At 46.3% G+C, this 115892-nt stretch overlaps 1 protein-coding gene across 18 annotated transcripts; it reads left to right on the top strand.

The window, feature by feature from the left end:
- Positions 1-4796: 4796 nt before the first annotated feature.
- On the top strand, positions 4797-78556 carry KTN1 (kinectin 1). Of its 18 annotated transcripts, XM_056492808.1 has the most exons (45): positions 4855-4944; positions 23639-23775; positions 27183-27740; positions 29330-29467; positions 31762-31929; positions 34180-34310; positions 36666-36782; positions 39186-39326; positions 41167-41273; positions 42582-42714; positions 43676-43763; positions 44055-44221; positions 44832-44900; positions 46529-46566; positions 47149-47239; positions 47522-47590; positions 48292-48329; positions 48446-48536; positions 50767-50835; positions 51908-51942; positions 52067-52157; positions 53507-53575; positions 54437-54474; positions 55107-55197; positions 55357-55425; positions 56924-56961; positions 57402-57492; positions 57596-57673; positions 58547-58584; positions 59266-59353; positions 59452-59520; positions 59841-59878; positions 60800-60890; positions 62772-62858; positions 64625-64714; positions 65604-65684; positions 66247-66336; positions 66420-66512; positions 67908-67979; positions 68417-68500; positions 68707-68790; positions 71020-71103; positions 72337-72429; positions 76733-76852; positions 78046-78556. In XM_056492808.1, exons 3-44 carry the CDS (start codon positions 27218-27220, stop codon positions 76835-76837), a joined length of 4065 nt encoding a protein of 1354 aa, XP_056348783.1. In that variant the 5' UTR covers positions 4855-4944; positions 23639-23775; positions 27183-27217; the 3' UTR covers positions 76838-76852; positions 78046-78556. The 18 variants fall into 18 exon arrangements, with proteins under 18 accessions (XP_056348782.1, XP_056348785.1, XP_056348786.1 ...); XM_056492807.1 differs by lacking the exon at positions 23639-23775 and having other exon boundaries at positions 4797-4944; XM_056492809.1 differs by lacking the exon at positions 23639-23775 and having other exon boundaries at positions 4849-4944; positions 31828-31929.
- Positions 78557-115892: the final 37336 nt, after the last annotated feature.

Genomic DNA, 115892 nt, shown 5'->3' with positions numbered 1-115892 from the left:
CAAGAAAGAAGACAATTTGGAACTTGCTTTGAAATAGCACTCTCATGGGAACTCAAGCGTGGTTATTATTGTGCTGCTTGGAAAGCTGCTTTTCTGTCCAGCTTCCCTGTGATCCCTTTAGCTCTATCTGATACCAAAGGCTTGAGATCTCCAGATTAGAAATTAAATTCCACCTCTGTGGCCCAGACCTGATGACCTGCTGGAGTCACAGCAAATAGGTTTTCCTTTATAGTGAGTGCTTCCAGCTAAAGCTGCTTTTTGGTTAAAATCAAACTTTTTTTTTTTTTTTTGGGAAAAAAAAGACAATTAAAGCCATGTGATGCAGGTGTAGGAATAATAATTGACTTGAAATTGAGTGGGGATTATTCAGAGTGATGGCAGGCCCTGATCTTGCAGGGATTTAGGTGCTTGTTTTGTTCTGCTGGTGTGTGAGTACACAGGACAGTCGGGAGGGCTCTGTCCTGGGGGATTTAGGGGAGGCTGTGGCATGGCCAGGAACTGTGCAGTTGGGATGGGATGGGTGGGATGCAGCACTTACAGCACCAGGCAGCAATTCCTGCTGCTGAGTTGGGTGCAAACCACAGCATTTCAGGGCTGGACAGGTGTGGTTTGGGTGTCTGGTACAGGAACAGCAGCCTGGGGAGGGCAGGAGAGGGATTTTCCCATTGTGATTTCTGTTTTATTTTGCAAATGTAAAAACTGGGAGTGACTGGTGCCAGGCCTGTGCTGGGAGGTGGGGACTGAAGAGCCTCAAGGGAAACTGGCAGAAATCAAGATATAAGTGTGATCACTGAAGATGTCAGTCACTGAGATGGGCACTCAGCTGTCTGGGGGCCTCTAATTGTGCTGCTCAGAGTTGGTCGTATATTGACTGTGATAAAATTGAACATTATTGTTTTAAACCAAATTTGGAATCCAGAAATGGAAGGTGAATGTAGTTTATAAATAAATATTTTTTCCATTGAGCTCTGAAACAGTTTTGAGCAATTCACTTAATTAGTTGGATTTCCAGCAGTACAAAATGTGACCATGTCAATTTAATTACCAGCATATCTACATTCTGCTAGTGTGGGGATTATTTGGAGACTGGTAGTAGCCTGATGGATTTTCATCCTGCTCACATACAATATCATGGCTTAGATTTTTTCTTTTCTTATTATGAGCTTTTACTCTTCTTGCAAGAGTTTCCAGTGTCATTTCTGCTGACAGATGCTGCTTAGGACAGATTTATTTTTATTCCCTTACAGTTGAATTGGATCAAACATCTTTTTCCATATAGCTCAAGTTTCCACAATGGACTAACTCCTAGCTGACTACTCTGAGAAGAAAATTGTAGTCATTTTTGTGACCTTCTTTAGAAGCAGTTGAAATATATTTTGGCATGTGTCCATATAATCTATTAATTTCCACTTCCTGTCAATTGCAGGGATTCATGATTATAAATAGTATGAAAAATTTTAATGCAAATAAAGAGAGAGAGAGAAAATCCAGCATTTGGTCTATTTTTTTTCCTACTTGGATTCAGTGAGGTGTTGAAACATGCAGGGCGTTTTTTCAGGCTTTGATAAGGATCTCTCACATTCTCATATAAAATGCTAAATTAACAATAATCAGCCCCCACGACTTACAGCCCTGCTCAGTGCATAGCTTGCCTTTCTCTTGGGCTTCCTCTGAATCCACAGATCTGAGGGCTTTTTCCCTGTGATCTGAGAAAGCAAAATTCCTGACAAAACTAATGACTTGGGGCTCCTGTGGCATTTTAAAACCTTTCCTTTTTCCCCATGAGTGGCTGCCTAATGTGAGTGGGATTTCAGTGGCTTTTTAAAAATTTGCATTATTTCCTCCCTGCAGTTGGGACATTCAGCACCATTAGCCTGCCTGGCACAGCAGTGGCTCTCTGGTGAGGTTTTCTACCAGGTTTCCTAATCCACACAACTGAGACAGTTTATTGCCTTACATTTTGGGTAATGGTATCTGACATGGGATTTTAAAGCATTTTCAGGTCCTTTATGCTGTGATGTTGTGGCAAATCTGTAAGATGTGAAGGACCAGAGATTTCTGAGCTGGTAGGAAGTGGAATATTCTCAGCTGAAATCCTTCAGAGCAAGCAGTGACCATCCAGCAAGGAAATCAACTCCGAATCCTGAAAGCAGGAAGAGGGGAAAGTTCTGAATCACAGAATCAGAGAATATCCTGAGTTGGAAGGGACACACAGGGATCATAAATCTGACTGCTGGCCCTGCACAGACACCCCAACAATCCCACCCTGTCCCTGAGAGCATTGTCCAAATATTCCTGGAGCTCTGGCAGGTTTGGGGCTGTGCCCATTCCCTGGGGAGCCTGAGCAGTGCCCAACCACCCTCTGGAGAAGAACCTTTCCTGATATCCAGCCTAAACCTCCCCTGGCACAGTTTGAGCTGTTCTCTCAGATCCTATCACTGTTCACAGAGCACAGAGATCAGTGCCTGTCCCTTCTGTAGCTGTAGCTGCTGGATTTGCATTCTCTGCTCTTCCATTACAGCTCCACTCCTGGCAGGAGGGGCAGCTCTGTTCCTCCAATGCCCTTCCCAGGCTCGTGGCTCCAGTCTTTCTCTCTCTGTTGGCAGGACCCTCACCCACTATCTGTGAGGCAGCAAATCCCATTCCTGGGAAGCCGTGGTTTGCTTCTGCTGCCAGCTGGAAAACCCTACTGTGCACAAAAGCAATGAAACATCTGCAGAATCTTCTGCTGCCAAGCCCTGCCACCACCACTCCTGGAATAGTTAATATTAGGAAGATTTGGCCTTAAATTTTCACCTTGGAATCGCAGGGTTGGGATGCTGCTTTTGGCTGGATCATGTGCTGCTGTCAGCAGGGGAGTGAGTGGCTGGGATGTGCTGAGCCAGGGAAGCTCCAGGATGAAGCAGCAAAACCCTGCCTGGCCAGCTGATGGCCGGTCACACATTCCAAGTGTCCGGCCACCTCCACACCCCCGGGGCAGCCCCTCTGGGCTCGTTTCACCTCCCAGGCAAAGGCACAGCTTCCATCACTCAGCATCCATGCTGCTGCCTTTGTTTGCTCCGGAGGGTTTGGGAATGCAGCGGGATTGCAGCTCATGGCTGGCCGGGCGGGGAGTGCTGAGCTGTCCCTGCAGCTCCGTGCAAATCCTGCTTTGATACCGAGTGCTGCGGAGCGGGTGACTTCTCAGAGATGCTGTGGGACAAATTAACAAATGGCTTGCTCTGAGCAGCAGGGCCTGGAGGTCAAACCAGGCTCCTCATTGCCAGAGGTCAGAAAAAATTATGGGAGGGTTGGTGCAAAGCCCTGGGGTGATGCTGTGCTGGGATAACTCCCTTTTGCCGGCTGCAACTGGACCCTGTGGATACCTGACCAGCACCAGAACTTCCCCACAGCCACCCCTGGCTTGGCCATCCAGCTGAGCCCAAAATTGTGCATTTTCTTGTGTTTTCCCCAATATGCTTGGGATTCTGGGAAGCTGAGAGTTAACATCAGTTCCCCAGTGATGGAGCTGGACGGGTGCCCTCTGTGGCTTCTTGGGCTGTTTTGCTGTCCCCAAGTAACTGACAGAGCATCAGTTTCCATCCCCGTGGGTACCCACAGATCCGTGGTCAGCCTCCGAGCTCAGACAGGAGAAAGCAATGTGCCCTGTGAGCATTTGGGAAGGATCCACATCAGAGAGAAGAAGAACTTGAGGCTCTAAGAAGTCAGAGCTGAAAAAATCCAGTTAATCTCTCTCCCTGCAGACTCCCCAGCCTGCTGGGATATCACTGAATGAGCCCCTGTTATGTCTGTGCTGCAGGCAGGGCTGCCGGGCAGTTTTAAGACATTTAAGGGAAATTGAAGGAAATTTAAGGGAAATTGAAGGACAAGCCCTATTCCTGGTCATGAGGAGGTGTCTGGTCTCTTTCATGGCCTGGAGGAGGCCTTGGGGTGTGCTCTGTCAGGGGTGGAGAGGGATATGGTGGGAGCTGGATGGGTGATCCCTGTGCCCGGTGAGTCTGGGCAGCGGGATTGCTGCATCTGGGGAGAATGGTCCCCACACATGGGTGGGGAGATCCCTGCCTGTGGGAGGTGATTCCCACGCTTGGGTGGGGTTTGTGTGGATTTTGTTCCCTGCACGTGGGAAACCTGGATGGGAGGATCCCTGTTTCTGGGAGGTCTGGGTGGGGGATCCCTGTCCATGGGTGGGGTATGGCGGGGAGATCCCTGGGCATCCCGGTCTGGGGGAACTGGGGATGGGTGATCTCTCCTGGTGGAAGTCTAGCTGGGTCATCCTCAGGAACAGGTCAGGGAGGGGGGAGTCTGGGTGGGTGAGATCCCTGCGTGGGGGGAGTCTGGGTGGGTGATCCCTGGGAGTGGGGGAATTCTAGGTGGGTGATCCCTGGGATCCTGCTGTTGGGGGTGTCTGGATGGGTGATCCCTGGGGATCCCCACATGGGGAGAGTCTGGGTGGGTGATCCCTGGGATCCCCGTGTGGAGGGAGTCTCGATGGATGATCTCCCACATGGGGAGAGTCTGGGTGGGTGATCTCGGTGTGGGAGGAGTTTCCGTGGGTGATTCCTGGGGATCCCCGCGTGGGGAGAGTCTGTGTGTGTGATCCCCGGCTATCCCCACGTGGAGGGGAGTCTCGGTGGGCGCACCTCAGCAGCGGGTGAGGGATCCCCACGCGGGGAGCTCGGGGGGCGATCCCGCAGCGCTCGGCCGGCTCGGGGCGATGCACCCACACACGCGGCAGGGCCGGGCGGTACCGGGGCTCCCCGCGGGTGGGCTCGGGGCCGGGCGGTGCCGGTGCCTTTAACGCGCGGGGGGGCGGCCGCAGGCGCGGCGGACGTGCGGGGCCGCCTCCTCCCCTTCCTGCCGCCCGCGCCGCGCAGCACCGGCCGCTCCCGCTCCGTCCCCGCAGCCCCGGCCCGGCACGGCCCTGCCCTGCCCGCCGCCGTCTCGGTGAGTGCCGCCCGCGGAGCGCCGCGGCTCGCAGCGGGGCAGGGCCCTCCCGGCCAGGGGCGGCGGGCGCAGGCCGCGGCGGGCCCGGGGCTGCGGCCCGGCCGGGGGGGTCCGGGCGCGGCTCCGCGCCGGGGAGAGGCCGCTGCCGTGGGGCTCGGGGGGCTGCGGTGGGGCTGCGGTGCCTCCCGAGCGCATCTCCCCGGAGCGGGGCGAACGCGGTGTTCCCGAAACCCGCTGCGTTAAACTGCCCGCCGAGGGGCGGCCGGGCGAGCGCGGACGCCCCGATTGTGATTGGGGAGCGTTCCCCGCCGCTGCCGAGCCCGGCGAGCTTTGGCCAGCGGCGGCTGCTGCAGCGCCCGGGTGGCCGGAGGAGCTTTAATGAGCTGCGCGCTTCATTACCGCGGGCTGGGCCGCCCTGGGTGCCCGTGCTGGTGTCAAATGCTCGCCAGCGCTGCTCCCCACCCTTGGAAGTGGTGGTGTTGGTGGTGTTTCATTTCTGAGGCTGCCGGTGCCCTTTGGTACAGCCCCGGTGCGGGCTGTGTGCAGCTCTGTTAAGCCTGGAGGTGTTGGTGCCCCCATCACCTCTCCTCTGCTCACAGCTGCCTCCCTTCTTCCAGTCTGCGAGTTATGGAGAAGGAAAGAGGAGTTAAAGTGGCAAAGCTGCACCTTTTGTACCCCGCTGCCTTCAATTGATGGAGTATTTTAATTGAGTAGGTGGTTATTAAGAATAACGTAGCTTTGCATCTTTTCTGCATTAGACAGTGACAAGTTCTGCTCTCTAGTGATGTGCGTCCACCTGTGTGCTTTAGCTTTGGCGTTTTATAACCTTTTTCCCCCCCACCCCAAGGCTGTGCTGTGTATTTTGAGGTCAGTGTTAGAAAACCTCGAAGATAATTTCTTGCTTTGTGGAAGAGGAGCTGAGCTGATACCCTGCTTGTAACTCTTTTCTGTTTAAAATTCTCCCTTTTTCTCCCCCCGTTCCTTTAGTGTTTCCATTGCTGCCTCTGTCCACTAAAATGATATTTAGTTGACATAATTATTTCATTTGACATCTCTTTACCTATGACAAGGCAAAAATCTCTGCTGGGCAGTTAGAACTGGTTGCTGCAAAAGTTGAGAAGGGATTCAGTTCCTGTGTTCCACCTCCTTTCAGATGTTTTTCCTTGCCTTTTCTCTCGGTGGATCGCTATCATCCTCCTGTTTGGCTTGGGCTGAAAGTGTTTCTCTGCCTCGTGGACCTCTTGCCTGCTGCACTGTAATTTCTGAACAGGCCATGCAACTCGCTTTACCACATATTTTTTCTCTTGCCTCATATGCTGATGCTGCTTTCTGCATACTGTGATTAAAATAACTTTTGTGTGTAACTGCAGCAGTGAAAGGTTGGGGATTGGAGAGAAACACTAATTTTCTGGTAGAGATATTACCAAATACCTTTTTTGGTAGATTTTTCTTACCACCCCCCTTTTCTAGCTCTCAGCTAGATGCTTGCTGCTCTCAGAAATAGCAGCAGTAGGATCTGAAGGACACAATGAGATTTTAATTTTGTCCTTTATCCCCCTGTCACAGACCTGATGACTACTTTGTTTTTAAAACCCCGTGAAGAAAAGGGAAAGACTTGCTCAAGCCTGTGGTGTTGCTTGGTTAGCTCTGTAACAACTTTCATTTGCGTCATCTGCTCTTGCTGTTGGAGATTTGGTGGTTATGGCTCAAAAATGTCTAATCATTCTTGACCCTTGGTGCTGTAAACCTAGGGCTAAAAAAGCCCCTTAGTAGCTGGAATTCCCTGTGAATTTCAGAGGTGATAGCCAGGTCTGTGTTTAAGCTACACCCAAGACCCTAAAGCATGAGGACACAGGGGACAGGACATGTGTTTTATTTTAAGCATCAAACTTGGTTGCTCCTAATCCCTTCGCCTGCTGCTGCCAAGGCACCCACCTCTCACCATTGACTCTGTGAGGCTTCAGCTGCCAAGTTTAGTTCCCTGGTCATACCCCAGTGATGTGCCTGAGTAAATAGTGTGAATGACTCCTGTGCTGTCCAGGAGGAACCGGGAGGAAGCAGAAGGTAATTCTTCATCCTGCTCCTCACTCCAAAAGCTGTGGCAGCGACCCAAATCAAGTTTAGTTTCCCCATTTTTAGCACCCATCCGTGCTGTGGATGCCTTTCATAACACAGCTACTTCCGAGGTGAAACTTGATCAGTTTATTCTTTCTCTATCTCCTCGGGAGAGCTGTTGGAGAACCTCCTTGAAGGCTCGAGCAGTTGCTGAATTTCCATCCTCACGGTGTTCATGGCCTGTTTGTGTAATTTGTTTTTGGTTCTAATGTTTCCATTTGGTCTAAATGACTGTTTTCCCTCCCTGATGTAATTAGAGCAATCGGATCCCCTCTTGACCCCTTGTTTTTGTAGGTTAGACAAGTTGAAGTCTTTAAGTCTCCTTGAGTTGTTCTCTTATCGATATTCTCAGGATTTCCTTGTCAGTGACAACCTTTTGCCTTTGCCCATCAGAACCTTTTTAATGTAAAGGGAATTTTATGCATTTGTGTTTAGCTCTTAAACTTCCTGCTCTGCATTGGCAAAGCAGCAGGATTGGGCTATTTTTAAAAGTAGGAATTTTTGGGAGGGGGCTGATTGTTGCACTAAGCTCACAAACTTTTTGACATTCCTCGGGTGATTGTTTCAGGCTAACGAGACAGGGAGTTGCTGGGCTAAATCTGTCCCAGACAAATCACTTCTTGTTAATGACTGTGCATAAACTATGGAGATGATAAATTGGAGAATTACCAGCCCATGACTCCTAGGAATCTGCTTCTCCTCTCATCATTATACAAGATGTCCAAGCAAGTAAAACACATGGGGACCTTTAAAAAAAAAAAGAAGTATTTATTTATCTTTTTAGAAATGTAAAAGCTTCTTCCTGTTCGCATGCCTGAACTACAGCTGGTGCAGGAGAGAGGGTACTTGGGAGCTTTGAAAACTTCCTATTTCTTGCCAGAATGGAGCCTTTAAAGTATTTTCTTACAATGGGGACTCTTTGGCACTTTTTCCAGGCTGATGCCTGTGGTCTGTGGTTGGGAATGCATCTGTGCCTGCTGGCGTGGGCTCTGCCTTAGAGACTGATTGCTGCTTTTTTTTGCCCTCATTTCCATTGATTTCAGAGCAGGAGCAGCAGCTCTTTCATGGATAAGCACCATGCATTGATCTGGACTCTGCTGCTGTTGCTTCTAGTTGAGGAATTGTTTTTTCACCTGGTTGAGGGAAGAAGCAGAGTGAATCCAGGTGCTGCTCAGAGATAGTGCACAGGCATCTACAATTCCTGCCATTCCTCTGTCAGGGGTTTTATTCCCCTCTCTGTGAGAACTAAGCAGCACCTGGGCTGCCTTCCCTGTGTTTGAACTCATCCTCTCCTGGTCACTGCCATGCCTTTGTTCAAGACTGCTGCATCTAATTAGATTACATTAGAATGAGTAAGTGAATCTCGATAAATGAGCTTATAGGGGCACTGTTGGGTCAGCTCAGTCCCTAAATATAGGTCCTGGGCAGAGGGCAGGCTTGGTGCAGGATCTCTCCATAGAGCAGAATAAAACAGATCTCCTGGGAGTGCATAAATTCCACTGCCTTGGCCATCCTGTCAGCCTGGATGCTCCACAGTTTTGGTACAAGAAATACCAAAGTCCACCCAAATACGAAGTTTCTTTAATTGAAGCTTGGTGCAAAGTTGGAAGGGGAAGTCATGGTAGTGGAAACTCTAATAATCTGAGGTGCTAAAGAATGCAAATCTCATGATCCTTTTTAATGCTTCCAATTTAACTAGAGGTGAGGGTTTTTGTTTTTTTTTAATTCTCTTAGATACTGTAGAAAACAAGGAAAAAGAGGAATGGTATCTGTTGTATGAAAACTCTGGAAACAATCTCTAACTGTACTAACACAAAGAACATTATCTCCTTGTCACTATGTTGTGCAGAGAAGTAATCTGGGTGCTTCAAGCCTTGAGTTTTGCTGTGGAATGAGTGGGGGGTGGGAGGGAGAAGAGAGGGGCAGGACTGTAAGGTTTATGGGTAATCTTGAGAGTTACTTCTTTGCAGTTCTCCTCCTTTTCTGCAATGTTCTGTTTTTGTTAGTGCTTTGTGGCCACCCTGCTTACCAAAATCTGCAGCTTTAAATTGCTGTTACTGAAGAGAAGTAAAAGTAGTTTCTTCCCCTTTTCTTCCCATGGAGATTTATTTAGAGGAACAGCATTTTTTCTTTTTCAAATGAAAGCCTCATCTTTGCTTGTCATCACTGGGGCTGCATTGTAACTTGGAGAAAGTGTCTGTAAATCAGTCATGTGGACAAGCTACTCATTTTGTTGCACTAATAATCCCTGTTATAAATAGTGTTGCCCTCTGCTTGCATTCACAGCTCTTTGCTGTGGTTGCTCTCAGGTGTGCAGGATTTTCAGTGGTAGTGAAACACAGGGAACAGCTCTTCTTGCATGGTTTTCTTCTTTTTCCATTGGACACTCTTCCATCTGGCTGATCCCTCTGCTTGGCTTCCCTGTCTGGATCTGCTTTCAGCCAGGCAATCCTGCAAATCACTGCTCTGCTGGAGCTGCTGCATCACAGCTCCCCTGCTGCAGGAAGCATCTTTAAGCCCTTTTATGCTGTGAAGTTGAGGAAATAGAGCAAAACTCCTGTTTTCCTTCAGGTTGCAGTTGAATGACTAATGGAGCATCCGGGAAGAGGTGTGTTGATGTTATCCAGCAAATCACAAGTTCTGATTTTGGGATTACACCTATTAATTGAATATGTGACCTTTTCAGCCTGCCTGTCTGGTGTCCAGCTCGCAGAGCATGTGTTGAGTGACCCAGGGAAAATCAAGCTGGAGTTCAGAATTACATGGGTGTCAAAGGCTCTTAAAGCCTGGTATATTTATGCCCATGATTCATAGTGCTTCCAAAAACAATCCAGCTCTCATCCTGCAGAGGGGAAGTACCTCAGTCCAGTGTTATCAACTTTTGCTTAGCTGCCAGAGCAATATAAACTCAACTCAAGTTATTTTAGGCTTCTTATTCTTTTGCTTCCAAATCCCACCCTGCAAGTTCCTTGTAGCAGAAATGCTGCCTTAGTTCTGTTTTACACTCTCCTGTATGGACTGAAAACGGTAAGCAGGGTATTTTATTTTGGGGTTGTGACAAATTGTAGTACATCTCGTTCCTGTCTGTGGTGTGAAAAGGTGTCTTTTGTCCCCTGCTGCCACACAGGAAGGAAGTTGTTGAGTCTGGGAGATAAAAGCTTTATCTCCTCCCCTGCAAGGGACAAGCTGCCCACTCTAGGCTGGCACCACTCTGCTTTGTTCTGCCTGTAGTAGGGCAGAGGGAAAAGTTTTCATGGGGAAAGTTTTCATGGGAAAATGTGAGTGGACTCAAAATGTGTTTGTAAGTGCGTAGCTGTCAAGGAAGATGATGACTAAGCTATTGCACAAGGTGCAGCTCTTCAGGGAACTCACCAGGATTCGAGTGGATCATGACTGACTCATAAGAGAGCCTATAATACCAGGCAGCTCCTAATTTCATTATTACTGGTTTGGTCTGACCACTGGCCATGACTACTTTTTCCCAGCCAGTTTGCTGTGAGGTTTTAAGTTGGAAAATCTACACTTGATGACAGCAAATTAAAAAGTCCAATTTATTGGAGGAAGTGAATGGTTCCCAGGCCTTGGGTGGGAAGTGCTGCTGGCAGGAGTGTTTAAGCTGATGTCTTGCATTTGGCTCACATGGGTGTTTCTCCATCAGGCACCTGGCCTGGCACTTACCTGCCCATTTTACAGAAGGGGAGGCAGAGGCCAAGCTCCTGCAGGTGAGGATGCAGCAGAGCAGCTGATGGTGCCTTTTTCTTGGTCCCATCAGTGACCTGAGCCCTGGCAGTCAGCTGGTGCTTGATCTGCACTGTCAGATAGTGACAGGACAAGGGGAATTGATTTAAACAAAGAGAGAAGAGATTTAGATTAGATATTAAGGAAGGAATATATAAGGATATATATATAAGGAAGGAATTCTTCCCTGTGGGGGATGGTGAGGGCCTGGCACAGGTTGCCCAGAGAAGCTGTGGCTGCCCCTGGCCCCCTGGAAGTGTTCAAGGCCAAGCTGAACAGGGCTTGGATTAATATGGGATAGTTGCTCTATAGCAGGGGGTTGGAATGTGATGATCTTCAAGGTCCCTTCCAGCCCAAACCATTCTGTGATGTGACATTGAACTGCTTTCCTGCAGCAACCAGGACTGTTCCCACATGCCCCTTTCTCTTCTCTGGTGTGGGTGGGAGGCCAAGCCTGGCCCCAGAAAGAGATGTTGCTTCTTGCCTTCCAAACTAGTTTGAAAGGCTGCCTTGGTGTTCAGTGCTGCTTTGCCCTCTAAGTCATCACTTAATGTTACAGGTGGACATCCCAGCTTGGCTTTCATGTTGGCATTGCCTTTAATTCTGTGTGAGGACTAAAAACAGGTACATGAAACCAGTTGCAGGATCTCTGCTGCTCCTCTCTGCTTCAGCTCCAGGTGTACCTGAAAGCATCACCATGGCTACAGCAGCTTACAGCCACTGGAGCTTTTACAGGGCATATTCAGATCTGGGAAGTGGTTGGAGTTTAGGATGCTGTGCCAGGCCTTTCCCCCAGGACTAGGTGGGAACTCTTTTGTCTCCTTTAGCTTGCTGTTCTCCAGGAGACTCTGTCCTGTCCTTGAAGCAGGCAGTGTCTGCAGTTCTCAGTGGGTGTGGTGCTGGGAATTGGCAGAAAATGGAGTTTACAGGTCAGTGCTCTATCTCCTGTCACACCCACTGACCTTTGCTTGGTTCAGCACCTGTAGGCAGTACATGTGGCTCCAGCTGTGATGGAAGGACAAAGGACTGCTGCTTTTTCTCTTCATGCTGCCTGGTTTTGTGTTTACAGCAGTGGTGGTGGAGGTCCACCAAGCTTTACTTCTCCCAGCTAGGAAGGTTCCTCCCAACCCTGTCCCCAGTGTGGACAATGAGCAACATTGTCCAGAAGAGAGGCAGAGATGGCATCTCAGAGCCTTGGAAACCACCAAGCTGCCCAGAGGATTTATGGAGGTTTTGTTAGGATTTTATTGGGTTCTCTGGGCTTTCCCACACCAGCTCAATGGGATCACTGACAGTTTTTCCTTGTTACCTTCACCTAAGGTCACTTCCATGTCTTCAGCCTGTGCTACACTACCACTAGGATTGGGTTGCATGCTAAATTTAGTGAACCCTTCTACAGCTTGGTTTGTGTATGTAAAACCAGAGGAGCTTTTAGCAGCTTTTAAGGGGTTAGAGCCTGGTTCAAGACCAGGCTTTCTTTGCATGGGTGGCAGCACCCCAGGCCAGGTGTGGGAGGGTTCTTCTCTGCCTCAGTGTCCTTCCACAGAGGGATTTGCTGGGGTGCAGAGCCTGTGGGTGGCAGGGAGGGCTCTGGAGGTACAATTAGAACTTGCATAACATGGTCTGCAGTCTGAGGCATGTGAGAAGTGCTGATGAAGGGGTTGGGTTTCAGAAGTTTTAAAGGCTTGTGAAAATTCTTGATCAGATGTTTCCATTACAATCCTGCCTTATTTAGCCCCCCTACCCTCCATCTCCCAAATTTCTACCTCTTTTCCTATGCTGTTTGTGTACCAAAAGTTGATATTTTGGCTTCAGGTCTGTTGTGTCTATTTCTAAGCAGATCTTTTAATCCCTGCTTGGTATTACAGGCTATTGGAGTAATAGTTTGAGATGTAACTTAAGTTGGAGGCAAATAAGTTTAGATCTGAGTGGTTGCAATGAAGTGTTTGTTCAATTTCTGCACGCCAGAGGAGGAGCAGATTGTGGGACAGCAAAGCAAAGGGAGTGAGAACCCAGAGAGGCGTGAGAGAAATGACCTCAATTACTCTGCATTTCTGTTGCTGAGCATTTTTGGGCCTTTTTAACAACCTGGCATGTTCTTGAGTTCAGATGAGTGCTGAGCACGCTGGGGCGGGTGTGTGTGCCTGTGTTAGGAGGCTGTTTTGGGGGCAGAACTGTGGGTGTTGGGTTCTTGACTTGAACTCAGAACTCTTCAAATATGCATTTCAGTCTCCAGTTTCTTTAGGAGGCTCCTGCAGTCTTGGTCCTTATGGTCACAAGTGGAAAAGAACCAGGAAACCTTTAGAGATGTGCTTTGAACACACCTTTTGCAGGGTTCTCATGTGGTGTTACCCAGCTCTCAAAAACTGCACAGTGTGAGGGTTTATGCAGTGAACTGGATTGTGGAACTGGGACCAGTAAGGAGGGTTGCAGCATCTCCTGGGCTGCTATTGCTCAGAAGAACATTAGTAACCCTCAGCATCACTCACCTGGGGCACCAACAGCTGCATGAGGAAGGTGGTAAAATAAAGCTCCTCCACCATGTGGCTCAGGTGTGATTCAAGCATTAAGCAAGTCTGGAGGAGCTGAAGCCTTTTCTCTGCTGCTGAGGGGAGTCTGGTCCCCTCCTCTGGGTGTTTTAAGAGTCAAATATTGCCTCAGGGTCTGGAGGAACGCTGCACATGTGACCTTCTCAAGCTGCCTGCCAGAGCCTAAAGGATGTGGGTGATGACACTGTGAGATGACACCGGCTGTGTATCATTTCTTCAGCTGGGAGTGCCTTCAGCAGGCTGGTCAGTGAAGCACAGAGAGGTTAACAAGGTGAAAAGAAGCCTTGTGGGGAGGAATGAGTGGTGCTGCTGTTCAGGAGCACATCTTGTGGAAGCTGAAAGGATGGCATCTCAGTGGAGCTGTAGCCAGTGAAATTCTTGCTGTAGTGCAGGAGGTGTTTTGGATGGATGATGAGGTGAGCTCTTAGCTGCCCTTGATAAATGAGATACGTGCAGTGTCTCAGAGGAGAGCAGAGAAAGGCCCTAACACTTCACCTGCCTCAGCAGGGAAACCACCACAGTTCAGCAGCAATTTCTAAAACTTCGTATTGTGCTGTTAAATAGAGTTAGGAGCTCCAGCTCATGATGCAATTTATACTTTGAAATGCACTGGTGTAACTTGTATGAAATTGCTTCTAAAGCCTCTTTTGTTCCTAAACCATTTAGAAACTTTATTTCTAGCAGTATTAACAGCACATAATCTACAACATGAGGGATCTGGCTTGGCTATAGAAGTGCTGTCTTTATGCCTGCATGGTAACATGCTTTAGGATAAATGTTGAAGGACAGCTTTTGCTATTGAGCTGTCAGACTAACTCATATCTGCTGTGGAAGTTTTCATGATGGAAGTTTGTCCAGCCTTCAGCTGGTGCAAATTTCTGCTGGAGCAGAAAGCCAAAATATCAGTGCTGTAGGAAGCCCCATCACCAGCAGTGATGTGGTCCTGAGCATACCTATAAACATTCCCTGTATTCAGAGGGTTTGTAACTAGAGTGTAAACAGTGCTTTAATCTGGCAGATGATTTTAAATTTAATGCACAATTGAAATAAAATCCAACCATCTTTGGAGGTGTCATTCCTAATGTGACTATGGATTAAAACTCATTGATTGCTACCAGCAAAAAAAATGAAATAAAACACAGTGCCCCTGCTCCATGCAGGGGCTGCAGATTGACCATTACAGCAGTGAGCACCTTGCTGGATTGAGAATTGAGTGTTTTCCCGACTTGCAGCCAAAATGCAGCCATGGCCCATTGCTGCCCATTTGTTCCCACGCCAGCATTGTCCTCTGGCCTCAGCCCCTCCCTGCAAGGTGGGAGCAGAGGAAGCTGGGCAGGGTCCTGTTCCTTGGGTGCAGCTCAGGGCAGCAGAGCTGTCTGTGCACAGGGGAAGGGAGGGTGATGCCTGCTCGAGCCTGGCTGTTTGGGTTTTCCAGAGTTTTCGTGTCTTTCTGACCCACAGCTGTGATGTAGAGTATTAAAAGTAAAAATAGACCTGCTGATGCAGTGCTCACCAGGCTGTGTAGGCTGAAGAGGAGGCAATTCCAGCCTTGTAGTACTCCCTAAATTCTAGTTTGGTAGTTGTGCATGTTGGTGATAGTTTCATTTATGATGCCTCTGTCATTTTACAGGAACTTTGACTTCTCTGTGTTTAGTCTCTGTTCCTCCAGTCATCCAGCTAAACTGAAGCTGCCCTTTTGAGGGTTGAGAAACTAACTGCATACCCCTGAGTTTTAAACTCTTGGCACATTTGAAAATTTATTATCACTCTGTGAACTTTGGTTGTTTAACTGATGGATACTTTTTCCCCCTGTTCTTTTATTGTACTGTGTGTGGTGACAAAGAAGAAAGATCTTCCCTGTTGATTTCTCTCTGTTTGCAGCTGAAGAATTATCAAGACCCAGTCTGATGATGGGGTACAGCAATCTTGTTTCACTTGCTGCCTTCTGATGCTCTCATTTAGCTACATCTGTGCCACACTGACAGTAATTTTGATACAGCAATCGCAGGTTTTCTCTTTAGAGACAACTGAAATCACTCAACTGCTTAGACATAATGTGTGCAGTGAATAATGTCTTGAGACTCCAGGTAGTTAGGAGAAACCACATGAAAGCATCTAGATCTGATATGATTCACAATCACTGAAGTTTTGATTTCCCTCTGAGCTAACAACTCTCCTCTGCCTTGCAGCCTGTTCCCAGCACAGCTCAATTTCATTTTCCTCTAGGAATTGGGATAGATGAGAGCATCCGTCTGCTGCTGGCTTCTCCTTTTGTCCACTGCTGTTCAACAATAGGATTGTCGAGTCACTGAGAGGTTAATGAAGCTTTTTTTTTTTTTGTCAGTGGTCCAACCTCTTTGTATAGCTGTGTGGAACAGCACACTGAACAGAAATAATGGGAAAATCTTGTTGCTGGAATGACCGGGGTTGTCATTTTGTGATACCAGGGTAAAGACCTGCTTAAGCTTCAGGCTTCTGGCTGTGTTACAGGGTGGCTGAGCACAAATCCCTCTGCAAGAACATTAAATATTAGTTTCTCTGAGTCTCCTTGCATCCAGCAGTGTTGGAGCAAGGAGAGGCAATCTGAACAATTACAGTCAGTTCAGCAGTAGCTCCCATTTAGTATTTAGAGTGGTTTTGTTACGAGCCTTTTGGGGTTTGGCATTGGAAAAAGGGTGAATTGTAGCCCTTAATTATGAAGTGTGGGAACAATTGGAGCTGGACAGACAGGCAGCAGTCCAGCTCCTCTTCCTGAGCGAGCAAAGCTTTTGTGCTGTGCCATCCCACTGCACAAATGACCGTGCTGGGCTGTTGCTGGATTGATTGGTTTTGATCCCTTTTAGGAAGGGGTTTGAAAGCTCTAATTTTGGGTTTATCACAGTAGTGAGACTCCTGCCCTGTTGCTCTTAGCAAGCCTGTTACCAAAGAACTTCCCATGGAGGGGGGGAGCGTGGCATTAAAAACCAGTTGTTAAATCCAGTTGAACTGGGACATCAGTGGCTTGGCTTGTGTGGGTTCAGTGACAGAAGTAACTGCAAGGAGAGATGTGAAGATGCTTGTGCAGGGAATGGAGAGCTCTGAGAGGGAATTAACCTCGAGATAGTGTGGGATGGATGGCACGTGGGTGAGCTGTGACTTGCTGGATGTCACCTGGGACACTTGCCCTATCTCTTATCAGCTTGTGGATGAGGGCACCCAGCAGAGCAGGGTGGCAATGGGATTTACAGGAGTGTTTGCTGGTGGCAGTGCTCCAAGAAACTCTCACCTTTTCCCTCCAGAGCACCTCTCCAGGCTGGGTTTTCCCTGCAGTTCAGGCAAAGTTCACCTGTTATCACCCAGGCCTTGCTGCTGGCCCCAGCTCTACCTCCTTTCCAGGCTCTCATTCCAGCAGACTCATGCTGAAAAATGGAAAATACAGAACTCCTCTTTGGAGCATAACTTCACCTTTTTTTCCTCTCTTTTTTCATTTTTCCCTCCCCTCCTGGGAGCTGCTGAGCCTCTGTGGCAGCTGCTGTATGCATGGCCCTGCATTCTCCTGTTGGGAATGTTAAAAATACCAGCTACAATTTTCCCTTTCCACATACCAAAATATATTAATGTGCTGCTGCTTTGATTAGTCATTTCCTCTTCTTTTGTTCCTTTCGCAACAGGGTGAAGGACAGCGTGTGCACACTTGAGTAAAATCTCGTCTGGTTAAAAGTCTGAAGCTAAATAGATTCTCTTGGTTGGTACCTGTCTTTGTTGGCAGAAGAATCCTGTTCTCATCCCTTCAACATACATTAAAAAATGTCTGGATAAAGTCACTTTTATGGTGTTCAGACTAAGAATATCTTTGTGTGATTCATTTTTGTAGTGGAAAGAAGTTCTAATGTGAACAAGATTAATATTCTTACCATGAATTTAATATATTCTTGCAGGAGGACCTTTGGTGATACATTGCTATGAGAAATTTTCCAAATTAATTTATTTTGAGGTTTCTTGTCTTCCTCCTGTGCCATCACCTCCGTGCACACATTCCTCCTTCCCTGATCTGTGAGACCTCATTCAGTGTGGGTGCAACCTTGGTGAAAGCAGCAGTGTGACACTGTTGGGCTGTGCATGGCTCAGTTTGGGGCAGTTCTGGCAGCCTCTGCACCCTTGGGGTGTGGGAGTACAAAGGTTAATAAATCCAACTTACAGGGACCTGCTGAAGTTCCTCTGAGTGACTTGCTTGCCCTTGAAAGCTGGTTATTTTTTATTTCTCTGTTGCTGTGGCTGCCTTAGTGAGAAATTTGGGAGAAAAGTTTTAACACCAGGCTGTTTGGGGAGCTGCAGAGCAAGTGGTAGGTTTAAAACTTTCTTGTGTATGTGGAGGAATTCAAGTGAACAAGCTAAAAAGTTGCCTGGTGAGTATAGCTAAGGGCAAAGTTGAGTAGAAATCCAGAGAATCAAGCAGTAAATTAAGACTGAGCTCTTCTCAGTTATGTCCAAACTTTAGAAACAGAACCCATAAACAACATGCCATCCTCTTTAGCAATCTGTCGTGGTTTTCCTGTCCTGGATTCAGATGGAGGACAGCTTGTACTGCCCAGGGAGGTGAGGCTTGGGCAACAGGGGGGCTCCTGCCACACAGCCTGGGGGAAAACTCTGGTGCTGGGGATGTGCAAAACTTGCAGGAAGGGGATTTTACCTCTCCTGGGATGCACAGGCAGTAACACACTCGAGTTTCTCCTTGATTCTTTGCACCTCTTGTGTATAAAAACCTGGGTTGTTTTTTTTAAATGGGCATTAGCCTCCCAGTACTCAGATGCCATTCATACTTTCACAGAACCTACTAAGGCAAAAAAAAGCTGGACTTTGCTTCTTTTGTTTCTGTCTCTTCTTATTTTACATTTGTTTTTTAAAATATTAACAAGAAGTCATAATAAAGAATGTATATTTATATAGTTATATTTGCTATATACACTGGGAAAGGGAAAATGTTTCATTCCAGCAGTTTTCTCTTTGCAGATTGCTGTGAAGGTATGAGTGGAATTTGAGTACTGAGAAGCTACTTCTCATACCTGCTTTCCTCTGTTATGGAATCATGGAATGATTTGGGTTTGGAAGGGACCTTAAAAACCATTTTGTTTTTATCTCATGCCATGGGCAGGGACACCTTCCACTAGACCAGGCTTCTCCAAGCCCCATCCAATCTGTATTTGAACACTTCAGGAATGGGGGCAGCCACAGCTTCTCTGGGCAGCCTGTGCCAGGGTTCACCACCCTCACAGCCAAGAATTTCCTTCCACACTTGGAATTGGATGTAAGGAGATGAAAGGGATGTAGCAGCCCTACATTTCTCAGGAGATGATAGTAATTTTTTTTGTTGTTGTTGTTTTACCTGTAAGTTGAGCAGAGGGTGGTCAACTGCACCACTCTCATGAGTGCAGACCTTGTTTTAATTGAGTTGAAGTGATGGAGCATGGCAGGGGTAGGTGCAGAATGAGCATACTTACACTAATGCAACTTCTTCCTGCGTCAGGAAGGGATTAAGCTGTATTAGAGTGAGCAAACCCAGCTGGGCTCAGACCTGTAGTGTACCTGCCCAGGCTTTTCAGGGACTGGTAGCTGCTCCCTGAGGCTTTCTGTGGGTCCAAGGTGAAGTTTATACTCTGAATATCTATTTATACACTAGACCACAACAGCTGTCTTCAGGCCTTTGTTGAGGTGCACAGTGGCTTTAAAGCTGTGTAAATGGCTTTTGTGTGTGGTAAAGCTGAGCTGCTGTGGAGTGTCACAGTGGGCTGGATTGTACAAACCCCTGTGAACTTCCCAGACAGTTAATTAGAATAAAACCAGGTGTGGCCTGGTCCCTCCCTCCTGTCCAGGTGCTGGGTAGAAGCAGATTTCAGGTGTGGTTGTGTGTGTTTAGTGCTTTAGCTTGTCTGACCCAAGAGTTTTGGCTCAGATCTGTACCTGGCTTGTGCTTTTGGATTGGCTCATGTTGCAGGAGATCCCTTGATGCTCAAAAACTACACGACATATGGAACTGCTGCTCAGCCTGGGAGCCTAAACTCAGCTTTGGCCATAAGTCTGCTAGATTTGGCTCTTATTTGTGGTATTATTTTGAGAAAATTCTGTGATCTTTTTTTTATGCCTTCCTATTTTGAGAAGTATCACTTCCCAGTTCCCCGTGCACGGAAGCAGGTGGTGATTGAAGAGCAAATGTCTGATCTGGTCCCTGCCTGTGTGGAGAGCAGGGAAAGGGGAAATGCTTACCCAAAAGGCTGAGCTGGCTGCTCAGGAGTTTAAATGCCTCTCAGATAGTTCATGGTGGTGTGGGCAGAGCATGTCTGTACATGAATGTGTGAAGGAAGGAGCTGGGGAAGCCTCAGGGACTCCTTGGAAGTAGCGATGGGAAGATGCAGACTTGCTGAGTAATTCCTGCTGGAAGAAAGAAACCTTTGATTCTTTACTGGCACTTTGGAAAAAGGTTGTGTAAAGATAATTTGTTATCTTCTGACTCTGGAGATAATAGGGATGTGTGTGTGTGTGTTAGCTGGTAGTGATTTAAAGGTGAAATTTGCAGTTTTTGGAGTCTGGTGGAGCCAAGGACATTTTTTGCTGGTCCTGATGCACGCTGGTTTTTATCCCAAGTGACATCCCCTCACAAATATTGCAAGAAATGTTTTGGTTTCCTAAGACTTTCCTGTGCTGAACAATATAGATTCATTTAAGTTGGAAGAGCCTTTTAAGATCAAATCTAACCATCCCCTCAGCACTGCCAAGGTCACCACTAACCCACGTCCCCAAGTGCCACATCTACACAATTTTTAAATCCCTTCAGGGATGGAGACTCCACCACTGCCCTTGGCAGCCTGTGCCAATGCCTGGTCTCCCTTTCATTGAAGAAGTTTTCCCTAATATCCAAGCTAAACCTCCCATGGTGCAGCTTGAAGCTGTTTCCTCTTGTTCCATGGGAGCAGAGCCTGAGCCCCCTTGGCTGTACCCTCCTGGCAGGGAGTTTTTGAGAATGAGGTGATCCCCCCTGAGTCTCCTTTTCTCCAGGCTGAACCCCCTCAGCTGTCTCTGCTGCTCCAAACCCTTCCCCAGTTCTGTTCCCTTTTTTAGAAAGCTTCAGCTCCTCAGCATTTTTGTTGTGAGTGACCAAAACTTCTCCTAGGACTGGAGGTGCCCCAGCAATGTCCAGCACAGGGGACAATCCCTGCCCTGATCCTGCTGCCACACTATTGCTGATATCAGTGTATTGTGCTTTGGTGAACCCAGTGGGGTGCTGCTTTGGGGTATTTGTGATGCTTTGTGAGCTGCCAGGCAGGGATGCTGAGTGGGCTTTTCCTCGCTCCGTTCCAGCAGCAGGTGTGTGCGTGCATTTATCCCTGGCTAAACGCTCACTCCACTTTCACTGGTGCTAATTCCAGTTCTGGGCTTTATCCTACAGCCCAGGTGGTTTCAGGGCGTCAGCTGCTGCCTGGTGAATCCCTGCCCTGCCTTATCTTGCAGGAACTTGCCCGAGCAGCCGGGCTGTGGTGGAAACCTCCTGGGGGAGGTGCCTGGGTGCTCCCTGCTGCGGGCGCTGAGACAAGATCAAGGACATCAGCTGGGTGCTGGTGGCAGCCCTATTGCACTCCTGGCTTCATCTTGTCAGGTCTTGGCTCTGAAGCTGTATTAAAAAAAACCCTCTGAAAGTAAAGGCTTTTGTTGGAGCAAAGCTACTCTTCCTGGAATTTAATAAAGAGCTTGTCTGTGTTAACTAACATCAAGCGACTGAGAGCAGACAGAGCCCAACAGATGGTACAAACAGCGGCATGTTTGGAATGGAAAATATTTACCTAGAGGGGTTTTGAAGCACTGAGCTTGTGCTCTGCAAATGGCTTAATTGTATCAGTGAAATAAAGTGGAGAGCAAGATTTATTGACAAGTTTTGCTCTGCTCTTGCTGTCAGCACCTTGGAGGGGGTGTCAAGCACTGTTGAGCTTCCCTTGAACAGGTCTTCTTCCTGGGAAAAGTAGTTTTAACACCTGAATGGCTCAGTTGGTGTTTTTGAGTGTCTACAGCTTTCTCCTGTGACTGCACAAATCGTGCTGTCAGGGCAAGTATTGAAATGAAAAATTCAGAGCTTGAAATGCTGTTTGTTATGCTTACCCCCCAGTCTTGGGTTTGGGAGGATTGGTGTAAACAGAGCATGGAAATACAGATATAAAACTCAGACTGTATTCTTTAAAAAGAATACAAATATGTAAATTTTACCCTGAGTAATGTGTGCAATTTGGATGCCAAAATATAAGAAGGTTATAAAAGTATTGGAGAGTACCCAAGGGCCATGGAAGTGGTGAAGGGTCGAGAGGGGAAACCTTGAGAGAAGTGGCTGAGGTCACCTGGCTTGTTCAGCTGGAGGGGATGAGACAGGACAGACTTCATCCTGGTCTGCAGCTTCCTCACAAGGGGAAGTGGAGGAGCAGATGCTGATCTCTTCTCCCTGGTGACCAGTAATAGGATCTGGAATAGCTGGAGCTGTGCCAGAGGAGGTTTAGGTTGGGTATCAGGGAAGTGGGCACTGCTCAGGCTCCCCAGGGAATGGATACAGCCCCAAGGCTGCCAGAGCTCCAGGAGAGTTTGGACAGCACTGCCAGGGATGCCCAGGGTGGGGTTGTTGGGGTGTCTGTGCAGGGACAGTGGCTGGACTCTGATCCTTGTGGGTCCCTTCCAACTCAGAATACTCTATAACTTTCTTCTATTCTGTTACTATTCTATTCTGTTACTCTGTTTTGTAATTTTCTGATTTGCCACTGGGATCAAAACTCACAGGTCCATGTAGACCTTCAGCTTTTCTGGCTGCTGAGTGCCTCATGCATGACTTTGAACTGTGCCATTTTAAAAGTGACCTGTGAGAAGATTGTGTGTAATCTTACAGGAAGTTGTGCCTTTTTTTACATAGGTGTCAGGTGAATTTTGTGAGCAATACCTTCATCCTCCTGTGAAAAAACTGCTCAGGTGCAGTCAGCTCCTTGCTGGTGTTCTCTGGACTGGGTGTTTGGGAAGGCTGAGCCCTGCAGGGGCTCCTTCCCAGTGTGGCTCACTGCTGAAGTTAGCCAGGTGTTAATGAACTCAAGTTTGATGGGCTAAAATCCCTGCCTGCTCTGACAGCTTTTTTGTGTCATGTAGCAGCAGCTCTGCTGCCTTTTGTGTCTTGTCTGGGGCATGAAAAACTCAGTAACAAAAAAAAAAACCCAAACTAAACCAACCTAAGCTGTAATTCTGCAGTTTTCCCATACACTGTACCAACACTGATGTTAAATGAACTATCCTGAGATTTTTCTGGCAGCCCCCCTTCCTAGAGCTTGAGCCCAGCAGTGCTTTAGTCAGGTCGTACTGCAGAACAAGTCACAGAGAGCTGGTTGCTCTTGCTGTATGAATGTGGGATAGGCATGGAGTAGCTGAACTTCTTGTATAATTTCATACCTTGCCTGTGGCAGATCTGGGTTTAGTTGCCCAAGTTGCTGGGCATCATCTCTGGAAAAGCTCTGGGGGAGGATGAGCTTGGGAGTGAAGCTGTTTTCAAGAGGATCCTCTTTGCAGCTGGCTGATATGGAGAGTGTTCCAAACTGCGTGCAGATTAGGGAGAACAAAAATAGTGTTATCTGTTTGAGGAATTTATTGAATCCAGATACTGCTCTGAGACTTCTTGCTATGTTCCTAGTGCTTGTTGGATGTGAGTCTGCTTGCCAGCTTGAGAAAATCCCAGGAAAATATCCCAATTAAAGGAGCTGTTGCCTTGGCTAAATCAGATGTGGTATCTCTTAAACTGCTTAGTATTTATAAAAGGACACCTTGGTACCTGTATTTCCCCCTTTAATGTTAGTTTTTCAAAGAGGCACAAATCCCTGAAGATTATGTGCATTTTGGGACCTGAGCATTTATAGAAGCCGTGCTTCTCATGTGCTGGGGCTAAGCTATGAGTGACTCATTAGCCAGATGGAGCTATAATTTATTTCTATCTTCTCGAGTAAGTTAATCCCCTGGACCTAAACTGAATGAATATTCTGTGAAATGTGGTATCTGCACAGGGTGAAACCTGAGATTTAACTTCAGAAAGGCAGAGGGTGGGTTAGAAAATCCAGGGCAGTGTGAACTGGCAGGGGGAGTCAGGTGCAGGCAGTAATAGCTCACTGGAGTTCAGAAATAGTTATTTTTCTGTGGCACGGGCTCTGTTCAGGGAACAAAAGTGCAATTCTTTTGTTAAAGGCGGGATGGGAACAGTAACTGGGTCTGTGCACGGCCTGGGACAGATGCAGCTTGTTCCCCTTTTTCAGAATGACTAAAGGGATGTTGTGAGGTCTGGAGTTAACGGGTGAGACGGGAGCATGTCTGCAAGGGGGGAGCCTGGCACGGGGGCTGGACTCTAAGAAACGTGACCAAGAGCAGGTTGAATATCAAATACGAATGAAAGGTGAGTATTTAACCAAATACCTTGAAATTTAAACGTGGCTAAAGTCACTGTGCCTCTGTAGGCAGTAGGGAGGATTGCTGCTGGGAGTGCCTTGCCTGGGATTGAGTTTGGGTGGGTGGGGAGCTGGTGCAGCTGCCCTGGAGAGTTTTCTGAAGGAGCTGCAAGTGATAAAAGTCCCATTGCAGCATTTCTGGGAGAGAAATGCTTTTTTTTTTTTTTTTTTTTTTTTTTTTTTTTTTTTTTTTTTTTTTTTTTTGGGAGAGCGTCCCCTAACCAAGATGATAAAACAGAATGAGCATTTAAGCTGGTAGGTGAAGGTCTGTCAATGTAGCATTTGCTTTTTTCTGCTTTAATAGAATGAATTTCTTCATCTTGTTTCTTTGTGAATGGCATAAAATTTTTTCCCCCCTATAGATTGGTTCTGATTTTTCCTACGTGGCTTGTCATTGTAACGCAGAAATATACATGGAAATGATGGAACTGTTTTAGTAATTGTAGATTGTCAGAGGACAACTGGAAACTGTGTGTGAGCCAAAACACTGCCAATTTACCTCATGGCAGGGATGCCACTTTATAAAGACATTTTGACAGGGGGTGGTGTGATGGATGTTGTTTTGTCATTTTGCACAGAGCCAGCAGCAGTGGGACCCTCCCAGAGTGAGTTTTAAATACCCTTGCTGGGCTGAGATGAGAAATTAGTGTGTGGCCATCAGAGCAGAGCTTTTGCTTGCTGTTCCTGTGTGCTTAATCAATTCTAGTTATACCCTGAGACTTTTATTTAGATTTAGGGTTTTTTTTTTTTAAACTCTGCTTCCATGTGAAAAGCTGGATTTGTGTATGGAGCTCAGGGATCAGATCTGCCTTCCTCTGGTCCGTGTTTGGGGTGGAAGGGACCATGTGGCTTGTGTTTGGCTTTGCCCTGAGGAGCAGGAATGGAGCCTGGGGAGCTCTGGACCTCATCACTGCAGTGTCATGCTCCAGACCTGGGAGATGATCCCGTTCTGGGTGAAGTGCAGGGAGGGGGAGCAGGGCGGAGGATGGAGGCTCAGCAGAGCTTGTCCAGCTCTGAGATCAGACCTCAGCTAGTCCAGCACACATTCCCCACCCGGACTAGCTGTTGTAATTATGTATTTATGGCTCCTCTGGTAGCAGCTGTAGCTTTTGAGTGTGTCTCTCCTCTCTGGTCTGGGAGCAACAATCACTTTGTGGAGCATGTCCTGCCTGGATGGCCATGGTGCCTCCTGACCCTGGAGCCTTGAACCTCTTTACAGCACATGTTAAAGCCCAAACCCTGAGCCTGTGGTTTGCCCTGAGCATGGTGTCAGATGCTGGGAAATGTGCAGGCACTGTCAGGGTGTGACTGTCCATGCCATGAGTTCATGGCTGGCTGTGAGCTGCTGTCATCAGCTGGGCTGTGCTGGGCTCCTTGTGCTCTCACTGTTACAGTAATGTATTGTAATGATCAACTTAATTACACTTGTGAAAAATCTGCTTAATTACATATTTACTTCGGGGATTAGCTTTTCCCTGTAAGCATTCAATATTGACTTTGGCTGAGACAAATTTTCAAGATCTGCTTCCTTCAAGAGATGACTAATATTAGATCACTTAGTGCAGGGAGCTGGGTTTATCAAGTAGCTGTAATTAATCATTTTGAAAGCTCCAGCTTAGTTTTGAGCATCTGTGCTTTTTTTCCCCCAAAAGACAAGCTTTTCTTCCCATCCCTCTCAGCCCTTCCAAAACTTTCTGTGCTGGATGTAATTTTAGACCCTGTAATTTTCAGTGAGCTGTGTGCATGCAGAAAATAAATACAAACTGGGAGGAGACTTAATGTTAAGACAACTGATGAATAATTAGTGTATTGAAGTGTTAGTCTTTTATTTGGATAACTTAATAGCCAAATTAGAGTTCCCAAGCCTTGCTTTCAGTGCTGCTCAATGCACTGTACAAATATATTATCACAGTAACTCCTCTCTGTCCAGAAATTATTCTGTATAACAACTATTCCCTCTTGAGCCAGAGCCAGACTCCACACCGAGCTCTCTGCAGTGTGGCAGGATGGCACAAACCAGTTTGTGATAGCAGCTTCCAAAACACTCAGGAATTGAGGTAAAACAACTTTAAATGAGTAAAGTTTCTGCCCAGAGGCAAGGAGAGTCTGTCCTCTCTCTGCACCATGCAGCTTCTCCATGAACTTTATTCCCTGTGCCCTCAGTAGGCACATTTGTTTTTGTTTTTCAAGCAGCAGTGGAAATATTCTGAGCAAGCTGGGTTAAATCCCTTTCCTTTCATTCCCAAGAGGATGGGTGTCCCTTGGGACACTTGAGTTGAAGAGTCAATTTTTTCTTGTGTAGAGGAAAAAGTAGTTGTGGCATGTGCTCCCCATGATGAGTTTTAAACTGAGTTGGTGGATTGGGAATTGTGCTTGGTAATTAGTTTGGGTTATGTCTGGATTTTATTTTTTTCAATATTAGGTGGTGATTGGTTTTTTTTGGGTTTGTTTTCCTTCTTGAAATAACAGTCTGGAAAAGTTTGGATTCTTCCTGCAAAAATCCAGGTCTGTTCATAGCAATCAGTTGTGAAATGGGAAAATCTGGCTTGTTTTGACCTCAGAGTTAGGGTTTTTAACATAAGTTTCACTTTTTTTTAAAACTCTGTGGTTCCTGCTTTTTTAAAAAGAAAATAAATATAATATTTGGGACAAAAATACTGTTTTCAGCAAATTATGGAATCATCTGGTCTGTATAAGTGCCCTGGAAGTTTTATGCCATCACATGTTCAAAATAAGTAACAGATCTTCCTGTTTCCTCATAAATGTATGGAATTTTCCTGAGTGTAAAGCTGGGTTTCAGACTTCAAAAAGCAGTTTTGGAAATACCTGATTCTTTATGGCTGACAAAAATTCAGGGCTCTCTCCTGTCTTCTCCTCATTCTGCTTCTGAAGCTGCCATAAATCTGGGAACAAAAAGAAGGTGAAATTTAACTCTCACTTTTCAGGTTAAGAATCTTAATTCATTATGTTTGATTTATGAAAAAAAAAAAAAAAAAAAAAAAAAGGAAAAAAAGTGTACTTATTTCACAGCCTCTGGAAATCCAAATCTTTAGCTTGATGAAAGTCATGTGGGAAGGAAGAGTGAGGAAGATGAAGAAAAAAAGGGAAGGGAATTATTCTGGCAAACTGCATTTCTTCCCATCCAGGCCAACAACTTTGGAGCAAATTGTAAATGATTGCAGAAGCTGTTCCATGGCTGATGTAGTTTGGTAATTTTATTAAAGCTACTTTGAGGCTACTCTATAACAATGAGAAATCTTCTTTTATTATTATAATTGATGGAGGAAATAACACTGAGGGCAAACCTGTTCAAAACCTAATTTTCCTTTTTTTTTTTTTTTCCTTTCTCCTATAGGTTTTTTAAAGAAATCATAGCTAAGAAAAAGCACAATGGAGTTTTACGAGTCCACCTACTTCATCATCCTCATTCCTTCTGTGGTTATTACAGTCATCTTCCTCTTCTTCTGGCTTTTCATGAAAGAGACTTTATACGATGAAGTCCTGGCCAAGCAGAGGCGGGACCTGAAGCTGGCGCCTAGCAAGGCGGACAAGAAGAAAACGGAGAAGAAGAAGAACAAGAAGAAAGAGGTTCAGAACGGGAACATCCACGAGTCTGACTCAGAGAGTGCCCCTCGGGACTTTAAGCTGTCAGATGCCCTGAGCACGGACGAGGAGCCCGTCCCTGCTGTCCCCTCGGGTGCCACCGAGGCCAGCGCCGGCCTCAGGGAGCGCAAGAAGAAGGAGAAGAAGCACAAGGCCGGCCAGGACGAGCACGTAACTAAGGACTCGGAAGGATCCAAGTCTTCAGGCAAGAAAGTAGATCCAGTCCCTGTTACAAAACAGCCCACTCCACCATCTGAACCAACAGCAGCTAAGAAGAAGCCTGGGCAGAAGAAGCAGAAAAATGGAATGGGTATCTGATGTTGCATATGCTTCTTGAACAGAACGCCAAAACCGTGTTCTGCTTTCTGCAAGGCCACAGAGTGTCTCTCACAGACTGTTCTGCCTGATCTCTGCAGGGCAAAGCTCCCTTCTAACCTTCTCCTTTTTTACCAGCTAGTGCTTTTTTCCCCCCTGTTTTTCATCTGGCAGCAGTGCTCTGGTTTTCCTCCTCCCGTGCTTGCTTTCTTCTGCTAAAGATGAAGTGAAACAGAGTAGCTTGTTCCTCTACTTTGCTCTGTGGTTTGGCTGCTTTGCTCTCAATCAAAATTTTGATTACCTGAGAGAAGTCAGTAGATGGTTTTTGCTGTGTGCCCTCTGAGCCAGGCTGTGAAAAAGTGTTTGCTCTGCTAAGGGAGGGCATCTCAAGAAACCTCATAGCAGTCTGCGAAATAAATCACTCTTTAAGTGCAGGCTTAATGCACAGAGGTGTTTGGTGGCTGATTCATGGATTGGTGGGTGATTCATTGCTGCCCACCTGCTACACCCCTTTAACTGAATGGAACTGATGCTAAAACTGGTCTGACTGTTGGGACATAAATATCCGACCTAGAACAGACCAAAAACTTCTCAGAATCACTTCTGACTGTCTTGACCATATCCTCAGCAGCTGATATGTCTCAGTATGGTTGTCTTGACTAGGAATAGAAGTGAAAAAAGAATAAAAACGCCCAGTTCTAGAAATAAATGAAATCCAAGATATTTGCAGATCCCCTTGTGAGATGCAGGCACAGCAGGTCTGCACAGGGAGTGAGGAAAAAGAATGACATTGCTGCTTGATGTAGATTTTTTTCTTTTTCTGAATAAAAAAAAAAAAGAGAGGAAAAAGACCCACCCACTACCAACAGAGAAAGTATCCAATCTTGTTTGTGGGTGTTCTCTGAAAATCTCTGTGGCACAGTTAAAATGTGGTCTGCAAGCACAGTTCTGAGGGCAGCCACAACGAACTCTTATCCTTGATTACAGGAGCTGACACCAGAGCCCTGTGCTGTGCGTGTCAGCTCTGACAAGAATCTTAATATAGCACAGGCTGTCCAAAATGATAAAAAAAAAAAAATCCCTCACTAGAAACTGCTTTTAAAAAGAACAGTTCCCTAATGGGAAACACTTATTTTCTGCTTCTCACAGTCCCAGTAGCTATTGGGGTGTGTGTTTAAAGTGCCCAAGCGGATCATGGAGGGGAAGATACACTTTTAAATAAGAAACTGATATGGGTAATATGTGCTGTCTGCTCTGTCACACTGAAATCTGGATTGCAGTTGTTAAACTGTCCTTGCACTGCTGTGTGTTCTGCTTGCACATGAGATTCCTGTCTTAAAAATCACTGGGTACTGTGGCTCTTGACTCTGCTAAACCTTCCTGTTGCTTTAAGGTCTCACCTGATCTGGGAATTGTGTGTGTGTGTGTTTCTGTATGTATGTGTGGGTAAATTTGTGTTCTGATTTAAAATATGTGAATTTGTTTTCCTGAGAGTGAAGAATTTGGTTATTACAGATCTTCTGATTGAAAAGTAATGCTGAGAATATACAGAAGTGCATATATTGTCTGAATTGTCTGTTGCAGATGATCAAGATAGTAAGACTGATTCTGTTGTGTCTCCTGCCAAAAAGCAAGAACCAGTGCTGCTCCACCAGGAGATAAAGCAAGAAAATGTGTCAGGGAAGAAGAAGGTCTCTGCAAAGAAGCAAAAAGTTGATAATGGTAAGAATTCAGTCTGTGACATTGCTCAGATAAACCTGTTAAACCTTTTTGCCATCCATGCTTTAGTTTCTCTTCCTTTGGAAAAGGAACTTGTAGAATAGTAACTCTTGATTTGAAAAAGCAGGAATTCCAGGTTGGAAGGATTGCTGAGCCTGAGATCCTGTTAAATTTTATGAAATCTGGTACCACTGAGCACAAGATAATGGATGTTGTGAACCTTTCTGAGCTCTCTTGGATCCAAACATCCACCCTTTGCAGACACAGAGTATAAGCTGAGCAGGCTCGAAGTTGCTCTGAGCAAGGCATGCCTGGAACTGCTGCAGTCATCTGCCCCAAACAAGATTGCAGTTTTTTCAGCCAATTGCTTTGACCACATTCCTCTCTTATTGTCCTTTTGTTGGCTGGCTCTTGCTCCAACATAAACTGTTCATCTTTGCTGTCAAGGCCTTCACTGTTCGTCATCCCTTGTTCTCTGCCAAGATGCTGCTTCTTGTGTCCTCTTGGCTCACTGTGCCTCTGTGTGTGTGTGTTTTTCTCGTTTTTTTTTTTTTTTTTTAATTGTTTTTACAATGAGTGCTGTTGTGTCTGGCTTTTGAACACAGTGTGACCATGAAGTTCTCTGAGGCCACCTTGTTAGCTTCTCAAGACTCTCCTCTGCTGGGGCAGCCATGAAGGTGGAAGCTGATGGGCTGCTCCTGGAGGAGAGAGACACTGTTGCTCACTGTTCCCTTCATACTTTGGTCAGGTTTTCAGGATGAAACCTGTCCTGTGCCCTGTTCAGTCCAGGATGGAGTTCCAAGCACTGTAGGGTTCCTGTATAACTGAAAAACTCCTAAGTGATTCCTGGGAAAAGCCTACTGATGGGGAGCTCAGGATGTGATCACTTTTTATGGATGTTCTTGTGCTTTTCCTGATGTACTTTTTTAGGGGCCACAAACCTGTCAGTACCAGCTCAGCCAATAGCAAAGCTGAGCTGTCAGTGCTACAGGGCAACAGCTCATGCATTGTTTGAATGTAAACTGTTTTCTTTTCAAGCCACCTCTCCAAAATGAGAGAGTAAAAATGAGCCGTGGTGGACACCAGGATTAGCCAAGACATGACTGTGGGGATTTCATACTGCAAAATGTCTCATTGATATTAAAAGGGTTTTGAAAGGAGGGGAAGTTAATAAGGAGAGGAGGGGAAAATATGAGGAGAGCAGCTGGAGTAGCTGGTGGTTGTTTCTGCTGGAGGAGAGCTCTCCTCTTCTGAGCCTGCAGTGTACCAGTAGGTGTTAAGTGGAGAGACACCAGGTGACACAAAAAGGTCCATCTGGCCTATTCTTCTCTTTTACAGCAGCCAGAATTTAGGAGTGTTTTATAACTGGCTCTCTGGCAGCCAGGAGTGCATGCTTGTTTTGCACTGATGCCCAAAACCCTGCATCTCACCCAATTCCTCCTCTCTCTGTGCTGCTGCCTGGCATCTCTTGTCCATCAGCCCTGCAGCCTGGGCTGGCTGGGGCATGCACAGCCTCTGGCATCCTGCAGGCAGTGTGGAGCAGGAGCTGGGCAAGCAGCAGCTGCAGCTGTGCCTCTTGCCCCAGGTCTGTCACTCCTGCTCTCCCTCCCCTGCTTTTGTCTCTATGTGGGCAGAGGCTGCTCCTCACCACCATGATCCAGTGGTGTGGGAGTGGAGACCTGGGGTTGGGCAGGACCTCTTGGTACCTCTCTGCATGTAAATGATGCCCAAAGCTGCCCTGACAGATGAGAGATCTTCATTAAGTGCAGTGGAGTCTGCATGCAAAATAAGCTCGATTGCTGCCCCTGCTGCATGTTCTGCCTGAGGGGTTGGGTTCACAGGTGATGTAATCCATGAAAATGCTGGCAGTGAAGTACCAGCTTTTAACAGAATAAGGACAAAAGGCTTTAATCGTGTTTTAGGGATGCTGAATTTCCTGCACAGCCACAAGTAAAACTGTCTCATTGATGCCATGTGCAACTTTCTTACTAAAGTGAAATGAAAGTCAAATGTAAAGGTTGTTCTCTTCTTTTTGTTAAGATGCTAAAAGACAGCTTTGGAAGTAGAAATTTAATTGAAGCTATTAAATTGCTATACATTAGAGACCTTTATTTAATGGACTTACCTGAAGAACTTTAATGAGTTAAAATGTGAAGGATAATAAAATGGAGAATATAACTAACTATTGAGGTTAGAGATGCTTTACTTCAACTCTGACTATGTTAGGCACCTTTTCTAAAAATGTTGGTGTCAATTATCATGAAGCTTTAACCCATCCTATGGACTTATGATTACAGTTTTGGTGGATGAACCTCTTATTCAAGCAACTACTTATATTCCTTTGATGGATAATTCTGACTCAGGCACTTTGGAAAAGCGTGAGCCGGTTGAAGTTGTAAAACACAACGTGAATGAGGGCATCCAGAAAAGCAGTGGCAAGAAAATGAAGAATGAAACAGATAAAGGTAAGAAACTGATAATTCAGTCTGTTTCTGGCATAGCCTGCTTGCAAACTTCAACAGGGAAGATGTGTGGGGAAGGGGGTTCTCTCTGATGTAATGTGAAGAAGGGATTTGAGGAAAACATTTGTGACTGCAGGATGCTTTTCCTGTGTGTGTGCTCATTTCTGCCTTGTCTTTGGCACTGTGGAAAGGGCTCTGTGCCATCTGAATCCTTTCAGCTCTGACTGGGCTTTTGTGTCCCCAGTGAGCAAAGAGGTGATCACAGACCACACAGATGCAGCGAGGGAGTTCACAGTGGAGAGTTCAGACATTGCTCACAGGGATGGACTCCAAACCCAGGGTGTTCAGCACGAGCTCTGGGAGTCTGCTGGGGGCTGGAAGGGCAGCCTACATGCTCTAGGGCTGTTCATGGAGCTATCTGAGGCTGACCCAGTGCAATAGGAGTGACCTGAAACAGATGGGCACTGGAGAGAGTCTGGCAATTTCCAGGGAAGACTGAATTTTCCCTTCAGTGAGGTTGGAATTGGTTGGAACAGAGGAACTTCCTTCATACTCTCCCACAAATGTCTGGAGTGATTAATGAGCATTGTGTTCTACCCTGAAGCTTTAAATAGGTCTCTGACCATCTCAAAGGCTGACAGACTTGCTGAGCCATGAGGTGAGACCTCAAATTTGTGAGCAGGCAGCTGAGCAGTGACACCCAGCTCAGGTTTGGGCAGAAGGCTGATTGATGCTTCAGCATTGTCTGGACACTCACTTCATTCTTTGGAACCTCTCTTTTTAGTCTTGTTTTCTAAAATATTCCCTCAAAAGCTTCCTGGCAGCTCTTTAACTGGATTCCCAGATTCCTGATACTCCTCTTGTGCTTGTGGCTCAGTGGCTGCACTGTCCTGCAGCATCTAAGCCCCTCACGTGCACCCGTCCCTTCTCATTTCCCTGGCACACTGTGACCTTCTCCATGAACTCCTAATTCTCCTGTGTCAGCTGGGATTTGCCCTCCCAATATAGAACTCTTGCCCTGCTCTAATTGTAAGCTCCTTGCATGCAAGGGCAAGGTCTCTGTGCCTTCAGGGAGCACAGGCTGGTCCTGGCCCAGCTGTGATCAGTTCCTGCCTCACCAGGTCTCAGGATTTTGGCATATTCCTGGTAACAGCATCACTGGTGATGTCAGTGCAGCACTGATGTGAGCTGAAGTGAAGACTAAGTTGGATTTAGAACTGGGAGAGATTGTGCTAGAATTCCTCAGCAGTCTCTGTCCATGCTCTGTCATTGAGTGATTTTTATGCTTGATAATTTCTTCTAGAGCACAGTGTCACTGCTGCTTCTTTGTTCTTCATTTATTTCTCAGACAATCTTTGGGTTTGATGTGTAACTTAATTTCAGGAGCATGTTTAACACCTGTGATGAGAAACCCAGACCTGTCTCCATGATCTATGGGACAAATTCTGACCAAGCATCACTTCTAAGCTTATGCTTTTTTTAATTCTTCCCATCCCTTCACATACTTTGGGCACTAGTGAGTATTTGATAGGGATATGGGGTGTCTTGGTCTTGTGCTCCTGTTTCCTGGAGTCAGAGGGCCACCTAATGACCTGTGTATGAGCAGCCAGTTTGTGAGCAGTGTTTTTTGTCAGAGAATAATTCAATAATTGAATTGTCTGTCCTTGTGTGTGTCTTTTTAAATACTTGGTCAGCCATTAAGAGGAATCTTAATGATTTATCTTCCTACTGCTGAACTCCTCTTGCAGCAGTTCCCTCAATCTAAATTTGGAAGTTAATATTTTTGTCTTCCATATATTGTAATCAAAAATGTGCCAGTTTTTAAATTAATTAACTTGTCATGTGCATATTGCTTGTGCAGCCAGGCTGTCCTCCAAATTGAGAGCTGAGTTTAAATTACTGTCATGATGCACTGGAAAGGACTCTTCAATTTTTCACATTTATGCTATTTTTCTCCTTCAAAATCTGTGTTATGCTTTGTCTTCTTGCTAGCAGCACTATAAATGTTACCAACTGTGCAAACAAAGTGGTGGGATTTTCTCTTTTCCCAAAACTATCAGCTGGCAGATTGTTACTGGGTTTAAATTGGAGAGATGTTGTTTTTGCTGAATGTTCATGACCTCTTGCTTCTTGGCATTTCAGACTGGAATTAAATATAATGCATAATGATACCCCATCACAGGCTGTTTCAAGGCAAAATAAATAATTCTGTATGGAGTCCAAAGTAAATAAATCCTCCCTTCTGTGTTGCAGAGAATGCTGAAGTGAAATTCAAGGATTTTGTAACATCCATGAAGAATATGATCTTCTCTGAAGAGGAGGCTCGTTGTGTAGTGGAGGTGTTAAAGGAAAAATCCGGTGCAATTCATGATTTCTTGCAAAAGGTGAATGACTGTGGAGTGTGGGGGGAAGACAGAGCTCATTAAACAAACAGGAATTGGAGGAGGTGCTGTCAGATGAGCTCTGTCAGCATTCTGCTGTGATCTGTCTTTGGGAGACTCTCTCCAGCTGCTCTGTGCTTTCCTTGCATGCAGGAATGAGCTGTCAGATGCCTTTGTGCTGCCATCAGCCATGCCAGGGGTGGCTCTGGCCACTTGGAAAGAGCAGGCATGGCCATGGAGAAAGAAGGAATAAAGCAAGAATGCTGCTGCTGACTCGTGTGTTGGCACAGGGAGGGATGGCTGGTGACTTTTGGGAGTGATCTTTCCCAAATGTGCAAATAGGATAAGCTATGGGAGGAATTCAGAACAAGCTGCTCTGGCTGTGGCACTTGATCACCTAATTCTGTTTTGTAAGTCTGTGCAATGTGGATATTTTTCATAGGATTGTGGGGCAGTTCAGGATTGGAAGGGACCTCAGGGGGTTTGGAGTCCAGCCTCCTATTGGAGCAGGAGCAGCTCTGAGATCAGCCCATGCTGCTCAGGGCTTTATCCAGTCTGGATGGGACTGCAAAACCCCTCTGGGCAACCTGGCCCAGTGCTTGGCAGTTCTTTTTAATTCTTGTAGTCAAAACAGAAGAGAATGGTGTCCACCAGTATCTTACCAGTACAGAATCACACAGTCCTTGGGGTTGGAGGGAGCTCTGGAGACCATCCAGTCCAGGCCAAGGCAGGGTCACCTGGAGAGATGACACAGGAATGTGCCCAGGTGGATTTGGAATGTCTCCAGAAAGGGAAACTGCACCCCTTCCCTGGGCAGCTGTTCCAGGTCTCTGCCATCCTCCAGGGAAAGCAGCTCTTCCTCATGTTGAGGTGAAACTTGTGTTTTGGTTTGTGGCCATTGCTCCTTGTCCTGTTGCTGGGCACACACCTACTCCTCCCTGCCATGACTCACTGTGGGTGTCACTTTGTGCTTGTCACATCCTGTGTGTCACTCTTGAGCTCCTGCAATCCTGTGCTGCTTCAGACAGGGTACCAGAGCAGGAATGCAGAACTGGCTGTGTGTCTGTCCACTTAATGCAAAACATCAGCATAACAGCACAGTTTGGGCTGGGGTGGCTTCAGGAGGCTGTGCAGCCCAGCTGCCTGCTCAGAACAGATCCAACACTGAATTCTCAGCAGGTTGTTCAGGGATTTGGTCCAGTTGCATCTTGAAAACCTCCAAGGACAGAACCCAGTAGTGCTACCCTTGGAATGGTGTTGTCTGTTCAAGCAGCCCCACTGCTTGCTGTGTTTTTTGTTTTATTTTTTTCTTTCAAAGGAATGTTTTTAAAGGTGTTAAAGCTGAATCTTTAGGATGAAAATGAGTTCCTGGGTTTGTATACAACAAGAAAATGCAGGTTTCTGTAGGTAGAAGTGTGAGTTTTGTTCTCTCTGTAGCTCATGCAAGTCACTAACAGTGTGTTTGTACTGCAGGCATGCACATTATCACTAAAGGAGAATTTCCAAATAAATTCAGGGTCCATTTATGGGACTGACACTTCTTTCCTTCTTCAGTTATCAGACTTCAGTGAGTGAACTCCAAGTAGTCCAACCTCCTCCTCAAAGCAACACAGATTCTGAGATCAGCACAGGCTGCTCAGGGCTTTATTCAGTCTGGGCTTGAAACCTTCAGTGGCTGAGACTGCACAACCACTCTGGGCAGCCATCACACTTCACTGAGTCAAATCTGAGCACAAGCACAGAGAATTTGTGCTCTTTGTTGCATTTATTCATTTGTAGGACCAGTATGGAAGTAGCAGGACCATGGGGATTGTTCCTCTAGGTCTGTTCCCTGGGGTATCTCTGAAACTTTGTGTCAGTGTGCCAGCAGAAATAATTGCATCAGCTAGAGGCTCTCCTGGGAAATGAAAGGAGACACCAGATGAGTGTTTTTCCTTTGTGGTGAGATATTTCAAGCAATTACAGTTTTTAGATTATACCTGCTCTGAGCATGGGCTGGACCTGCTGATCTTGGAAGTCCTTCCAACCACAGTTATTGACTGATTCAGCATCCCTGCATCTTTTCCCATTATTTCTCTTAATGGCTGTTCTTTATTTTCCCCAGCTCTCTTCCAGTGGGAAGCACCTTAAGAGCCCATTTACCCTCTTAATTGGTTTCCATGCTTTGAAAATGCATTTCTTTTCCTGGTGAAATGGGATCCATTAGCAGCAGAACTGGGTACCAGTGGTGCCACGTGCACTGTGCAGATGGAAAATTTGGGGGCAGGAGGGGGTGTTTCCTCCTCTCAGGTTTGCTCTGCTGCCTTTTTAGTGTACTGTGCCACTACTTATGGTTCTTTTTATGTCATCCTGCTGCAGGCCAGCAAGGCTGAGACAGCTGCAGCTCTGCACCAGCTCCAGGACAAGGAGAAGATGCTCTCAGCGATGAAGGAGGAGGCAGCTGTTGCAAAGGAGCAGTGCAAGCAGCTCTCCCAGGTAAATACTGAGGTGTTCATGTGTGTAGAGAGGAACAGGGGTTTGTAGGACTAGCAGCCAGCAAATGCTGGTTTGCTGAGCTTATTATAAGCCAAAAGGTGGGATTTTTTCTGAAAAAGCTACATTTGGTTTTACAATGTATTTATGCAGTTACTTTCCAGTAGTTTTTCCATGGAGTTCATTTACTGATACTTGCAAGCTGAACCTGTTTTTCTTTTCAAATGATTACTTTAAAAACACTTCCTTCAGCACTATGAGACTGTTTTGTGGATGCTAATATTAAATGTCTTTCCTGCATCACAGTTTTAATTTGGTCCATATTGTAGCATTCACATGCCTGTGAGCTTCTTGGCACAACAGTCTTTGGTTTTCTTCAAGAAGTAAGATACAGAAAGTGCAGAGTGCCTGCTTAGCCCCTGGAGGTGCAGCTCTGATTGCTTTGGACTTAGAGGGATGCTGATGCATCACTGTCAAAACTAGTTAATGAAAATTCACTTTTTTATGAATATTTCAGAGGAAAACAGTTACAGTAGACCAAATAATGAGGCAGATACGGGCTGAATTTTGGAATCTTGGGAGACAGATTTGTGTGTTTTGGCTGGTTGGAAACACATGAGCATTAGACTTGGGAAGGCCACATTGCAGGACATAATTTGGGCACATATTTGGGTGGCCAAAGGTGGGAGCAGAGTGGCCAGAGCATGCAGGAGTTGGGAGCCTTTGGAGATGAGAAGGGAAGAAGGAAGTGGGTGTTGTGTGAGCTCCTGGCAGGGCACAGGTGGGATCAAGAGGTTTGGGATAGTCAGTGTGTTGTATAGGGAGAAGGGGCTTGTGGTGTGTTTGGAGGGAAAAAAGAAACTGGCTCAGGGCTGCAGAATCAAATTGGTGAGGGGAATCTGCTGCTGAAGAAGTAGAGGGAATGGATGAAGGAATCTGAGTGTGGGAAATGCAGATGTGGTTGGGGAAAAACATCTGCAAAGTGGTGCTTGGAGAGGCAGGAGCTGTAATGAGGTAGGAGTCATCAGGGGTTTTTCCCATCTGAACTGGGGAAGGGAAATGCTGGGAGAAAATGGATAAAAGCAAAGTTGCTGCAATGCTGAAGAATCAGGATAAACAAGGGATAAAGCTCAGCTTGACTGAGAAAAGCTCTTATCTTCCAGTTAATGTGGTTCTCTGAAAGCACTGTCAGATCTAAAGGTGCTTTAGGTGCAGAAGGATTCCTGCAGGGATCTTGATAAAGATACCTGGAGAGGATAAAGAACAAGAGCTGAGTACCTCAAGACTCAGAGGTATTTGGCAAAACACAAACTGGGGAAAAGTTCATCTTCCCAGGATCTCTGGTTCTGCCCAGAATAGGGGTAGTTGGGTTACTGAGAACTGCAGGTGAAAGGTGGGTTTGGTGTAGGGACAGAGAAAGCTGCAGTGTGTCCTGGTGTCCTCCTTTTAATTGCATCTTAGTTAAATAAAGCATGGAGAAAGATTTGTTTCAAGCTGTCTGTATTGTATTTGCAGAAGTAGCTTAAAACTTGGAGTTTGATCTACAAGACAGAATAGCTTTTATTTAAACTAAAAGGTGAAAAAGACTGTAATTACTCCAAGGAGATGGAGGGTATTCAGGCTAATAATTTAGAGCACTTAAATTGTGTCAGGGCTCCCTGGCAGTGTTGGGAGCTGTGTGGCTGGAAACACCTGAAGCTCGGGTGGCACAAATTCCTATTTGTGTGATGGGAGCTGCTGAAAGCTGCACTTAATGGTTTTGCTTACTACAGCAAGTGCATTTATATTGCAGAGGAGCAGCTCTGTGGATTTCTCAGGTGTCTGGGTTGAATTACTGGCTAATAAAAGATTAAAAAGCAATGTGTATTTTCATCTGAAAGCTATAATGTGGCATCATGCTGGTGGGATTCAGGGGTTCTCTGGCCTTTGTAGTGCACTAATAGCCCATCTCCTGTGGCAAAGCTGTTGGCTTTGCAACCTGCTACAAAGCAATTATTTTGCTCCGAAATGCTCTGTTTTGCCATGCTGCTTTACCTGTGTTCTTCAATTTTGCTAAACTTGGGATGAAAATCTAAACTTTGTCTTCTGTGATATCTGTGGTTTTAGTTGTTAGGACTCACTGATTTGGACAGATTCGATAGAAGTAAACTCCCATCTGTTCTGAGACAATGTAAGATCAGTGATTAAATTGGCAAACTTTTTAATAATTGTGAGATTTATGATGATAGAGGATCAGGGTAAAGTTTTGAAAGTTTGGTCTGATTCTGTAAACTTGCTGACCGAAGATTCGATGCTGACTTCAGTTTGATGTACATTTGCTATATTTTTAATTATCTTGGAGACTCCTAGCCTTTAGAAAGCAGCAGTGGGTGACCTGTTTGCCTCTTGCTGTCATTCCCACCCCAGGAGCTGGTTGCAGAGAAGGAGAGGAATGGTTTGCTCACGGCCAAGATGCGCGAGCGCATCAACGCGCTGGAGAAGGAGCACGGCACCTTCCAGAGCAAGATACACGTCAGCTACCAAGAGTCCCAGCAGATGAAAATCAAGGTAAATGCTTGGCCTAGACTGCTGGAGTTGTGCTCATGCACAAGCAAATGGGTGCTGAGGAATCACTGCAAAACTTTGAGCAGCTTTATGGTTTAAAAGAAGCTCTCCCAGGTGACTTTTGTGGTGTGTAGAGCCCAGTGCTGCCAGGCAGCTGGTCCCTGATCTAGTTACTTTTCCTTCCTGGTGTTCTGCTGAAATGTTATTCAATTAAAGGGTAAAGTCTAATTGAAATACTCAGCTTAAGGGAGCCACTAATGCTGATGATCATTTACCAGCAGATAAATGTCTCTAAGATTATAGTGCAGAGTGACAACATTGCATAATACACATGAAATATCATTGCCTGAGGGAGTGCTTTGCTGGAAATATTTGAAGAGCAGCCACTTGTATTTTTTTAAGACCTTCTTACTTTTTATTTTAGTTGCTTCCTGGAGTGACCTTAGAAGTGTTTGTTTTATCAGATTAAAAAGTTTAACTTAAATTTTTCTGAGGAAAATGGCCCATCTTATGCTTAGATTTCATTCTAGTCATTCTTTCCTGTATGGACAGCACAGCATCAAGCCCAACAAATGAACTTCCCGACTTCAAAATTGTATCTTCTGCCTTGGCCCTTTGCAGAATAGCATCTCTGCAGTTTTGGAGCAAAGTTCCTTGGAACCTGTGTAAATAACTGGACAAGGAGAGGCTCTTGCTGCTGTCTGGGAAGGGGAAGGACACCTGGGCAAACCCAGGAGACTTTAGCAAGTGCAGCAGTCCCAGGCTGAGCTGGAGAAAGGAAATGCAGAAGATCCAGGGCTCTGGTCCTGCTCCCTCTGCTGATGTGCTGCAGCATGGCAGAGGAGCTGGAAATGGTCACAGCTTCCAGTTGGGTGGGGTTTGTGCTCCTGCTTCTCTTGGGATCTTGTTGGCATTAAAAGCAAAACAAGCAATGAGAAGAGCTCCCCAATAAATGTCCAAGACCCAGCCTGTTGTGTATGTTGGGGCAGAACTGGAGGTGGCTGCCCTACAGGGGACTGCTCCCTGCTGCTGGGTTATTACACAAACATTTATTTGGATTTTCTGATGTAGAAATGCTCACTGATGAATCATCCACTTGATGAAACTGGGTTTTGGAATGGTGTCAGCCATATCTACAAACTGGCACTGATAAAGAAACAGTGTTGTGTGTGCTTGAGGATTTTCAGAGCAGACTTTTGGGCTCCAAGACCAGCTCTGCTGTGTCTGCATATGCAGAGTCCATTTTTTCTCTTTGAATCCTGTCTTGATTTTGTTCACACTGTTCTGAACAGTTACCAGGGCTTCTTTCTGCCTCAGCTTTGGAACCTTGCTGAAAATCAGAATATTAAATGAGGACTAGCCTTTTGCAGTTTTCATGTTGTAGTCTGTGTATTATTAGTTATTTGTTACTTTTCCTGGTTTGTTGAAAGGAACAGCAAACAAGGGTTATGTAATGATAATTCACAGCATGTTTGTTTTATTTCCCTTTGGAAAAGTAATGTATTGGTATCTCAGGTTATGTTGCTGAGCATTAGGTATTCTGAGTAACACTTATGTAGTCTTTTAAGCAATAAAAGGGTTGCCTTGATAAATAGATTTATGCATTGATATAAAATGATATAAAAGGAAACCTTTTTGCTTTGATTTGAGCACGAGGGTCTCGGTAGCACAGTTTAAGAATTGGTTTGTGAGGAAGGGGCAAAGCTCCCCTCTCCCACAAAATCCACTTAGTTTTATTTACTGAAACTATTGTGATATCTTACCTACTTCTACAAGCTGGTTTTTTTGTTTTTATTGCTCCTTTGCTTAATCTTTTATGGAATTATCTTTCTTTGCCCATCAGTTCCAGCAGCTCCGTGAGCAGATGGAGGCAGAAATAAGCCACCTGAAGCAGGAAAATGGTATCCTGAGAGATGCTGTCAGCACTTCCACCAATCAAATGGAGAGCAAGTATGTTGGCAGCTATTTGGAGCTCTGTGTGTTTTTGAGCCTCCCCTGAAGAGTTGTTCTGGCTTTTTTGTTTCTTTTGTTTCCAAGTCCTTGGCTATCTCTGAATTAGTGGTTAAGCTGGGTACACAAATATTTTGGGCTGGACAGGTAGCTGGTGGTGTTTGCATTGAGTCAGGGCTTTCAGAACAAATAATTACCTTTCTTCAACTTGCAGCCTGAGCTTTTAGGCTGTGGTGCTGAGGCTTTAAGAGGAAGAAGTGCAGCAGTGCTCAGGCACCTCTGGTGTTTTTGGCAGGGTGTGTGTCCTTCCCCTGGGGCTTTAGGAGAGGTGCTGGTTGTGGCCTCTTAGGAGAACAGCAGCTCTAAACTCACAGTATCAATACCCTGCAGTTACTGATACTGCTGGGGAGGCACTTGGATTTATCTGCTGGTGTGCAGATGTTTGGAGAAACAAAAATTGTCTTTTGTGAGTTATGATTTGGGCTGCCCCTGGGCTGGCAGAGAGGCTTTTGTGCATTGTGCAGGTAAAAGCTGAGCACCCTGGTTAAGGTGTGTAGAGGACAAAACTGATACAATATCCTCTCTCAGATATTTATTACTGAATGTCAAGTGCTCAGAGAAGGATGTGGAACCCTCATTTTAGGTGTCCTGTTAATTTAAATGAAGCATCATTCTCTTTCAGACAGTTATCCTGAAAAAGCTCTAATTCAAACAAACTTGAGGTAAAAATGAAATGCTTTTTACTTGCTTAGGCACAAAGAGGAGCCTCTTAAAATTCTTCCCTTGGGCTGAACAAATGCATCTTCTCTCCCAGCTGAGAAAGTGCATCAGATACCTCCATAAGTTAATAGTCAGGTCAAGGCCAGGAGGCAACAAATAGTCTGAAGAAATGTGTGCAGTTAGTAGTCCAGGAGGAATTGTCCTCAGCAAGCCTGAGATCAATAATCCTTCATGGGAAGAGGAAAAAAATGCGAATTTCGATGCGAGACCTTTCCTTATGCTGAGCCTCTTTAGTTTACATCAGCCTGCCCAAATCTTGCCAGTCAGCTTCAAACCTCTTCAAGGAGCTGGTGCTTATTGCTGACCTTTTGTTCCTGACCCTGCCTTGTAGCCCCTGAGTTGTGCTGAAGACCAGGAGCGATGATTTTGCTGTTGTGGAGTACCTGACCCTCATCCCTTTCCTAGGATAAAACAGTTTCAGAGGGGGAAAACACCCCAAACCCACCCTGTACATCCTTTTGGTTTCAAATACAGGATTTGCTGTTGACATTTGAGTGGCAAACCCCTGTGGCAATGTTTTATCTCCAGGCAGTCGGCCGAGCTGAACAAACTGCGCCAGGACTACGCGAGGCTGATGAACGAGCTGGGCGAGAAGAGCAGCAAACTGCAGCAGGAGGAGCTGCAGAAGAAAAATGCAGAGCAGGCAGTGGCTCAGCTGAAGGTGCCTGGGGTGTTCTCTGCCTGTCAGCTTGTGCTCAGGGTTTTATCTGAGCTGGGATGTGAGGCGTGTGGGAATTGCTTTAGCTGCTGGTTTCAGATGGGCTCAGGCAGCCTTGGGGTTTGTTTAATGTTTCCATTCAGTGCACTGGGGTTTGAGTGATTACAGACCTCCCTGAGAAGTGAAACTTACCTTCCAGGTAAATATCTTTTCAACATCACCAGTTAAGCTTTTTACTTTGCTTTCTGTGAGAGTACAATTCCAATAGGAGTTTATACTTCAAAGCCATTCATCCAGATGGCACTGCCCTTGTGTGGCTTTTATTTGAAGCTACATACTGTTGCTTAAATATATGCTTAATTTTTAAGAGCTTTTAAAATTTTAAAGAGTTAAAATGTAAGTGGGCAGGCTTCTGAATGAATTTCTTTTTTGTTTCTTTGGAAGAAAAAGTATTTTGCTTTTTTTTTTTATTTAAGAAGAGAAAGTGTTTTCAGGTGAAAATGTCAATCCAGAGCTCATGATTTCTTCAGTATTTGCAATTAAATCTTACATAGCAGAAGTTCTCCCTTCCTTTTGCCCTGGCAGGTGGAGAATTGCTATCTAGAGCTGAGATGTTTTAATTACTGAATGCAGATTTATGTGATGCTTGGCTGGTCTGGCTTCTGGTGTTAATTCTGAACTATCAGGGCAAAGATGCTACATTTTCATATTACAGAAACCATTCTGTTAAGAGTCTATAATGAAATCCTGTTCACAATTTGCCTTTCAAATTAATAGGCTAAACTTGTCTAGGAGGAGGATTACAGAGCACTCTGTCTCTCTCATGTGCCCTAATGGAAGCAAGAAACAATTTCACTTTATTGCCATATGTTTTGGGAATAGCACAGAGGAGATGCACTCTGAATGCTTCAAAAATAAATTAAAGGTTAGACTTCTTCTCATCAAGTCTTTCTTCAATGTGAAGGTCCAGCAGCAGGAAGCAGAGAGAAGATGGGAAGAAATCCAGGCTTATCTCAGGAAAAGAACAGCAGAACATGAAGCAGCACAACAAGGCACGTATCACAAAATTCCCACATAATCCTTACTGCAGTCAACTGGCTGTTGCAATTTGTGAAAAAAGGGCATTATTGAGTAAAAGTCTTAAATAAAACTCAGGTGAAGTCAAGCCTGCTTCAGCACCCTTGGGGAAGTGTTTTGGGATCCCAGGTAATCTGGATGCTGGTGGGGGAGCTGAACCTTGTTGGAGTGAGGCTCCTAATCAGCCTCCCCTTTTACAGTGAAAATGATCTCCCCCAAAGTTAAATATTGACTTCTGAATTAAAATCCTGACGTTTCTGCTACAGATGTGCAGAATAAGCTTGTGGCCAAAGACAATGAAATCCAGAGCTTGCACAGTAAACTTACTGATACAATGGTGTCAAAACAGCAGCTGGAGCAGAGGATGCTGCAGTTATTGGAGGCTGAGCAAAAGAGAGCTACTGAGGAGGACTCCATGCAAATGCAAGTGCAGGTAGTATTCCTCTAGTGTTTTAAGGGTTTGGGGTTTTTCCTTTCACTTTGTGTCTGTGGAAACACAGAAATATCCCTGAAATGCTGCTTTAGTAAAGCTTTCCTACTGAATAAAGGATGGAAGAGCCTTGTTTATGAAGTGAGACCTTGTGTGTGGTGCTTTGAGGAGGTGTGGGGTCACCTCCCAGCTGAGAAGCCTTGGGGCAGGTCAGGAAGAGGTGCTGACCCCATTTCCCAAGCTGTGAAATGCTCCAGGGTCTGGGGAACACCCTGGGAGAGCAGCCATGGACCTTTGGTGTTTGTGTGATCTCCCTTCTCCTGGCATCAGGGGCTGAGAGGCAGCATGGACACAGCTCTTGAGGACTTCAGGGAAACCAAGTGGATTGTGGTGGAGCAGGGAATGTTTTTCCTTGATACAGAACAGGTTCTGGTGCTTCCACTCCAGCTGGTTGGTTGTAGTGGGGAGATAAAAACCAGCATCTTTTGTAAAGTGTCTGACATGTAAATGCTGAACTGTTCTTACTAACATAATCATGGCTAAAAGCTAATCCTAGCAAAAGTGGAGTAGCTGCAGATCTCAGCCTGCTTTTCTTTCTGTGCTCTCTTACAAGGAGCTGATAGAGCAGAATGATGCTTTGAATGCTCAGCTTCAGAAGTTTCATTCACAAATGGCAGCCCAGGTACAGCATGTTCTCAGACTTTCTTTTGTAGTCATGACTTGTGAACTTTCATTAAAAGTAAGACTTTTGGTAGCTGGGTATGAGATTTAATGCTGAAAGCAGAGACTTGTTAGCATCTTCTTTTCTAATGTTCCTTAAACTTTCTAAAACTTCAAGCTGCTTTTTTTTTTTTTTTTTTTTTTTTTTTTGAGGGGGAAAAACCCACTTATTTCCTCCCATAATGGCTTTCATTTGTAACTAAAGGATATAGTACCTTTTTCAATGTTTTTTTTTCCTGTAGCTTTGCATGTCTACAATTCTGTCTTGTGGTTCTTTTGGTCTTTCTGCAGTCCTTCTGTGAACCACTTGATTGTGCTTTTTCCCTTGTGGTAGCTCCTGTATCAAGCTGTCTCTTCATTTTAGTGCTGATTTCTGTGCAAAAGCAAAAAAAAAAAAAAAATAAAACTACATGAAAACCCCACCAAACCTGAACAATGCCTTTCTCAGTTATTTTAATCCTTAAAATTTTGGTTTGACTGGTTTATTTGAGACATTATTTCGGTTGTAAACACTGTGTAAAGCCTCAAGATCACTGGAGTTGCCTCCATGTAGAGGAAGGTCACAGAAATCAGCTCAGAAAGGCTTTGGGGACACAAGTGGAGCCTGTTCCTATGCAGTTGGGTTCTGCCTTCTTTTAATCATGGATGTGCTTGATGAAATTTGATTAAATTCAACGTCAGGCTGAAAATCTGGCTTTGCTTGAAGAGCTTTAACCCATTGGGTGGGGAGAGTAGTGAAGGAAGAGCCACTCTAGATTTACAGCATCTTCATGGCCTGCTCCTCTCATCCCTTTAAGGGCTTCAGAAATAAATTCCTAAGGAAATTTTACTTTTTAGCTCTGAGTTACCCAGGGAGGGTTCTGGAGGAGTGTGCTTTCCCCAGGTAGCTTCAACTGGCCATGAAAACTCAGGGATGTTTTTAACCATGGACAGTGGGTGTGAAAATAACACTTTGGAGAAGTGAGTTGGGGCTGTATTTTGCTCTGGGTATCAGGAGTGATGAAACTCTTTTAGTTATTAAGAGGGACTGGAATTGTGAACATGGAATTTCTGCCACAGTCTGCAGAGGTCCCTTGAGGCCTTCAAAACCAGTGTGGTGGGTCTCCCTTGCCCTGTTGTGTGTGACAGTTTAAGAGGCTTTTTCCAGAGGGAAAGAAAGTGCCACTTGCTGATTTTGGGATGCTGTTACTGTGCAGGTGATGTTTGTGGTTTTTTTTGTTTTTTTTTTTTTTTTTTTAAATTTAGTTTTTTTTTTAATGTGAGTGTTTGTCAGCAGAATGTCCCATAAAGCTCTTGGTTCCTGGGAGGGAAGTGCTGGGTGCTGGTTGAGGCTTATGGCTTGTTTGAATCTAGTGAAGGGCAAATAATAGGGGTCTTTTTTCCCTTCATGTTGCATCAGGCCAGAGGGGAAGGGACATTGGTATGTGCTGGTATTCCTTCAATGTTCCTTAGCCAGGAAATAGTTGGAAGCATCTTGGGCCAGTTTAAAATAACCAGACAAATGCTATTCCTGGCTCAGGGTAGATGAGGATTCTTTGACTTGCTTTAACTTCCAGTTATTTGTTTTTTGTTTTTTTTTCCCTCCTGCAGACCTCAGCTTCAGTCCTGGCAGAAGAACTTCACAAAGTGTGAGCATCCATTTATTTCCTCTGGGATCTGGGAGGTGTTGCTGACTTTCAGTGCCTGCCACCTTCCCTCCACTCACGTGCAGAGCGTATGGGAGGGACTGGTGAAGGAAATGTTGCTGTCTGTGCTTTTAACTTCTTATGAGATCAACTTGGGAGCTGGGAAACTGCTTCCTATGGATTTCCCTTCCATGCCTGGCCTCAGGTTTGGAGTGTGCTGCACTCTGAGCTTCAGAGAAAGCAGCATCTCCCCTGTTGTTTATCCCTGCCTGTGCAGGGGCAGTGCAGCGTGCAGGAATGTGTGTGACCGTGAGAATTGCCATTATTTGGGCTCTGGGGCTGTGCCAGGAGGTTTCTCCCTGTGGGACATGGGGTGGTAGTTGTGTTTCAGAGCTAGGGAATGTCTCATAAAATTTTTGGCAAGCAGACAGCATTTAAAATGGAAAAGCTTTTGGACCCAAAGTGTGCAGTCAGCAGGATTTGGAGCAGGAGCTGGACTAAAGGGCCAGGGTGTATTTTGGGTTTAGCCTGATGCTTCCATCCACATCCTCTGTACTGATGTGTCACTGTTCCTCCCTTGTGCAGGATTGCAGAGAAGGACAAACAGATAAAGCAGATGGAGGACTCATTAGGCAGTGAACGTGCCAACTTAACCAGCAAGGAGGAAGAGCTCAAGGTACAATAAAAGCCTGTGCCATTGCCAGCTGATCCAGGGAGAGGCTCACTGGCTGCATGTACAGAATGAAGCCCCCCAGGCTGCAGTCTTTGGGTCTAGAAACAGCATTTTCAGCTACAGGTCTGCTCTTCTGGGCAAGGCCAGTGATAGATGCTGGGAAGGCTGTTGATAAAGAAACTTGAGGATTTTCCTTCAAAAAATCCTCTTGAAATTTCACCCTGGAGAGTGAAAGACTATCTGTGTATGACCTGCAAATACATTTTCTTTTTTTCCTCCCTTCAGGTCTTACAGAATATGAACCTCTCCTTGAAATCAGAAGTACAGAAGTTACAGGCTCTGACAAATGAACAGGTAAAGCAGTTGTTTTGATTTTCCTCCCTTCCCAGTACCTATTCTGTCATAAATGCAAATGCAGATCTGTTGGCTTTAAGCAAGCTCAGCTTAAGCACATTAATGGTGTGAGGCTTCCGGATTGGGCTAATATCTGATTCCCTGCAGTTCTTAGGGCTGGTGGGAGTCCTAATTCTTCCCCCTCCTTCACCAGCAGAGTCTTGTACTTGGATGTCCAAGTTACTGAAGCATTTTGCTTGGTTGGTTTAGATTTTCAGGTGTAGAGTGCTGGACACCTCACAGGAGTGAACACAGCTGCCTGGATTTACATACAAGATTCATAAACATCCCCCCAAAAAACCCCCAAAGCCCACAGCTCCTCCTGCCTCACCACAGAGATGTTTTTATAGCCAAACAAACTGCTGTCCCTGTGTTGCTGCTATGGGGCCTGTTCATTGCAGGAGTGGAAATGAAGTGTTTAATTAGAGATAATCCCAGTTGTCAAATGAATCTCTTGGAGATGGTCTTCCCTTTGTATAATTACATGTTTGTAGATTGGTGGTGTAAAAGTGCATGAAGACAAGCTCACCCCTTTCACTCTTGATTTCAGTCATGTGATGGGATGCCAAATGACTTGTTCTAGCTTTTTAATATTGTGGAATGAAAGGTTGATTGAATCATGTGATGTGTCCTAAGTCTGTGTTAATCCTCTTTATATCTAGGCTGCTGCTGCACATGAGCTGGAAAGGATGCAGAAAAGGTAAATAGCTCTGGGATTTGATAAACAATGTTTATCAGTCTTTTATGTTCCTTTCAATGATGCTTTTTGTAAGACTTGGATGGGGAAACATGTTTAACTGTTCTGCTGTGTCTCAGCATTCACATAAAAGATGACAAAATAAGAACTCTTGAAGATCAGCTCCGAGAAGAACTCACTCAGATTTCGAGCACAAAAGAAGAATTCAAGGTAAGATACAGAACAGGTGGTTTTGTGCTTTTTTTTCAGTAAGTTGTGGAGCAACTGTAGGACAGTGAAATAAAACTGACCTTTGGGTACTTAGGTAAATTACAGTATTGTGCTTGTAAGGCAGGAGCAATGTGGGATATCACAGTAGTAGCAGCAGAGTGAGAGGTGGGACAGCACAAGTTAAATGCAGTGTTTGCAGTTGTGGAGAGAGAGGGCTTTGAATTCTGCAGGAGGAGGTTGTACAGTAAAAACTGTTGTGACTTCCCTGCATTCCACCTGCAAATGTGTCTTTCAAGGCCTTGGTGCTTTTGTTTGGAGCTTTTGTTGCTCAGATCATGCCAAGCCTCTGTTTTCTGCCAGGCAAATGTAAAAATGCTTATTTTAACTCTGCCTCTTTCCACATTTTCTCATAAGGCTGCAGCTAAACTGCTGAAGCTTTTGTTCTGACATCTGGGATCTGCACAGCAAAGCTGCTGCTTGTTTCTGGGTGGTGTGTGCAGACAGCAGCTTAATTCCTCCTTGCCCTCTGCCACCTTGGCCTTTTTCTTCTGAACTTGAGCTGTTAGAAACAGCCCTGCTTCCCAAGAGAGGTGCTGACTCCATCCCCTCAACTCCTTTAAAGCCCATGGTGGGTGCTGCTGCTCCTCTGATGTTTCTGGTGTGAGGTCAGTCCCTCTGAACCTCCCACTGTCACCTTGGTGAGTTTGCTAGTGAGGAACAGAGTGAGTGGGCAGTGGCAGAGGCAGGATGCTTTTGTAGGAGAAGCCTCTGGAGTCTCTCCTGGAGCCCTTTGAAGCAGGTAATAAACTTGGTTCTTGTATTAAAGTGACTCTTTCAAAGAGGTTTTGATGAGAGTCCCTTGCCAAGGCTCTATAGTTTCTCTAAACTGTCAGAGGATAAGAGGAAGGAAGTTTGTTCAGTTAATGAAGTAGGAAACAAAGTACAATTTCAGTTGATTTTTGGGATAAAGCTGTTGACTGAATCTTCAGTGAAGTGTGTGCTGGGTCACAGGTGCATCAACAGTGTGGGAAGAGGTGGCAGGCTGGGGTAAGTGGGCAGGTCTCAAGTTAGTGACACTGTCAGAGCTTTCAGTGTGGTGGAACATTATGAAATGGTAGGTGAGGTGAAAATGAATGTGAGAAGGAATGTGAGCATCCTGTTAGTGTGATGGTTTCTGTAGTAACTGTTTCCCAGGAAAAAGGCCTTGGAGGTGTTGTGAATGGTTACGTGCTGTAATCAGTTCAGTGTCAGTAATGGCAAAAATCACCTGCAGGCACTTCCAGCAGTTCTTGGGAAGTGAATAGAGAGCTGAATGCAGATCATCATCATGATGATGGTGCAGAAATCCACAGTGTACTCTCAGCATGAATATTATGTGCACTGCTGCTCTCTCCTTCCTGCTCTCTTTGATCCCAAACAGAAACCAGACCAGTGCTGTTCTAAATGCTTCCACCTAAGGAAGTGCTGCTTTTTTTTCCTAGGCACATGAGAGAGGGAAAAGCCAGGTTCAAAACAGAGCAATGCATTTAATGCTCACTGTTGCTGTCCCTTCCTGCTTGTGTTTTCCCTGTAAGGCTTTGGAGCTGGGGCACAGAGCACATGTCCTGCTTTTCAATTTTGTAAAGCACCAAGCAAGTCTTTAAAAAGACAAAAATCAGTAATAAAGGAGGATTTTAAAATACTGTCTGTAAGGGCTGCTGTGACCATTGTATGGAGCAGGAATGCAGGAGGAGAGGCAAAGTCTGTTTGTCCTCCCCATCCACCTCTTCCCAGCCTTCAGTGGGACCAAGTGTGGGACCTGTGCAAACAATTCCTTGCTGTGCATTGAGGCAGCTGAAGGGAACTCAGAAAAGTGGATCTTGGACCATTTACTTTGCCAGATGAGTGTTTTATCAGAGGCAGTTATCAAATCTGAAAATGATGCTGATGCTTCTTCAGGAGGAAAATGTGTTTTTTTCCAAGCTTCTCACATTTGGTACTGTGTGATTCTCTGCCAGGGAATAAAGATGGTAACAGCTGAATTTCTCATGGGAACATAAGGACAATACTTTTGTCCTTTATAATAGAGAAAAGCAAGACAGAGAAGGAGAGGAGTCTTTGTAGTCTTGAAGCTTCCAAAGAACTGTCTCTAATGACTTCTGTGCTATTTAATTGCCTCTTTGCCATTATGGAAAAGCTGTATTTAGGCTCTGCAGGTCTGAACTGATAAAATGCCTCAATTTTCTTCCAGGTTCTGAAGGATCAAAACTCTGCTCTGCAAGCTGAAGTTCAGAAGCTGCAGACTCTCTTGTCTGAACAGGTACAGCCAGTATTTGCTGAGCTTTTATCAAGTATCTTCAGTGCTTTTGATTTCTTCAGTGCTTTTGATTTCTTCAGTATTTTTTCTTAGCCTGGCTGTAGGCTGAGGTGGTTGATGTCAAAACCTGATGCTTTTTTAGGTATTTTCTCTTCCATGGAGGGTCAAGTAAGGCAGATGTGACTGTCTTGTAGACGTAGTCAGGAGTGTCCAAACAAAATCTAGATTTTTTTTTTCCCACTCCTGAAGACTCATATAGTTTAACAGAAGCAAGAACTTATTTCTGCAGCCACTCTGACCTTTGGAAATAGAAAACTCTTTCCACTGTCATGTCTTTTGCCTCCTGTTCCGTATTTTTGCCCTGGGCTCACCTGCTGCAGCCAGGCTGGTGCTCACAGGATGCTGCAGGTTCAAAGCTGTTGAGTTGTTCAGCTCCATCTCCTTTGGGATGTTTGCTGGGAGAGCCCATATGAACATCTCTGACTTTGCACCATTGTGGAATGAGAAAACTTCCTGAAACACTGGAAGAAGACTGGCAGGACACTTTTCCTGTACTCATGCTGGGCAGGAGCTCCCTGTCTGGAGCTGCTCCCTTTGCTGTGGTGCAGAACCAGATCTGCAGCCCTTGCTCCCCTGGGCCTGGCTGATCTGGTGTCCTGTCTGAAAGACTGGAGGTGGTTTTTCTTAGAATCTGGTTTATGTTTCCCATATGGTCTCTCACAATGTGGTGATGTTGAGAGATCATAATAATTGTGCTGAGTGAGCCTCAGGTGGAGCTTGTGGTTCTGAGAAATGCTCAAAGAGCCAGGTTTTTAAGCTGGCTGCAAGTTCATCAGTGTAAAACCATCAAGGCATTTGGGCTGGATCTGTCCCTCCCCTGAAGGATTGACTTCTTTCCAGCATCAGTTTTACACACATATGCCATGAGGACTTTCCCCCCTACTTTGTTTTGTTTTCTGGATTAGTGTTGTAACCAAGCTTCTGGTGAAGTTGGTGCTTTCCAATTATTTGGTTTTTAAATCCCAAACCATTACTGATCCAATTAATGATGGCCTTATATGTTTTTTCTTCTTAGACAAACAAAGACTTGATAGAGCAGATGGAAAAAAGGTAAGAAATTTTGTTTGTTTTTAATCAGAGGCTAAAATAAAGATTTTGGTGGATAACTGTTCATAGCTAACTGCCTTCAAAGTTAAACTCTCTTTTTTCTTAATTTTCACTCTTGCTTTTTCAGCATGAGAGAAAGGGATGATAAAATCAAGACAGTTGAAGAGTTGCTTGAGGCAGGACTCATCCAGGTGGCTACTAAAGAGGAGGAGCTGAAGGTAAAATCCCTCATATTATCTTTTAATGGGGAAGTAGAGATTAAGTGCTCTTGTGCAAAGTGAATGTTGGAGTGCTCATAGTTCAGTCTAAATTCCTTCTGAATAGGAAAAGCACCTGGTGGAGATGAGGTTAAAATCTTTTCTGTAAGATAGACTAAGCATGAGCATCAGTGGGGTGGAATAAATGCTTCTCCCTGCTTAGTCTAGGGCAGATTTTGTTAGGATGCCCTTTGGAGTAATGGGAATATATTTCTAGAGCTGTACATCTGGTTTAATCTCCCTTTAGGAAAGGGTGTTTTGTAAAAACTTGGTGTTATAAAACTCCTGTTCTTTTTGGCTTAGTTGATAATCTGAAGGGTTAAATGGATTATAAACTAGTGACATTTCTGGGATGGTGATAAAGTTATTTCCTTCCTGTTCACTTATAAAGAAGATAGTGATGAGAAGCTTGGAGAGCCAGTACAGAAATCCCTGTTTTGAGCTGGCTCTTGCTGGAAAACTGTGTCCACCTGGGCATATCCAAGACAGTGTTCCATTTCTTAAGGTGCCTGAATTCCAGCACTGTTGACACCCCTGTGCTGGGGAGGGGTTGTGAACCCTGAAGTTACTGAGCAGACAAAGCTGTGAGCTCATCACAGACTCCTTTAGGCTGAAAAGCCCTCTGAGATCATTGAGTCCAGCCATTCCCCAGCACTGCCAAGCCCATCACTGAGCCCCATCCCCAAGTGCCACATCCACCTGGCTTTTAAATCCCTCCAAGGGTGGTGGTATTTTGCAAGTTATTTGTTTGAAATAATATTTTACAATTTTTTAATAATGCTGACAGTGATGTTTAGATTATGTGATTTTTATTCTTGTAGTGCCTTTCTGTACAAAGGCATCTTTGAATTCTTACATATTTTGGATGTTATTGACTCTAGAGTAGGATCTAGACTGTTAAAACCCATGGTGTTTTATAAATTTTATTTGTATTCTCATAGTGGTGAGAAGCCTGTCTGTGAGAATCCAAATATTATGTAATATATAAATAAATGGGCTGTCCAAAAGATGGTCTGTAACATGATTTGTTACATTTATTTTTCTGACCTCTCTGCTCAGTTACAGCATTCCCACCTTGCTCTATAGTTGGGCTCTAATTTGCTATAAATTAGTGCCCACTCCAAGTTATCCCTGGTGAATAATTAGCCTGTAAAATACTTTGGCTCCAAGAGCTGCAGAGTTGGGGTGGGGGGGTTTCTTTTTCAGACTTTCAAAGTCTTTCACTTATTCTGAAATTACTTTTCTGTCAAGCTTAACCCTCTTTTCCCCCACAAATGAGGCTTTCATTATCTATGTGTCTGCTTTCAAAGGCCCTGCGAACAGAAAATTCATCTCTGAGGAAAGAACTTCAAAGCCTGCAGATTCAGCAATCTGAGCAGGTAGTACTTTTCATCTAAAACTTTTATTACACCTAAACTCAATCTGAAAGAATCTTGCTGTGGTTGCAAAAGTCAAGGGAAGAAGGTGGAGATGCCTTTGAAGCCTGTTGGCAAAGCATCCTGTTTTCTTTCAGCGTTGGTCTGGGAGCTGATGCTTCTGTCAAATATTTCCTTTGCAGAAGTGTCAGGAGCAGGGCAGATGTGCAGGATCCAGTCAGTGCTGGCTGGTTTCAGTTTGCCATGCTCTGAAGTGGCTGTGGATCTCGTTTTGCAGAAGCCTGGAGCAACAGGCATGGCTGGCAGCAGCTTGTACTGCCTCAGCTTCGTGGTGGATGTTGGAGCTCCCCAGTGTCAGTCCACACTCTGCAGGTGTCACTTGTCCCCCTTCTCCAGTCTGATCACTGGCACTGTCACAGTGTTGTCACTTTTGATGTGCTGATCAGGAAGTGCCTTTCCTTGACATCCAGCTCTGCTTGAGCACCTCAGGAGGGCAATTAATTCCTAGAAAAATCATTTATGGGAGAGGGGAGGCACAGTGACCCTGAAGAGATGTGCAGTAGTGTCAGTATTAATGGGTAGCTGATGAAATGCTGGTCCTGAACCTCACCCTCTCCTGCTAATGATGATGTGGGTTTGCTTTTGTTTTCCTGGAACTTGCAGCAAGCTTAGTATTTTTGGTTTGCCAGGAACTAGAGACTGACAGCTAATTTTCTCAGGAGCAGCCAGATAAATAAAATCATTAGGCTGCTACATAGTTCATCAGTGCCAGAGAGCTCCAGCTCCCTATCCTCACCCCTCAACATTCACAGATTGTTTTGCTCTGTTCTGGTTTTCCTGAGATGAAGCTCTTTTTTTTAACAGGTTTCCTTCCAATCACTGGTGGAGGAACTGCAGAAAGTGTAAGTTACTGCACAGATTTAATTTCTGACTGTTAATTCTCTATGTCCTTATTCCATGACTACAAGTGTATTGCTTCCCTGAAATCATTGGCTTTTAACTGGGTGAAGTGTGTGTGTGTGGCAGGAAGCATTTTCATTTTTGAAACATGTCACACTGGATCAATACCTGCTGAAAATCCAGTTGCTCCTCTGCTAAGCAGTTAATTTCATAAACCTGGCTTTGACTAGATGAGGAATTGCTCTGATTTGTCAGATAATCATTTTTGTTCAGTAGGCACTTAAAAAGGAGTGGGGCTGTCCCTTGTGTGTGTGTTTTAAGTTGATAAATACTTTGCTGGAATGTCCAGTGAAGGCTGATTTTAAATGTGTGTCATTCCAGGCACTCCTGATATCTTAATTTGAATTGTTTGTAATATATTGATTTAGCTTGTAAACTGTTGGTTATATAAAGCCAGGTGGTTCTGCACTAGTCCCAGTCTTACTCTTCCTCTTTGTTCCTTCTTCCTGGTCCCACTGTGGATCCCTGAGGCTGGTGATGGGATGTGATGTGATAGCAGAACCAAATTTTGTGTATTTCCTTGAGTAGCACATGCTTTTCAGCCAGCTAATGTTGCTTCTCTGCTCTTGTTAAGGATCCACGAGAAGGATGGAAAAATAAAATCAGTGGAAGAACTCCTCCAAGCTGAAATCCTAAAAGTAGCAAGCAAGGAGAAGACTGTTCAGGTATCTTTGTGCAGTCCCTGCCTTCCTTTCTGTGTTGATGCCACAACCACATTTGTTTGTTACTGCATGGCATTCTACAGTGATCAATTTGTAGCATCCATTTTTGTGGCGTTTCTGTGTTTCCATTGTCCAACCCTGTCTTGTTTTGTCATTGAAAAGGCTTTGACACAGGAAATAGAGGCTCTGAAAGAAGAAGTAGGAAATTCCCAGCTTGAGATGGAAAAACAGGTAAAATTCTTTAGTGCCAGCAGTGTGAACCAGCCTTGCCTTGGATGTACTGCTCACTTGTTTCTGTTCTAGTGTGTTCTGTTTCACTGGTGAATGTCATAGGGCAAGGAACTTTTTAATGCTGGAGCTTGGATATTAAGCCATAAAAATGTAGGATAAGTAATGCTGTCCTTCAGAAACCACACACCTCTGGAAGCCAGAGCTTTTTGGACCATTACTATGAAATTTGGCAAGAATTGCTGTAGCTTAATGCATTGCAACATTAGCTCTCCCTGTGCACACTGTCCCTGCAGTAAACATGAAATCCTGGGACATCCTTGGGGGCTGGCAACTTGGAAATTTCAGATTACTGCTGCTGTTGTTGGCCTTTCCATATTGCTGGAGCAATACTACAGACCCAGATATTATCTGGTTTCTAGGTAAACCAAGAACTGTTTTTTTTTCCCAGTGCCCAAAAAGAGTTCAGTCTGGGCACAGTCAGTTTTACTTTAGCTGTCAGGAATGCAGGGATGGAGGAGTATGGGCTGCTTTGGCATGATTGCAGTCTGGCATCCAAAACAAGGGAAACCCACGTTTCCTTAGGGAGCCCATTGTGCAGGCAGCTTAATCCATCCTGCTGTCAGGAAGTTTGCTTGTTTGTGTGGGCTGTCTTTTTGGTCTGCACTTTTTCTCAGTCCCTTTAGCTGCATTCCAGCATGTCACCCCCTTCTCAGTGTTAGAGTTTTGTCCTTTTTTAGGCAAAGCTTCACAGAATGTGTTTCCGTCTTGGGCTTTTCCTCCAAAGCAAATTTCCAGGACCTGAGGGAGTTATTTGTGTGTATTTCCTTCCCTGGAACTGTTAGAGTCCAGAAAAAGAAAAGCAGTTTAGATTTGCTGTTTCTGGAATGCTCTGTGAGGGATGCTTGCTCCAAAGGTGATGTGTCTGTGCACCTTTTGGTCTCCTGCAAGCAGAAGAGAGATTTTTGGGAATCTCAAACTCCTGCCATGTTGTGGTAGAGGATTGACAGATAACCAGTGTCAGGCTTTCACACACCCACTAAATTCCCACTAAATCTTATGTCTTCCATCCATATTCAGCCTCAGAATGGGAATTTAAGGGAGTGCTGAGTTTTCAGAGAGCACCCAAAAAGCACTTCCTTATGCAAAAGTATCAATGGCCAGGGATGGTCTCTGTGGTTGGAGCTGCAGCTGCCAGAGAGATGTTGGTCACAGTCACTCTCTGCTTCTTCCTCTGTGTCTCCTGTGGGCCTGCTTGTTGTTCCCATTGGCACTGTTTCCTTTGCTGCTCTGGAAGTCACATTTTAAACGTGGGGAATGTAAATAGTTGGAGACACTTGGTGCCTTGTAATTAAAAAAAGTGGGTTTATGCTTATTGCAGTAAATGGTGCCTATTTTGATAATGTCTGATAGCTTTTACCTGTTTCTTCATAGAGCAATTTTTAGCATTTATGTGCCTTTTTCACGTGCATTGAACTGAAGTGCTGATTATTTTCTTTAGGTGACAATAACATCACAAGTCAAAGAACTTCAGACTCTGTAAGTGCAGTTGGTAATGTCTGATCTGCCCTGTGCACCCCTTAAATCCAAGTCAGGATGGAGGGATGTAGGCAAGGCATAGTGTGAAACCTACTTTGGTAATATTTGAGCTGTGAGGGTGGGGAAATGATCAGTCAGTCCCTTGTGTCCCCAGCTGGGTGGGGGGGTAAGGAAGTATTTTTGGGTGAGGAGAGCACACATTTGTGAAACCCCTGCAATGTGTCAGCACAGAGTTTGCTTTCACTTGATGAGCAATGCCATTGATGAAGGGCATCTCCTGCTAACCCAGGCAGTGGAAGTGTTCACACATTGATTTTTAGTAGGTGAATTGTGAACACTGATGCTGTTTTGTTAGGTGCTGCAAAGCATGGGATGTTTTATTTTCAGATGGATGAAAAAAGAGCAGGGGGTTTATGCTGTGTGTTTGTTCCATGGCACAGGTTGAAGGGGAAGGAAAAGCAGTTGAAAACCATGGAGGCCTTATTGGAAGAGAAGGAGAAAGAGATTGTTAACAAAGGAGAATGTCTGCAGGTAAGCTGCTTTAATATTCTAAAGGGAAATGAGTTCTGTTGCAGCATTTCTCGCTGGGAAAAATAAATTCACAATTCTAACCTTGCTTTTTATCTATCCAAAGGGTCAGAAGGACACAATTGCACAATTAACCAGCAAAGTTCAGGAGCTGGAACAACAGAACCTGCAACAACTCCAACAGGTACAGCCTGCAGAGTGGATGTGGCTTGGGAGTGCTGCTTGGTTGAACAGGAAGCTGTTTTTTCTCCTCTAGCTTACACAGAGGATTTGCATTGGCTTCAACTTAGAGATGTTTGAAATCCTACTTAGCTAAGCTGTTTACAGTGCAGAGAGCCCACTGGTTCAGCTGTGTTCATCCAAAGCAGGTTTTACATGGGTAGCAAGTTCTGGGAGGTTTTAACTGGGATGATACTGTGCATAAAGAGGAGCTTTGGTGATTTGAAAGCCTTGGAGCTCACAGACAGTCCCAGCTGTGTCCCAGCCACCTCCTTGCCAGGCTGAAGCAGCATCTCTGCAGGGCTGGTCATGCAGAAACTTTGGCTGTAACTGAATGTAACAGCATCTCTTGAAGTGGTCAGGCTGTGCTGTGATTCCTTCCTGCCTTTCCCTGGGGATGGAATATTTTGGCTTTTGATTTCCTGCACTGGACTTGAGAGCAGATAACTGGACAACCTCAAAGCCAGGTGTTACTTAATGGAATAATTTTTCCAATAAGGTGGTATTCTGGCTCAATTTGGATTTTTGTTGATGGTGAAAGGAGGGAGACTGAGTTGAACTTTTATTTTGGGTGGATGTCTAGACACAGGCATTTATCCCAGGGGAAAGATGGAATGGAGAGCAATTGGCTGGTGTGAAGTTTGGGATGCTTGGTGTAAGCTCTGTTTCTGAAATCCATTAAGTGTTTAGATATTCTTGGAGCAATGCCTGATGCAAAATTCCTGATATTTTTTTGGCAAGTGTCTTGCAAGCTGTGTTTTGCCCCTTCTCATGAAAAAAGCTGCTGTTTAATTTGAAAACTGTGCCATCAAAATGAGACCAGGAATTACTTTTTCAGGTACCTGCTGCATCCCAAGTCCAGGACGTGGAGAACCTGTGAGTATGCAGAGTAGCAATTCCTCAAGTGCCTGCTGGGAATATGCATTGAGTTTATCTTCAACTGGAATATTTGAATTGGTGTCAGGAATTTCATGGGCTTTGCTAAAATAAGCTGTTAGTGCTGGTGGCTGCTGCTGTGCCTGGCATCCCTGCCCTGGGCTGTGCTGCTCACACACTGGGAATGTGCACCCAGGGCTCTATTAACCAGTGCAACTGCTGCTGCTTCTTGTGTCTAGTGCTAATTTCTCCTTCTGTTCAGCCTGTTTAAGGGCTGCAGTGCCTGTGGCTCAGTTGGTAGCAGCAGAGAGCAGATCTGGTTTGTGCCATTTTCAGGCTGAGATGAAGCAGCCAATTCTCCAGCTCCTGTTTTATGAAGAAATGCTGCCAGGCTTTCCTCTGTTTTGACTCTGTGCTTTGTCTGGCTGCTCCAAGTCAGAGGAAGGTTGTCTGAGGCTGTGCCAGACTGTGCTCTGTCTTCAAAGCAGCTCCTGGGATGTGCTGCTGTCCCAGCAGAGCTCTGGTACAGCTGTGTGTGGTACCTGAGGCAGCCTCAGCACATAAAATGTGTTTATCTTCTATCCCAGTTGGAGTGTCTGTCCCATTTTAGCATAAATTCTTCCTTTAACATTTTTTCCCTACTTTAACCCTTTCTCCTTACTTTCTAAACCATCTCTGCAGGTTGAAAGGGGAAGAACAAATGAAGAAGTTGAAAGCTATGGTGGAAGAAAAGGAGAGAGAAATTGCAAACCAAGTAAAACAGTTACAGGTAAAGTTTTGATAGAAACTTGTCTTGAGAAGTGTGTGTGTTGTGAGTGTATACCTCCATTTATACATGAGTATATATTGGCTTTTTTCTTTCAACAGGATATGCAAAAAGAAAATGAATCTTTCAAAGCTCAAATACAGGAATTAAAGCAGGAGAACTGCAAACAGGTACAGCTTCCAATGGCACTGTTAGTGAGTGAAGTCAGAGCTGGGTGGTGGTTGCTTGCATAGATGGCCTGGAAAACCAGGAGTTGTACTGCCCATGGAAATCCAGGGACACCTTTGGGGTTGGGTTGCACTGAGCCAGCTTTTCTGGCTGTTGCATATCTATTCCTGCTTGCTTTTACCACATGGATTTTCAGCCTTGTGCCCTTTGTTATGCCTGCTGTGTTTCCCCAGAGTGCAGAGTTGCAGCAGTGCCTGGAGAACAAGGCAGATCCTGCCTTTGCTGCTGCTCTGCTCCTAACACATCTCTGATCTCTTTGTAGGCATCTCTGGCTGTCCAAAGTGAGGAGCTGCTGCAAGTGTGAGTACTGCCAGGGCTTGAATGCATTAGAGAATTGATGCAGTTCACTTCATTGCTCAGGAAATTTAGAAATAAATGCCAAATGTGCGGTACCAGAGTATGTGAAGTGGCCAGTAAAAAACCGAAAAAAATTAAATTACTGTCTAATAAAAGTTGAGCATGGGAGATTCTGCTCACACTGCTAATCCTCAGGTGTAATCTCCTGCAGACAGACAGTGCTGGCAATATGTTGTGCCCACCATAGAAATAAGCCTTGATTGATGTTGTTTTGAATGCATGCCAGCTCAGCTGTATGGCTGAAGAGTTAAATGTTGGTGTTTCAAGCAAAAGTGACAGGCTTTTTTCTTGGAACTTCAGTTTAGCAGAGGGTTGTTCCTATTATAAAATCATCTGGAAATCTCTTCCAGGGAAACTCTCAGGGGTAAAAGTGTGTTATAATGTGAGGCTGAAGCACATTAAATAACTATGTGGAAGCTAATGCTATATTGTGCTAAGCAAATTGCCACTGTCATGCATTTTTGGCTGGCAGAATTATTTGTCTTTCAAGTTAAATGACTTACAAATTGTGGATTAGGTGCTTGAAAGGGAACACTCTCATCCAGCAGGCAGTGCCTGTTCTGTGGTGCTGTACTGGCGTGGGCTGGCTGACTCTACCCTCAGCTAATGTGTTGCCTTTCCATGGCCTTGATAAATGTGTGCAGATGCCTGTTGTAGGCAAACAACAGCTTTACAATGGGCTTGCTCAGGCAGAGTGGCTCAGGGAGCAGTGGGAAGCAGGCAATGCTGCCAAGTCAGTGAAAACAGCTTTTCAGAGAGAGCTGGAAGGGAAGGCAAGCTAGTGTGTGGGAAAGGGTGTCAGTGCTTCACTGGAAATTTCTTCAATGTCTCCTGACTTGTTTGTGGTTGCCTTTGTTAATTCAGGGTTGCAGGCAAGGAGAAGGAAATTGCCAGTCTCCAGAGCGAGCTCGCCTCTCAGAGAAATGCCTTTGAGCAGCAGAGGAAAAAGAACAACGTAAGGAAATTCTTCCCCCACCACCCCAGAAAATCCCCCAAAACAACCAAACCTGTGTTCCCAGCACTCCTTGAGGCCTGGGGCATTTTGCAGAGGGTGTTTCTGGCAGCTGTGTGCTGTCTGTGTCCCTGGGCACTCCTTTCCTCTTGGGAGTGACTCAGCACCCCTGACTTCACTCTCACAGTTGTGTCAGCTCCTGCACCATTTGTTGTTTGGATGAGAGGAAGGAGACTTGCTAGGGGACACACCCCACAGCAGGTTCTTGGATTTGGATTCAAACCTTGTTAACCCTGCTCAGAAACATGTCCTTTGCCAAGGGCAGGGAGGGTGGGAGGAGGAAAGGTGCTGTGCTCTGACAGAGTGTTGTGTGGACATGGGGGAAGCTTTACCTTCAGGGTGCTCAGATCTGGCTCTTCCCTTTCCTAAGAGTGACTAATCCTGATGCTCCAAAGGAAGTGAAGGACTGAGCCTTCCTTCACAACAGCTGCTGATGGTGCAGTCTGGGTTGTTTGTACATGGAATTAAAGATTGTATCTTCCATCACAGAGCTGTGGAGTTACTTCCTCGTAATGCATTACCTGTGCAGGGCAGGGGAGTGTTATCTTTTAAGGTACATGGAAGAAAGTTAAAATACAGGGTTTTTATCTCACCTGTCTCTCCTTGATACCCTGTAAAATCCAATGAATTCCAGGCAATAAGCTTGATTTCTTAATAGACAATCTAAGGAAAGCGCACAAGAGCAATATTGAGAACCTTTGAGCAAGAAGTGCTGTTTAAGAGCTGAAATAAAGTAGAGAGAAAGAGGCTGAGTAGTGTTAGAAGAGAGATGAGCTGGAAAGGTAGAACAGAAGGTCTGTTCCTGTGGATTCACAAGGTCTGAATACCCCTTGTGCTGCAAGCAAAAGCCTGGCTGCTGCTAAAGGCACACCAGGCTGTGGGTCCCAGCTTTTTCTCAGTTTTATCCAATGTTGTGTTGATATCCTGTGAACAGCCCTTAGGATTGTGGGCAAATAAAGTGGTACAGTAAAACTAGTGTAGGTGCTTGCTAGGCTTGAGATGAATTTAAAATGCAACCTTTCCAAAACAGCCCTTTGCTAGAGGAGATTTGCTCTGAGGGTTGGAAAAAATTAAATCTAAATCCAAAACACTGTAATCTCCTCTCTGCAAGGCCCCACCATCCTTCCTAGAGAGGAGCTGTGAGGCTGCTCTTCTCAGAGCTCAGCCTCTCATGGTTGTGTTGACACCTTGTGGAGTACACGTTTGATGACCTTGCCAAGAAAGACACAGAGCAGTGGGATGTGCTCACCACTGCTGAAATCCCAGAGCCTCCCAGGAGGGCTGCTGAGCACCAGCCCAGCTTTCTGTGGTGCAGTGGGGAGAGAGCTGCAAACCCTGAGCTGTGTGTTCCCAAAATGAGGGTTTGGGCTGAGGTCTGGTTGCAGGATCAGTATGCACACCTCCATGTCTCCTGGGTCCATGCTGGGTTCTGCACTGCAACATGCCTAACACTCTGTTGTGTAATCTGTGGTTTGGTGTCTGTGTTCCTCACTACTTTTGAAAACTTCCCTCTTTCTTCTTACAAGTGCAGTCAAAGTGTGGGGTTGCTGTAGTGATGATGCTCTGCAGTAACATCTGCATCAGTTTTGGAAATGGGGGCAGGTTGGGCAGAAATTGGCATTTTTTTCCCACTTTTCATTCAGACTCTTTGAACATGACACTTGTTTTTGCTAGTGTATGTCATACTCCCCAGCAAAATCACCTTGCAGTAACCAGCATTTAAATGCAAATGGTGGAATGTAATGCAAAATATTTCTCTGAAGTAAAAGCGAAAACAGTTTGAATATTGGCTGAACTGAAATCATTCTTTCTAAAAATGATTAGGACCTTCGGGAGAAAAACTGGGAAGCAATGGAAGCATTGGCATCAACTGAAAAATTGCTGCAGGACAAAGTGAACAAGACTGCCAAGGTTGTAATGTTGACTGCTAGAAATGATGCATTAAGCTAGAAGCAAATCTGCAGCTGATTTTTTAAGTGAAATGGAGACATTTAACTTTTACTGCAGTTTAAGTATAATCTCTTCTGGATCATTCATATACTTTCACCTCTGCTTCTTCCTGTTGTCTTTAGGTTGTTTGGTTTTTTTTTAATGGTTAGTTTGTGGGCATGCTGACTTTTGATTTCTGTTTGCATAATTAATTGTTAGAGCTGTCGTGAATTGTTTTTGGTTTGTGGGGAGCTCCAGATTAAAAGCTGTGCTGGTGAGCAACCTGCTTTCTTCTACTGGGCTTTGGCTGTGCTTGAACAAATCTGTTGGACCTGGGAAGAACCAGGACTAAATTATTATCAACAAGAAAACCTGGGAGCTTCTCAGAAAAATGATGTGCCCAGAGCTGTGAATTTCCTGCTTGAAGGCATGTGAAGCTCGACTATTGGTCCAATGTTCAAAATGATACTTGAATTTCTTTGAAAGGAGCTTGTGTTTGCTGTGGGCCTGATTCAGTGTTCATTGCCACTGTGCAGAACTAAAAAAAAAAGCATCCAGCTAACTCTCAGAGCACCAGTCAGGCAGGCAGGAGCAGAGGGGCTCTGGTTTGGGGTGTGTGTCTGTGTTTTGGAGCCATCTCTGCTCTGCAAGGAGCCTGTCCCTGCTCTCACTGTGTGCTAACACCTGCCTGCTTTTTCTTGCAGCTGGAAAACTTCAGCAAACAGCCTTTGCCACTCCATGGTGGCTCCTAAATTGCTGCCAACTAACACACTTAGCACAGCCTCACCACCTAATGTCTCCCTTGTGTTTCTGTCTCTGAATCTCAACCTGCTCATGCCACTGGTACCTTGCAGCAGAAAAACTCAGGGCAGCCAGGCAGTAGCTCTGATGTCAACAATCCCAAATATCAGTGGAGGATTTTGGCTGTTCAGTGTTTCAGGCTTACTATATTTCATTTTAAATGGGAGCCTGAGTGTTGTATGGCTTAACTAACCCAATCTGCCATAAGCACAGCAAGAACGTGTCCTGTGGCTGCTCTGCTTTTAGTGTTAAATACAGGGAAGGACAAATCTGTGGTGCCTGTGGCTCTGGGTATTTAAAATTGCAGAGCACTAACAAAAAAAACCCCTGGAGATTATCACACAGCTCTAATAATTATTTCCCATTGCATCCAGGGTTGGGAAAAGAGGATGTAAGTGGCTTCCTCTTTAGTAATGTTTAAAAGTCTTACTTTCTTGGCCTGGTTCAAATGTGCATTAACACAAAATTTCCTTTTGATTTTAATTGTCTGCTTTCAATGTGATTACCTTACAGTGATTTTTTTCACACCTAAAATTATTTTTAAAGTACGGATTAAATAACATAAAAATTAGTTGATTGACCAAACTATTTGATTTGGAGCTCACTTAACTTGAGTGGCAGGGCTGGTGTGATCTGTGGATGCAGTTACTCAGCATAGTGCAGTTTGTGTTGTGGACAAGTGAACAGTGGTGTAATTTCTGTACAAAGAGGTTAGATTGGAGGAGAACTTCAGCAAATAAGAGCTTAAGTGAGAACAAATATGAATTCTGAAGCAATCCAGTGCCCATTTCTGAAGCAATTTACTGGCAATTTTAGAGACTCTAGCACCTTTCTGACTTAGAAAAAAAGAGTTCCTGGGTTAAGTAAGAGGCTGTAGGCAGAGGAGAGGCTGTTGCCGGGTGGGGGAGCGTGGTGCCAGTCTCACCTGTGCCCTCCTCTTGCTTTAGGAGAAGCAGCAGCACTTGGAAGCTGCCGAGGTGGAGACGCGCCAGCTCCTCCAGAAGCTCTTCCCCAAAGTCTCTCTTCCTTCCAACATGGTAAGAGAAGTGGCTCTTCTGAGCCTCCTGCTGTGCTGGGCAGTCCTGGAGTGTTTCCTCACAGCCCCTCTATCCCAAGGTTTTCTGCAGTGGGATGAGAGTGTCTCTTGCTGGTGATGCCTGCACTTGCACAGGGAGGCAAAGCTGCAGATAGGTTGCTTCAAGAAGTGTTAAAAGAGCAAAATAAAAGTTAATATCTTGTGGTTTTTATGCTCCAATATCTGATTTACCTGTCTGTGCTATCTTGTGTCTCAGTGAGATAGTAAATTTTCAGGGTGGATTGTGCCTGCTGTGTTTGCTCACTGTCTGGCACGATGGGGATCTGTGTATTCCCAGCCTTTCCAGAGGAGCTGCAGTGCCTCAGTGGCACTCCATACAATTTAGGGGGGTTTTATTTTGTTCCAAAGCAAAGATTTCCAATTTTATATTTTTGGTGGCTTTTAGGGAAAATGCCCTGGGTTCATGCGGTTCGGATGGGGTGAATAACATCCAGAAGCTTTGAATATTCATATTATAAATTGTTCCAAAATGTGCTAAAGTAAGTGTCCTGATGAAGCAGTCTTTAAAAAGACTTTCTGTAAGGTTGTAAAACAACCTTCTTTGAGTTACACAGCATCTGCTTGAAGTGCTCAGGGATTTTGGGAAAGATTCCTTTGAATCTTCAAATGCTTAGGCAGAGCCCTGACACTTGCAGGGAGTCCTGTGTCACCCAGGCCCCCCTGAGCTTTGTGTGTGTCTCATCACCTCGTGCTCCTGGGTTGCTGCCAGCTGTGTGTGACACTGGCTGAACAACAACCATGGGGTTGTGTGTGAGCTCCAGGGACTTGGGGCACTGAGACACTGATCCCTCCTGAGCTTATTGAGCCTTTCCTGAATGATTTCCCAACAGAGCCACAGTGAATGGATATGTGGGTTTGAAAAGATGGCTAAAGAATACTTGAGAGAGGCTTCAGGATCTGAAGATGTCAAGGTAGGCACAAAAGATGGGACAACTGGTGTGTGGCATGATGTATTTGCCCAGTATAAATCTTAAAAATTGTGCTGTGGGTTGGGAATTTCAGGTTCTCAAGACAAGTCACAAGAAAATTATTTTATATTAATTCTAGAATGGTTTTGGTTAAAGATCATCCAGTTTCACCCCCCTGCCTTGCCCAGGGATCCCACTCACTAGACCAGGTTGTTCCAAGCCTCATCCTGCCTGGCCTTGAGCACTTGCAGAGATGAGCCAGCCACAGCTGTTTAGATATTTACAGAAATGCATTTGTATCTTTGATAAGTACCTTGTGGAATTGTGAGTGTGTGAAATTGAAAATCCCCACTCTCTTTTTTTAGATAACATTTTTTTTCAGTAATTCAAAGTTTGTGATTGGGTATTGAGAGTTGTAGGTGAGCACTGCACTTGCTGTTGTCTTTTCATGGGTTGGAAAGATAGACCTGCCCAGGAGTGATGCCAGCTTGTTGAAATAAGATGAACAGAACTGAAATCCATTCACTGAGATGTGACTCTTGTGGTCTCTCTCCTCCTTTGCCAGGCTATGGAGCAGAAGTTGAAGGAGGCTGAGGAAATGCACATCCTGCTGCAGCTGGAGTGTGAAAAATACAAATCTGTTCTGGCAGAGACAGTAAGTGGGATGCCTGGTCACCTCTGTGATGTTCCAGCTGCCTTTTTTCTGCTCTGAGCTCTCAAATCCCTCTCTCTTCTTAGGAGGGCATTTTACAAAGGCTACAGAGGAGTGTGGAAGAGGAAGAAAGCAAATGGAAGATAAAAGTTGAAGAATCACAGAAGGAACTTAAACAGGTATTTCTGAAGTTGTTTTTTTTTTTTTTTTTCCTCAGCAGCCAGGCAGGTTCTGCTTGAAGTCACAGAGGGTGTCTGAACTCTGTGAAGGCAGGTGTGGAACAGCCCTGGCTGCCTGGTTTGATGTGTGCATGATCAGGGGATGAAAAAGGTGAAGCCTGCAACAAGTATAACAGGAATAATTCCTCATATCAGTGGTGTTTTAGTGCTCTGATACTTAACTTCATATAAAGGCTGGGCTTTCATTTTTGAAAGAATGTATTTTCACTAAAGAAACTGAAAGATGGAGGCTTTGTTGATATCTTTAGATTTGTGTCACTATTTCTGTTGCCATTTTTTACAAAAGCAAGAAAAATAAACAGCACAGGTATGAAGTCTTTGACCATTATGATAAATCTGTGTCACAGTCACAGAATCAAAGTGGTTTGGGTTGGAAGGACCTTAAAGCTCATCCAGTTCCAAGCCCTGCCATAGGTAGGGACACCTTCCAATATCCCAGACTGCTCCAAGCCCTGTCCAGCCTGGCCTTGGGCAATTCCAGGGGTGGGGAGTCCTTTGAAGATGCAAAAGTGTCCCATTGAAGTCCCCAGGAATATACATTTTTCTGATTTTGTTAACTTGGACTCTTATTTTTTTTTTTTTTTTTCCAAGTATATTTGTGAGCAGATATGGACTCTTTGTGCTAAAATTGAAGTATCATAGAATCATAACAGTTTTTTGAAAGCTGTTAAAGTAATGCTCAATCCATTATGGTCAACTAATTACACTTGAAATTGCCTGCAAAGCTTTCCTTTTAGGAAGGCTCTGTTGATAGCAGAAGTGGGAAGAAAAAAGGCTTTTATGTTTCTTTTCTAATCTGGAATTAAAGTAGGTCCAACTGCCTTTTTTGAAAAGTAATTTTTAAAGTATCTCAGCTTAATAAATATGAGTGCCACTGTGTGAGCCTGGCAGCAAACAGATGATTCATAAACATCTTGTTTGAGGGGCTTAGAAAGGCTGTCAGATCTCCAATATAGATGTGCTGCCATCTGCTGCACTTTCACAGCCCCAAATAAGGCTAAAAATGCTGAGTTTGGGTACATGGATGGTGACTATTCCCAGTCTGGGGAAGGATCTATTCCTCAACAACTGGACTGGTGCTTTTATTCCAAATCATTCAGGCTTGTGGCCTCTAAATATGTCAGTATTGGGCTGGGAATAGGTAGGAAAGGTGTAGGCTCAGTATATTGAATTATTTGAGTGAGTATCTTATTTTATTCAGCCACTCTAATTTCATCCTTAATATTCTTAAATAGTTTCTAATATTCTTAGATCTACAAGATCTAGTCTTGTTTATTTATGCAGGGTTTGTCTTAGACCAGCCCAACTAAATATCTTTATTCCCCCAAACTGCAGGTGCGTTCCGTGGTCACTTCTTTGCAGCACGAGGTGGAGAGGTTAAAGGAAGAAAACAAAGAAGTTGAAACTGTAAGTGCAGGTGGTTTTTTCTTCTTGCCTTTGAAGCTTTCTGTTGTTGAAACACAATTTAGGCTTGTGCTGTGAATCTGAGCTTCCCTCCTGCCAGTGGCACAGCCTGTGCTGCAGTTTAACCTGAGCCTTTGGGGCAGTGTTTTTAAAAGGCAGAGAAGCTGGAAAACTGTTCTGATTTTACTTCTGTACTCACCCACTGGGGCTCTTTCTTGTGAGACTGAGCAGTTCACTGCTTGTTGACAATCATGGGCTTGATTCTTTCTCTTTTTATCTTATTTTTGGTGTTTAAATCTGCACTGTGCAACTGGGCTTGAAATGCTCTCTAAATGTCATGGAATATTTGATAGAAATTTACAGCCAATTATAAAGCAAGCAAATGATACTGCAAGAAAGCACTGAAAACATCTGTTTTAACTCTGTTTTTCTGTTTCTAGCTTAAAAAAGAGAGAGAACATTTGGAAAGTGAACTAGAAAAGGCAGAAATAGAACGATCTACTTATGTTTCAGAAGTCAGAGAGGTAAACATAATTGTCCAAGCTGTGTACCTTTTTTTTATTTTTCCTTTTGTTTACCAGTTGGCTGGCAAACTAACCTAGTGCTTAGCCCCTGTGGCTGAGGAGTTTGTATGCTTGTGACCTTAGGCTAGAGCAGCACACTAATAACTGAGCAGAAGAGAACAGGCATACTAAGGAGACAAATCCTAAAACTCTAAACTTCATTTCAGCTCAAAGATCTCTTGACTGAATTGCAGAAAAAACTTGATGATTCATATTCTGAAGCAGTAAGACAGAATGAAGAGTTAAATTTGGTAAGAAGCTTGTTCTCCGTTGGGCACAAACCAGGCTTCCAGCCTATGAAGCGGAGACTTATTTCAAATCCTGTCTGTTCTGCTAACCTCTTCAGCTTGATATTTTTGTCCATTGAAATCATTTATGTAGTCTTGACTTTTACAATTTGTCTCTTTTCTCTGCTCCTAACAATAGCATGTCTGGTTCTTAAGACTTTTTTCCCCAAAGTCTGTAAGACTTCCATTCCTGAAACTTCTTGAGAAGATTTGCAGTGTAGACATATGCAGGAGCAATTGTAACGTTCTTGGAGCAACAAAAGTGGTGCTCTCATTGGTTTAACTGGAGGATAATTCTCTGGTGGGGATTGTTTTTTTTCCCCCAAAGCTTTTGAGGATGCAGCAGTGCTATCTGTGCTCTGACTGTGCAGAGCCTTTCCCATCCTGCTCTGTGTGAACAGAAATTGGCCAAACCCAAAGTTGGATTAATTCAGAGCATTCAGCCATTCAGCTGCTGACACCCTGCTGTGGCTGAATGGCTGTGCTGGCTTGGTGCTTGCATGTGTTACAGTGTGTTTGGCTAGAAATGTTCCCAGCCAATAATGCTCCTATAGCAGCTTTCTCAAGAAGGACTTGGATTAACAGGGTAGACCTGAGGATGCATGGTTTTCCATTTTGAGCCCTTTCCCTTCTCACTTCCTTCAGTGACCTGTTTTTTAAGGCTGCAGGAGCAGTCAGAGCCTTCCTCTGCTTGTGTTTGGCCAGTGCTTTCCTGCTTTTGAGCCAGAATTTGGGAGGGTTGTCACTGTCACCATATCTGTGGGATGATGAGACAACCAGGCTGCTGCCACTGATGTAACTGGGTTGAAATAGTTGATTTAGAAAAATCACCACCAGCACAGTAACAATCTGCTTAAACTAGGCTCAGCAAGCAAAGCTTCTGATTCTGAAAGCAAGGGAAATGGGAATTGAATGCATATCTTGGAGTTTATCAGTAAACACTAACCTCTTTGAGGCAACAATTTATTATGTCTGTGCACAACCAAAGCTCAAAAAGCTGAGCTCCCTGCTAGGGCAGCTTGAGTGCAGTTTGATGGGGCTGTGCTGGTGGGAGTGTGAGGATGTGTTAAACAAGCACCTCCATGCAGCTGGCTCAGGAATGCTGTCCTGACTCTGTGAGTGGCAGCAGGAGGCTGAGGAATAGAAATTATGGGATTTCAGAATGGGTCCCCCCTATTTAAAAGGTAAGCGAGAAGCTGAAATTGCAGAGGAGCTTCCCCAAAATGTATAAGCCCAGCATTCAGCAGCCCAGGTGCTCCAAAGGGGGAAGCCTTCCAAGGGTGAGACAAATACAATGTGTAGGTTTGGAGTCAGTGAGAATTCAGGGCTCTGAGTAGCCCATTGTTCCCTCCTTTAATCTCCTGCTGGCTTCCAGGAAGATTGACAGCAGGAATAGTGAACATTAGCACAGCACACTTCAGAGGCACAAATCCAACCAAATTGGCACTCCAGCTCCTTGTTAGCACTTCTGTTTGAGGCTCAAGCCTCAAGTGCTGTGGCTGGTTCTGTGTGCTGTGTTGAAGAGCAATCAAAATATCCTTTAAAAACCTGTGTATCCTTTGCAAGGCTGCAGTTTAAGTACTGACTGCAGCCGGTATGAAGTATTCATCCCTCTTGACTGAAATAGTTTCACTTTTTTGGATTGAATCTAAACACAATCGACAACTTAATATCCCCCTGTCAGTGACTCATGCCTTGATGTGCCATTAACAGACTGGTTAAGTCAACATAGCTGTAGTAAGAAGTGCTTTATTAAGATGACAAGTAGAGCTTTTTAGTTTGCTCAGCAGTAGAGAGACTGTTTAGCCTGCTCTAGGAAGATGACAATCTTCATTTTTGCATATTTGCCCTGAATTAAGTTGGAGTCTGGGTGACTCCTGTGATAAGGATGCTGGAGAGGCTGATGCTCCTCCTGGAATGGAGTTACAAAGTTGAAACCACTCGTGAGGAAGCCAGTGCCAACCACGTTTTTGTCTTCTGTAGTTTCTATTCTTTATCTTTACAGATGGAGTCTCTCTTCCTTGACTGTCCTTGTAAACCTCATCATACATGTTGACTAATCCAGTGTGTGCAGTAATTGTTAGTAAATCTTCCTCCCTTTGCAGTCCGTGTGCACTGGGTTAATCCCTGGGACAGGCAGATGAGATCTGTGTGTGTGAGGGAAACTGATTTTGCTTTGTTACTGTTTTGCAGCTGAAAACACAGCTAAACGAAACACTATCAAAACTCAAAGTTGATCAAAATGAGAGAGAAAAGGTGGCTGGTGACTTGCCCAAGGTAAGCAGAGACCCTTAGCAGCTGCACAAATGTTAGCAGAACCCCTCAGTGTCTGTAGTTTTGCAGTGCTGGAAATGATGGTTTGAAGAATATGGTTTGAGCTGCTTGCCTGGTGGGGTGTCTTGCTCCACTGGCTGGGACTGTAAGGGCTTTACCTACAGAAATTATGAAACTGCAACTAAAAGCTCTCTTTAATCATCCTTCTTGAAAGACTCCTCTGTTCATGATAATTTTATGCCAATAGGAACAAGTGGTGATTTGGTGCTGACAAATAATTCTTTATTTCAAAGAAACCCCAGCCTAGCAAAAGCCCATCCCACAGCCCTCCACCCACACTACAGCCTGAGGCTTTTAAATCCAGCCTCAAATGGCAGAGGGTTGCAAGGTGGTTTACAAAGCATCTGCCCTTTTGCACCTGGTGACATATCCACTATTAACTCCAGGGACTGCAAATCCTAAAAGTTATATCTGTGGGACAAACAGGTGGCTTTCCTGTGCTTTTCCTCAGTGATGGGTTGGAGTAGAAACTCTTGAGGCATGAGAGGTCTCAGTGCTGTCACTCCAGAAACAAAGCTGTCATGGGAGAGTTGATAAATGGAGACAGGAGTAGCCTGTGGATTGGCTGGGCTCTGGCTCCAGGCTCTGCAATACCTTGTTCCTTCAGCATATTAAGCAAATGGGGCTGAGTTCTTCCAGGATTGGAGTGGGAAATGCTGTTAGGGGAGCTTATCTTATCCTGGACAGGGATAGATGATCACAGAAGTTCTGGAGGAGGTGAGAAGCTAAAGGAAACCTGCTGCAATAAAGAATTTAAAACATTTTGCTCTGGACAGTTATGTTGGGTGTTGACATGTAAAGCCAACTGTGCTGATGTCCATGGTTCATGGTATATTCTACATAAATGCAGAACTGGGGTTAGGGTTTTGGAGTCCTACACCTGTGAAATTTATTGCATGATTTTTTTACCTAATAACTTGATGCGAGGCTGTTAAAGCTTCCCTGTAGGGTTGCTCTCAGATGCAGACAGGCTGACATGCAACATGCTGATTGTGAGGAGACATGTCAGTCTTGGCAAAGGGGTTGGTCCCTGGAGCAAATCTGGCATAAAACAGATTTCCTCCTGAGCAGTGATTTCCTGTGTCTCTGGTGCTCTCAGGGGGATGGGGATTTGCAAATTGTTGTGCTTCTGCTGTTGCTTCCTTTCCTTTTTTTAATAACATCATTCCCTTACAGGCCCAGGAGTCTTTGGCAGCTCTGGAGAGAGAAATTGGGAAGGTTTTTGGGGATGCCAATGTTATTGAAAACAGCGACGTTTGCACAGACTCGGTGAGTGTGCTCAGGGGCCACACAAACCAGGCACAGTGGCAGCTTTGGGAAGTGAGGTCCAGCAGAGGAGCAGGATGCTTGCTGCTGGTGGGTGACTGTGAAGATCCCAGTGCTTGCCAGGCTGTCCAGGATTCACTGGGAATTTTGCTGCTGTCTGGATTGTGACCTCCATCCTGTGGCTCAGATTTGCAAGGAGAGAGGAGAGAGATTCTGGGCTTTTGATGGGTTTGGTTTGGTTTGGGCAAAAGTGGGGAAATCCCCAGACTTGTCCCTTCAAGAAGGGAAAAGGGAAGCTAAATATAACTCTGCTGATGACTAAGTTGGGTTGGCCCTTCTGACATCAGTAATGCCAAAAGAGACAGTCTTGCACAACCTGTAACACTCAGGCAGAGAGTCTCTTGCCAGAACGTGGTTCCTTCTGCTCCTCTGCAGCTGTGGCCAAGAGCCAGAACTTGATTTCAGCTGGTCCTGGCAATTTGTGTTGACCTTGATGTGGCCCAGCAGCAAAATCTTGCCAGGATGAGCTTCAGTAGTGACCACCCTGAGTGCTGTGGGTGGGTGACTGCAGACTGCTGGTGTTCCTGTATCTTCCAGCAATGGCATTCCAGGAATTGCAGGTGACTCACCTGAGCCTGTGGGTGGTTGTGGAGCTGGTGCTCAGAGTGTTGCCCTAAAGACACCCCCTGCACATGGGGTTGGGTGGGTGCTTTGTCTCTGGCTTTTTCCATCTCTGGAGAAAAGAGCTTTCACAGCAGCCCTGGAATGGCTTTCCAGAAGGCATTTGGGAAGGGGAAGGCAAAGGAGATTCTCTCCCAGCTCAGTGGTGTCAATGGAACTCATTACCCATTGTCTTCTGAGGGACAGAGTGGGTGGAGCTGCTGTCATTTGAGGGGGAGAGAAGCTGATGGGACAAATAATTTATATCAGTTCCTTTTAGCTGCTGAACCTGAGTGGCTTCATCAGCTGCCAGAGGAAACTTGGGGTCCTGTGGGGAGAGCTGCAGAAAAGCCTTTGTAGCCATGAGCAGGAATGAAATGGCTTTTCCAGGCTAATCAGCCATGGATGCTGATGGACCCCTGCACTGGGCTCCCTGTGTCTGAGCCAGAAATTCAGCTGGGCCTGGGAGAATTCAGATGTGGCAAGTCTGGGAGCTGATTCCTGGAGGATGAGAGGGCTGCTGAGCCCTCCCTGTGTTCCTGGGGAGGGCAGGGGTTTCTGGTGCCAGTCAGGTGCTGTGTGTCCCTGTCTGCAGACAAAAGCCCCCTCAAGCCAATGCCCAGCTCTGTGTGCTGTGCCCTTGTGCCTTGTCCATGTGGTGCATGGGGACAGTGATGCCATCAGCCATGGCTGGTGGCTCTGGGCTGTCATTAGATGTGCCCTGTGGTTGCCCAAACCAGCTCGTTTGGCTTAATTGCCTTAACTCACAAAACCCCTCTGGCTCTTGCATTGCTCTGCTCTTGTGCACATTGTGGAGCCCAGGTTTCTGCCAGAATATCCATGGCTTCATTCTAAAGAGGAGTGTGGAAAAACAGTCCTAATAAACCTGCAATTAAGCCTTCATTAGTAAAAATACATTAATTGTCTGAGCAGTGCTCTTGACAGGTAGCCATTGGCAGAGGCTGGAATTAGAACATTATCTTTTCTCCAAGCCTTTTCTGCTGCCTTTTTTTTTTTCTCTTTTTGAGGGGAGAAAAGGAAACTGTCTCCCCAGAAGCCTAAAAACCCAGCACAAAATAGCTCTGAGATCAAAAAAGAAAGTCTTCCAGCCACTTCCACCTAGCAACAGTGCCTCATTTTTATTTTTTTTAATGAAGAACCTGAAAACACATGCTGGAAAATGAACATATTTGTTCCTTCTGGGTGCTGGAACCAGCCCACAAAATTGAGAAATGATACTTGCATAAACCCTCAAACACACTCAGAGTGTTTTCTTTAGACTCCTTTTCTTTCTATTTAAAAATAGACCATTTGGGGTTTCTAATCAGCTGCTTTGTCACTTTTGGGACCAGCTGATGACTAAAGGGGGCTTTTTAGTGTGCTTTAAGGAAGTCATTTATATTCAGCAGCTTGCTTAGGCACTGAGCTTATTTTGAGGCTTATGTGAAATCTAATGTTCTTTTTCCCCCAAATCTCAGTGCAGGGCACTCCATCACTGGAAACTGGGAATGCCATATGTGTGAAACAGCAGAGAGGAATCTGTCCAGACGGTTCAGCTCCTGTTTGAGCTGCTGGATCTGAAATCACAGGGGCTTCCCCACTACCATCCTCTTCCTCCCTTCATCCTCATGCCCCAAAGAACTGGAGTCACAGGATCCCAGAATGGTTTGGGTTAGAAAGGACTTTAAAGATTGTCCAGTTCCATCCTCTGCAATGAGCAGGGACACCTTCCACTATCCCAGGTCCTTCCAAGCCCCATCCAACACTTGCAGGGATCCAGGGGCAGCCACAGCTTCTCTGGGCACCCTGTGCCTCCCCACCCTCACAGGGAAGGATTTCTTCTGAGTGTCTGACCTAAATTTCCCCTTGCAGGGGCACAGGGCTGGGGCTCAGCAGTGGCTGTCTGAGGCAGCTGTGCACTCTGGGGTAGCAGGAGCTGCTGGAGGACTCTGCTGAGCCCAAATCCATTGGGATCTAGTCAGGATTGGCCCCAGGAGGATTGGGGATGTGTCTGTAATTCATGAGTGAACACTGCTTGAGATTAGTGAGGTCACAAAACAGAAGAGATGCAGTGAGGGAGGGAGGGAGGAGCTGTTCCCATAGAGGGGCTGGGAATGGACTGGAGAGCTCCTTTCTTGCTCCTGCTGGTTCTGTGCTGCTGCTCCTTCTGGTCAGTGCTGGATTAATTCATCTACTGGGCTGCTAATTGCCTTTGCCTTTCCACTTCCATCAGTCTGTGTGAGACTGCTAAGCCAAGTTTCAGCCTTGACAGACCTGATTTTCTGCTTTAATAAGGGTAAAACAGGTTAAGGCTGCCCTAATACAGATCCCAATGATTTTTTTTACAGTAGAAAAGTGTTTACCAGTTGCACAGGAGTAAGAGCTTTGCTGTAGATTGTTTTGTTCTCTTTTCTGAGCTCGGAGTCATTTCTGTAATGGTGCAGGTGCTTGAGTTTGATTTACTGCTCATTCTGCATTTCCAGCCAAATAGGAGCAGGGAAAATGGCCCTCCCTGAGCTCCCTCTAATTTCCCTGGAGCTCTGGGGAGAGATTTGCACCCTCATTATGCATCAGTCTCATTCTGTGGGTAACACCAGAGTGGGGCTGAGGGATGCTGGGTGCCTGCAGACACCTCAGTGCTCCTGTGGAGAACTGGGTACTTCTGCATTGCTGACACCATGGCAGAGTTGCTTATTTTTAGCTGTTAAATTTCCAGGAAAAGCTCTCCTGCAGGTGATCTGCATGTCTGTGTTGTGAGCTGAGTAAGGAGCAGTGTGGTGTGTGTTAGATGTGGAGTGCTCTGTGCATCTCTGGGGGAGGTAATCAATAAAGCTAATAAAACAGGGATTACACAGCACTGTTAGCCCAGCAAGGCTGGCAGGCAGAGAGGCAGGAGGGGGAGTCCATCTTCAGCTGTGGCACTTCCCCATTAATAAACTGTCCAATTCCTAAGAAAAAAAGAAAAGGAATTTATTTTTGTTTCAAAACACAAGCTCAGCATTTTCATTTCAGCACAGGAAATGTTCTAGCTCATGGTAGCTTTCATTTTTCCTTTTCTCTGTGTTTTCTGGTGCTTGCACTGCTTTGTGAAGCTCTCATCCAAGTGTTGCTGGCAAGTGGGAATTTCCCAGGGGTTTGGGGCAGAGGGTGAATCCATGGCAGTCTGTGGGTGGGGAAGGGTGTGGATCTCCAGGCAGCTGTTCCAAATGCTGTTCCACAGCTGGAGCTGCTTTGGGTACTGCTGAGGACACCATCCCACAGATCCTGAGTCACACCCAGTCCTTGGTGGTCCAGGAGTTCTGCAGTTCCAGCTGTGGGGTCAGAGGTGGTCAGTGTGCACCCTGACCTGTGTTATAAACCATGTCTGGGGGGAAATAACCTTTGAGACTGGATCAGCTGGGAATACCAGCACAGTTCCTGGAAGCAGGGAGTGCTGGAGTCACACAGGATGTGCAGGTGATTCCCTGGAACAGGGACTTGACTTTGAACCATGTTCTCCCTAAACATGGCCATAACCCTCTGACTGACAAGAATTGTTCCCATCTGACCACGAGTTGTAATTTTATACAGAGGATCTAAATCTAGGCTTTCTTGGTAATTAGGTTGTAAATGAGCTTTTAATGATTTCCTTTTTCCCTCCTTCCAGGAATTGAGTGACAAGAGGCGGAATGTGGCGGTGAATCTCACCCAGGATGTGGGTCATCTCAAGAAGCTGCTCCTGTCAATAAGCCAAATGCTGTCAAAGGGATGAGGACACTACAGCCAGGTGGGTGTGGGCAGTGCCCCCCCAGTTCAGCTGCTGGGAAGGCCACTGGTGTGTTGTGGTGGGACTTTGTCCAAACTAACAATTCTCATGTTGGAATATGAGACTGTTTAGAATCAGATCATAGAATCAGTGAATTATTAAAGTTGGAAAAGACTTCTCAGACTGTGACTCCAGCCATTCCCCCCAGCACTGCCAAGGCCAGCACTGACCAAGTCCCCAAGTGCCACATCCACAGCACTTTTAAATCCAGGGATGGAGATTCCATCATTGCCCTGTTCTAATGCCTGACCTTGATAACACTTTCAGTGAAGAATCTTTTCCTAATACTGATCCAAGTTCCACATGCAAATCATAAAATCTTATAGTAGGCACTGGATTTGTTCCCCTCTGGGTGCAGGTGTCAATTAGCTGAGACTAATCTTGAGTCCCTGTGTCCCTCTGTAGGGATGTAATTCCACCCCTCCCTTCTATTCCCTGCTACTTCCCAAGTTTTTTCTCCCAGAGCCTTTTTTCCTCTTTGTTTGCTTCACCAGCAAACAGTCTGTACTCCCATGCTCTGGTTGCTTTGGGATGGAGGATGTAAAGTAACCACTGGGGTTTCAGTGAGCTGCCAGCAGTGGCTGGCTCTGGGTGTCTGAAGCATCAGCCTGGCATGAGCTCTTCATCCAGTGACAGACACGTGGTCAGGGCTTTAATCTTACAATTAAATTGCAATTTAATTTTGAATGCACAGCCAGCTTGGGAACCTGGACCTTTGTGCTGATAAAGTTAAATGACCCAGAGTTAGCTGAAGGTTGGATGAGCTCAAGACACTGAACTTTTTAAGGAAGCTGATGCAGGTTTGGGTCTGAACTGGGAGCTGTTTGTTTTGGAAGGCAGCACTGAACAAGGAATGTCAGAACTCTTTCATCTGCTGAGGATGGGGACTTGTATTCCTGATTCAGGTGGTTTTTATTCTCCTGCCTTTGTGACTCAAGGGCAGCAGAGCTGGTAGAGGGTTCTGGGTGTTCAGGTGGGAGGGAGGTACTGCTGCTCCTTGGCCTCTGCTCTGGGAGGCTGTTCCTGCTCAGCCTCCACCCCCAGGCTCATTTCCCTGGGATTCCTCCTGAGCTGGCACCAGGGAAATGCAGGCAGGGTGCTGGATTTTCCCCTGGGAGTGCTGCTCTGACCTGTGATTTGTGTTTCTCCTGCAGGGTGAAGTCACGGGGGAATGGTTCATTTGAGGATAGCAGAAGGCATTGTATTATATTTTGCCAAATTAAAGCCTTATTTATGTTTTCACCCTTTCTACTTTGTCAGAAACACTGAACAGAGTTTTGTCTTTTCTAATCCTTGTTAGACTACTGATTTAAAGAAAAACCCAACTCTGTAGACACCTCCAGAGTTTAGTTTTATAATAAAAACAAACCTGTTTGGATAATTAGACCTTTACATTCCTGGAGAGACAGTAAACACATAATCTTTTATCTTATTTTGCTCAATAAAACTTGTTCAGAAAACTCCAACGTGGTAAAGTCACCGATGGGAAATGACATTTTAATACTGATGTTGTACACTGTTTTACTTAATTACATTTTTGGGATTAGCTGCCTCTGACTTCAACCTCAAGTAAACACTCCTTTTTTTTTTTTCTTTTTTTTTTCTTTTTTTTTTTTTTTTTGGTTGCTAATGTAATCAGTTTTTGTAATGGTGTCAGCAAATAAAGGGATGCTATTATTTAAGGTGTTCCTGCTCTCTTCTTTCAAGTGAATTTGGATGACTCAGGTGAGTTTCCACCTCTCCCCTCCCCTGAATGAGCATCAGGCTGCACCCACTGTGCTTTGTTTTTGGGCAGAGGAGGAGGCACCAGCTTGAGAAGAGGCAAACTGGGGAGATTTGGCAAGTCCAGAGTGAGATTTAATTCTAAAGAAAATGTATTGAGGTTTTAAAACACAAGAAATCCCCATCAAAGTGCCATGTGGATTGTGATTCTGTGTCTTGGGAAAGGTCAGGGAGTGCCAGGGGGAGGAACAGCTGGGAGCTGGGATGTGGCAAAGCCAGTGGTGAGCAGAGTTGTGTCCATTTGTCCCAAATCCACCCCCTGGATGGGAGTCTGGGGTGGAAGGAGTTCAGGTTTGGATGCTCTGTTACCTTGTCTTTGATTGTGTCTCAGGGGAACCTCCCAGTCCTGTGGGATTTGCATGGGCAAGGTGAGGGGTGGTTTGGTTTTTTAGAGCACTTGAGGGTGTGATTATCTGAGGGAAGGCAATAAAACAGGGGTCAGTCATTAATTGGGGTTAATGGCAGAGGTGAAACAGATCAAGCTGCTCACCCTGAGCTGTTCACACTCCCCTCTGTGCTGTTTTTTAAGTTAATAATTTGGCCTTCACCAGGCAGGAGGTAAAGAAGCCTCTTCCTTACATGGTTCCAGTGATCTGGATCATGCCAAGTGCTGCTGAGAGCTGTGAAATAGCTCAGAAGAGGGAGGAAAAACTGGGAAATGTGGTTTCCTCACAGCAGGAGCTGCCCCTGGTCTCCAGCTGTGTTGTGTTCCATGGAGCTGTTATTCCATGGAGTTAAAACCCAAATACCACTGGCCTGACTTGTCTAGGTGTTTGATGTAGAAAGCAGAAAAACACCCCTGCAGCTGCAGATCCAAGGAAAACCTGAACCCTGGAGGATCTCCACACTCACCCAGGCTGAGGTCAGAGGTTTTAGCAGGTGTCTATACACCTGTTTTGGGGTGTAGGAGGCAGTTAAATGGATCCATGCAGGTTTGACTGGTTTAAAATTATTTTAGAACATAACCCAGGAGCTTCAGTGCTGATGGTTTGGGCTGGGGGTGTCCCTGTGCTCTGATTTTTCCTGCCCCTCGGGGGAGTCCCCTTGGCCACCCATGCTGGGAAGCTCCTCTGAAACATCATCCCAATGGGAACTGGGCTCTGCAGCTAAAGTCATGTCCTTTCTTCCTTGGAAAGGTGGGTTTGGAAGTGCTGAATAAATTGAAGAAATAAAATGCTTTTGGAGCAGACAGCAGTGCCTGGATGCTGCCCTGGGAGCCTGGCTGTGTCTCCAGGCTCTTACTTTGGGCTGAGCTGCAGGGCAGGGGTGAAGGTGCTGCTGCAGTGCTCAGTGAAAAGGGAGAGATCTGCAGCATCATTCCCTTTCTCTCGTGGCAGTTCTGCCTGGAGAGGAGCAGGAGATCTTTTTGTTTTGGGATTTAAGGCAGGTTTTGGTTTTGCTTTGGGGGATGTACAGAAGTGCTAAAGGCAGCTGTGCAAAGATGCCCTGAGGAGCTCAGCTGAGCACAGCCTGATCCCCTCTCTGAAGGGTGAGGAGAGGCCAGGCTGGTTCCCCAGGAGCCCTGGGAAGAGGGAGGGATGCTGTTTCATCTCTCTCTCCTCTCCAGCCCTGGGTAAAACACCACTCATCTCCCATTTGGAAAGCTTTGCCTTGCTGGTTTGGTCACTGAGAAATCCCTCCTGCTCTGAGCATCTGCCAGGACAAAATGGGATGAGAGAAAAAACAAATTTAAAAGTGTGGGAAGCTGATTCATCAGTGCACAGCAGAGCTGGTGCTTGGTGTGCTCCCAGGGCTGGGATGAGGACAGGACAGTGTCTGCCTGCACTAGAGGGAGACAATAGCTAATGCATGCAGGGATGCTCTCCTTGGAAAAAACCCAAAGGGGGATGCTCACATGCTGGCAAATGGATTTTTGGGTTTCTTTTGGTATTTATTTATTTTTTCAGAGGTGATTTGCACTGGCAGAACCCACTCCATGCTTCCCTGGTGCTGCCTGTCCAGCCTGGCTCCTGTACCAACCTGGCCCCTGTTCCTTCCAGCTCATCATCATCCCTGGAAATGGGCATGGCAGCTGCAGGGGAAGGCTCTGAGCTGTGTCCCTGAAGTTGTGCTGCCTCTCCTGAGTCCCCCAGCAGGGCTCTCCCACCCTTTCCTGGCTGTATCTGGCATTTGGGAGCAGCAGGTTGTTTACCCAGGAGCTGCTGCTGGGTTTTCTCAGGCAGTGACTCACTCTGCTATTTATTTCTGCCATTAAAAAAGGAAAGCTCATGCAGCTTTAATCCAACCCCAAATAATTCAGCTGATTTTGCCATAAAAGCTCTCTGCAATGACACAGCTGTGTGTTGTCCTGGGGGTCCCTGTGTCCCCCTTGGCTTTCTCCTGCAGCTCTCAGGGATGGTTGCAGTTTGGTTTGCACCAGGCTGGTTTAGTACTGGGGGGGCTCTTTGGGTCTTGGTGGAAGCTGAGTGGGAAGAAGTTCTGCTGGTTTAGTGGGGATTCCTAAAGGAGCATCCAGAAGGTGAAAAACACCAGATATCTGCCACACTTCAAGATTAAACATCATCTTCCAGCAAAAACTCTCCTCCAGGGGCCCAGACTGTGCTTGTGCCCTTGGCTGGAAAGGTTTTGGGGAGAAAGCCTCTGGTGATGCTATGGGTTTGTAAAGCCTCCAAAAGCTTTAAAACAAATTGGAGAGGATTGCTCCTTTCCCAGCATCCAGGCTTTTCTCACATCCTGCTGGAGATGTATCTTGCTCTCCCAAATCCCTGTGGGACCCCTATGAGGGGAGAAATGGGTGCTCCTTGGAGGGAGATTTAACCAAATATATTCACAGAGGGTTCTTCTCTCCCAGACTTGCCTAAAATAAGGCTGGACTAATTCCTGAAGGCACAGATTTGGGAGCTCTGCCTGTCACAGGGGCAGGATTAGAGCCAAATCTCCTCTGGAGCTTCATCTGGATGTTTGGCTCAGTGAGACTGCCAAATTAAACTGGTCAGCAGCAGCCCTGAGGAGTTCCCTGGGTCTGTATGAATGACCAGAAGCACAGGAGAACCCAGGGGAATGCCAGGAATTGCTCAGGTGCTCCCTGGGGAGGTCACCTGTGGTGTGTCCCCTTGCAAACCCCACCTCTCCTGCTGCTGTGACACGGGGATGTACAAAATGTTTGAATTTCTGTTGGAGTTTCTGTGTTTCTGTTTTTCCAGGGGTGCTGGGGTGGCTGTTGTGATGTCCCTGTGCTCAGGGTGGGTGCAGGGTTTGCTCTCAGCTCCTGCATCCACAGCTCAACCTGCACGTGGCTCCTTGTGCCTGTTTGCAGCTTCCTCTGGGGATGCTTCTATTTTTGGAGTGGTTGCACCTAAAAATACATCTTCAGGCTCGTGGGGAAGCTGGCTCTGCATCACTGAGGAGCTAATTAAACTGGGGGAAACGCAGGCACTGGAGCAGGGCTCATTCCATGTTGCTGAAAGTGTTGTGGGTTTGGTTTTTTCCCTGTTTTTGCATCAATCCAGGTTCTTCTTGCACTGCATGAGCAAAGTCCAGAGGTTTATCCATCCTCTCTGAGAAGGGCAGGTTTGCACCTGGGTTTTTGGGCATTAATGATTTTTTTTGTGCAGCTGTGACCCCCCCAGACCCTGAATTTCAGCCCCACTGTGACCATGGCAGGAACCCCTGAGCTCTCAGTGGAGAAGGGATGGGAGCCTGGCAAACAGCTTTAAATCTCACCCTGCACATTTCTGGAGGTCTGGGGTTGCTGAGGGGTCCCAGAAGGCTTTGGGTCTCCAGCTTGGCAATTCTTTATATTAACAAAACCACTGTCAAACGTGGCTGTGGGTCCTGTTTGTGTCACTGTGGCACCCAGAGCCATGGCAGGATGGAGACTCTGAAGGTTCATGGACTTTGTGATGTTCTCACAGGACTTATTGGGGTAAAACACCTCTCACCACCTCAACCAGGCTTAAAGCAGAGAAAAGAAAGACCCCAAGAGCATTTCAAAGCTCATATTCAGAGCCAGAGGGTTCCTGCAGCACATCAATGTTGCCCAGGGCCATCCTGGAAGAACCTGATCTCTTGCTTTAGCAAATGGGCTCATCCCAATCCAACCCTATGGAAAACAACCTGAGCTGCACCAGGCTTGGGATAGAATTCTTTAAAATCAATAAATATTTCAGGAGCAGAGGGAGCTGGTCTGTATCAGCAATGCTGGTCCTGCCTGGTCATTATTAATTCAATGGATGCAGTTGTAAATTGGCTGAGGAAGCACAACAGCTGAAATTTTAAGTGCTGCTTCCCCCCACATGGCTGAGATGATTTGCTGGATATTCAGTGACTCAGAATGGGGCCCCCAGCCTCCACACAGGTGTTAAATACAGCAAAAACAGTTGTTTTGCCCATGCCTGAGTCTGTGTCCTTGGCCCCTGGGTGTATGAAGCTGTGACAGCAGGATTTGGGCTCCCAAAAACTCAGCTGTGCTGTCTAGGGTGCCTGTCCTAAATCTCCTGCTCTTAGGGCCTGTGATGGAGGGAAAATGTTGGATTGAGGAGATGCTGGCTGCCCTGGCAGGGTGGGATCAGTCCCTGTTCCCAGCCCAACCAGGCATTTTGTTACCCAGCTGAAACAAAGAGAAACTGATACTCTGTCCTCTCCAAGGGCTTCTGAAACCTGATGAGTAAAGCAGCAAGAGCAGCCTGTTTGTTGGTGTGTGTGAGAACACAATTGCTCTCTTGAGAATGAGTGTTTGCAGGGAAACAGCCTGAAAATGGGACACTCAGAGAGCAGGAACTTTTAAATATCATGGAATCCCAGAATGGTTTGGGTTGGAAAGGACTGTAAAGATTGTCCAGTTCCACCCCTGCCATGGGCAGGGACATCTTCCACCGTCCCAGGCTGCTCCAAGCCCTGTCCAGCCTGGCCTTGGACATTTCCAGGGATCCAGGGGCAGCCACAGCTTCTCTGGGCACCCTGTGCCAGGGCCACACCATCATCAAAGAGAATAATTCCTTCCCAATATCTGATCTTTATATATTTTATATATTATATATTTTTATAGGTGTAACAGACTGTAAATGTAACCTCCCCTCTCTCCTTACCTTGCTGGGTGGGGCAGCTGGTTTTGCATGTGAGGTGTCTTGTGCCAAGAGTGGGGCTCTGATCCCATACAAACATCGTGTCCATGTGGTGCATGTCTATCTCTGCCTGTGGGTGTGGGTTTCACCAACAAGGGGAGCAGTTCTGTGGTTCAAGGTCAGGCTGGACAGGGCTTGGAGCAACCTGGAACAGAGGAAGGTGTTCCCTGCCCATGGCTGGGGGCTGACATGAGATGATCTTTAACCAACCCAAACCAATCTGGGGCTCTGTAAGTCCTAATTTGCAATTAAATCTTGCCTGAGGATGGCTAAATCCAAGCATAATTTTTTCCCTCACCTTTTGCTTAAAATCCATGTTCCAGGCTCATCTTTTACTAACTAAATCCACCTTTCAGCATTAGCCTTTGCCATCAAACTGGTTCCCCAGGCCCTGCAGCTGACAATAAGCTGCTGTAACAGCAACCAGCATTAACACAAGGGCTACTCTTAATTACAGGAGCTGCTGTTTATCTCCCCAGCTCTGTTTGCTGCTGACAAAAGCCCACTCAGGAGGGGGGTCTCTTGTTAATAAGGTGCCTGTGCACCCCAGCAGCGATATATTGATGCATTTTTAATAAATATTCTCCTTTAAAGGGCCACATATGTATTCTGGGCTAATCCTCTCATTACAAGATCGTGGGGCGGCTCCGAGGTCGGTGAGAGTGTGCCTGGCAAAGCTGGATTGCCTATTCATGGCTGGTGCCTTAGATCTTGTACTTCCTGAAGGGGAGAGATGATGAGAGCAATAACAACTCACTGTGCTAATTATTGTCATCCTTGAAGTTTAGAGGATGGAGGGGCATCGCCTCAATTAAGGAAAACTGGGAGCGATAACCCAATAATAGGGAAGCCTTTCATTAATCAGTCCCCCTGGAAATGGGAGACTCTGCTGAGGCTTCTCCCTGTCCACCATCACCAAGTGCCTTAGTTGGGATGGGATAATAGGGAGGGAAATGGGGATTAAGTGTTGGGATGGTGACAAAGGCTTGTCCTTGGCAGGAGCCTTCCAGTGAGGGTTTTGCTCTGTGCCGGGTGGGTGCAGGGCCCACATCCTTTTGGTCCCTAAGCTGGAGCCAGCCTGGGGTTAGTGGGATGGAAAGGCACATTTAAGCCTTCCTCTCTGCTGTTTACCTTGCTCTCCCACTCGGGTTGCAGGGGCTTTAATTTTGTGAAAATCCAATTAAAATATTCCGTTGCCATTTGCTCAGCGGCGGCGTCCCGGCGGCTCTGTGTGCACTGGGCATCTCAGGGAGGGAGAAAGGGCTCAGATTAAAGCAGCTAAGCCTGCACAGGCCAGCAACCACACAGGCTTTCAACTGCTGCATCCTCATTTCAGTCAGTGTTTTCCACTCACTTGTGTTTTCCTTACCTTCATCCTTTTTCTTCCATGAAAAAGCCTCTTTTTATGTGAGACCTCCGAGTCTTTTCTGCTGGCTGGGGAGAATGAGGCATCCTGGAGGAAGAGAGACTTAAATCAGGCTGGTACTTTGCAGGATAAAACATTCCTGGCTCTGTCACAGTGGTTTTCCTTTCTGTGGAGGCTCTGGATGGATCTCATGTGCAGGTTGATAAAACAGCACCACAAATCCACAATCCAGGGTGCAGACACTCAGTGAAGAGCATTTTATTTAATTTATTACACATATTTACACATTGCATGGAGCAATGGTAGGGCTGGTAGGAGTCCCCTGACAGTTTTAAGAGGGTTTGGATTGTTCACATCTCTTCCAACTTGGGTTTAAACTCCTTGGCTACCAGACCTGGGAGCAAGTGATGAAGGCAGCCTTGGCTTTGCAGGAGCTTTCTGCCTGGGGGAGTTGCAAGATGGGACAAGAATCAGCCTGGAAGGGAATTAGGGAGGTGTGAGCTGTCCCCCACCAGTCTCCCAAGGCAGGAGTGAGGAATAGCACTCCTGGGAGAGGTGTGATGCTGCCTTTGGCCTTTCCCCAGTTGTTTTAGTAATGAGATAGAAATTTTCCTCATCGTCAGCTGGAGATGCATCACATGGGGACCCTGTGTTGGGGGACGCTGCAGCATCCACAGGAGCTCATTTTAGGGATGGGGACAGGCTGCCACTCATGAGCAGGGTTGTCCCCACCATCCTTTTGGCTTGGGATGCTGTTGAGGGAGAAACCCTGGGCAGGAAGATCACACTGTGGCTGCTGTCTGTCTGTCTGGAAATCACATCAGTGCCGCTGTTGGGTGCCGGTGGTGCTCTGAGAGCATTTGCTCCATCACTGCTGGGTCTGGGGGCACACACATCCTGCAGGGATGGGGTTTTGGCAGAACTCTGGGGTTTTTTTTCCCTTCCCCTACCGGTAGTGAGGGAGCCTGGAGGGGAAGGATTGCCTCCTGTTCTCTGCTGAGGATGCTCACACTGGGGGAGGAGGTGGCGATGGAAATGACTCACCCGTCTGGCGGGTCCCTTCTCCTCTGCGCTGCTCCCACGCGGGAAGACGATGGTTCTCCTTCCTCGGGAAGGTGATGGTTCTCCTCCTTCCTCCCTCCTCCTTCCTCTCAGGGGAACAATGAAGCTGTCGGAGCTGTTCCCTCTGCAGCCGGCTGCTTCCAGAGATGCCTTCAGGGCAAGCAGGGTTGGAGCTCTGGGGTGGCACCGTGCCCCTCCAGTGCCATCTCACACCTCCCAGCCCCGGGGTTTGTGGTTTTGTGCATCACCTAAGGGAAAATAAAAGGGGTTTTGGGCAGGGTAAGGACAAAAGCTCTCCAAGCCCTCTCCAGCCCACCACCCAGGCAGGGTGTAGTGATGCTCTCCCAGCTGCTGGTGGCCTGAGCACGGGATGTCCTGAGCCACGAGAGCTTTCCAAGTGTTTCAGAACCATCCATGAGCTCGTCCTGTCCCTGCTGGAGCTCCCTTAACAGTGGTGTCCTGAGGCAAGGGGATCCACTGGTTAAACACCCACACTCCTAGGGATCCACTGTTAAATCTGTGCTTGCAACCCCAAACGTGAACAAAGCTCTTAAAGCCTGCAGGATTTGTTCCAGAAATTCCTGGCGCGTTTCAGCAGCTCCTGGGAACTGATTTCATATTTTGTACAAATGTTCCCCTGGCCCCTGTGAGCAGAAGGTGAGCGAGCAGCTCGTGCAGCAGCTGTTGGTGTCACAGCTGATTTTAGCCCAAATTTGGCAGCTCTAAGCTCAGAGCCTGCCCAAAGGCTTCAGCTTCTCCATCCCTCCCAGCGGCAGCATTTGATTTCTCCATGGGTTCAGGCACCAGAATGAGTCCCAGGAATTTGGAGCAAGTTGTCATGAGCAGGCACAGAGAAATCAGCTTCAGCCTCTCCTCAGGGCTCCTGTGTGCTGCTCCAATCAGCTGTCCCAGAGGTGTTGGGGGAAGCAGCAAAGCCTGAATGCTTTTTATAAGATGTGGGAGAGCCCCTCAAAGGTGAGGGTGTGGGGAGAGATGCAATGGGGTGGGTGATCACAGCTGAGCCAGAGGTGATGGCTTTTGGAGAATCTATTTCTCCAGGTTTCTCCATATCTGAATTCCCAACCAGTGCCAGCAGTGGCTCCTGCCCTCCTGCAGTGCCTGCTGGTGCCTGGGCAGCACACAGGCAGCTGTTTAGCTTCGGGACCTTGGCAGTGACATTTTGGGATTAGAAACTCCTGCCTGTGAACACGTGGCTGAACCCCATCAACACAGTGAGAGCACATGTCACCCACCCATCCATCCATCCATCCATCCATCCACCCATCCATCCATCCATCCATCCATCCCTGCATCCATCCATCCCTGCATCCATCCATCCATCCATCCATCCATCCATCCATCCATCCATCCATCCATCCATCCATCCATCCATCCATACATCCATCCACCCATCCATCCATCCATCCATCCATCCATCCATCCATCCATCCATCCATCCATCCATCCATCCTTCCATCCATCCATCCACGTGCTCTCAGCTCTCTCCACAGCCCCAGGACTCTCTGGCCTTTTGCCTGTGTTGTTTTAGGAATGGTGAGCACCGATATTATTTTCCCGATAATTTTTTTTTGTTGGGGTTGTTATTTATAAACCATGGCTCAATCTCAAAAGCCGATTGTGACAAATAGTAGCTGCTTGTGTGCCATCCCTGAATAGGAGGGGTGTTATCCTGTCCCCATGACAACGAGCATTTGAATTAAGAGCAGGCTACACGGAACAATTTGCAGTCACATGGTTGGGAGGAAACACTTTGAAACCCTTGTAGTTGTTTTCAATAGGCTTGATTGTTAGCCTCTCCCAAACTTAATCACTAGCAGGGCTCTGTAACAGATAATTACTGTGCTTTGCGTTTTTCTGTCCCAGCCCCGGGACTCCCCTTGCCTTGAGCTCCTTCTCCTCCTGGGGGAGGTTGGATCAGGGAAGTGGGTGATGGATTTTTGGCTGTCCTGAAGAATTTGGGCAGTTTGGGGCAGCAGCACTCAGGGATGGATGGTTTGGAGGGGGAGAGGCTGAGCCCTGCTCCACACCCCTGGAGTGACCATGGGATGTTTGGGACTTTCTGTCCTTCCCTGGAAATACCCAACCTCCTGCCACCTTTCCTTGACCATGCAGAGACATGAAAAAGGGGTTTAACACAGATCCTGGCTCTTCATCTAATTTTGGGTTTTGTGAAGGACAGGTGGGTGCTGACTGTGCTGCTCAGTGCCTGGAGGAGCCAGCCCTGGCTGCTCCAACATCAGCAAGAGAAATAGAAATTGAATATATAAAACATAAACATGTCCTTTTGGGGGTTTTGTTTTAATTTTGGGGTGCCTTTGGGGTTTTGTTTTTGCTATTCAGTTTGTATTATCCAGGTGAGGAGGAGACTCATTTTGCATCCCATGGCAGGACCACCTGTGGGATGCTCTTGGCAGGATGCAGCATCCCTGAGTGCAGTGCTCTTCCCCCAGCCACGGGGGTGAGCTGGGAGCACTGATGAGCCTCTTTTGGCAGCAGCTCCTTGTCCCAAAGGAATGGGATTTGCACTGTGCAGGAGCAGGTGGCAACAGCCTCATTTGCAATTTCTGTGCCTGCCACATAACCTGCAGCTGTTTAAAAGAGATGGGACCTGGCTGGCAGGACAAAAAAAAAAAAAAAAAAAAAAAAAAAAAAAAAAAAAAAAACAGGTTTGAGAGGGCCTCCTACACCTCAAAAATCTTCTTGGGTGGATACAACATCCCCTTCCCTTCCAGGACTCAGCAGGTCAGTAAAGCAATTTGAACCCTGGTATGGGGCCATCCATCAAGTGATATGATTACATCTCCACTGGTTCCAGGTGTGATGTAAATGATGTCACAGTGAGAGAAGTGTCTGAGGATTCATTTCCTCTGCCTCTGGAACCACCTTGCCCCTCCCTGCATTCATGGGTAGCATTATCCCATGTCAATAGTATTTCTGTTTAATGTTATTGTTTGATTAAGGAATTTTTGTGGCTAGTTTTGCCTTTAGAAGGGACTCCCTGATGGTTTTTTGGCTGCATGAGTGATGTGTGGAGGCAGTGCTGGGCTGTGTGTCAGCAGGGTGAACATCCTGTCCTGTGCCAAAACTGCCACATCCTGTCCCTGCCTGAGACTGCTGTGAGGTTTCCCTGGGTTATCACAGAGCCAGAGAGTGGTTTGGGTTGGGAGGGACCAATAAAGTCCAAATCCCATGACAAGAACAGCTCTAGATCAAATCTGTGTCCAGCAGAGCAGCTGGCAGGGAATTTGGTCCCTACTAATTTAGAGAGTTTTGTCCTTGCTGAAAAGATGTTGGTGTCTCCTCTGTCCTCTGCTTCTTGATCTCTGTTTCCAGAAAACTGCTCCCACACACCTGGGTGACTCACCCTGACAGGATCAAGGAATCTACAGGAATTCCCTTCCAGAAAGGTCCTGATGCCCTGACAGGTCTGTGTGCTGGGCATTAGTGGGGTGATTCTTTGCTTCCATCAGGTCTGGAGAAATCTCAAGTTTTATTTTTTTGGCTCTTTTTATAGAATTATTGGATTATGGATTTGTAGGATTGTTGGATTATTGTTTTGTGTTTTAGGGGACCTTAAAATCATCCAGTTCCACCCTCTGCCACGGGCAGGGACACCTTCCACCATCCCAGGCTGCTCCAAGCCCCATCCAACTTAGCCTGGGACACTTTCCAGGGATCCAGGGGCAGCCACAAATTCTCTGGGCAATCTTTAATCTTCCCAGTTGGGGAAAGGAGCTGAAAACCACGTGGCAAAATATTTGGGGATGGCTTCTTCTGGCTGAGCAGTCTGGGGTCTGCATGCCCATGCCCTGGGTAGGGATGTTCCTGGGGTGACCCTGCTGGCTCCCAGGCAGTGGTTCTGGGTGTGTCCTGTGCTCCCAGCCTCTTCCAGCCCTCCTGATGGAGTGCAGCCAGGTGAGCCAACTCCTCCTCTTCCTCTGTGTGTGTTTTGGGGTGAGAAAGGGCAGGGGAAATCTCTTCCCCCTCCCCAGAGCAATGTGTGGGGATGGAAGGAGGTTGTTCAAGACCTTAAAATCTTTCTGTGGTTTCACTTGTGGAGAGGATTGGAGATGGTTTGGCTGGGGGAAAGGGGTCAGAGCCTTGGCTCTGTGCTATTTCCACAGGGGAGCTGCCTCCTCCTCTGCTGCTCTCCAGCAGGGATGGGATGCAGGCAGGAGCAGGGGAAACCTCCCTGCAGCCTCTGGCCAGGCAGCTGCTATGCAATTAAAAGATTTTGCCAGTGAGAGGCTTAATTAACTCTGGATTCCTAGGGCTGCACCCACACCAGTGTGCTCTGCAGCCAGGACTTTCTGTTGGATCAGCTGGAATTTTGCCCTGGCTGCAAGAAATTCCTCATGGGAACTGTTTGGGTCATGGCACCTGGTTCTGGGCTGGCTGGGGAGATACAAACCCTGTGAGTGAAGCAGTTCCACAGGGAGCAGGTGAATGCAGTGGAAGTGCAGTATTTTAGGGGCTTGGAAACCCCAAACCACCAGTGATGGTGACCCCACCACCCCCTGGACAACCTGAACCAGTGCCTGTCATAAAGGAAGGTCTTGGATTGAGCCCTGGCTGTCCCATCCAGCTCCTGTTCAAACCTTTACTAAATATTTCCTTTACTCTTGGTCCTGTGTGATTTTAGGCAGCCCTGCACACTTTTCAGGGTGTTTGAAGGTCAGTGCTGGGTTGAAGAGAATGGATGTTGGGTTGGCTGTGGCAGCCTAACAGGAAAAAGGAGTGGGAAGACTTGGGGTGATCAAAACATTTCTCTCATTTTCATTTAAAAGGCACTGATGGGACTTTCCCTTGCCCATCCTGCTCTCCAGGCTGGTTAGGAGACCACCTGCAGGAAGACTTTAGCCTCTTCAACCTGAGCCAAATTTGAGTTATTAGGGCCACAAAGCTACTCCTGGAAACATGAGGCTCTGACTTTTATGGCACATATTATTTTTAACAGGCTCAGCTGAAAACAAACCCTATTTCCCCCTCCTGTGTTGTTTTGTGGCACTGTGGGATATTTTATTTTATTTTATTTTATTTTATTTTATTTTATTTTATTTTATTTTATTTTATTTTATTTTATTTTATTTTATTTTATTTTATTTTAATTTTTTTTTAAATTTTTTTTTTTTTTAATTTTATTTTGGTTGAAACAGATATCCTTGGGAAGAGCTATAGCCCACTGCCCTGGAGGGGATGCAGTAACATCCATGGAGCACCCTGCTGTGGGAAGGAGTTAATTGGTGTCAGCAGCCTGTTATCCCCCCCATCCCTGCAGCTGATAAGGAAAAGGAAGCTGATATTTGTGTCCCTGGGACAGCCTCGTTAAATGGGAAAATAACAAATGGAAAATAACACATTTCTAATGGTACCCCATTTCCTGAAGCTACAAACACCAGTCTGGGTTGCCTCTCCTGCCATGCAAGAGCCAGGGCTGCTCATCTGTTTTGCAGGGATGTGAGTTTTTCCTGGTGAACAGCCTCACCATGTGCTCTGGGAACACCCCAAGTCTTGAGCTAAATGCACTTAAATCTCTTTTTTGTTGGCTTTTTGGGATACCAAATTAGATTAATGGGGTTCCCAGCCCATTGTTCTCCCTTCCCTCCATCCCCAAGCCTTGGGCAGCTCCTCCAGCTCCTTCCTGCATCAGTGATGCCAAACTCTGCCTGCAAGAGTGCTGCTCAGGAGGGATGGTGTGTGCTTCAATCACTCTGGATTTACCCTACAGTGGCTGAAAATCTTCTCTAAACTCTGGCCCCTGCAGCTGAAGAAACTTCCTTAGCTCTTCAAATCACAGAATCCCAGAATGGTTTGGGTTGGAAGGGACCATAAAGCCCATCCTGTTCCACCCCCTGCCATGAGCAGGGACACCTTTCACTGTCCCAGGCTGCTCCAAGCCCTGTCCAGCCTGGCCTTGGACATTTCCAGCTGCTCTGGGCACCCTGTGCCAGGGCATCACCACCCTCCCATTGAAGAATTCCATCCCACTATCCCATCCATCCCTCTCCTCTGGCAGTGAAGCCATTCCCTGTGTCTGTCCATCTCTTGTCCCCAGTCCCTTTCCAGCTCTCTGGAGCCCCTTTAGGCTCTGTAAGGAGCTCTGAGCTCTTCCTCCAGCAGAGGATGCTTGGGTGAGGGTCGTTGGCTCTGGGTGCCCAAATTTCCCTAAAACAAACCCTGGGAGCTGCTTTGCCTCCTGCCCCGTGTGCTCTGGCTCGTGGTTGCCCTTCCCCAGGCAGCACAAGCCACCAGGGCTCTGTGACTAAAAAATCTGCAGGAACAAGAGCTGCTGCTGACAGCAGCAGGGGAGGGGGTGTTAACATCCCCCAGGGTTTATTCCAGCCGCCCCCACACTCTCATTATCACCTGCACGCAGCAGATAAATGAGCATTTCCCCGTAGTCAAAGCAGGTATTGATCAGGGGCTGATCAATGGGATGCTGTTTTCCCTGGCTGGAGCCTGTCCCAGCCCCTGGGGGCTTGGCCCATCGTTAGCAGTCATGCACCCAGGCAACAAGGGGCTGTTCTATTATCCTAATGCCAGGCCAATCTGGGAATTAATCAGGATGTCTGGAAGCACCTTAACTGCCGGTGCTGATACCCAACCCTCAATTTCCCTCTCCTAATCTCCCCCAGGCAGCCAGGGTCTCCCCCAGGTCCAGCACTGGATAATGTGCCTAAGCTGGTTACAGTGAATTTGCATGAATAAACAGGCAATTCTGCCTGAAAGCAACTTCATTAAGGCCCAGCCATAATTTGAGCTTGCTTATTGCCTGTCCTTTGAACCCTAAAAAGGGAAGATTTTGAGCAACAATTGACTTTGTGTTTGGGGTCACGGGACTGCTCCAGCTCCCAGGCAGAATTTGCCTCTCTAGAAATGTCTTTTCCTCTTTGCTTTCCTCCACAATCGCCCTGCCAAGGTGAATAATTGTCCTGGAATGCTTCGTTTGTGGAAAAAGGTTAACTGTGCTCAGGATAACAAAGTGCTGGCTGGCTGAAAGGGGCACACAATGATTTACTGGTGGCTCTCAGCACAAGGGTCTGCCCAAACCTGGAAACCCAAATAGAGCTGGGATGGGGAGGCTGCTGTAAGGAAAATGGTCAGATTGGGGTGGTGGTGGTGGGGATGGGGATGCAGGAGGGGGAAATGGGGCAGGGAATGTTGGGAGGGAGGGGTTGAACACCCATGCCTGGCTGGGAGGTGGAAGGGAGCAAGCAGGACAGGGATGTGTCTGGGGGAGCTTTCCTTGCTTGTGCAGCCATGGAAATGAGCTGTGAAGCACAGAGAATGAGAGGCATTTTGGGAAGTGGAGGAGGGGCAGGGGACCCCCGAGGGATGGAGGGCACAACGGGCAGGGTGACCCTGGGGACAAATTCAGCTCCTTGCTGGACCTTCCCTGGATTAATTAACTGTCATGGATGTGTGGGCTCTGCTCCACTGCTGTTTCTCAGCTGTGCCAGTGGCTTGGGTTGCAATACAGGATGTGACCAGAAATGTGAATTCTGTCCCCATCTGTTAACCCAGCTGGGGCAGTGCCCCTGATCTCCTGGCACACATTATCTGCTCATGGGCCATCTTTAAACCAGCTGGGCAATCATCTTTATCTTCCCACAGCCCATCCTCCCTCCAGGAGATATCTCCTGTTAATGGCCAGTGAGTCCCAGGGCATGACTGATAAAATTCCATCATCCCACTGGGAGATGCTCCAGCCAGGGGAGGAGCCAAGCCTTTCCTACCCAGATAAAAACTGAGATTTTGGACACCAAGGCACCTTCTTTCCACTGGATCCCAGAGGAAAACCAGACCTTCCCACATCATCCCTGGAGCTTCAGAGGAAACTGCACCTTCTCCAGGAGCACTGCTCCAGCTGAACCACATCTGCCCCTGCAGGAGGATGCAGCCACCATTGAATGGGACTGTGCCAACACCCTGACTGACTGACGGGTGTCAGCTTGGATTCTGACTCTGGCAGGGTTGGGATTGTTCTGTGTAATACTGCATTGCTATTTTAATTTTCCTAGTAAAGAACTGTTATTCCTAATTCCCTTATCTTTGCCTGAGAGCCCCTTTATTTCAAAATTATAATAATTTGGAGGAAGGGGGTTTACATTCTCCATTTCAAAGAGAAGCTCCTGCCTTTATTGACAGACACCTGACCTCCAAACCAGGACAGCCAGGGCTGCCAGCTCAGGCTGGGGCTGCCCAGAGCCAGGGGTGGCATTGTCCTTGTGCTCAAACCCACCCTGTGCTCAATCAGGGCATCACCTGGGCTGGGCCAGCACTGGCACTGGGGAGACTTCAGTGCTTTACCTGGATCCAAGCAGCATTAGGGGAATAAAGCAGTAAATGCTGCCTGCTTTGGGAATTTTAGCATCCCTTCAGCAGGAAATTTATTACCCTGAGAACAAATTGGCCTGGCATTGGTGGCTTTCTGCCCTCCAAATCTCCAGCCAAGGATCGTCCACGCAGTGTCTGGGCAATGTCCTGGCAGCAGCAAGGGCAGAAACACCCATGGAATTCCCAGGTGAAGCTCAGTCACCTAAGGAAAAGGTTCTTTTTTTAACTCCCAGGCTCTTGGGTGTGTGTCCTTGCAAAAGTAGCACTTTTGGGCGAGTTCCTGCATTTAAGAGCAGGCACTGAGCCTCGTTTTAGGGGTTTTGGGCTGACCCTCACACCCCAACACACTCTGGTTTTGACCAGGGGATGGCAAGATGCCCAAGAGCCATTCCCAGGAATCACTGCCTGTGCTTTCCCAGGTGTCAAACTGGTGTCAAAGAGTCGTGGGAGCCATGGTGGTGCCTTAAGTTTGAAGTTTTTCTTGGGTGTGCAGCTTTTAGTTTTATATTAAGGGTTCCTAGGATCTTTTCACAGGATGGTGAACACAAAACAATCCTATTCCAGCTGGGGACTCAGGACAATCTCTTCAAACTTCAGGCCCTAAGCACAAAATACGTGAAAAGAGGAGGGCAGGGAGGCAAGCAAGGAGGATGAAACTTCATGATTTGAGGCTATAAATGGAGAGTTTACTTCTGTATGCAAATGGACTAAAACCTATAAAAATGTGAGATCTCTTGACCAATCCCTCTTTTGCTTCCATCTGGGAGCCATCTGGGCAGGGCCACCACTGTGGCACTGGTACTGCCCCTCAATAAATACCCACTTTATTCCTCTTAACTCTGTTCCAGGTATCAGTGGAAGAATCCTGAGCTCTGAGATAAGCTCAGGTTTCTGGCTGAAGCACCACACACAGAGATGCTGTGCAGTGTGACAGTGAGGGGACAACAATCCTGCTTCCCTTGGCTCCAGCTCAGCAGTGCCCAAAATTTGGGGCTGGGGCAGGGCCAGCACTGCAAGCAGGAGGCAGGAGGAGGCTAAAATCAGGGAAAAGCCAGAGGGATTGTTCAGTGGGAAGCCAGGATCTGGTGAGGCTCTGCCCTTGCAGTGGGAGTGCTGAACCAGCTGTTTTGCACATCTGTAAAGCTCCACTGAGCGAAGAAGAAAGGCTGGAGTTTGTCCTCAATTACCCTGGGCTGGCAGAGGACTGTTCCCGTGTTTCTAAACATTTCAGTGGCTCCACAGGGTGTCCCTGCCAGCAGAAGCACCAGGGGGGAGTAAAGCAGGTTTGGGTTGGAGGTGGCTGCGTGTCTTTGTTCGGGGGGAGCCGGGAGCGGGGAGGAGGAGGAGGAGGAGGAGGGTGAAGGCTGGGCTGAGCCTGAGCCCAGCTCCCATCTGGCTCCCTTATCACGCCCGGCACAGCCTCGCGTGTCACATTGGGATGTAAATCGCATTAATTGAATTCACTTTGGCTGCGCTTTTGGGAGCAGACAATGACTGAGTCAAAATCTCATTTACATACTGATAAGGCACAGTTGAAAAACGATGCCTTCTAATGAATAAAATGTGTGTAACTGGTCCAGCTTGATATTAGCATTAAAGTGTTAATCACTTTGGCATACAAGTTTATAGTGCTGAGTAAATTTGTCTTCAAAGGGTCCTGAAACAGAAATCTATGTTTCTGGACTGCCATAGCAACATATAGATGTCTTCATTGTATGTCTTGGTCAGGAAAGCAGGTGCCAGCTTCTAATTAAAGCCTAATTTGCAATTTGTGTCCTATTCAGTGTTTTCATGGGAACTTCGATGGCTGATACAGTGGTAAGCAATAACCAGCAGCAGGGTTTGGAAGCAGTGGGGGAAATTCATCCTCCCCCGGGGCTGCAGGGCTGAGCCAGCCCAGGAGGGCCAGGAGCAGGTTGTGGTGTGTGTCCCTCGTCCAGGAGGCTGCTTGCAGAGAGGGAAGATGGAACTCATTCTGATGCCTTGGGTTTTAGCTTCTATATTTTTCAGACTCTCTGCTGCTAAGTCTGTAACTCTAAAACTTCATTTTAGGTGTTAGTAATTTCTCTTCACAGGGTGGTGACAAAACAATTCCCCTCAGTTGGACAATCAAGGGCACCCAGTACCCAAAAAACAGAAACAACAGTGAGGGAAAGGGGGCAAGGCAGGGGCTGAGACTTCATAGCCTGGGGCTGTGCTTGGAAAATTGACCCCAAGGTGAACCAAAACTTATAAAAGTGTAAAAACTCATGACCAGGACCCATCTTGGATTTGATTTGGGTGCAGCCCCAGCCAGGCTCTTGCACTGCTAAAGGTGAATGCTTTCAATAAATTCCTATTTTTCCCTTTTGCTCTGCCCAGTCTCTGCTCCAGGCAGCAGTTCCACGAGCCAGCCTGGCAGGGCTGGTGGTCACCCTGCTCCAGCCTCCTCCAGGCAGCTCTGGCCCTCCTCCTTTGAAGACAGATGGAAAAGGATCCTTCCAAACCCCCAGTCAGAGGCTCCAGATCGATGATGCCCGTGTAGGTCTCTTGTTGCACACGTTCTCCTGCTGACCTGGAGCAGCTCGTGATTCCCAGTCCTCCCCCTGCCACGTTTCCATCTCCTCCTTTTGCTTCTAATCGCAGGTTCAGGAGCTCCTGGCAGCGTTGTTATCAAGGGTACTTAGCAGCAGCAGGTCTGCGGGTGCCTGGCCCGTGGTGGAAAGGTGTCCTGCCCCGGGAGCAGCAGCTCCAGGTGCCAGCCCCACCTGAGAGCTGCTCCTGATAAATGCTGCGTTTGCTTCTGCTGGCCCTGAGGGCAGTGGGGCTCAGGTCCCACTGAAATTCAATCCTCCTACAGGCTCCTTTTCCTATTGCAGCCTCGGGCTGAGGAGCTGAGCCTCCCAAAATCCTCCAGAGCCACGGAGTGCCTGCAGCCCCTGCCTGTGCTGGGCTCTTCACTGCCCAGACCATGGGACCCCAGCCCCACTCTGGCACCCCTGAGTGGGGTGGAAGTCCCTTGGTGTATTTTGGCCACCCCTCAGCTCCTTGCAGGGATTGTTACCGATGATATTTGGTGTGGCAGCAGATTGAGGGGTCAGTGGTCACAGCTGAAGGGCCACAGGGGTCTCTGCCTTGGCAAGGGCACAGCTGGCACAGTCTGGGGGTGCTGGGTGTCCCCCCACCATCCTGGGACAGCTGGGGACAAGCCAGGAGGGAAAGGTGACACTTGTGTCCTTCAGGAGCAAAGCACACAGCCTGGATCAGGAGCCACAGCAGAGCTGGAGGGGAGCATGTCTGGGCATCTGCCATCCCCTGCTCCATGAAATGGGATTTTCCTGGTTCCTGGTGACCAAATGAGCCCTGGAAACCCCTGGGGACAGAGATGCCAAGCTGGGCTCATGCTCCAAAGCTGCACCAGCAGGGAAATCTGTCCATGCCTCTCTGCTGGCTGCTCCTTCCCACCCCTGCTTGGATTTTCAGCTGCAATAAATCAGCACAGTTCCACCAAAGCCAATTCCATGTCAGTCAGTGCTCTGACTCCTGGTTCTCAACCTTCCCACTGAATTTATTCCCTCCATAGGCTCCATGTGCTTGTTCAAGTCCTATAATCCATCATGGAATGTTCCTGTGTTTATAGTAGAAAAAAAAAAAAAAGGGAAAAAAGGAAAGGATTCAGTGGCTTAGCTCAGGCTTCAGTGTGTGCTGCTCCTGGAGAGGCTGATCCAAGTGCACCACACGTGGCTGAACAGGACAGCAAATATTGCATCCTTCTGCCCTCAGCTCTGTAATTCCCCCCTGAATCCCCTCCTGGCTCAGGCACCCCTTGGGTTGTTCAGCCTGGGAACAGATAGCAGGGGGTTGGAATGAAATGGGATTTGAGGTCCCTTCCAACCATTCTAAGATTCTGTGATTCTACAAAGTGAAAATTTAAATAATTACTGGACTATTTTATCAGCTGTCAATCTCCTTCCTGAGGGATTTGACTCCCCCAGCTTTGGCTTCCAACCATTGAATCCTGGTGATGCCTGGAAAGGCTGACCTGGAGCAGAGACTGGACAGAGCAAAAGGGATAAAATAGGAATTTGTTGAGAGGATTCACCTTGGGCAGTGCAAGAGCCTGGCTGGGGCTGCACCCAAATCAAATCCAAGATGGGTCCTGGTCATGAGTTTTACACTTTTATAAGTTTTGGTTCATTTACACATTGGGGTCAATTATCCAAGCACAGCCCCAGGCTATGAAGTCTCAGCCCCTGCCTTGCCCCCTTTCCTCACTGTTGTTTCTGCTTTTTGGGTACTGGGTGTCCTTGATTCTCCAGCTGGGAAGGGATTGTTTTGTCACCACCCTGTGAAGAGAAATTACTAACACTTAAAATGAAGTTTTAGAGGTACAGACTAAGCAGCAGAGAGTCTGAAAAATATAGAAGCTAAAACCCAAGGCATCACTGGGAGAGTGATGAGAGCAGAGCCTTCTCCCATGGCCTTCAGTGCTCCAGCCCCACTCTGTTATTTCCTCCACCACATGGACCTGCTCTGATATTTTTGATGGAAATTCTCCCCAACCATTTTTACACGTTTCAAGCAGTGTAAAATTCACCCTGGGCCAATGCACGTGAGCAAGCAGACATAACAGCATCACACATCCTGGAGCCAGGGTGAAAACCCCAATAAATTGGTGTGGCACAGTCAGAGGCTCGACTGAATCAACAAAATAAATCCGGAATGTCCGAGATAAATGGCAAAAGAAAAAAAGGAAAAGAGTGACCTGCCTAAAGCTTTGCTCACATAACAGGAAAAGCAAAAGCACAGCCTGGGGCTCTGTCCACCTATTTCTACCAGTGAGTGGAAAATACCCTGCTCCAGGAATCCACCTCTTTCCTGCTTGCTGGGGGATTTCCCTGCAGGGAATATCCTGTTTACCTAAAGCCCTGTTTCCCACCATTCCAACAGGCACCACACAGGAGGAACATCCCCTAGGGAGCTGAAATCATCCTCCCCATAAGGAATTTATTAATATAATTTTTTTTTTTTTTTTTTGCAAGGTGCTGGCAGGATAACAGCTCCTCAGGGTCTGGAGCAGGGGCCTGGTGAGTGGGGTGGTGGAATCCAGGGCTGTGATGGGTTCTCCATCCCTCTCAGGGAGCTGCTGCACCTTCCTCTGCTGTGCAATTCCCTGGGGCTCTGCTTAATGGGAACATGAGCTGGAATTGCTATGGAACATCTGGCCCTAAGCCTCCTTGGCTTTGTGTGGCATTATGTGCCTAAGTCACTGAGGCCATTAAAAATATTTTCCCCCAGGGCTTTGTGCTGCTTCCCATGCCTGGGGCAGCCTGGGAAGGTGTGAGTGAGGGACATGAGCCCTGAGACAGGAGCTGTTTGGTTCCTGGGGATCCTGCCAGCTGAGTTATGGCTTATTCCAGCCCAAGCACCCCTAACCACATGATAAACATTATCAGGGTTATTAAAATGTTTTACCAGAGCCAGAAATGTTTGAAAAACCTGTTGCAACACTAAGCTAAGCGTTTAATGCAGCTGAGGAACAGGCTCTCTCTGTTCTTTGCACAGACTGGGGGTTTTTGTTATTCCTCAAAGCAGTTTGCCATGGGTGGGGGACGTGCTGGTGCTCAGGGGACCTGGGCCAACCCTGCCAGAGGGTCTGTGATGGCAGCAGACCCTGTCTGGGTCTTTTCCCAGCTTCTTGTTGTTGATATTTTGGATTGAGGGCACTCTGCAGATCTGAACATTCTCAGGAAGGAGAGGGCAGCTCTGGTTTCTCAGGTGTGGAGGGGTAGGGCTGCTTGTGAAGGCATCTGGGCATGAAAGCTCAGCATCCAGCCTTTCCCAGGGAGCCAGGAGCTGATCCAGCCAGGAATTGTGGCTTCAGCTCATCCTCCTGGCAGCTCACAGGGCTGGAAGTTCCAGGCTGGCAGCTCGTGGTTTCACAGAGCTGCTGCTTTCCTGAGTGCCTGCACCAGAGATCTCAGAATGGTTTGGGTTAAAAGGCACCTTAAGGGCCACCAGGGCAGGGAATTTTGGGATTCTTGGGGCCTTGGATTCTGACACCTTGGGTCCATGTCTGGAATAAGCTGGGGGCTCATGACATCAATCCACAATTGGGTCTGATGCAGGTGGAGTCACCCTGTCCTCCTTCCTGCTGCCAGAGCAGAGCTGATGGCTGGAGAGACAACAGGGATTAACCCACCTGATTAACACTGAGCTGACTGAGGGTCTCCAGAGGGAGAGGGGCAGCTCAGGAGTTTTGCTTGTTGTGCCAGGATTCAGGGCCTGACTTGTGAGCTGGAGCAGCACATCCTGCACCATTTCACCTGGGCACTCTTCTGGTTCCCCCAGCTGAGCATCACCTCCTTGCACACACACACAGACACTGCTCTGAAAGCATGGCAACAGTTAGGGTACTGCCCCACAGCAAATATTTGCAAAATAGAAAAAAAAAAGACTCTGTGACAGAGCTGTGAATAATTTCTGTGTTGTGCTGAGTGTGCAGCAGCAGATGTTGTGGGTTTTGCTGAAGAGACAAGATTTGGGAGTGAGTGTATTGATACCTTTTTAGCTCATATAGAATTTTTTTGCCTGTTTTCCCTACTGTGTGGTTATAGAAATAAATATAATATCTCATTCTGTCTGCTAAAACAACAGTGGGGCATTTCCCACTGCCTGGGAAAGGTTGTGTTAATCCTGCTGTGGAGCAAGGACCCTTAAGCACCAGTTGTCACAGGCAGCATCTTTAAACAGAGTGAGTGGCCATCTCTGACAGCTTTATCTGTGCCAGATCAAGGATGATTTTCACCCAGGATCTGTAAAACCAGCTCCAGGACCAGCTCCTGTCACTGCAGCCACGACCCAGCTCTTTTCCTTCCCTGGGGCCAGGGATTGCTGCTGTTTGCTCCACTGTACCATACACTGTTTATGTCCACTGAATGGCCACTTATCACATTTTCCTCCATCAGGGCTGACCCCTGCCTTGGTCATTCCCAAGCTTTCCAAACTTTGCTGCCCCAAATCTCCTTTAATGAGAACCCCAGATGTGCAAGGGCAGACCTAAACACAGGCTGAGGTGAGGAGTGGAGCCTGCTGAACTCACCCCAGAGCACAAAGTGTGGCCAGGGAGAGAACTGGGGGTGATTTTAGCAGAAATCAGTAAAGGGGGGAGCCTGAATATCTGGGTTTGTCCAACACCAGCAGCCAGGGATGTGCCAGTTCCTCCCCTGGGTCTGTGTGGAAGGGAATCTCAGTCTGGTTTTGGTTTCAGTTTGGGTATTTATCAGTGTTTGGTCTGTTTGGAGAGGGATAGTTACAGGAGCAATGCAGGGAAATGGAATTCATTGCCCTCTGCAAAAGCCAGGTGAGGATGGTTTGACTTTTGCTTTTATCTAACAGAGGTGGGCTTAGTTTGTGTGTACAATCTGTCCCTGAAATCCAGGAGAGTTTGCTCCAGAGTTTATATTCAGATCTATCCCTGCTTTAACTAACTTCTGTTTTTAATAACTGGGTTCAGCCTAAGCTTATTCTAAAATCTGGGCAAATATCTCTGGGTTTGGCTTACTTCCAGTTGTAATGTTGGTTTTAGTTGGATAACAATTGAAGGTCTGACCCAAAGACCACTGAAATCTGATGGAGGTTTAAATTCTCTCAACACCAGCCTGGCCTGTGGATGGAGAGTTTTCCAGCAGATCCAAGCTCAGCTCTGCTCTCCTTTCCCCCTCTGTAAAGCCAAAATTGAGCTGTGGGCACAGAGCCTTCTTCCCCAGGGGCAGGATTTGGCAAGCTGTAAATGAGCAGCACTTCCAAACCCCTCCTGGGGGAGAGAGTGCTGATCCAGCCACACTCAACAGGCTCCAGCTGCAGCCACAGTTACTTTACACACCTTCTAGACACTCATGCCATCATCTTGGTGTCTCACTCAGCATTGACAAACAAAATTCCAGCTTTCCAAGCCATGAGGGAGGCTTAAACTGAAGGGCTACTTGAGTCCATTGCAGAAAGACACTTTAATGGCACATTTTCCTTGTTGTAAAACCAGTCTAAAATAATGAGGCTCGTGAAAGGATACGACCTGAGCTATAAAATGCACTTATTAAAGTTGTATGATAAATCAGAGAGGGACATTTTTGCCACTTCCTAAGGAACTGGGTGCAGTCAGACAAGGAATGGAGGAAAGGCAGATTGACTTCTGGTGCAAGGCTCTCTCCCAGCTGGGAGTAAAGGATTAGCACAGGTCAAATTGCTCAAAAAACTCTGTCAAGGAATATATATGCCTAACCCAAATGTCAGGCTGGAGTACAGAAAACCTGGGCTCTGTGGCCCAGCTACATCCCAGTGTGGGTGATTCCATCAGTCACATCCCTCTTTGCTCCTCTGGATGCTGAATTTTTTGTCCTTTCTTTTTTCCCCCCCAGACAAGTGATTTGTCTCCAACAGGATGCTCTGCTCTCATGTTAGTGACAGGACAAGGTGGGAATTGCTTTAAACCAAAAGAAGGGAAATTTAGGTTATTTAGGAAGAAATTCTTCCCTGTAAGGGTGGTGAGGCCCTGGCACAGAGTGCCCAGAGAAGCTGTGGATGCTCCATCCCTGGAAGTGTCCAAGGTCAGGTTGGATGAATCTTGAATCAACTTTGTCCAGTGGAAAGTGTCAACAGCCTTCCCTCTGAGTGATGAGCTGCACCAGTAGAAAGGAGGAGGAAAAGGAGGAGGAAAGAAAGAACTTTTCTTTCTTGCCTTTTTTTTTTTTTTTTTTTTTTTTGCTAAAAATACAGCCTCATTCTTCAAATGCTTGGGAATCTTTTTTATCCCACTCAGATGATTTATTCTGCTGCAAAAGGTCTGGCTGGAGGGGATTAACTTTCACCAGCAGCAAGCTGCAACAGGGAGCAGAGCAAGGAATTCCACTGGGGAGCTGTGGGATGCTACAGCACCTGCAAAGGCTCAGAGGAGTGAGGGTAGAGTGGTTTGTTTGCAAAACTTTTGGGTATGGGTGGCTCGGGCAGGTTTTTCTCCAATCCCAGCTCCCAGAACACTGGAACAGCACTGAAATGAGCTGACACCTTGCAGGGGATGGGGCTGAGCCCTCCTGCCCACCCAGGGCTTATGTCAGGGCCAGTTGAGGTGCAGGAGCTGCCTCTGCTCCCCTCCATTCCTCTGGGCACTAAGAGCCTCTCTTCTGAGCTGCCAAGTAATTTCCTTCTGGGTAATGCAATAGTGCATGGAACAGCCTATTATTTGCCAGTAGCAAGAGACTCAGCAAGCACTAATTGGACAAACGAGGCTCCAGGGATTTACAAACTAAGCAGATGAATATGCAGCTGGGGGAAAAAGGCAAATAAGGCTCTGAGCCTCCCTGAAGGGCACCTGGGACAGGGCCTGGAAGCAGTGTGTGTGCTGTGAGGGGCCATCCTGCCCCATAAACCATCTCCCAGAGCTGCTGTCCTGGAGCAGCTCTGATGAGCAGATTTGTTTTTCCCCAGGGATGCACTGACTGCACTCCATGGCAGGTATTTGGAAATATTTCCCAGGCTCTTGGCATCCTTCCCAGCCCACAGGGACAGGCTGCCATCAGTTCTCTGTGCTGGGGATTCTGCTGGAGTGAAGACTTTATAGCTCTTCACCTGTTCCCAGCCTAAAATCTTCCCTCTACAAAAGGAGGGAAAGAGAAGGAAAAGAAAATTCTTTATGGTGGAATTAAAACAATTTTTTTTTAGTCCTCAAATATTCCCTTTGAAAAAATATCCTGAGCTGTGCCACACTCCAGGATATCTTTTGGAAGCTTTTCCTTCTTGTGTCCCCTCATTTTTTGGATCACAGCTCTCTGGTTCTCTTGGGTGCTGCATCCCCACTTTGGTCAGTGCTGGAGAACAGCTCAGACTGCGATTTCCAATACACAACAAAAGTCACTGAAATGCCTTGAAAACATTGCTTTTTGCCTGCTCCCAGACATAATTCATGAGCAGGTCACTTTTCCTTCCTTTACTGCTGCCCTTGTCACACCACCACCAAACCATGGCATATCCTCAAAGCACAAAGTTTCTGGGTATGGGAGCTGCTGTTCTCCTCATCTGGGTCCTGCTCCATGACCTGGGTACCAAGCTGCTGCCATGAAATGAGAAATAAGGTGTTGTGTTCAATCAGTGTCCAGGGCTGAAGGCTCCTGGTCCTGGGAATGTCCCAGCCAAGAGATGACTGATGGTGTTGAGTTATTGCAAACCCTTCTCCCAGGAAAAAGTGGTGCTGGCTGGGGTTTGGATGATAGATCACTGCCTTTTTCTGCAGTGCATTAGCACTTGATCTCAGAGGTCGGGCCACAAAACAACCTTCTCCCTCTAATTGACATGCAAAGCTGCTGCTGTGTATTAACTTGGATTGGGGCTGAACTCTGAGCCCTGCTGCTGACATCAGGAAAATGGAGAGTGGGAAATCTGCAATAAATTGCTTGGTTGTTTATAGGCTCTCAAACATGACATGTTTATTTAAAAAAAAAATAAAAAAAATTAAAATTGCAGTCCATGGGATGGCTTGGCTTTCCTCCAGTGGTCAGGGTCAAAAAGTCTCCAGCTCAGTGTGGTGGGAGTAGGAAATATCTCATGGCTTTAATCACCTGGAGAGATTTCCAGGGTGCAGTCATGGATGCCCTCTGTGTTTTCATGGCTTTACAAGTGAATGGTTTGGTTCCAGTGTGAGGAGGGGAAATGCTGAGGCTGGAGTTACACAGGGTGGAGAATGGGGGACCCCAACAATCTCCACTTTCTGGTGGTTAAAAGCAGAAATCAGCCAGGTGAGGCACTGCTTTAAAAGCCTGAGGTAAACAGCAATACAGGGGATGATTTTCTACCATTTGACCTCTATTATTTTGTGCATCCAGCTAATGCTTTCATTCTTCTTTTCCAGTCCTGATGGCCAGAAAAGTGTTAGAAAAGACATCTCCTACATAACCCTACAAAGAAACCATGACATTCAGTTTTTTTCTGAATGTCAGGGGTACTGACATTCAGTTTTGGGGACCATCATGATTTTTGTGGTACCCAAACGTAGGAGACCTTCTATCAGTGACAACTCCTGCACTCAGTTTTTCTCTTGAAATAGAACCTGTCAGCTAACCCAAAGTGCAGAACTTCTTGCTGAAGTGGCAACACAGAGTGTAAAAAAAATTAAAAATTATGTTAACACACCTTTCCTTTAGCCTGCCTTCAGAATTACCCAGTCTTCTAAAGAAAAACCTTCCAGACCCACTCTGTGCTGTCTGGCTTCATTTTTGCATGTCTGAATTTCATTTTGCACATCCTCCAGAAATAATGAGAGAAATCAAAACGAGAAAAACATAATGGAAAGGGCTGCTGTAAACAGAGCTGCACCTTCCTGCAGGTCTCTGTAGTTAGAGGTTCTCATTAACCATGGTGTATCCAAGGGCTTATGAATTCCAATTACTATTTTCTCTGTGTACTTTTCTTGCAAGGAGGACAGTGATGAATTAAGTGGTCATTAAGGCTCCTGGGCCTGGCAGGACTTGACAAGGTGCCCGTGGCCAGGCTGAGTGTGGGCACAGGGCAGTCCCCACACAGAGTCTGGAGATGAGAGGGGAGAGGCTCTTCCCTGGGCTTGGGCTGCAACCAGGAATCTGGGGGATTTTTGCCTTTTTGGGGGCAGGAATGTTCTGGAGCTGATCTGGAGGGATGGATGTCATGGGTCCCCCCCTTTAACCTGCAGAGAAGCCCTTTTTATCCAGGGACATCCCAGCACGTCCAAGACCTCAAGTGTGGCTCTTTGCCTGACCTATATTTAAATCCATGACTTATTTTGCCATTTTTCTCACCTGGGTGCCACTGATCACACAGTAGTGTGAGAAACAGGGTGAGCACAGCTGGGACTGCCCCACACTGCACATCACTCCCAGAGCTTGCCTCTCCCCTTCCCCTTCTCCAGTTCAGCACAAAGCCTGACTGTGCTGTGTGCTAGACACAGCTCTCCTGCAGCCTGCTCCTGTTGGTAAACAAGGCTGCTCAAGCAGCTTTTCCCAACAGGCATTTGCTGGATGAAAGCAGCCTGGATGCTTTTCCCTGCCTGGGTGCAATCTGTGCAGCAGTGAGTGCAGCTCAGGTGTCTGCAGCTCTGCTACAGCAGGCACACCACCAGCCTGATTGATAGGAATAATATTGAGCATAACAACAACAACAGCAGCAACAACATTACTGTTACTACTATTATTATTATTATTATTATTATTATTCCATCTTTCCTGAACTCAGGTCTGAGCCCAGAGCAGAACCAGGCTGCTGCAGCAGTGAGCAGATGCCAGGGCTGGCACAGGGTGCATCAGGCTGCTCCTTCATTCCTGAATCCTGGGATGATTCCATGTCCTGCTGCCTGTGACTGAGCCCTGACTCCAGGGCAGCCAAGCAGCATGGGGTGGACACTCCACAGTGTCCCACCCCAGTTTCAAGGGATGCCTGGTCTTGGCAGAAGCCCCAAGGTTGATATGTTGGGTTGATGTGCCAGAAATGTGAATTCTGTCACCATCTGTTACCCCAGCTGGGGCAGTGACCCTGATCTCCTGGCACACATTATCTGCTCATGGGCCATCTTTAAACCAGCTGGGCAATCATCTTTATCTTCCCACAGCCCATCCTCCCTCCAGGAGATATCTCCTGTTCATGGCCAGTGAGTCCCAGGCCATGACTGATAAAATTCCATCATCCCACTGGGAGATGCTCCAGCCAGGGGAGCAGCCAAGCCTTTCCTACCCAGATCAAAACTGAGATTTTGGACACCAAGGCACCTTCTTTCCACTGGATTCCAGAGGAAAGCCAGACCTTCCCACATCATCCCTGGAGCTTCAGAGGAAACTGCACCTTCTCCAGGAGCACTGCTCCAGCTGAACCACATCTGCCCCTGCAGGAGGATGCAGCCACCATTGAATGGGACTGTGCCAACACCCTGACTGACTGACGGGTGTCAGCTTGGATCCTGACTCTGGCAGGGGTTGGGATTGTTCTGTGTAATACTGTATTTCTATTTTAATTTTCCTAGTAAAGAACTGTTATTCCTAATTCCCACATCTTTGCCTGAGATCCCCTTAATTTCAAAATTATAATAATAATTTGGAGGGAGGGGGTTTGCATTCTCCATTTCAAAGAGAAGCTCCTGCCTTTATTGACAGACACCTGTCCCCCAAACCAGGACAGTTGACTTTTTAGGGTGACTGTGGCTCCCAGCGGGTTCTGCTGCCCTCCAGTGCTCCCAGTTCCTCCTGGGTGAGGATCAGGGCTGGATGTGATGTTCCAGGACCTGATGTACATTGATCATCACTCATGGTGGGCAATTCAGATGATGAATTGGCTCATGTTGAAAGGGGTTCACACTCGACCCCAATAATTATTTTATCCCGTATTCCTGTGCCAGCGTGCTCTGACCAGCTGAACCTAAATTTAGACATTTGTATAAATTTGTGCCAATTTAGGCACTTGTGTAAGTGAGCAATGTGCAGGCAACTCTCCCCATGTTCAACTGCAGCCTTGCTCTCACCCACATCTCGTTTCTCAAGGTGATGCCACTGCAAAATAATCTCTGTAGGTGTTCCTCAATCTCTGCCAACATCTGCTGCTCCCACCCCCAAACTGGGTAAATTTTTGATCTGAACTTCCAGGTGAATTTGTACACTGGGTTCCTGTTGTTGTCTGACTTGCTCAAGGAACAAGGATTCCACCGTTTTCCCCCTGTGAATCCTGCTGGGACATGACAGAGCTTTTTAGAAGAGGCTGTTTAATTAAAGCACTAACAACAGGAATTTCTGGAAAAACATCAGAGGTTCTCATAAATTATCCCAGTCTCCCATGTTTCACACTCCCAGTCTTCTACCTTTTCTTTACTCCATATTATTTTGGACTGTGTTTCAGGGGAATATTTATGGGTGAAGCATGTTCCTGGCTATGACTGGCTTACTTACAAATTACCCTTTAATCAACAGATTTGATATTAATTAATAATTCATAGTCTGCTCTTAGGATAAAATTGCATAATAATGTCTTTGAAGCAGCCCAAAGTGTCCATTGTAGATGGCATAAAATGTTAATTAGCAGCAAAATGCAGTTAGGAGAAAACACTTTTAATTATGTAATAGGCCTCATTACAATGGGTAATCAACAGTGCTTCCAAATTAGCCCACTGACAGCATTTATCTATACATAGCAAATAAACTTTTGTTTGCAGAAAATGCATTTGAATAGTCAGCCTAGGAATTGCTTCCAGGCAGTTTTTTAAGTCACTGCAGTCCCCAGAAGTATTTTAACAAGGACCACGAGCAGGCCATGTGTAAAGCTTGGAGAATAATGGGGGAAATTGTTCACAAATATTTGCTCAGATATGCAAGCAAATTTCAGTTTGACCCTTTGCAGGACCCTCATCTGAATACAGGAGTGTTTTGCTGACAGTAGTGCACAGAGAAAAATGTAAAGCATCAGTGCATGAATCCCCCCTGAATTACACATTGTGCCTGAGGTCTGTGGTCCTCACTGGCTGCTTTGTTGGTGAGTGCATAAATCACCCAGGCCAACAACTGCAAATGGGTCCAGCTGTGGTCAATAAGGCCAGGATGGCCCAAGGGTGTGCACCAAGACCTGCTTGGAAGCCACTCATAAATCCAGTTTTCCTTGGAAGGGAAGCAGGAGGGAGCAGATGCCTCGTGGTGACCTCTGTCCCAGCTGGCTTGTCTAAGCCAGAGTGAAGTTAAGGGTTTGGCTGAAATGAGCCAATTGACCCAAAGTCAATCCCACAGTGTTTTTTTGCACCCTGAAGCATTTTTCTGTTTTGAAGTTATCCAGACTTCTTCAATCCTGATTTCTTAACCAGCTCAGCCAAACCTTTATGAGGTTCCCTACAGAGATGTGGTCCAGCTCAGACATTTTGGGGCACAGATAATGGATTTCTCACATCCTCTGTCCAGCCCAAGAAACCTCCCAGTCTCACTCCAAGTCATTAGTGGTACTAATAACACCCTGCAGCAGAGTTCCTGAGCAGTGCTAATGACTGCTGCTCCTCCTCAAAGGGACACCTGAGTCCTTGGGATATCAAGACCTTTATGTGTTCTCTGCTTGTAATTGTCCTTTTCATATTGTACAACCCTGATAACCCAAGTTTATCCATATTGTGGAACAGATGGACACTCTGTTATTAGATTTCCTCTTGCAGACACCTCACTGGATTGTCTGAATGTAATTTGGAGTCTCTAAAATCTGTGGGCACAGATCTCTGCCTCCTTCACTGTCTGGTCATTTCTATTCATTTCATCTCTGGAATCTAATGTAATAAAATTATAAAAGGCTCTAACTCCTCAGCATTTAATCAGCTTAGTATGAGAGAATTACATCAGCAGCCCTTAGGTGTACTTTACCCAGCAAAGGAAATCTCACATTAGGAGGCAATCACATTATTCTCACTACTGAGGATTGCAGGAATTCCCAAAGAATTGCCAGGAATACAGAAGACTCGAGGTAGGCTGTGTCTTTATTTACAGCAGGTACAGAGCAGGAGGGTTTTGCAGGAGGGCCCTGCACTCAGAACCTCCTGGATCCTTCACTAAGATCCAGAATTCTACATCAGACAGGATTTAGGGGTAGGTAGAAACTTGGTAGATCTATCCCCATCTCTGCTCAAGGCAGTTTCCATGCTCACAAGAGCAGCTGTAAATCAAACTTGTGTTCAGCAGAGGAGCTGGAAGGGAATTTAGTGCCTACTAATTTAGGGAGCATTTTCTCCTTGCCAAAAGGATGTTGGTGCCTCCTCTCTCCACTCTGTTTCTTGATCTCAGTTTCCAGAAAATCTGCTCCTGAGTTATATCTCACCCACACACCTGGGTTACTCACCCTGACAGGATCAAGGAATCTACAGGAATTCCCTTCCAGAAAGGTCCTGATGCCCTGACAGGTCTGTGTGTTGCTCCTTCCCAGAGCCCAGCTAAATTCAGTGTATTGGCTATCAGGTCTGAAGAAAGTACAAATTTTATTTTCTTGGCTCATTTAATGAAATTATTGAATGGTTTGTGTTGGAAGGGACCTTAAAGTTCATCCAGTTCCAGCTGGGAAGGCAGGGACACCTTCCCCTGTCCCAGGCTGCTCCAAGCCACATCCAGCCTGGCCTTGGACACTGCCAGGAATCCAGGGGCAGCCACAGCTTCTCTGGGCACCTGTGCCAGGGCCTCAGCATGCCCACAGCCAGGAATTCCCAATTCCCACTATCCCATCCACCCCTGCCCTCTGGCAGTGAAGCCATTCCCTGTGTCTGTCCCTCCATCCCTTGTCCCCAGTCCCTCTCCAGCTCTCCTGGAGCCCCTTCAGGCTCTGCAAGGAGCTCTAAGGGCTCCCTGGAGCATTCCCTTCTCCAGGTGACCATCCCCAGCACTCCCAGCCTGGCTCCAGAGCAGAGGAAATCCAGCTCTCAGAACATCTCTGTGGCCTCATCCAAAATTGCTCCAGCAGCTCCACGTCCTTCTGATGCTGGAGACCTCAGAGCTGGATGCAGCACTGCAGGTGGGCTCTCACCACAGCAGAGCATCCATTTTACTTATTTCAACCTGGTAATTTCCAGCAGCTGGTGTGGTAAGGTGAATTAAGGGATGGTGTGAGGAAAGAGATGCTCCAAAGGATGAAGTGTCCCACTCACCTGCCCAGGCTGCGAGCTGAGGCAGGAGACTGAACCACATCTTCTCTGGGTAATGTCACTGCAAATCCACTGTGTCCCACATCTGCTCCCCAGCCCTGCCCATGGGGGGCTGAAGTTGGGCCAAAACAGGATTTCCAAGGTTATTTTTGGTGCATCCTGATGTAGGCTTGGCTGAGGGGCAAAGGAGATGCAGACAGGGAGAGAAAGGATTTGTTTAATGCAGCACAGGGATTGCACTTCTCTGGGCATGGCCAGGGCTGTCCTCTCCAGCCCTCCTGACCCATGAGATGGCATTTCTGCCCCTCTGCACACCAGTTGTTATTTTAAAGGAAAACAGCTTGCTTGTTTTCCAGCCTGAGCTGGCTCAGCCAAGCTCAGCCCCTCTAACCACAGTCTGGGCATTTATTTTTGTCCTCTACACTTTCCAAGCAATTTCTTGGGGTTGTTTGTCTGGTTCTTGCTGGGAGTGATGGAACACGATAAAAATAGAGAGGAGTCCCAGACATGGGTTCTTTCTCCTGAAAAATTCACAGCAAAGTTTAACACAAAGCTCAGGAAACCCAAGCATGGTCTCAGTGCCACAGCAGGATATTTGAGAAATGTCTTGGAGCCATCCATGGGGCCTGGGTGATTAAATGCAGCTCACTAGGGTGCCTTCCAGCCTGCCCCTGGGCCTGTCTTCAAAACATGGATTTGCTAAAATATTCAAGGAACTGTGTCTCCAGCTTCAGTGAAGGCAACAGAACTGAAATTGGTTGAAATGTAAAGAGTGGAACCACCTCCATCACCACATCAGAACCTGGGACTTCAATTAAAATATTGACTGTTGGATCCCAGAAAACTGAGTTTTTTGAGCTTTCTGTGCTGTTAGGCACTGACCCCCTGGAGAACACTGCTTTTGACCTGAGGCCTTGGAGAAAACTTCCAAATTTGAGTGATGGAGTTAAAATCACGGGTGTGTAGTTAAATAGAAGTATGTGATTTTACATGGTGAAGGATTTGAAATTTGAGGTTTTTATAATATAGTAATAGGTGTGGGACAAGATGGAGGATTTTGGGTGGTGTCTTTTTGGTGTTCTTCCCTCTTCTTCATGGTTTCAGGCAGTAGTTTTTGGTTAGATAGTTAGTGCTGCACTGAGGGTCATGGGAATTGGATTATTTGGTTAAAAGTATAAATAAGTTCTGATTTCCTATTGGACTATTTAGCTTTAAGAGACCTTGTAGCAGCTGGATCTGGCTCCATTTTGCTCACTTTTAGCTGGTAGCTAGAAGTGCTGCTGAACTTTCTGTACTTTTAATAAGTTTTAATAAACAACCAAGCCCGAACATGAGAAAATCCATTTCCTTCGTGTGTTTTTTAACCCTAAGTAAAAACAGAAGAAACTCCAAACAAACCACTAATTTAGTGGTGCAAAACACCCCCAGGGTTCCACCAAGCATGACAAGATTGCACCCCAGCTGGAGGGTAGGCAGCTCTGGGGTGACAGCCCTGGGTCCTGTCCCCACAACACCCCTGGTGATGGCAGTGCTTGGGGAAAGCTGTGGAGCCTGGGTTTTGTTCTGCCTGGAGCCAGGTGTCCAGCACCTGTGTCCTCCCATCCCTGGGAGTGCCAGCAGCAGCAGCTGCCCGTGGTGCTGTGTCTCTGTTAATCTGAGGATGTGTTCCTGTGCCTTGCAAAGTGCCCTCTGCACCCACAGGGAGCTCTGGGATGCTCCTGGAGGAGCTCATCCGTGTGCCTGACTGCTGGAAAGGGTTTGACAAGAAAATTTCACAAATAGGTATATATAACAGAAATATCTTTGAATGTAAAATTTGAAAAAAGAATAGAAATAACAGCAAGTTTTGATATAGAAGAAAAAAATTGCTGAGGCAGTCTTACTGGATAACTAAGAAGCTAAAGGGTAAAATGAGTTAGAAGGAGTTTTTATAACTCAAAGCAAAAAATAAATTCACTTAAAAAAATATTTGTACTAAACAAAAAAATTTTTACAGGCAAACAAGAAAGCCAATGTTGCAAGTAGAAAGAAAAGTCTCAAAATTTTTCATTGCCAGAAAACTAAAAAACAACTTCTAGCTTGAACTGTAACATAATAACTTTTTGTGACTGAAAAATAGTAACATAAATATAGTCATGTTCATAGTTATAATAAACTATTAGGAATGGAAAATGTATTATTTGGTTGTCACGTTTTAAGATGCTCTGCAATAAAAAGTATATAATGCATTGTAACCAAAACTAGATTAACTTCAAACAAACCTACAGCTAAAAAAGGCTGAGCTTGGTCACTCACAACCTGTAAATTGCTGTACCATCTCAATACAATAAACAGCATTTTAAAAGCCTCCCGAAGCCCCCAGGAAAGCACTGCTAGTGCTCAGCTGGGCACTGCCCTCCTCCCAGCAGCTCACTGCACTGATCCAGCTGCTTTCTGCTCTGCTCAGCTGGTCTGCAGCCTGACCAGGGGTGCTCCAAAGATTTCAGTGGTTTCCCTCAGTTCCCAGGGCAGGACTGAGGACAGCAGTTCAAACATCCCCAGCTCCCTGCGGTTTCCAAACTGGCTTGGCTGGGGGCCACAGCTGCATCTCAGCCCGCAGCTGGTTTGTCTGTCGTGTTCTGTCTGTCTGGGCAGGGTGGCATCTCCTCGGGGGGATGGCAACCACCACAGGGTGAGCCAGGGCGGCTGAGCTCATCCTGGATGGGAAACCAGGAGCCTGGGATATCCTGACTGCAAACAGCAGCAGACTCCTCCTCTCCAGGAGTTGCTCTGTGCTGCCAACCTTTCCCATTTCCACCAGGGTGAGGTTATCTCACAGGGGGCACCAAATGTGAGGTTACAACTTCTGGTGCTCTGGGCACCAACTTTGTTGGGTTATCTTCTAAAATGAGCAAAGCAGCCAATAGTTGCTAAAAAGTTATTTATTGCAGAGGCACATCAGTCTCAAAAGGCACAGTCACAGACGTCAAAGTCTATGCTAAGTTTTAGTTTAGAGTCTTAAATAAAAGCAGGAGCTGTTCTTAGAGGTTTTGGTGAAGCCAGTGTTGCTGCAGCAGCTTCTATCTTCTTTTTGGGTGTTAAAGTTAACGGCAAACAAAAGCAAAAAAAGCAATGGCAAAAAAAGCAAAAAAGGCGATAGCAAAATGCATTAACTCTCTACAATACATACTCTTATATAGAATCTTCTCAAGAAGCTAAAACACAAACTCAAACTACTGCTTCTTAACTTACTAGAATTCTAGTTTCTCAACATGCTAAGTTACATCTAAACTACCCATGACTTACCTTGTTCTATCTGAAAAATGTAAGCAATATTCTTACTATAACTCTAAGCACTGTCTAAACCTGTAGTCCTAGAATCTCTACTAAAAACATTAGTATGTTTTTCAACCTTCACTAAAATTTGCACTTCTACTCTAGTATTTAAACTTTTTACTTACTAAAAGCATTAGAGTTCATACTAAAACTAACTGACTTACTTATTCTAAAACTTAAACTTACACTTTTATCTTATGTGTAAATAACTTAATGTACTTCAATCCATCTACAAGCTTTAATTCAATCTTTGCACTCTGATTTCTCTCTGAAAAATTCAGAGACCCTCAACTCACTAACTCCAACACACCAGGACTTATCTGGGTGGGTTTTGAGCATTTCTAATATTCAGCTACAACTTTTGGTACTTGTGGATTTACTGCATTAGGAGTGCCAACCCACACAGCACTGACCCAGCACTGCAGTGCTCACCACCAAACCGTGTCCCCACATCCATGTTTTTTGAACAATTCCAGGGATGATGATTCCATCACTGCCCTGAACAGCCTGTTCCTATGCCAGACAAACATTTCAGGGAAGAAATTTTTCCTGATATCCAATCTAAACATCTCCCAGCCCAATTTGAGGCATCACTTGTAACCTGGGAAAAGAGACTGACCCTCACTCATTTATAATCTCCCTTCCTCCTTTCAGGGAGTTGTAGAAATAATCTCTGCTCCTCAGATTTGCTTTCAGATAAATATTCTTTACACAGGGAATGATCTTGTCCAGACTGGGTACCTCCATGGCAATGATGCCAGCAGTGGTGGTGAGCAGGTCAAGCACTGGAATAAACTGAAATTTTCATCTGGAATCATGGGAACCCCCTGGAACAAAATGCACCAGGACACGTAGAGCTACTTAGCCATGGATGTGTGGGGGAAGATTTCTCTTCCTGTTTGGCAGGATACAACCAGTTGTGCTGCTGGGGAGCTGTGAGAAGAGCATTTGGGAGGAGGTTGGCAGATCTTTGGGGTCTGACCTCCCTGGGACCTTGCCATTGCTTCAGGGCTGCTCATCACTCACCTCTCCTTGCTCCTGTGCAGGTTTTGCAGAGCCAGGATTCAAGCCAGCATCAGCACAATCTGTTTCCTCCTGGAAACTGCAGCACAGCCCCAGTGCCATTATTTTGAATGTCCTTTAAGCAGAGCTGTTCACACCTCTGGATTCAAATCACCGAGTGCCTCTCAGCATTCCCACCGCTTATCTAAACAGATCGTATTTCAAGGTTTATTCTGTGGTCATAAAAATTTGCTGCTGGCACTCAAAAGAAAGCTCTCTGCTGGATCTTAGCCTAGAAACAAATGTGTTGGATTGGTTTAGGCTGGAAACGAAGGGACTTCAGGAGTTTATGAGAAATGGGTCTCCAAACTGGAATGCTTTAAGCTGATTTCC

The sequence above is a fragment of the Oenanthe melanoleuca genome, chromosome 5 (genome assembly GCF_029582105.1).
Source record: "Oenanthe melanoleuca isolate GR-GAL-2019-014 chromosome 5, OMel1.0, whole genome shotgun sequence".
Lineage (NCBI taxonomy): Eukaryota > Metazoa > Chordata > Aves > Passeriformes > Muscicapidae > Oenanthe > Oenanthe melanoleuca.
Note: the sequence above shows the minus strand (reverse complement) of the source record. Positions and strands in the feature narration are given on the sequence as shown.

Coding starts and splice junctions, on each gene's coding strand:
- KTN1 (XM_056492807.1), top strand. CDS start 27,218: ATGGAGTTTTACGAGTCCACCTACTTCATCATCCTCATTCCTTCTGTG. Junction 36,783..39,185: donor AGTGCAAGCAGCTCTCCCAG/GTAAATACTGAG, acceptor TTCCCACCCCAG/GAGCTGGTTGCAGAGAAGGA. Junction 48,537..50,766: donor GCACAAAAGAAGAATTCAAG/GTAAGATACAGA, acceptor ATTTTCTTCCAG/GTTCTGAAGGATCAAAACTC.